At 43.4% G+C, this 143,117-nt stretch overlaps 6 protein-coding genes and 1 non-coding gene across 12 annotated transcripts in view; 5 read left to right on the top strand and 2 right to left on the bottom strand.

Annotated features, from left to right (window-relative positions):
• The first annotated feature begins 14,833 nt into the window (after positions 1-14,833).
• Positions 14,834-14,924, top strand: TRNAY-GUA (transfer RNA tyrosine (anticodon GUA)). The gene is given in 2 exon segments: positions 14,834-14,870; positions 14,889-14,924. It is a non-coding gene; the product is annotated as a tRNA-Tyr (tRNA).
• An 8,563-nt stretch (positions 14,925-23,487) lies between these two features.
• On the top strand, positions 23,488-33,422 carry LOC106544464 (uncharacterized). 4 transcript variants are annotated; one of them, XM_087708586.1, is made up of 5 exons: positions 23,488-23,584; positions 25,370-25,465; positions 26,868-26,936; positions 27,445-27,555; positions 29,784-33,422. In XM_087708586.1, the coding sequence occupies exons 2-5, from the start codon at positions 25,432-25,434 to the stop codon at positions 32,057-32,059; spliced, it is 2,490 nt and encodes an 829-aa protein (XP_087564712.1). In that variant the 5' UTR covers positions 23,488-23,584; positions 25,370-25,431; the 3' UTR covers positions 32,060-33,422. The 4 variants fall into 4 exon arrangements, with proteins under 4 accessions (XP_087564712.1, XP_087564710.1, XP_087564711.1 ...); XM_087708584.1 differs by having other exon boundaries at positions 26,865-26,936; XM_087708585.1 differs by lacking the exon at positions 23,488-23,584 and having other exon boundaries at positions 25,241-25,465.
• A 25-nt stretch (positions 33,423-33,447) lies between these two features.
• LOC148047880 (uncharacterized) lies at positions 33,448-39,157 on the top strand. The gene is made up of 3 exons (XM_087708587.1): positions 33,448-36,488; positions 37,339-37,485; positions 38,622-39,157. Exons 1-3 carry the CDS (start codon positions 36,392-36,394, stop codon positions 38,834-38,836), a joined length of 459 nt encoding a protein of 152 aa, XP_087564713.1. The 5' UTR covers positions 33,448-36,391; the 3' UTR covers positions 38,837-39,157.
• Positions 39,158-41,041: 1,884 nt separating this feature from the next.
• LOC148047879 (uncharacterized) lies at positions 41,042-55,957 on the top strand. The gene is made up of 4 exons (XM_087708178.1): positions 41,042-41,172; positions 43,143-43,244; positions 46,174-47,253; positions 54,796-55,957. The coding sequence occupies exons 1-4, from the start codon at positions 41,160-41,162 to the stop codon at positions 55,749-55,751; spliced, it is 2,151 nt and encodes a 716-aa protein (XP_087564304.1). The 5' UTR covers positions 41,042-41,159; the 3' UTR covers positions 55,752-55,957.
• An 8,378-nt stretch (positions 55,958-64,335) lies between these two features.
• TRIM39 (tripartite motif containing 39) lies at positions 64,336-93,999 on the bottom strand. Its single transcript, XM_087708582.1, has 8 exons — positions 93,592-93,999; positions 89,247-89,426; positions 86,395-86,816; positions 82,143-82,238; positions 80,420-80,650; positions 78,730-78,752; positions 76,809-76,924; positions 64,336-67,740 (listed from the first exon to the last, which is right to left on the bottom strand). Exons 2-8 carry the CDS (start codon positions 89,287-89,289, stop codon positions 67,193-67,195), a joined length of 1,479 nt encoding a protein of 492 aa, XP_087564708.1. The 5' UTR covers positions 89,290-89,426; positions 93,592-93,999; the 3' UTR covers positions 64,336-67,192.
• A 4,903-nt stretch (positions 94,000-98,902) lies between these two features.
• On the top strand, positions 98,903-105,148 carry LOC148047878 (uncharacterized). The gene is made up of 4 exons (XM_087707797.1): positions 98,903-99,061; positions 101,045-101,161; positions 101,908-102,061; positions 104,807-105,148. Exons 1-4 carry the CDS (start codon positions 99,031-99,033, stop codon positions 104,973-104,975), a joined length of 471 nt encoding a protein of 156 aa, XP_087563923.1. The 5' UTR covers positions 98,903-99,030; the 3' UTR covers positions 104,976-105,148.
• A 31,904-nt stretch (positions 105,149-137,052) lies between these two features.
• The window catches only part of LOC148047877 (acetylcholinesterase-like), a 9,584-nt gene continuing 3,519 nt past the window's right edge, over positions 137,053-143,117 (bottom strand). For 2 of the 3 annotated variants that reach the window (XM_087708579.1, XM_087708580.1), the window contains exons 3-5: positions 140,768-142,261; positions 139,012-139,175; positions 137,053-137,247 (exon numbers count right to left, since the gene is read on the bottom strand). In XM_087708579.1, the coding sequence (XP_087564705.1) occupies positions 137,237-137,247; positions 139,012-139,175; positions 140,768-142,206 (1,614 nt within the window). In that variant the 5' untranslated portion in view covers positions 142,207-142,261 and the 3' untranslated portion in view covers positions 137,053-137,236. Of the gene's footprint in view, positions 137,248-139,011; positions 139,176-140,767; positions 142,864-143,117 lie in introns of those variants that run through there. The other variant, XM_087708581.1, reaches the window with a different exon arrangement.

The following is a 143,117-nucleotide window of genomic DNA, read 5'->3' as shown; positions in this document are numbered from 1 at the left end:
CCTGAGGCCTTCCAGACATGTTGGGACTTCAATTCCTGGAATTCTTAGCCATGAAATCAATTGCCATAAACACTTAGAAACACATTCTTACTTTTTATTTATGGCCAAGGGAGATCAGGTTAGTCCTCCTTCTGCTGTCCTTCTGTGGACAACCCAAATTACAGGTAGAAGCAGGTTGGACATCAGCCAGGGAAGACATGGTGCATTCTGTCCTGCCAATCAAGTATTGTACTGATCCAAGTTATCTTCTCTCCAAATCAATGGCTTAAGCCAAAATGTACCTAAGCCATCATAATGTAAATGGCTTGGATTGTCTTCAGACCAGCCAGTTATGGTTTTGCGATTTGTGAGAAAGGTCTATGGTTCCCCAGGCTACAGAATGTATTTTATCTTCTGCAAGATTCAACTCATCCAAGTGGGGGAGGGGAGTAACCCTCCCCCCCTCCTCCTTCCCCATACCAAAATATGGCTTACTAGATTGCAAAACGTGCCAATGATCGTGTTTGTTCTTTCCACATTTAATTTGATGGTTTGGTTCCATATTCTATGGCCCACCCAGGTTTGTAATTGGTTTATGATAATCCTGCCCCGCAGTGGAAAAAAACAATTAAGTAAAAGTCACTTCAGCTTCAGGCGTGTGTTGATTGAAAGCAGTTCTGCAAAGGCAACGGAACAGAATCCAAACGAAGCAGCTTCCTTCCATTACACCTGGGCCTCAACCAGAGCCAGCACACCCTGGAGCAGGAAGGGCCCATATCCTGTTATTTGATCCACCCAGTCTCTAATTTGCCCATTTATGCTGTAAAAAGGAGTAAGCAGTTGGCATTTCCTGCCACAGAGGGGCTTTTATAGCTTTTATACCATGTACAAATAAGAAATTTAGAATAGACTAGAATAACAGAGTTGGAAGTGACCTTGTAGATCATCTGGTCCAACCCCCTGCTCAAGCAGGAGACCCTATACCATTTCTGACAGATAGCAGTCCAGTTTCTTCTTGAAAGCTTTCAGTGATGAAGCTCACACAACTTCCGTAGGCAAAGCTGTCCATTGATTGATTGTTCTCACTATCAGAAAATGTATCCTTATTTCCAGGTTGAATCACTTCTTGTTCAGTTTCCATCCATTATTCCTTCTCTGGCCTTCAGGTGCCTTAGAAAATAGCTTGATCCGCTCCTCTCTGCGGCAGCCCCTCAGATATTGGAAGACTGCTATCATGTCTCCCCTGGTCCTTCTCTTCACTAGACTAGCCATGCCCAGTTCCTGCAATAGTTATTCTCCATGTTTTAGCCTCCAGTCCCCTAATCATATTTGTTGCTCTATGGCAGTGATGGCGAACCTTTTTTGGCTCGCGTGCCATAAGTGGGGGTAGCTCAGGGGGGGTCGTGTGCTGGCATGCCACACCCATAATGCAATGTGTGACACACACACCCAGTGCGCGTGCACACACTACAGGCACTCCCCCCATTTTTTGCATGCTTTTTTCGCCCTCCCCAGGCTCCAGAGGCTTTATAGGAGCCTGGGGAGGGCGAAAACAGCCTCTCCTGTCCCACCCGGAAGCCCTCCGGAGGCTTCGGGGACCTTCAGGAGGCTTCCGTGAAGCCTCCAGAGCAGTCAAAACAACCCTCTGAGCAAACCGGAAGTCCGTTCCTGAATTTCCGGTTTGCCCGTAGGGCCGGGGTTTTTTTTTTAGCTCCGGAGGCTTCAGGGTAGCTCATGAAGCCTCCGGAGGGCCTCCAGAGGGGCGAAGGCTCTTTTTGCCCTCCCCAGCCTCCTATAAAGCCTCTGGAGCCTGGGGAGGGCGAAAAGTGGCTTTAAAATAGGGTGAACAGGGCAGCGCCTTGCATGCCATGACAAATGGCTCCGCATGCCACCTGTGGCACATGTGCCATAGGTTTGCCATCACTGCTCTATGGGAAGACTAGCAAACCTGCCCGCAGTTGTGCAAGAGTGAGTTAGGGGAATGATAAGTTTCCCAAAGTCCCCTGAAGTCCTGTTGCATTGTGAGAAATGTAAATGATGGCTGCCAAAGTTAAACCTTAGCAACAATACTCAGTCAGGAAGGAATGGAAATATTACCCCCAAAACTAAAGGACTTTGGGTTATTAGCTGGCTTTAACATTAACAAATGATGAAGATATTAATAAAGAATGTGGATATTGAGAAACAAAAGGAACTCATGGGAAAAATGCTGGTCTTCAGATTGAGGAAAAAATGAAATACTTGAGTATCACTATGACTAATAGGAATTGTATGTTGTACCACAATAATTATGTTAGGGCATGGAATAAAATCAAAAAGGATATGTTAACAGGGGAGAAACTGCAATTGCCATTGTTGGGAAGAATCTCTGCGATAAAAATGAACATTTTACAAAAAAATACCTTTCCAGCTCCGTTGTGTTCCTCGCCGTTGTGTCCAGGAAAACACATTGTTAAAAAAAAAAAAACTTCTCATGAGTTCAAACTTCCCGACTGTGTGAGAAGGTTTTTTTTTACAAAGTGTTTCCCTGGACACAACAGCGAGGAACGCAACAGAGCTGGAAAGGTAAGATGCACTGGGGTGCAAATTGGAGGTTGGCAAGTGGGGCAGGGGATGGGGCAGGGCAGCGGCTCCTGCAACCTGCCCATTCCTGGTTGGAAGAGCTAATCTCTCCTACCTGCCAGAGGATGAGGTGGCGGAAACCAAGCACCTTCTTGCAGCTTATTTTGGGAGAGGGCTTATTTTAGCCCATGTCCTGAAAAGCCCGATTGGGTTTAGTATCAGGACATGTCCTATTTTCGGGAAAACACATACCGTATATACTCGAGTATAGGCCGACCCGAATATAAGCCGAGGCACCTAATTTTACCACAAAAAACTGGACTCGAGTATAAGCCTAGGGTGGGAAATGCAGCAGCTACCGGTAAATTTCAAAAATAAAAATAGATACCAATAATGTTTTTGAATATTTATTTCAAAGAAAAACAGTAAACTAGCGGTGTATTCAATGAAATACTTCACTCACCTCATGATGCTGATGTCCCGCTGTGATGATGATGTCCCGTGCAGCCGCGGGAGCGATGTCCCGCCTCCTATGACACACGGCACAGTGATTCCTATCATTGGATCACTGTACCAGAGGAGGTGGGACATCGCTATGTGGCTGCTTGCCTAAGGTGACCAGATTTTCAGATTGGTAAAGAGGGACACTTTGATGGGGTGGGGGGGGGAGAGGGAGCTGGCTGCGGCGGTTACTCCCAGCCCGCGGCCTCACTAGGGACGTCGGGTCACCTTAATTATACACATCCTCTCTCTCTCTGTCCATCCATCCATCCGTCTATCTGCCTGCCTATCTGTCTCTCTCTCTTTCTCTCTATCCATCCGTCTATCTGCCTGCCTATCTGTCTATCTAGTTATGGTCTCGCTTTCTCTCTCTCCCTCTCCCTCCCTCATCTCATTATCATCTATCTCAGTGTTTCTCCACCTTGAAGACTTGAAAGTATGTGGACTTCAACTCCCAGAATTCTGGGAGTTGAAGTCCACACACTTTCAAGTCTCCAAGGTGGAGAAACACTGATCTATCTAATTAATATAATTATTTCTCCCTCTCTTTTTCACTCTCTCTCCAGCGCACACATGCAAATGCATAGGGCAGCCCACCTCACAGACAGTAACTCCGGGCGGCTTACAACATTATGATGCATGTCTCCCCATAGCAGAGGAGATGGGGAAGCCGGGGGCCCAGAGATCACCTGGGGGATGCCGAGGATGTCCCAACTCAGCCCTCTTCCCGCTCCAATCATGTGCCGCTACTTCCTCCAAGCGCGGCGCTTTACTCACTCCTCGGAGCGTTCGCAACTTCGCTCCTTCCAATTTCTCGGCCTGGGAGGCTCGCCGGGCTCCGCCTACCCCGAGCCCCCATTGGTTCAGCGGGCCGAAGAACGCGAGAGGGGTGCGGTTGGGAGGGGAAAGCGCTTGGCGCGAAGGACTTTCTTCCAACCAGCGGAACCCCCTGGCGCAATTGGGCTGCGATCGGCGGCCATCCTTGCTACAATCCGCGCCGCCTGCCGCATCAGCGGAATCTAATTCAAGAGATCTTAATCTTGACAGCGTTGTTGGGATCTGCGGTGAAGAAATTACTTTAATCAGTGGGGTAAAGTTCTTTCTTTCGCTTGCCCGAGCTCTAATGAGGGGGAAAGAGAGGACTTTTCTTACGCCTGCATCAGAGCTGGGGGGGGGAGGGAGAAAGGACTTTACCCCACTGATTAAAGTAATTTCACCCGCAGATCCCAACAACGCTGTCAAGATTAAGATCTCTTGAATTAGATTCCGGCTGATGCGGCAGGGGCTGCGCTGGCGGGGACGGGCGGAGGGGATGGGACTTGGAGTCCTACGATCTTGGCGAGTGGGGAGTCCCATCCCACCCCGCCCATCCCCGCCAGCGCAGCCAGGCTGCAATCGGTGGTCATCCCTGCTACAATCCGCGTCGCCCGCCTCATCAGCGGAATCTAATTCAAGAGATCTTAATCTTGACAGCGTTGTTGGGATCTGCGGGTGAAATTACTTTAATCAATGGGGTAAAGTCCTTTCTCCCACCCCCTCAGTTCTGATGCGGGCGTAAGGAAAGTCCTCTCTTTCCCCCTCATCAGAGCTCGGGCAAGCGAAAGAAAGAACTTTACCCCACTGATTAAAGTAATTTCACCTGCAGATCCCAACAACGCTGTCAAGATTAAGATCTCTTGAATTAGATTCCGGCTGATGCAGCAGGGGCTGCGCTGGCAGGGACGGGCGGAGGGGATGGGACTTGGAGTCCTACGACTCGAGTATAAGCCGAGGAGGCTTTTTTCAGCCCAAAAAGTGGGCTGAAAAACTCAGCTTATACTTGAGTATATACGGTACTCCAAACATGACTAAGTCAGGGTGTAGCTCAGCTGCCTTATCTTAATACTACAACAGGACACTGTTACATTTCAGACTATATTTGTACAGATGCTGTTAAAAGTGATGTGGCTTTCTGGAAGTATCTGTTATTCTCTGCTGTTTAAAAGAAGATACAATAGCACTGGGCCTCTTCAGATCAAGCATTTATTTAAAAAAGGTTCTTCATTTTGTTAAGCTGTCTAGAACAACAATAAAACAGTCTTTAAAAAATAAGTCTAATAATTTGAACATTCTATAGGCATTTATAGTTATTGACTTACCTCTTTGCAGCAAACAGCCTGTTTCAGTTTCAGTTTAGCCTGATTACCAAAACAACAAAAAATCTGCCTCTGCCTCCCTGCAATTTGCCTCCTTGCAGCAAACCACAAACAGCCAGTTTCAGCTTCAGCACAGCCTGATTAGCACACGCAGCTGATTGTTGGCCTCCCAAACATCAGCTGTTTCAGACTGCAGGGATTGCCATAGCTATTGTTGCTTCCACAAGCCCCATTTTCGGCCTCCACAAGCCCCATTTTCCACCCATTCCGGGCAGTGGGGATCGGAATGAGCAGAAAATGGGGTGCATTGAGTCCAGAAATAGGATGTACAGAGGTGGCAATAGGCAATGACAATCCCTGAAAAAGCTGATGGTCTGGAGGCCGACAATCAGCTGTTTGTGCTAATCAGGCTGTGCTGAAGCTGAAACTGGCTGTTTGCTGCAAAGAGGCAAATTGCTGGGAGGCAGCGGCCAAAGGGTAGGGGCTGGTGTGTGGGCGGGGCTACATTCTGTGTATAAGATGCACCCATATTTTCACCCTCTGGGGGGGGTAGTGCGTATTATACTCCAAAAAATAATGTAAATCTGAAGCTGAACTATGTACAAATGATGAAAAATGTAATTGCTGTATAAAATGTATAAACTGTTATTGAAATTTGAAAGGGGAGAAGACCAAGCAGAAGTGGGTTCCTATCGGTTCGGACTGGTTCGGCTGAGTAGGTCATAATTTGGCCTGCCACGCCCCCCCGAACTGGTTCTCTTGTTTTTTTACTTCTGTGCATGCGCAGATGCACTTTTTAGTACTGAGTGTGTGTGCATAGTGCAAACCAAGCATGCCTGTGTGCGAAGCACATCCCTGAGCAAACTGGCAGTAGAAGCAGCCAGAACCCACCCCTGAAGACAAGGCATAAAGTATTTATAAAACAGGCTTTGGGTGTAATATGCTGCAGGAACAGAAGGAAAATATGTGATTAAAAAGACTGAAATGTACACTATGTTATAACTTAAAAAGAGAAATTTTATAAAATGCTGTACCCATCAGATCTGTCCCAGCTTGGACATCCTCTCTCCCTATTTTGCCATTCCCTCTGCCCACATTTTATGGCAGGCTGCCATCAAAGCAAAGCGAAGCAGGGCTGAAGCTATTTGATGGCAGATCTGAGGGTACCATTGGTATATAACTCCAGAAAAACACCAGACCAAGATTAGATTGCCCTTATGCCTGATCTAAAAGAGTTTTTCCTCTTCCTTCCTCCTCCCCACTTTTCAAAGAATCATAAAAGTTGAAAGCACCATCAACTCTCCCCCCCTTTCTGAAAACATCAAAATTAAACCTTCCAGCCTCTATTTGCCTACCTATGCTGTCCATTTGACAATTCAAGGTGACTCTTCCCATCTGCCTTGTTGAGTAGAACTTTGCTTTCAGTCCTCTGATTATCCGTCTTGTCCATCTTTGGCTCCATTCCAGCTTGTCCTTAAACAGGTCAAGCCCGAAGGCTGCATTGGGGTTAATTTTAGATTTGGATTGCTTTGTTGTTGTTGCTTGTTGTGTAAATGAAAACACTGTCTTTTTGCCTAATGAATGGTTTGGTGTTTTATGCGAAACCAGAAAATAAATTAGTTCCTTTTTAAAAAAAACACACACACATGTAGTACAAACAGCATTAAAATGTAGCACCCAGAGCGGGATGCAGTATTCAAAGTGGGGTTTGACTATGACTTCCTGTGATTTGGAAAGTACTCTTCTTACTTCTGCAACCTAAAATTGAATCTGCCACATCACAGCTCTAATTCCTAGCCACTCTATAATTTATTGTATAAGACCGTGATTAGAATACAAAACACCAGAATTCCCAAATGAACAGCCTGGAGGAAGTGCAAAGTCTTCACAGCTTCATGAAAGGCCAGTAAGGTTGAGGTGTCCATTTCTCTGGAGAGAGGATTTTTCCATAGGGTAGATGTTGTAGGAAGTTAGCACCCATCCCCCTCTTAGAAAACTGAAATATTTTAGGAAATATTAAAAGGACAGAATATTTCCCCTAAAAGGGAGGCAGAAACACACATACACCCTTTGTCAATGGGCCATTAAGGCCTGAGCCAGTCTATTCTACATAACAAAGATCTACCTCCTTCAGGCAGAGCCATAATAGGAATCCCAAAGCTGTTTCAATACACCATCGCCCGGCAAGAGTCAACCAAGCTTGGGCCTCAGGACAGCCTACAGCTCCTGCATGGCCCCATGGGAGTCTCACAACCAATCAGAATACAAGCTCAAATTCGAAAGCCCAGAAAGGGCATAGAATTGAGGCACTCTCAGCATCTCTTCCCTTTTTTTCTTTGCCAAAGATCTTGAAGCATGTCCACCATTAAAAACCAACTTTCCAAGCAGCCACCATGTTTCCAGTGTTTTTTTCCCCACTTGGAACTGAACCGAGATCAGTGGTGGGATTCAAAATTGTTTATTACCAGTTCTGTGGGAGTGGCTTGGTGAGTGTGGCGTGGTGTGATGTGGCATGGCATGGCGGGTATGGTAGGGGAAGGATACTGTAAAATCCCCACCCACCCCCCGATCAGCTGGGACTCAGGAGGCAGAGAATAGATGGGGGCGGGGCCAGTCAGAGGTGGTATTTACCGGTTCTCCAAACTACTCAAAATTTCCACTACCGGTTCTCCAGAACCTGCTGAATACCAACTCTGACCTAAATGGACATTTCTTCCAACAATGTTGTGAACAGAGAAGGTGTGTTCCAAGTATGCACCGGAAGAACCATGATTATACTTTCATGTTGTCCTTTCTGCAAACAATAAACCTATTTAGGGCTCAGAGAAACTCTGGAATGTAAATGGGAATTTAGATTCAGTCTCATTAAGAAAAATATTATTTTCATGTGGACTATTACAAAGCCAGACATTTCTGACTTAGTTTCTCTAAGATGCAAAACAAGAGCCACAAAAATGGTAAGGTTACCTTTTAAGATAACTGGATTTTTTTGTTTTTTTTCCTTGAAAACATTTTGCTTCTCATCCAAGAAATTTCTTCAGTTCTCAGTTGTTGTTGTTGTTGTTGCTTGTTGTGTTATGAAAAGCTTATCTTTTGAGCTAATGAAGAACCAGAAAATAAATCAGTTTCTTAAATAAACTGAACTGAAGAAGCTTATTGGATGAGAAGCATCTTTGGCACAATCGTGACCTGGATGATTGAGACTCTCCATAGACAAAAAACGGTGAGGAGTAAGTTACATTTTATGAATAGCGATTAACAGAATTGGGGATTAGCCGTAAGAAAAGAAGGCTCATGAGAGACACAATAGCAGTCTTCCAATAAAGAGCTGTCTTAAGGAAGAGGGTGTGGATTTCTTCTCCGTAGTACCCCAAGGCTAGAACAAGAAACAACAGATGGAAGTTTTCTAGGAAGAGATCCAAAGTAGAACTTGCGAGGAATTTCCTGGTTGCCAGAGCTCTTAAGCAGTGGGGCTGACTGCCCCCAAGAGTTGTGGGTGCTTCATTGCTGCAGATTTTCAAACAAAGTTTGGAAAGTGTGTGGTATGAGGATGTAGGTATAAAAGCAGGGGTGGGCTTCAAAAATGTTAGCAGGCGGTTCTCTGCCAGTTGCTGGGTGGATGTGGCCATGGTGGGCGTGGCCTAGTCGGCCTCCTGCCCCACAACAGGGGAGGGGCATTTTTGCCCTCCCTGGGCTTCAAAGGCTTTTTTCGAGCCTCCGGGAGGGCGAAAACAGCCTCCCCAGACTCTGGAGGCCCTCTGGAGGCCAGAAACGGGCCCCCCAAACTTCCTGTAGGCCCATTTTCTGCCCTCCCCAAGCCTCCGTGCGCGCTCTGCACTTACCTGCATCCAAAATGGGCTGTGTGGGGACTCCTGGGAGGGGAGGAGGGGAGGGGCCAGCAAGGAGTGGGATTTGGGGGTTCTCCGAACTGCACAGAATCTTAGCTAGAGGTTCTCCCGAATCCCTGCAAACCCCCAGCCGCCCACCCCTTAAAAAGCCCTCTAAGGTAGCTTCTAAGTTTATGATTCTTAATCTTGGTGTCCTTCTCTTATTACTTTACAGGAAGCAATAGTCAAACTCCACTTTTCTAATCTGTTAGGATGATTTCAAGGATTGCTCTTGCCTTCTAAAGTAGAGCTGTCAAACTCCCAGCCCACGGCCCCGGTTTAGTGAAGGGAAAAAAGTCCTGATACGTCACATGACGACATTGTGACGATGTGAGTTTGACACCGTTGTTTTTACTTAAATATCTCACTTGGTTCTGCATCCTTGATAATAGATTAGAATTCTTTATTGGCCAAGTGTGATTCGACACATAAGGAATTTATCTTCATTGTATAAGCTCCGAAGTTCCAAATTTGTCTCCAGTGCATAAAAAATACATTCATCAAGAATCATAAGATATAACACTTAGTGAAAGTCATAGGATACTAAATGAGCAATCCAATCATACTAGGAAACTAAATAAAACAATTTCTGAATAGGTAGAAAATACGCAGTGGAATATTGACTGTGGCATACTATTGACTCACGTCACTAGGAATAGCCAATCAGCATTCTAGTATTTGTAAGCCAGCTAGTCCCACAACCTAACCCATAACCAATGATTTAGCGACTGTTTGAAGTTACAAAGGCACAAGAAAAAAAGGGATTGTATAACCAGCCCTCACGCTTACGAATGTCACAGCATCTCCACAGTCAGGTGATCAAAATATGGGCACTTGGCAACTGTTAATTTATAACAGTTGCCATGTCCTGGTGTCACATGATCGCCATTCGCAACCTACCAAGCTAGCTTCTGAGAAGTCAAAGTCAATGGGGGAATCCAGCTTTGTTTTACAGCTGCATGATTCAACTAGAAGGTCTCCAGGGCAGATAGCATGACTGATACAAACCAAAAAAATGAATGGTAACTATGGGAAGCCTTTTAGAGAATCGCCTTTCCTGTTCATGCAATTGCCAACTTGAGCTAAAGGTTCCCCTCACACATATGTGCTAGTCGTTCCCGACTCTAGGGGGCGGTGCTCATCTCCATTTCAACGCTGAAGAGCCAGCGCTGTTCGAAGACGTCTCTGTGGTCATGACTAAATGCCGAAGGCACACGGAACTCTGTTACTTTCCCACCAAAGGTGGTTCTTACTTGCTTTTTCTACATGCATTTTTACATGCTTTCAAACTGCTAGGTTGGGAGAAGCTGAGAAAAGTAACGGGAGCTCACTCCATTACGCGGCATTAGGGATTCAAACTGCCAACTTTTCTGATCAACAAGACTTATTATGGCTTATGGGAAGGCTAGGCCTGTCATTTGTGTCTTCTTGATTTGATTTCCATATTGTATTCTTAGTTCACCCAAGAGTTGGCTGAGTTCTTTGAGCAGATTATGTTATTTAAAACATGTGCCCAGTAAAATATAAATAATAGCATCATTAAGGTTTTGTGTATGGCTTGGAGCTCCTTCTAAGTTGGTGCCATGAAGTTACAGAAATGTTACAAGAAGAGACCAATAGAGGTAGCCCTTGACTTACAAGCATTCACTTAGTGACCATTCGAAGTTACACTGAAAAGTGACTTATGACCAGTTTTCACTCTTATGACCATTGCAGCATCCCCATGGTCATCTGATCAAAATTCAGATGCTTAGTAACTGGCATGTATTTAGGATGGTCGAGCGTCATTCAAACAATCACGTTTTGGGACTTTCTGACAAGCAAAGTCAATGTGGAAACCATCCACTTAACAACTTGTTTGCAGTGATTCACTTACTGTGTTTCCCTGAAAATAAGACAGGGTCTTGTTTTCTTTTGACCCCCCCAAAATAAGCTCTTGGCCTTATTTTCGGGGAGGTCTTATTATTTTTAAAGTACAGGAGGCAGTAAGCAAGCGTGGTCACCTCATGGCTACTGCTGTGTTGCAATATTTTTGGGAGGGCTTATTTTTGGGGGAGGGCTTATTTTAGTGCATGTGCTCAGAAGCCCGATTGGGCTTATTATCCAGGGAAGTCTTATTTTCAGGGAAACAGGGTAACAACAGTGGCAAGGAAGATCGTAAAATGGGGCAAAATTCATTTAACAACTGTCTTGCTTAGCATCAGAAATTTTGGGCTCAACTGTGATCGTTAAGTCAAGGATAGCTTGTAGCCATTTTTTTCCTATACTTTATAAGTCGTCTTTCCCTCACCTGGCTCTCTTATTGGACTTCAATGCTCATGCTTGTTAGTCATTCCTTGGCCTTGGGCAGAGAATTCTGATCATCAGATTAGGAAAGAGTAACACAGACTGCTAACTAAAGATCCTTTCTTAATGAGCACTGATAAAGCCAGATGATGTACCTAAAATTAGGAATGCAGATCATAAGAAGAGTCAGGCATGCCATAACCAGTTTGGTGGTTTGGAATGGACCCAATCATAGGATAAAATATATTTATTTAGTACGTAAAACTGCCCAACTCTATAGCACACGGTGAAACTCCTGAGTAAAAAATACAAGTGAAAATAAAATCCCATTGCTTTTCAAACAATCAAAAATACTTTTAAGGGTGCAGTTCTAAATATTATAAATATTGGTAAATTTCCCCACAAAATCCTGTTTCAGAAATTCATCCTTCCGTAGACAAGAAAAAGGAAGGATCAGCAGATGAAGGCAAATCTCCCAGGTGAAAGCAGGTTCCAATGTATTCCTGTGGCACCAATCTAAGTCCTGCAATCCTCAATGCTTAAGATTCCCCACCATCCAGAGCTGAAGAAGCTTCATGGATGAGAAGCGAAACGTCTTCAAAGAAAAACCAGAAAGTCCAATTGCCTCTTGAAAAAAGCACCTTTGGGACAACACAACCATGACCTGGATGACACGACCTCCATAGACATTTATCCCTCAAGCAAGGGGAAAAAATGAAGTTCCATAATGCACATCCTACCTGTATCGGTTCAAAGGAAAAAACCAACATTTTCCTCCTCAAAATGTTGCAGAAAAACCTTTTGATTTTATTTGGAGGTTTAGAAACACCATGGGATTTCACTAAGCCATCTTTAGGAACCACAAAAGCTTGCAAGCAAAACCACTAGGTCCCTCAAGCTGGAATTGAACCGATGACTTAATGACAACTTAAAACATTCTCTGTTCTGCCAACTGAGCTATCTAAGGAATGTGCCAGTATTTGCTTTGTTCTTTTTAATCTTTGATGTGGTTCCTTTTAAAACTAGATAACTATGAGCCTATAGGGCACTGAATCGAAATTTCATTTTAAATTATTGTGTCTTCTTGCAGAATTCTTGCCACAGAGGTCATTCTCCGCCTTGCATGATAGGATTTGGATGTCATCGAAACCAAAACGTTAGCGGGACAAGCAGCTGTAAAACACCCATGCATCATGAACTCTTCATACAATGTCATCTTTAGCATGCCAATTTGCCTACCGCATTGAACTTACATCACTTGTTGGGAAGGAAAAGAAAGCATCCATAACAGATCTGGGCTTTTTATGCCTCCTGGGCCAGTGGTGGGTTGCGGATTCCGTTCCAACCGGTATGGTTGGAATGGGCTTGCTGGCATCCACGTGGATGCGCGTAGCACGCGCAAGCATCTTGGCGCTTCTGTGAGCCTTCATGATGCTTCAGCTGCTCAGCGGAGCGTCGCGCAGGTGCTGTATGCACTGTGCGCATGCGCGGAAGCACTGAAGACGTAAAAGGATGGTAAGAAGCGAGGGCGGGCACCATACTACAATGGTGTCCGGTGCTCTGGGCTGGCTCCAGTACGCCCGTACCGGGGCGTACCGTCTGCAGCGCACCACTGTCCTGGGCCATATAGTGCCCTTTCTGGCCCGCATAAGATCAATCAGAAATTACATGTAAATAAATGTATAGATAGTACTTGACTTATGACCCTAATTGAGCCTGAAATTTCTGTTGCTAAATATGTTTTGTCCCATTTTACAACCTTTCTTGTCACAGTTGTTAATTCCTGCAGCTGATAAGTTAATAACATGGTTGTTAAGTGAGTCTGGCTTCCCCATTGACTTTGCTTGCTGGAAGGTCGCAAAAGAGGATCACATGATCTTGGGACAGAGCAATGGTCATAAATATGAACCAGTTGCCAAGCATCTGAATTTTGATCACCTGATCATGGGGATGTTGCAAAGGTTGAAAAACAGTCACAAGTCATATTTTTCAGTGCTGTTGTAACTTTGAATGGCCACTAAATGAATTATTGTAAGTCAAGGACTACCTGTACACAATGCAATACAACTTCATTGTTTTTATTTTGAGGTCAACTGCCATGTTGTTTTTCACTTTATGTATGGGCATGCATGCATGCCTACTGTCAACTGTTTGACTAGTGAACCCAAAACAAGGAAATACTCTTGGGAGATTTGAATTCCTAAAAGTAAAATTTCTTGGATACACCATATTGGTACTGAAACAACAAAACCAGCTCTGGTTTCCCCATGCAAATGCTTGCCATGTTAAACCATAACTTCCTCTTCTCCCCACCTCTGGGTGATCACATTGTCCAATAATGAGGCGTCCTTTTGTTATGGGAACAGTCCATCTCCTTCTCAAGCACCTGCAGTGGTGACCTTGATGGTTTCTATGCTCTCACAATCTCCCCATACATTCGCAAATTTCCATTTCCCTCTCCCTTCCTTCCAGTTCATTGGCAAGTTGAAAGCATTAGGGTTTGAAAGAAGCAAAGCAATTCAAACTTGACACCCATGCATCTATGTCACAGCTTTATTGGCTCGGCCCCCTACAACCGTCTCAGTTTTTCATGTTGCCCCTTGGGAAAATTAATTACCCATCCCGATCCATACGATAAAGCAGTTGACTTCTTCCCCAAAAGGGAACACATTGAAACTCAACGCTGATTCTAAACCTGACCTGGAAATTGAAGTTTTTCAAGTGTCTGGGTAACAATTTCACACTAAAAAGCTTGGAAAGAAGAGATGAACATCTGCACCTACACATTTACATCGGGAACAGTAAGTCATCAATTAGATATCCAGAACTTCAGCAGCTGACACATTTCTGTTTTGCCAGAGTGGTTAGAATGCTGGGCTGGGATATAAACCAACCATACTTGGTTTATGTGTACAGCACCTGAGTGAGTGTGGAAAAGTCACTGCCTCTCAATGTAATCTACCTTACTGGGTTGTTGTATGAATTAAAGAAGTGAATTGGTGGGGGAGTGAGAAAACCAGGCATGCTGCCTTGAACATAATGCAGGACGTTAATTAAAAATCAATAACTTTAAATGATTAAAACGTGTGAGCTCGCGCGCATGCACACACACACAAACACACAGCCAAATGAGATGTCACTGTGAGAGCAAAAATGTTGATATGCTAGGCAGATTTTTTTATGAAACAATGATGCTGAGTTTCTTTTAGGATAAAACAGCTGTACTAAAGCTAACTACTGATATAGCCCTTAGTCTACCCTTCCATTTTGGGGCTGTTGAGACTTCTTAGGCACTCTGATTATGGAAAAGAGAAACCAATGCATATAATAATTACCACATTGCTCTTATCTTTTAAGGAGGTTGTCGTTTATATTTCCAATGCCAAGGCATTGGAAAGGCAGGGAGATTTTCAAATGAAAAATCCAGCTCAGTAGGTACCACACCCAAAGTGAAAAGCAGCAACAGAGCACCTTAGGCTCATCCCTTCGATAGCTCAGCTGGTAGAGCGGAGGACTGTAGTAGAGCAACCAAAAAGTCATCCTTAGGTCGCTGGTTCGATTCCGGCTCGAAGGACAAAGGTTTTTTTTTTTCCTTGCCAAATACAAAATTAAACAAGTAAAAGATTGTTCATACTGATGCCCAGATTAACAGCATTTGAGATTAAAAAGAAATTTTATAAGCCTATTTCACCTTCTGGCACTCAGTATTGACACCACAAGCTCTCTGTAAGATCAGGTAATTGAAAATTGCAAGGGGCCAAAAGACCAACACAAGGACATCATAAAAAAGGAAGGTGCGGTTTGAGGTGGGGGGAGGGAATTGGAGTTCACAGGACTTCTTTATATAAAGCTAGTATGTTCAACTCATACCAGAGATAAAACACTCCTGCTGTATTGTTGAAAGAAATGTCCTTCTGGGTTCGGCTCCAAGTGGGGAAGAAGACACTGGAGACATGGCGGCTGCTTGGAAAGATGGTTTATTATTGGTGGACAGGGCCACATGGCTTGAGCCCTGAACAGAAAAGGTGATCACATGTTTCAATGTTGGTGAAGAAGAAGAAAGGGGCTAAAGGAGGGGCTTGCTAGGCTTTTTATACCCTGTTTAATCCCACCTCTCTGTTTCCTGTTCCTGTGTAAGAAATGTATTCTGATTGGTTGTCAGACTCCCATGGTGCCATGCAGGGAGCTACTCTCTAGGCTGTTTTAAATCCAGGTATGAGTTCTCAGATGCCATGTGGAGAGTTGAGTAAAAGGCCAATATTATCGTACCTTTCTGTAGCTGCTGCTGAAGTCTTTATTATGTAAAGTGGGCTAGCCTGGCTAGTCTTAATGGGCCTATTGACAAAGTGGGGGTGGGCAGGAAGCTACAGGCAACTATTCTGTCTTTTAAAACACGCTTCTTTTCACATCCAGAGAAACATTCTGCCTTTTCAATATTTCCTAGGATATTTCATTTTTCTGGGAGAGGGCTGGATGATAACTTCCTACAGTATATTAGGGTTTACTATGGGGAAAAAATGTTGCCAAAAATTGACTGATGTTGCTAATATCACTCATGGCCTAGTCACGGGATTGAATTACTGCAATGCGTTCTACATAGGGCTCACCTTGAAGAGTATCTGGAAGCTTGCAAAATGTGGCTGGGAAAGTAATTATGTGTGCTTTTAAAGTGGTCACGCTCTAGAATCACACATGACTATATGCCCAGCCAGACCTCATAAGGAAAGCAACAGTGACAGCTTTTTGTTCGGACTTTTTTGTGAATTAAATTGAAAAACAGGGGAAAATCCCATTGCTAATAAAAATGATAGTAGGGTTCGGGTTAAGGATAGGGTTAGGCCCAGGGGTGAAATCCAGCAGGTTCTGGAGAACCGGTAGCAGAAATTTTGAGTAGTTCGGAGAACCGGCAAATGCCACCTCTGGCTGGCCCCAGAGTAGGGTGGAAATGGAGATTTTGCAGTATCCTTCCCCTGCCACACCCACCAAGCCACACCACGCCCACCAAGCCTCGCCCACAGAACCAGTAGTAAAAAAAATTGAATTTAACCACTGGTTAGGCTTACGTATATATGGAGTCAGGGCCAAAAACTGATGTCAGATATAGATTCTTAGAGATCCTCTTTAAAAAGCAACGATAACACCTTTTAGTTTGGATTACTTTGGGGACCACAATAAAAACCTTGGGAAAATCCCATTGCCAATGAAATTACTGTTATGGTTATGGTTATGGTTAGATTTAGGTCTCCTTGCAGTCAGTGCCAAAAAATCGCCTTCAGGGTTACATTTGTAGATGTTTGCTAAGAAAGCGAAACTGTGAATGTTTCGTTCTGACTTCTTTGTGGACCACAGTGAAACACATGGCAAAATCCACTACCAATGAGAATGAAACTAGGGTTAGGGTTCTGGTTAGAGAAAAGGCCAAAAACTGATATCAGGGTTAGAGTCTTAGAGGTTTTATAAAAAAAGGCAAAAGTGACAGCTTTTCATTCAGACAAAAACCTTGGGAAAATCCAACTACGAAAGAAAATAAAACTAGAGTTAGGATTGGGGTTAAGGTTCTCCATGCAGAAGCAAAAACTGATGTCAGGGATAGATTGTTAGACGTTCTCTAAGGAAAGTGAAGGTGACACATTTTCATTTGGACTTCTTAAGGTACCGGAGGAAAACATATGGCCCAGGGTTAGGGGTAGGAATAGAGATAAGGTAGGTCTCCTTGGAGTCAGGGCCAAAAACTGAAGTCGGGTTCACATTCTTACTCTCTCTAAAAAGAAAGTAACCATAACAGTGTTTCATTCAGACTTATTGTGGACTACAGTAAAATACATGGGAAAATCTCATTGCTAATGAAAATGAAAGTAGAGTTAGAGTTAGGGTTAGGTCTCATTGGAGTCATGGAAGAAAACTGATGTCAGGGATAGATTTTTACAGGTTATCTAAGGAAAACGACAGTGAAAGTTGACTGTAGAGCAGTCAAATGCCTCTGCATGATTTCTTTGCCAGCATTTACCTAGCCAACAAGTAAAGCTGATTTTATATTTAGTTTAGCATTTTGTAGACGGAAGGCAGGAAGGCAGGAAGGCAGGAAGGCAGGAAGGGTATATGTGTAAAATAAATATAATAAATAGGTAAATAGAACTCCCAGGCCTTGGTGGTGCCTGCCTCCCATGTCATCTCCGAGAGAGACTCATACGCTTACCAATATTGCCATGAATCTGCTGGTCTCTGTCGTGCCAGTTTCAAATCAGAATCATAGCTTATCTGCTTCACTTTCTGTTGCCAGGCAGTTCACCATTGCTCCTTTGCAATACCAGACATCTGGACTTTGGACAAAGACCACTTTAAAAGACCTGCTAAAGATGGATTTCTCACCATTTCTCCCAACGTAACAATCTGCTCTTTTGTACAGCTTTATGGTTTCAGACAACCAGAAACATGATGTTGGTCAAGCTGGATATTTAATGCAGCAACTCTAAAATAGTGCTTCCCAAATCTGGCTAAATTAACCAAAACTGGGTGCTTTTTTTCCTGTGGGCAATGAAACCCATTACCCACCACAGGGACATTTAAGGATTATCACACTGGCTAAAATATACTGGAAAATCTTCAAAAGTATCCCTATTAAGACAAAACAAAGAAATTGTCCATGTTAGTTTGTTGACTTCCATAAAGATCATTCGACGATTTCGGTTTTATAATACAGGGAGTCCTTGAGTTAGAACCATTCATTCAGCAACCAAGGTTACCATGATGCTGAAGGAAGGGACTTACAACTGGACTTTGAAATTTGATACGACTTTCGGATAAGCAGTTTGGGGAACGAAGGAGAACGGAGAACGTCTGAGAAGTTTTGCTCTAATGACTAAGGCAGAAAGCAGTTATATGCTTTATAATAGCAGTTCTGCAGGCAGCTGAGAAATCAAACAGGGTTGTGCCTGATTAATACCTGGAGAGGAGACCATCAGGAATTCCAGACACTGAAGCCAAAACACATCCTGGAAAAAGGTACAGTAATGTCACAGTCTTGTAAATAAAAGAGCATGAACATTCTGATGAAATTGGCAGGGGGCGAGACTTTAAAGTTTTAAGTTACAACTCTTTTGAGGCGCTCAAATTACTATATAGATAGTCCTCGACTTAAAACAGCTTGTTACCATCTGAAGTTACACCACTGGAAAAAAAGTGACTTATGACCATTTTTCACACTTATGATCCTTGCAGCATCCCCATGATTGCATGATTTACATTGACAACTGGTTCATACTTATGACGGTTGCAGTGTCCTGGGGTCTTGTGATCACCTTTTGCGACCTTCTGACAAGCAAAGTCAAGGGGGAAGACTGATTCACTTAACAGCCGTGTTACTAATGTAACAACTGCAGTAATTCACTTCACACCTGTGGCAAGCCAGGTCATAAAATGGAGCAAAACTTACTTAATAACTGTCTCACCTAGCAATAGAAATTTTGGGCTCAATTGTGGTCGTAAGTCGAGGACTTAAGAGAGACAGACAGACAGACAGACAGACAGTTTGCTTTGCCATTGAACAGCTTCTGCGTTGGGCAGAGATGTTCCATACCTTTCAGAGGTTTTCTAGAAAATATTTATTGTGTAGGGAGAAGTGTGTGTGTGTGTGTGTGTGTGTTTGTGTGTGTGTGTGTGTGTGTGTGTGTGTGTGTGTGAGAGAGAGAGAGAGAGAGAGAGAGAGAGAGAGAGAGAGAGAGAGAGAGAGAGAGAGAGAAAGCTGTCTACCTCTCATTTTACAGAACTTTATTTTCTTAGCAGCCCTCAGTGCTATTTTTTTAATAGAGTAAAATGCTTCAAATCAATAAAAAAAAATTCCACTATAGAAAACACGGTCCGAGTTCAGATCTACCAAATCTGATTTGCAAAACTCCAAACTACCCCCAAGGGGGAGTGAAAAGGCTGTCTAACACTACTGCAAAGCTAAATAGTTTTATATTTTCAGCTTCATAGGGTTTTCCATGGAAACCCTGTATTCATGCAAAATCTGTATGGGCTAAAGAAGAATCCCACCTTAAGTTTACCTTTTTGAGGAAATACATTGACAAACTATACAAATATGGCTTGGATTTATGTACTATGCAAACCATCATGTGATTAGTTTGATTTTGGCAATCTGCAATCCTTTGGTCTATTTTTTCATAGTCCTGAAAGCTTCCCGAGTTTGCTGTATCAAAATCCAAAAGTAAATTCGGGCAGAGCGATTTTCTAACTAAAGAAGACGTTAAAGGAGATGGGCTAAATCTCCCTGAATCCCATCAACTGTTTACTAAGAAAGTGAATGAAAAAAAAATTTTTTTTTTTTACATTTCTGATCTAAGATGTTGAGCTCTACTCTTGCTGCTAATAATGGCTTACCTTAGTTGACCGCAGTTAAATCAGTTAGCTGATCCTACCTGATCCCATAAAATCTAAATGGGGGACTTGATTTCATACTTGAATGGGAGTTCTAGCTATAGGCTATGCTGGATAATGTGAGGAAAAAAATCCCAGAAAAATATGTTGGCAAACTGCTTCCATTATGTTCCCAGGAAAACTATATCCAAATAGCCATTAAAAGACAAGTTTGATGAAGGAAAAATGTTCACATTTTTTGGATATAATTGCACGGTATCCTTGTATTCATAACTAACTGTGTTTTTATGGTTCGAAATCATACTTTATAGCAGCTTAGAAAGAATAAGCATTCAAACATGTCTATGCATACCCTCAAAAGACTTAAATCTGCATGTTAAAAGTATGCAAGTACTTGCAATACTCTGTAATACTTTAAAAAATGCTGTTGGAAATTCCATGTCTTGAATTCTGCAAAGCTATTCATTTCTGTTTGAAATAAAGATGCATTTGCTTAATATAACTGTGACTCATAATCAATAAGTAGCAGCTGTGCTTTGGCTAAACTATGAACCGAATTGCTGGACAGGTTCCCAGAATTTCTTATGGTATACCAAGGACTGGATCCTTCATCTGCATCCCAATTATTTTCACTACATCCAGGGAATCTGTAAGACATACATGCCATCTCATGGTTAAAGTACGTATCTGCAAACACATTCTTCCAAGCGTGACAATTTCATTTGTCATCCCCAGGCAGGTCTAGGACAACTCCCCATGGCCAACTCACTGCATCACAACTTGCTGTGGGATAAGAGTTACACTAATATTGAAGAAATGGTGGAATAGAATCATTAAAGAAAGAATGCTAAATGTGAATGACAAAAATGAAAATAATTTTTAAATAATTTTAAATTGAATTATGTAGAGAGTCTCAGTCATCCAGGTATTATATTCCTTACTAGCCGATAGCCCGGCGTTGCTCAGGTATTTATTTATAGGGGGAAAATGTCCGGACCAAATATAATTTCTAATGTTGGATTTTCCCCCTTACCAGAGGCAGCCCCCTTGTGGAGTACTATGAAGCTACTTCCAAGACAACTCCACTGCACTGTGCAATAGAAGTCATTTAAAAGCACAACAGGCTACATCTTAACAGAACACCCCCCCTCCCGAGGGGTGTTAGGGGTGTCTTACCCCCAGAATATTTTTCTCCAGAGAGTAAGTTTTCTGTGTACCAAGTTTGATTGAAATTGCTCGAGGTGTTCCAGAGTTATGCTGGAACATACACACACACAGCCATTTATATATAGATTACCAGCTGTCTGCAAGGAGTATAAATCTCTCCATTCCCCATTATCCTGTCAAAGCTGAAGAAGCTTCTTGGATGAGAAGCAAAACGTCTTCAAAAGAAAAAACAAGGAAGTCCAGTTGCCTCCTGAAAAAGCACCTTTGGGACATTGAAATTGAATTGTTTAATTGTCCCGTAGCGAGTTGTCCAGTGTCGAGTTGGCCGTGGTGAGTTATCCCATGGTGAGTTGGCCATAGCGGCTTGGTTACAGCAAGTTGGCCACATCAAATTGTCCCTTTCTTCTCCTCCAGCAACATGGAAATTAAAAATCCAGATTTTTAAAATCCAGGCATATCTTGGGAAACAAATAAAATAAGATAAAGCAGGGATTTTCCCTTCTCTGCTTATTTTTCCTATCATTCAGTTCACCAACAGTTTTTCTGGAGAAAATTAAAGGGGAGTGAGCTTTCTTATTTGTGATTATAGCGGGGGAGTTTTCTGCTGACTGCCATCTGCCTGCAGTTTGGCAGTTCAAATCCCACCAGGTTCAAGGTTGACTCAGCCTTCCATCCTTCCCAGGTGGGTAAAATGAGGACCCAAATTGTTGGGGGCAATAGGCTGACTCTGTAAACCGCTTAGAGAGGGCTGTAAAGCACTGTAAAGTGGTATATAAATCTTAAGTGCTATTGCTATTTTTCCACTATGGCTGGAAAGCATCAAATGCTTCAGCCTTGAGTCTTAGAATCCTGGGAATTGCATCCCTGCTGTTCTGAATAGCATCAGCTTGGAAAAAGTAACCACAGTAGTTACAAATAGTCCTTGACTTACAACCATTTGTCGTTACAAAGGCACTGAAAAAAAAACTCGTGATTGGTCCACACACTCATGACCACCACAGTATCCCCATGGTTATTTGATCAAAATTTGAGCACTTGGTAAAAGGCATGTATTTACAATGAGAGCAGCGTCTTGAGATTATGAGACCACAATTTGCAATTTTCCCAGCCAGCTAGGAGGCAAAGTCAAATTGGGTGGGTGGGTGGGAACTGGATTCACTTAATGACGTAGGGATTCACTTACGGTAATTGCAGCAATTTCCTTAATAACTGGCAAAAAAGGTCATAAAATTATCCATGGCTCACTTAATCATCTTGTTTAGCAACAGAATTCTGGGAGCAATTGTGGCCATAAGTCAAGGGCTATCTGTGGTGTTATCTGCTGTAGCAAATAGGAAAGTGTATTTACACTGGTTCAGTTGCTGGACCTCATTAATAGGAGACCAGAGACAATAGTGGAATGAAATCAATTTTATTTATTCCCTATATTTATAGCGAACCTTAATTGTATATAACTGAAAGCTGTGTTCTCTCGCCTTCCTTCCCCATAACAACGTTGTTAAGTAGGTAGGTCGAAGAGAGAGTAACTGATTCAAAGTGATCCAGGCAGCTTTAATCCCCAATTGAGCAATTTCATGATTTCCCAGTTTCTAAATCCAAATTACGAAGGATAAAGACCACAGAATTTCAGAGAGCTGTTAGCAAAGACAAGCAGTATTACAACAATATCTGTAAAGACCCTGAAGAAACAGATATGGAAAACCAAGGGAAGTTATCCAAACGTGCTCTGAACTCAGGAGGTGAGCCACAAATTGGTGCACTAAAAGATGTTAATGGACAGATAGTAACCAGTTCAAAGGAGATCAAACAAAGACAGAAGGAGTACATGAAAATACTGTACAGTACAAATGTCACTCTTCTTAGAAGGTATTCCTGATATATATGCCTTTCTATGATCCATATAATTTAAGAACTTGAATGCTGCCAGCTCTCTACACAATGTATCTTGAAATCTAGCCCTGTGCAAACTGAAGATGCTGCTGAAAGTGTGCAAAAATGTAGTTAACGACTTACAACTTGGTGTAATTTTACGATGCAATCCTAAACCATCAGGATAGTTTTATTTATTTATTTGTTAGTTAGTTAGTCAGTTAGTCACTCATGTACATGATAACAGGAATAAATATAAACATGAAAAAGAACACAGAAAATGGGTACAAATAAATGGGGACAGTAGGAGAGGGACCTTAGGCACACTGGTGCGCTTATACACGCCTCCTACTAATATTATATAATACTAATATAATACTAATACAATACTACTAATAATAATAGGCTAACCCAGAGATAATCAGGTTAACTTATGCTGTGCTTCATCTAACCATGATTTGGCGTGAAAGCCAGAGGTTTGCCTTGGCTCTTCAAAACCTGGCCGCCTTTTTAGCTGGAAATCTTGCCGTAACCAGAGGACGCACGTACTTTCCTCGCCCCCCTCCCCCGAGAGAACCCCCTTCGCCCGCCCGCTGAGGAGGAGGCTTGGTCTCCGGCCGCCGCCAGAGGGCTCTGGGTGGCGCCGGGGAAGAAACCCGGCTTTCCGTCTCTCTCGTTCCGCGGCTCGGGGCGTCACGCGTTGAGCTTCCTGGGCGACTCCAAGGCAGCAGCGGAGCGGGCCGGGAGGAGAGCCGCCCCGCCGCGGGTCCATCCCGCCAGCCGCCGGGAGACCTTCCTCGCAGCCGGCTTGACCCGGCCCAGGTGGGGGACCTGTCGCGGCTCTGTGCAGGCAGCGCTTCCGGTGTGGGAAAGGGTGAATCCCGGCTGCGGCGCTGCGCTGATCCCCTGTGCCTGGCTGGGCAAGGGCAGGGGGCGAAGGGGGGCTGCGCCCGCTATTTAACATCTAAACAGCCCCCCCCGCAGCCTTGGGAAGTGCACGGGGGGGTCAAAGCTACCCTCCGCTAGCACAAATTAGAGCAGTAGCTTCATCAGGCTGGCAGGAGAGGAGGATTGCACTGATGATGTTACCTAGTTTGGTAATGAAACGTCTGCAAGAAAACTGCCTAGCTCAGAGGAGGAAGAGTGTGGAAGCTTTGGAGTCCTCCGCAGCCCTTTATTCTGCCCGATGAAGTGTTCTGCGGAACTCAAAAGCCTGCAAATTGCTCCTGGGTGTTGAGCTGATCCGTAAAGATACTGTCCATTCATAAGCATGCCTGCACTTAAAATGGATATTAGAAAGATTGGAATGGGGTCAGAGGTAGCAGTGATGCTGGGCAGAGGCATAGAAAACAAGCCCTACTTTATTATTAATTAATCAATTTATAGAAACTGCCCATCAAACAAATTCTGGATAGTTGTAGAGACAGAGCTAAAAACATTGGAATGTTGACAGCCTGGAGCAGAAACAGATTAGAGGTCAAATAATGTTTATACAGCACACTGAGTCAGAAACTACGCAACCATGTTTTTACACTTGCTTGGTTTTGTAAATTTGGCCCAGTGGATAGTTTAGAGTTGAGGACAAAAAAAAAAGTCTATAAAAGTCTAGGATGCCAGAACGGCCATCCTTTGCTTTTTGGATCTGCAGTGGGATGGTATTGCGTTTATAGTTGAAGGTTTGACCTTTTTCCTTCAAAACTGGAAAATTCAGATTGTTTTAATTCTGATTTTCAAAAGGGACCTGTGTCTTTGGCAACCTGCAATCTTATCTTGCTGCCGAGCATTTGATAACCTCAAATAGTTGACAAAAGTAAAGTTTTCTGCTTTGTCTATTTTCCTGAGGCTCCTCAATTTGCCCGCTTTCTGTGTTGGTATTAAATTTCAGGTTTTGGAAGGACCTTGACTTACAACTATTCATTTAGCGACCATTTGAAATTACAGAAGCGCTGAAAAAGTGACATGCAACCAGTCCTCGTACTTGCGATTGTTCCAACAATCATTTGATCAAAAGTCAGGCACTTGGCAGCTAGCATGCATTTATGACTGTTGCAGTGTTTTCTCTCTCTCTCTCTCTCTGTGTGTGTGTGTGTGTGTGTGTGTGTGTGTGTGGTGATCACCATTTGCAACTTCCCAGCTGGCTTCTGACAAGCAAAGTCAGTGGGGGAAGATGAATTTTTTTTGAGATTTTGAGATTTTATTAATATTTGTAGGCTGCCCTTTTCCCTGAGGGGACTCAGGGCGGCTCACATAAAATCAGGGAGGGGGAATACAGACATTGACATAGAAACATATAATAAAATAGTAAGCAACATACATTCATCATTCGGGAGGGGCGGCTATCCTTGACCCCAGGCCTGACGGGCTAGCCAGTTCTTAAGGGCTGTGCGGAAGGCCTGGACGGTGGAGAATGATTGATTTAACAACTGAAGTGATTCGCTTAACAACTGTGGCAAAAGAGATTGCAAAATTGGGCACTTAACAATGGAAGTTGTTTAACTTAGCGATTTGAAATTGTACTCCCATTTGTGGTCATAAGCCAAGGACTACCTGCAGCCTAAAAAGGTGAATTCTAGAGCGAATTTGATGCATGGAGGGCTGTTGTTCCAGATCCCTGTGGCCTTCAAGGTGGAGCGGCCTCCTCGTATTGGAGATTTCTCGATCAGAGGGACATGCAAGAGAACTACGAGACTCTTATCTCTCTGGGTAAGGATCAATTTCTCTGGATTAATTTGGGAATCTAAGGAACAGGTTTACTGGATCAAACTCAAAATTTGGGGAGTCTTACCTGCTGTCCTCCGTGTGGTGGATATTGCTTCTGGAAAACTCACAAGCAAGAAATGATGATATTGTTATTCTCCATCATTTGGGATTAGTAAGGTATACTGTCCTAGAATATGAAGGTTTGATTTAAGTGACATGGTTTATAGACCTCTATTCCATATAATTGTCTCATTTAATTGTTCTCTGCATTTGGAGCAAGGCAGTTGACCAATAAATCACAATTATAAAGTTACTTAGCATTCACTAATTGCGGTCCTCCGCAGTATGCTGAACACCAAGTGGTTCTTATCCAGAGTGGTCGCAGAGTAATACTGCTTCCAGTTTTGATCACCACACTATAAAAAAGTTGTGGAGACTCTAGAAAGAGTGCAGAGAAGAGCAACAAAGAGGATTAGGGTACTGGAAGCTAAAACATATGAAGAAAAGTTGCAGGAACTGGCTATGTCTAGTTTAATGAAAGAAGCACTAGGGGAGACATGTTCCAATATCTCAGGGGCTGCCACAAAGAAGAGGGAGTCAAGCTATTCTCCAAAGCACCTGAGGTTAGGACAAGAAGCAATGGATGGAAGCTGATCAAGGAGAGATTCAACCTAGAAATAAGGAGAAATTTTCTGACAATGAAAACAATCAACCAATGAAAACAATCAACCAGCTTGCTTTCAGAATTTGTGGATGCTTCATCACTGGAGGCTTTCAAGAAGAGATTGGACAGAAATGGTACAGCGCAGTGGTGTGAAACTCAAGGCCCACGGGCCGGATCTGGTCAGCAGGGTGATTAAATGTGACCCAGCCTGGAAAATGGGACACACCCCCCTCTTCCCCCCCACATGGCCCATTTTAGGCCTGGACGGCTTCCTCCATCACTTTGCCTGCAAAAACTGGGTGTGGGTGAGGGGGCATGTGCAGCCCCCTTGTGCCCCATTTTCACTGGCAAAGTGTTGCAGGAGGCTGTCCAGGCCAAAAATGGTGCGGGTGTGTATGTGTCTCATGCAGGCCCCCGCATGCCAGGTTTTGGCCGGCAGGAGTGCTGCAGGAATCATCTGTCCCGTCTCTCCCCGTCCCCTCCACCTTGCCCAGCCAGTCCATGGAGAACTACAATGCTGATCTGGCTCTCGAAGAAATCCAGCTTGATACCCCTAGTATAGGGTCTCCTGCTTGAACAGGGGGTTGGACTAGGTGGCCTACAACGTCCCTTCCAACTTTTATTCTGTTAATTTAGCCAAAGCAAAAACCTAACTGCATCAGTAGCCCACTGCATCCACATGGTGCCAACCAATCTGCCCAATATCCTAATGGGGTCTTTCGTACTTTTTGTTGTTAGCAGAAGAGATGGCGCTCACCCTGCCCCGAATCACTGCACTAGCTGAGCCCCACCGGAGAGGATTGGCATCAGGTAAGACTAGTGGATTTTATGCTCCTGCACCCCAAACAGAAAATGATTTTCTGCACCTCGGGTGCAATTAAGAACAACTGCTCTGTTTTCCACCTCTGCATAAAGCTTATGTGAATAGACTTTTGTCTCTAATGTCTCTGGGTTGCACGCAGCCCTCCTCAGCTCTTTTTTCGCTGTCAGAGGGTCGCAGCTGAAAACGGAGCTTGGGAGCCTGTTTTTTGTGGCAGAGCGCTTGGGCCACAACAGGTGCCCCCCCCCCGACACGAGTGAGGTCGAGCTGGCCACGCCCTCCCTCCCTAACACAATCCCGATGCAGCCTTCAATGAAATGGAGTTTGATACCCCTGTGTGGCTAACTTAACAGTTGCAGTGATTCATTTAACAACTGTAACAAGAAAGGTCGTAAAACAGGGCAAAACTCACGGTAACAGTGTTTCACTTAGCAACCGAAATTTTGAGCTCAGTTGTGGTCGAGGACTACCTGTACTGAAGTTTTTCCTTGCCTACAGGATTTCCTCTTTCTAAAACTGATCTGCTCTCCTGGATCGATCGAGAAGATTCATGGATTCCAGAACTTCAGGGATGTGAGGAAAGGACAACGCCATCTCAGATAAATCCAGGTGAGAGTTGTGGTTTCCTTATTTTGAAATACACAGGTAGTCCACAACTTAACAACTGGTTGCTTAGCAACCATTCAAAGTTATGAACTACCTGAAAAGGAGCCCTTGTGACTGGATCTAGAGTTCCAATAGTCAGACCCCTTCCTCTGGTCACATGACTGTACTTTGGGCATTCAGCAACATGGCTGCATTTACGGCTGTTCGGAGTCACGTGATCACATTTTACAACCATTTTGCTGAAACCAACACTTCCTTCTGGTTTTCAGCAAAACCATAGCAAACAATGAATTTGCATTTGTCACCACCATGTTCATTTAATAACCACTACAAAAAAAGTTGTAAAATTGTTTATGACCGTCACGACATATAACTATAATGGGCAGGCTCCATTACGGTTATAGGTTGAGGACTACCTGCATGGGATGGAATTTCACTGTGTAATGGGGGGGAAAGTTTTGTTCGTCATCATCCATGCTACATTCTGGCACCGAAGCCCTGAACAGTGTGATAGAGCAGCTGTACATAATTACATTTCTCTTCGTGTCTTCTCAGCAGCATGTTAGGAAAAAAACAGCAACGAGAATAAACTATATTCTCGTTATAGGGGGGCAGCCCTTGAAGAGCATTCGGAGACTTCAGCTTGTCCAGAATGCAGCCGCGCGAGCGATTGTGGGTGTACCTTGGTACACCCACGTTACACCTATCCTCCGCAAGCTGCACTGGCTGCCTATTGGTCTCTGGATACGCTTCAAGGTGCTAGTCGTCACTTATAAAGCCCTTCATGGTATTGGACCTGGGTACTTGAGAGACCGACTGCTGCCAATTACCTCCCAAAGACCCATCAGATCCCACAGATTAGGCCTCCTCCGGATTCCATCTACCGGCCAATGTCGATTGGCGAACACCCGGAGGAGGGCCTTCTCTGTGGCTGCTCCGGCCCTTTGGAACGAACTCCCCGCGGAGATTCGGATCCTCACCTCCCTTCAGGTTTTCCGTAAAGCCGTTAAAACCTGGCTGTTCCGGCAGGCCTGGGGTTGACAAGTTCCCTTCCCCGCTCGAATTGTGTGGCTATTGATTCTTTTTAAAAAAAATTTCTCTGTATCTTGTTTGTTGTGTTGCCTTGTTTGTACTACCCCCCTCCCTTGGGTTTGTTAGCCGCCCTGAGTCCCTCCGGGGAATAGGGCGGCATATAAATGCAATAAACTTTAGAACCTTATATAAATTGAATGACTTCAACAATAGAAAAGGCTTTCGTCTACCGCAGGAGTGTCAAACTAAAATTCATCAGGATTGTGTTTTACCTCAGGGGGCTAAGGTGAGCATAGCCAGGGTGGGCGTGGCCAACTCAATGTCACTCGTGTTGGGGTGCCTGTGGTGGCCCAAGCGCTCTGCCAGTGAAAACAGGATCCCAAGCTCTGTTTTCAGCTGCTACGGCCTTCTGCAACCCTCTGCCAGCAAAAACTTCCATTTTTGCTGGCCAGAGGCACCTTGGGCCGGTCCTTCACTATTTCCAGGGCAGCCCCATGGGCCATATCTTAAGCACCCCATGGGCCGGATCCAGCCTTGAGTTTGACACCCCTGATCTACGGCATTAATTTTCACCACCTCTTAAAATACCAAAGCTATCCAATTAGACGGCGCATTCCCCCCGCCCCCAAAAAAGCAATAGAGGAACAGAATTCATCAAGATTAATTAAAATGTTTTCAAAGTTACGAGCAAGCTTGTTTTTCAGAGCTTGTCTTCAGATAAGTGAATGAAGTGCCAGAGAAAAATACCAGATTTTCAGTCCGCAAGTTTACAACATGACCCTGTACCGGTCAATTTTAGCAGATTTTGCCAGCAGTAACAGGGTGATTTTATCTCAGGTTTGCTCATAGATAGCAATAGCACTTAGACTTATATACTGCTTTATAGTGCTTTACAGCCCTCTCTAAGCGTTTTACAAAGTCAACCTATTTCCCCCAACAATCTGGGTCCTCATTTTAACCACTTCAGAAGGATGGAAGGCTGAGTATATATATACTACCGGACTTAAAATCTCTAATCAAAAGTGTGTCTTGCAAACCAAGGCAGTTGTTGCCAATATATTACCAGCTTGCCATAGGCCGGGTGGAGACAATCATAGAAGGTAAGGTGGATATATAACATATTTAATGCAAATACATGTTGAAATAACCTTATAGCAACCTTTCCACTCAAGTCACCTCTGCAATATTTATCTCCTCAGGGGAAGAACTGAGAGGAAGACATGAACCTGTTCCTCCGGAAGTAATTCCTAGCAAAACAAATCTGCAAAAGGGGAATGTCCTAGAGAGGAATCCAATGGAGGCTGAGAAACAACCTTCAGGGACTGGGCCAAGGGGCCCCCTAACAGAAGGAAAGGAGCAGCAAGACATACTCCTCCCACAGACCATGGTTGCTTCCAATCCCCAGATGTCCCTTAGAAAACCACCAGTGCATAGCAAGAATCACCAATGTGCAGAGTGTGGCAAAAGCTTCAGCCAGAAGTCCAATCTTCTCCGACACCAGAGGTTGCACCTCGACAAAAGATCCCACAAGTGTGACCAGTGTGACAAAAGCTTCTCTGAGGCCGAGGCCCTGGCCACACACCAGAAAGGCCACGCAAGCGACAAACCGTACAAGTGTGAAGAATGTGGGAAAAGCTTCAGCTGGACCTCGCACCTGGAACGGCACCAGCGGATCCACACCGGAGAGAAACCGTTCCAATGCAAGGAGTGCGGGAAGGCCTTCAGTGTTGGATCACACCTGGAGAGGCATCGGCGGATCCACACCGGGGAGAAGCCTTATCAGTGCAAAGAGTGTGGGAAGAGTTTCAGTGTGAGCTCCACCCTGGTCCAGCACCAGAGGACTCACGCCAATGACAAGCCCTACCAGTGTGAGGACTGTGGGAAGGGCTTCACGCTTGGGGCCAACTTGGTGGCTCACCAGAGGAAACATCTGGGCCAGAAGCCCTACGAGTGCCCCGATTGCGGGAAAAGTTTCAGCTTCACCTCTCACCTAGAGAGACACCAGCGGATCCACACGGGAGAGAGGCCCTACCAGTGCCCCGACTGTGGGAAGCGTTTCAGCCGCAGCTCCCACCTTTACAGGCACCAAAGAATCCACACAGGGGAGAAGCCACATCAGTGCACAGATTGTGGCAAAAGCTACTACCTCAGTGCGGCCACCCTCCATCACCTCCAGACATCTCCAGCCCACAACAGAGACCCCACCAAATGCACCGAATGTAACCGTAAGCGGGTGGCTCCTCAGCCTCTCCCACCTCCTCCCTCCCCGCCAATGTCTACCGAGAAGCCCTTTAAATGCTCCGACTGTGGGAAAGGGTTTGGCCAGAGTTCATCCCTAGTGAAACACCAGCGGATCCACACCGGAGAGAGGCCCTATCAGTGTCCCGAGTGTGAGAAGAACTTCAGCTGGTGCTCGGCCCTGATCAAACACAAGCGGACCCACACGGGAGAGAAGCCCTTCCGGTGTGGGGACTGTGGGAAAGCGTTCAGCGTCAGCTCCCATTTGGAAAGGCACCAGCGCGTGCACTCTCCCGACCGACCCCACAAGTGTGCCGAGTGTGGGAAAACCTACGGGGAACTGGCCTCGCTGGTCAAGCACCAGAAATCCCACATGCCCGGGAGCAAGCGTTATCGGTGCCCTGACTGCGGGAAAAGTTTCAGCTGGAGCTCCCACCTGGAAAGACACCAGCGGATCCACACAGGGGAGAAACCCTACCAGTGCGGGGACTGCGGGAAGTGCTTCAGCGTCAGTTCCCACCTGGACCGCCACCGCAGAATCCACACGGGAGAGAAACCCTACCACTGCGGTGAATGCGGGAAGAGCTTCAGCGTCAGCTCCACACTCTTGCAGCACCAACGGACGCACTCGAGCGGAAAGCCTCACAAGTGCAAGGAGTGCGGGAAGCGATTCGTGGCCGGGGCCCAGCTGCTCACGCACCAGCGGGCCCACCGCGGCGAGAAACCCTACGACTGCACCGTCTGCGGGAAGAGCTTTGGCTTCGTCTCCCACCTGGAGCGGCACCTGAGGGTGCACACAGGCGAGAAGCCGTACCCGTGCGCAGAGTGTGGGAAGTGTTTCAGCCGCAGCTCGCACCGCAACCGCCATCAACATACTCATGTGGCAGAGGAGCTCCCCAAAGAACAACCTGAAGGCCAGAAGGGCTGCTCTGTTTTGACTGAGACTAAGCACTCCAAAGAACTGCTCCCTGCTGTTCTTGATCCTTCTCTTTCTCTCATGCCCTCCTGGTGGAGCGAGGGGGAGAGGAACAGCATCCCCACAGCTGTCTCCACCTGGCCCGAGGCCCCACTGCCTTTCCAGGGCTTCATCCCCAGTGCTGTCTCAGCTGGAGGGCTGCGGAGCTGGGGTGGGAAGGGATTCTTACCTCCAGATCCATGGAGGTTAGGGGAAAACAGCTGTAGATGGGCATCCCCCTACCCTCAAGAGGGATGGCCACCCCCTCCCCCAACATCCTAGCTGCGCAAAGCAATTTTGTGGGGTGGGTGGGTTAGGGGAAGCAATTATCTTCTCTCCTCACTCAACCAATTGGGCAGAATGCTAATTTTGTCCCATTGGAGCCAAGAAGAGCTAGTTTGCAACGGGCTGGAATGGAATATAGTTGTGGTCGTAAAAGTGAAGGAAGCCCATGTTTGTGTTCTTCTGAGGGATGTTTACACGGGCCTGGAGCTTTTGATATGAGGCATACTCAGTGTTGCAATAATCCCTGGATCTTATGCATTCTGAAGTGGTAGAATACTGTTGTTAAGAGCCCTTGGTGATCTCTGAGCTTAGTCCTTTCATAACCCAGCCAGTGATAGTTGGATAATAATGAAAGGTCTGCAAACATAACATCACCTGTGATGTTACCTACTTTTTTTTCAACCTAGTTGGGTAATGAAATATCTGTAAGCAAAACCCCAAGCTTAGAGAACACCAAGAACTCCTCAGTTCAACCCAGAGCTACAGATAATTTCTTCTATTGCCAGAACACTACTGGTTTTATTGATGGTTTGAACTGGCTCATTACCACAAGTTGGTGGGGGGAAAGTTTAAGGCAGCAGCCAGCTGAGCAAAAGCTATATGCTCCCTCTTTACCTAATGAATAGGATTAAGTGGAAGCATAGGACGATGGTGTGCATGAGGATCCATTTATTTACGGGTAGGATGTTCCAGCATCCAAAGGCATCCAAAGTTTACCTGGTGTTGCACCACAATCTGAAGGAGCTGCAGAAAACGTACTTGAAGCATTTAGACTGCCTAAAGTTGGAGAGCCTTGAGCAGTGGTAGTCAACCTGGTCCCTACCGCCCACTAGTGGGCGTTCCAGCTTTCATGGTGGGAGGTAAGGATTTGCTGTAACTCTGCTTTATAAATTTTATAAAGTAAAGTTACTTCCCTACTTTATAAATCACCATTACTGTGGAACCGGTGGGTGGTTAGAAAATTTTACTATTAAAAGGTAGATATAAAAAGATTCATTACCCCTGGCCTTGAGAGTCAGTATCTTCTTTCTGGTAGCATCTTACTGCAAGGCAAGGAAGGAAATCTGAAACCAGATTCCTCCTCTTCATGACATCCTTTGTGCTGCGTGTAGATTGCCCCAACATTGATCTCTAGGTGGGAAGAGACTTCTGCTTGAGATCCCAATGAGCCGCTGAGAATCGTCTCAAGCCAGCTATACAGACAAGTCCCTATTAATCCTGACTGATGACTATGCTGGCTGATACTCATGGAGGTTTGGTCTAAGACAAAGGTGCCAAGCTTGGACAAGATAATTTACTGTAGATCAGTGGGAGCCTGTGGTGATGTTTCAAATCCCATAAACTCTTGCTATCATCAAGAATGACAAAAAATGGTGCAGTGCAGTCAGCCTTGCAAAGTAGTCCAAGCAGGAAGCATGCCTGAATGAACTCCTCCTACTTTATTGTACAGTTACATTAGCGGAATCATACAAGTCTGAAAATATATTTCTCCCCTGCATTTACCTGTCAAGGAACTAGGAAAGGTTCCTTCTGAGATATTTGCCATGGCCACATTCCTTTTCTAGGCTGAACTATCTGGGGTTGGCACTACTCCAAACAGACCCAGTCTGTAATTTGGCGATCCTTATGGACTGCTCAAAGAACAGATGGCAGCCGTGGCTAAAGAGGGTCATTGCACACTTTCAGATGGTGCACCATTGTGCCCATACGTAGACCAGGAGGCCTTGCTCACAGTAATTCAAATCCTTGTAATTTATCATTTAGACTACTGTAACACACTCCACATGGGGCTGCGCCTGAAGATGGCTCAGAAACTTCCAACTGGTGCAGAATGTGGCTGTACGGGTAGTAAATGGTGCCAGATACATGGCACGCATAATACATTTTTTTGCTTGAGCTGCATTAATTGCTGGTGTTTCTGGGTTCAAGGTGCTGGTGATTTAGCTTTAAAGGCCTACATGGCTTGGTACAGGGGTACCTGAGTATCATCTTTTCCTGAAAGTCATGCTGCAGATCCCGTCAGCCAAAGAGTGTCGTCTGATGGGGATTAGAAGATGGGCTTTTTCTGTAGTGGCCCGTTCTATGGAACCTCTTCCCTTCAGAGATTAAAATGGCCCCAACCCTGTTAACTTTTTATAAATTTTAAACTCCCAGCAATGTTCCTAAGCCTGGGGTGCCAAATGTGTTAAGGGTCCCATCTCCTGGCTATATTGCAAACTCGCCAACAATCTTGGCTGCTATATATATTTATGTTGGATGTTTCTCATTTTCTTTTTTGTTTGTTTAGTTGGTTTTAAAATGTTTTTAGTCTTTTGATTGTAATTTTTTCCCCATTGTAAACCACCATTGACTGAGATGGGTGACTATAGAAATGGAATGGCTGGATAGGTGGATGAATTTTATTGAGAGGAGAGCAGTGGAATAAAACATAAAAACTGTTGCTTACAATTATCCATTTATAAATGTTCCTCATTTCCAAAACAAAATAATATTTTAGGGGACTCATAAGTCAATTTAAAAGTAATGAATTTTGCATGGGATTGTAAAGAAATTTCAGCTGCAGTCCTATTGATGCTTATTTGGCAATAAAGTCTGTGGGGCTGACTTGCATTTATTTCAGGGTAAATATGTTTTGTTTTAAACATAGAGCACTCTTTTGGAGAAAACTGGTAGCACCAGATAAAGTAGAAAGTTGGAATTTATTTTTGCACCCAAGTGATTTAAGTTCAAATCCCACTTCAGCAGCAGAATCACCAGATGATTGTTGTTAACTGTCTTTTAGCCTCGGTTCTGTAAAATGGAAAATAGAGCTTCTTATCCTGAAAACTTACCATTTAAAAAACTGTATTTTCTTTTTCTTTTGCCTAGTCCAAAGTCTGACACTACATTCCCACAATCCTCTTAATCTTTTATTTAAATTAAAACAAAATACAATTGTATTCAAATAACAGAGATTCCCCAACAAATCATATTATAATGGTCTGATATATATCGTGCTAAGGCAGGGAGTGAGTTCTTGCAACACCTTGAACTATCTATCCAATTCCATTTTAGTCTGATGTGTTGTGTGAATCCTGCCAACCAATCCAACTTAAGTTGGAATAATCTTTGGTTTATTCATCCATTCCTAATGGTCATCTTATTCCCCACCTTCTAACACGATGCTGAAACAATAACAACAAACACCCGTGAACTGCAGAATTCAATGCAAGGGATTTATTTGATAAATCTGTAACTTCAAAATTCACATCAGATAAAATAGATATACCTATATGCATGCCTGCAGCATTACAACATCTGGAACTTCAAAATTCACATCAGATAAAATAGATATACCTATATGCATGCCTGCAGCATCACAAAATAATTTCACCATCTGGAATTCAATTAAAAGACTTGTGTAAAAACTACTTAATTATACTAAATATTAACACTTGTTGAAGCCTGTGGACCACAATAAAAATGAAACCACAATTGGAGTTAAAGATATCAGTGGTTTGTTTCCTTTAGCTGCTTTGGCTTGACTCAGTATTTTTACACCATGCCTTCTAGAGGGTGTTGGATTTCTAATCCCAAAAATGTGAACTTGACTTTGGAATGATGAACATTGTCTCCAATCTCCTTAAGAGTTCTGGTTTGAGAAAAGCTGATGTATCTCAATTTGGCGCTTTTCTATTGATTGATTTTATCTCCAGAATTTATGAAAGGCTTCACTTTGCCGAACAGTTAATGGTCAAGGCATCAATGAACTATTCCTTCACAAAGAGTTTTCAAACTGGGGGGGGGGGGGACGGGGGACTTTTCCTGCCTGATAGTACTGTAGCCTAACTATGGAAAGATGGTGGACTGAGAAGATATTGAAATGAAAATAATTGCACCTATCTTCTTCGTTTTAAACATGATAGGACAACTGTGTTAGTTTATGATGAAAAAAATCAGAGTTTATGCCTTTTGGTAAAAAGTTGTTGATCGGAAAGGCAGCATTCCACAGGTTTCCCCCACCCCCCACCCCAATTCTAGGAAAGCCCTAGGCCATAATAAATGCTTTGCTTTTTAAAATACCTCAACATTGTTTCTCTTCCCGACCCTGAGTAAGTCAGCGTATTACTTCCTAACGCTTCACGTCTCTATATAATCAACTAATAAACAAGAAGAAAGACAGGCTTGGAGGGGGGGGAGTGTTTGCTGGAAGCTGATTGGTTACAAGTCAAATCGGACCTGAATGGAATCCACAGGTAGCGCTAATAGAATGAAAGCATCTGAGTGGTGTATAAATGTTCGAGCCGTCGGCGACGCTGATTGCTGGTCGGATCTCTCGGCGTTAGTAAGATGGAAGGGCGGGGAGTGGCGTTGCTGCAGGAGGCGGTGCCGCCGAAGCCGGTGGAAAGTGCAATGACTCTGAAAGGAGATTTGCGAGTAGAATTGGGTGAGGGAGATGTCCAACAGCTTTTTTAAAAAAAAAATAGATAAAAGGGAGGTCGTTATTTGCAGCGAAGAGAATGAAACCATGACACTTAAAGCTTAACTTGTAGAAAATAGATTTAAAATAGGAGCAGGCCTGTTGAGAACTGGGTATGGTTTATTCGTAGATAGGCAAGGATAATTTGGGGTGGCCTTCAGTGAGAGAGAGAGGAACTCTGTACATGAGCAAATTATTTGAGGGATAGTTTTATAATTTGGGGGGGGCAAGAGAGAGAGAGAGTGTGCGTGTAGTGTATGAAGAGTTATTTTGTAAAGGCTTATTCTCAACTTCCCTGTTTGTTTATTGGTCCTCCTCAACTGGCTTCCCTCCTGATTTGTGTTTCTATTCTGTATATTTAGCCCCTGGAATTTTGCTGGTTATTTTAATTTTATACCTCCAAAAAGATAGGCTGGGGGGGGGGAGAGAAAATAAAACTCAAACTGCAATATTAATAACTTCCATAAGCTGCATGAGCCTGGTTAATTGAGTTAGCCAGGGTTAAGCATCTCCTGATATTTCCCTGGTGTACAGTCAAGCTGAATACATTCAGCTTGAGTTTATTCAGTGCAAAGGTGTATTCCAAGCCCATGGTAAGCTCAGAAAGAGTTGCCCTTAGCTGTTGTCCAGAAAGGCCACGAATCAAATTGCCCATTAAGAAAATCTGCAGTTGAATTTTCAGATGGCAAATGGGAGGCGAGGAGGGGAAGGCTCATGAAAAAAAAAGGAGTTTGTAATATTATACTAAAACTTGGTAAAAGGAAACAGGTTCCAGTAAAATGAGGATTAATGTCTTGTTAAACTGTGTTTGCTAAAGGCAGTGACAATCGAGAAGTACTGAATGAGATAGACCAACAAAGCCAACCACACCTGCTGCCTTCCCTCTACTCGAGGGCATCACAGATGAAAACTACCCCTGATATGCAGCCAACCAGTTGCAAGTGGCACCCAGAAGCCATGCATGGTAAGTTACAAGATTCCACTGAACAATCAGTTGGAGCTCTGGGTTTGTTGTGTACATCCTGGCTCTTTCTCTGTCTGTTGTTATCTATTCTGATATCCTAAGCTCACCTGGGATAATGGTAGTCCAATGCATTGGAAGGAAGCATCAGATTTGGAAAGTGTACTTTTCCTAGAAAACAATCTGTGTAGATGGAGTGTACACTCTACACCAGGGGTGTCAAACTGGTGATCCATGGGCCGATGTGTCACACATAGGCCATGCCCACCCCAGCTCTCAATGGAGGAAACCTCACATGTCTGCAATGTGATGTGGGGAATTTGACACCTGTGCTCTACACAAAGAGTGCACAATCACTCTACACAAAGATTGCATGAGCATCTAATCTACACAATATATATAATCAATATATTAACAATTTTAATATATAATATGTATGTAACTATCTAATTGCAGTAGCAGATTTACATGCCACTTCATACTGCTTTACAGCCCTCTCTAAGTGGTTCTAATATAAAATGGATTTGTGTTTTAGGAAAGTTTTTTTTTAAATTCATAACGGTCTAAGGAAAAATGCTATGCTTCTAAAACCCCAAAAAATAAGTCTAAATGTTTTCATTATTCATGGTTTTTGAAATGGGTCCATATTTACCTTTACCAAAAACAGGGATATATTAGACTAGAGGGTTTTTGAAAACCGCAGCATCATGGAATTGTATTGCAGACTTCATTGTAGCCTCAAGTTCATATTTTTTGTCAAAATAAGATTTTTATCACACTTCTTGAATTTTTGCCGAATTGTAGGCTGGTTTACATATCCTGGGCTAAGATGCGGCCTGTGAATCCAGCAAAAGTTATGAATTGGGTAAACTATGGCTCACTAGCCAGGACCTATACAGTTGTATGAACTTGCTAAGAATTCCCCTCAACTGACTTGAAATCTACCTTTCCCAAACTGGTGCTGTCCAGATGTGTTGGGGCTACAGCTCCCAAAATTCCCCGTCAGATTGCTTTAAAATCTTTGTATCGTATTGGATTAAATTGGGGGTAAAATGGAGCATAGGAGAAAAGGAAGGAACTAGGTACAAGGAACTTCTTGGAAGAAGAATGGTCATACTTATGTGTCTTGCCTTATATAGATGCTTTTCTGAAGAATCAAGAAGCTCTGAGTATGGTGTTGACTAACCAGGCTACGTTAAAGAATCTTGTGGATCAGCTCCAGAACACCGTGTCTTCTATTGAGGATCGAGTCCAAGCTATTGAACAAGAAATGAGCATCTTTGCTCAGTTCAACAAAGAAATAGATCAAATTGGAGATGAAACTAACTTCAACGAGATTGCTTTTTACCCATAGAATCCAATTACCATCTTACCCACCTTTCACTGACTTTTAGCACAGTCACTGCAATAGAAACAAATGTGATATTTGGCCTGTATAGATATAATTGCTGTTGTTCCTAGAACCTGTTTAACAACTGTTTTAAATTGGCTTACAGAGAATTCTTCTCTCCTGAATCAAAATGTGGTTTCAATTAGCCTTGGTCACTCTAGCCCACTGTTTCGGAACCTCAGCATCTAAGATATGTAGATTTCTACTCCTAGAATTCTCCCAGTGTAAGAGTTGAAATCCATGCATCCTACTGTTTCTCGGGTGAGAAACATTAACAAGTTACCTCTTGCTGTCAAGATATCTCGCCTGCATTATATGTAGTTCATTATTCTCAGCTTTCTGAATGTTTGTTTTGTGGGAGGCTTAAACTGTTTCCTCTTCTGAGAAACAGCTTTAAAAATGCTACACAAGAATATTTTCTTCCCTTAAGTAGCACATAAACATTTTTAACATCTGGAAAATTGGCCAGATGTGAGCCAAATGAGAAATTCAGAACTGCATTCTATTCCATTTCAGCCATGCTAGCTCACATACATGACACCACTAGTTAATTTTAGTGTTAATTAGGGGGGAAATGGATGTTGTATTCTGCTGGTGGGTTTCATGTAATCCTACCCAGAATGTCTATCTAACACAATCTGTGGTAGTACCACAACTCTTTTGCCACACCACATCCCCAAATTGCTTTACTTGGGATACAGTCTTGTGAAGGGCAGTCTGCTGTGGGAAAATATGATGTAAATAAACAGAAAGTTTAATATATGCTATCAGAGGCAATGGTTCCAACTTATGGGTAGTTCTGTGAATGTACTTTGACATTAAACACAATGGAATGACATTTATGGTGTAAGTTATGCTTTATTGCTGCAGCTGTTTTCGAACTTTTCTTTCAGAGGCCCAAACGCTTTAAAAGAAGAAGAAAAAGTAGACATTGTGTATTTGAAGTACGTGGCTCGGAGTCACTGCGTACTAGTTTAATATTTCATTTTGACGGATTTTGTAATTATCCTCTTGAGGCGGCTTAGAAATTTAACCAAAGAAAGTTACGGATGATATTACCTAATTTGGGTTAATAAAACATCTGCAAGAAAACAACCAAACTCAGAGAGCACCAAGGACCTCCCATTTAAACCCTAAGCTGCAAATATTTTCCTTTGCAAGGCCCGTTTTGTAAAAGCGGCGAGGGGCGTCACTATAAACCCCCCCCCCCAGCCTGCGAAGCCGTCTCCCCCTTGCGCAGAACCCCCGGCCCTAGGTGCCGGACCTGAAAGGTGCCTCCGATCTGATCCGGCTGCTCGCCATTAGCCGCGAGGAGTTTCGAAGCGTTCTGCCTGGAGTCGGGGTAAGTCGCTTCGGAAAAGTGTTCCGTCGAAGGAAAGCCCGAGGAGAGAAAGCAGAGTAGGGCTCCGCACTGGAGGTGTTGGGGCGCAGTCTGGTAACTCCTGTTTAGCACCGCTTGTCAGAATGGGACGGCGGACTCAAATCTGCTTCTCTTCCCTCTTTACTTCGCTTTTGCCCGCATCTTTCCTCCCTAGCCTGCGGCTTTGTTACTTTGGATGTGAGCCGTTCCATCAGTCAAAGAAGGGGGAAATCGGGTCTCTGTCGAAGAAGAGGCTGGAGTGTGTGTTTGTGTGTGTGTGTCAGTGTCACCGTTTCCCTTCCAAAGTTCTTGGAAGCGGCGCAGTTTACCTCCCCTCCTCCCCGATTTCATTTGGCGTCGGTGAGCCCCCTTAGAGTAATGGACGAAATGTCTGAATTTATTAACACGGGATGTATTTTCCTTATCAACCTCGGGCGGGGACGCTCACTGCGGGGAACTGCTAAAGAAATACGAGGAAGGGGCGCGTGTTCACACACGTCTGAGTTAGATTCCCAAAGAAACGCAAGGAATCTTTACTCGCCTCTTCCCCCCCCCCCAAACAACTCATATTACAGCTCTTCTTTGTAAGAGATTTCACAAGCAGATTTTTCAGCCAACAGGAGGAATCCCCTCCCCCCACCTTTGCTCAATCCTTTTAGCTGATAACAAAGGCGGATGTTTGGAAGAGTGGATAAGTTTCGTTTTCCATTTCCATTTCATCATTCTGGTGGGGTTTGGGAAATGGCCTGCCTATCAGCTGCCTGAAGAGCTCTCAAGAGGAGGAGATTTCTCCTCCTGTATTACAAAATCTCTGTGGACCTGGAGCGCAGTGTGCAGAGAGCAGAAACCTGAGAGGTTGGCAAACCTGGTGTCATTTTGACCAAGTCGTTCAAGGGCTGGCCAGGTTAGGGGAGGCTGTTCTGCAACATGAAGGCCAAAGGTGAGTCTTGAGTTTTTATTGGTTCCTTCCCTTTGCTCATCAAAATTGAGAACTACCCTGGTGATTTGCAGCTTAAATTACTATTGACAGTTTTGACTGATTGCCATTAAGTTATCTGGTCCTAGCAGTCACATCTCTAATGGCAGAAAGTAAAGAGGAACTAAAGAGCCTCTTGATGTGGGTGAAGAAGGAGAGTGCAAAAGTTGGCTTGAAACTCAAAATTAAGAAAACAGATCATGGCATCCGGCCCTCTCAATTCCTGGCAAATAGATGGGGAAGAAATGGAGGGAGTGACAAATTATATTTTCCTGGGCTTCAAGATCACTGCAGATGGGGACTGCAGCCAAGAAATTAAAAGACGTTTGCTCCTGGAGAGGAAAGCTATAGCAAATCTAGATAGCATACTAAAAAGCAGAGACATCATCACCCTACCAACAAAAGTGTGTATAGTCAAGGCTATGGTTTTCCCAGTTGCAATGAATGGCTGTGAAAGTTGGACCATAAGGAAGGCTGAGTGCCAAAGAATTGAGGCCTTTGAACTATGGTGCTGGAGAAGACTCCTGCGAGTCCCTTGGACTGCAAGGCGATCGAAGTGGTCAGTCCTAGAGGAGATCAACCCTGACTGCTCTGTGAAGATGAAACTCAAATACTTTAGCCACCTAAGGAGAAGGAAGGACACAATGGTGAAGAGCCTAATGCTGGGAATGATTGAGGGCAAAAGAAGAAGGGGATGACAGCACTGTTGCCTCTAAGATGCTTTTCAACTTTTCAACTCCCGCGCAGTGATTTCTACTGCCACAGGCTCCGGAAGCTGGGGAGGAGGTCCTTTGCAGGTGCTGGCCAACTGGCCCTGGACTTGTTTTGATGAGCACGGGGCAAATGACGGTAATTGTGAAGCTCCAAAGCCCCCGCCACCACCGGACTAACTGCTGCTGCCTCCTCCTCCTCTAACAGCACCGCCGGATTTGCTGCCCGGCGCTGCAGCTTTGAGGAGCCTTGAGGCTACGGGAGCCAGTAGGAAGGCGGCGGAGGGGCGGGAGCAGGAAATAAAGCCCCGATGGCTCCTCAAAAGCACGGCGGAGGAGGAGGGGGCAGGGGTAACATTTAAAGTTGCATGTGGCAATCTAAGCATAGTGTCTTACATTCTCTTACAGTCCATATCAAATATTTATCCCCATCCAAGATGGATGGTGGTCCTCTAGGAATAATGTATAAAATCTGGAGGAGTTGAGAGTATTATCTTAAGATGCCATCCTTTGTTTGATCTATATTGGGACTTTTAGGGTTGACAGGTTTCTACTTGATGATTAGACCCATCATTCCAACTTTGTAAGAGATGCTGGTGTTTATTATGAATGGCTTTAGGAGGCTGTTCTTGTTTTGTGGAATTTGTACCCTAACCTGCAGATCTTTAGCAATTCAAACTATTTTCTAAAAGCAGCCTTACTTGATCATATTTGTACATTGTTGTTGGCTGGCTTCAAAGAAAATACAGGAAATCATCAATTAGATGTTATTTGGTTGAATACAAGGATTTCTGATTAATACTCCAACTTCAGACAGGACTGTTTTAACTGTAACATAAGGCAATGGGTTTCTGAAACACTGCTACAGTATGGGATTCCTTAGGAAGGTAACAGGAGGAAATTATGTTACAGAGAGATTGGTATTAATATGCTCCATGATTTATTACAAAAAAAAAATGTTGCAAATTTGCCCAGCTGAAGGAAGAGCTATCCCACAAAGAGCAAAGTCATAGCAGAGAATTGGAAGGAATGAGGCTTGAGGTTACCCAACTAACACGGGAACTGCATCAATGTGAAATCACAATGGCTTCTTCTTTGGGTTCTACTTTAAGCTTAGAGCAACAACTAAAAATAGAGAATGAAAAAGTGGAGCGAAAGACAATAGAGCACACAAGTCTTAAAGCTGTTAAGTTTGAACACCTCTGGATTTTTCTCTCTCTAAAGGATTAGAGGTGGAAGGATCTTGTAACCTGACAGCTTTAAGACTTGTGCACTTCAATGCCAGAGTTCCCGAGCCAACATTTTGGTTGCTAAGCAGGAACGTTGGTAAGTGATACTGATATTATATAACACTTTTAATTAAGCAGGTCCCTTGAATAAACATAACTTTGAGTTTCAAATAATACTGATTTCATTGTTGTCTTAGGTGACATCTGTGAAAAGAATTCAGGTGCTCAGGCTTGAAAATATGCCGCTCAAACACTATACTTTTCTGCTCACACTGAAAAAAATTAGAGGGAACATTGGACGACAGAGAATGAGGTGGCTGGATGGAGTCTCTGAATCAGTAGGCGTGAGCTTAAATGGAATCTGGGGGATGGTAGAGGACAGAAAGGCCTGGGGGAACATTGTCCATGGGGTTGTGATGAGTCAGACACTTCGCAATTAGCAACAACAAAAGCAGTCACATAGATGTTTCTTCATAATAGCAATAGCAATAGTTAGATTTATATACCGCTTCATAGGGCTTTCAGCCCTCTCTAAGCGGTTTACAGAGTCAGCATATTGCCCCCAACAATCCGGGTCCTCATTTTACCCACCTCGGAAGGATGGAAGGCTGAGTCAACCTTGAGCCTAGTGGGATTTGAACAGCCGAACTGCTGAACTGCAGTCAGCTGAAGTAGCCTGCAGTGCTGCATTTAACCACTGCGCCACCTCTGCTCTTAGATAATCAGATAATGATCTGCCCTGCACTTGTTCTCCCAATTGTATACACTGTCCGGCCTGCAGCCATTTTTTTTAAAAAAATTCTACGATGCATTTTCTATTGTGGGAAAATGGGAGGGGGGATTGTACGGAGATAGATCCTATGTAGCCATAACAAAATTCTTTCTAGAAATCAAAGCTCATCCTGTCTCTGGACCTCTGCACCTGACCGGAACTGGATGGGTAGAACTGCCAGCATGGCAGTAGACGATTGGAGCATGTGATTGATTTGTGGGTGTGGGGGCAAGATCCTGAACTTTCAACTGGGTGAGGAAAACCAGGATTCGGGTTTTCCCAGATGTGCCAACGTGGCTCTCTTAATAAATTGGAACTTTGAGGAATGTTTTGCCTTGGACTCTGATTTACTTTTGGATGCTGTTTGGAACCCTAGCAATAGCAATAGCACGTAGACTTATATTCAACTTTACAGCGCTTTACAGCCCTCTCTAAGCAGTTTATAGAGTCAGCAGTCAGCGGCAGCGTCGGTAAAATGCTTTCTAATAGTTTTGTTATTTTTTATTATCCTCTGTTATTCACTTCGGATTTCATACTCAAGAGACCAACTGCTAAGCATTAACCAATGTTTCTTCAATGGACAGTTTTCTGTGACAATTCCCACCCCCCCTTTATAAATGCAGAAGAGATTCTAAGGTTCTAATACAGGAAGAAGCAACTTCCTCTGAACAATGGATAAACAAAAACAAAAAACAAAAGGAGGAGACTACTGATGCCAAGAGGGTGTACTCTACTCTACTCTATTCTTTTTCTAGTTTATTCTTTTTCTACTCTCTTTCTTTTTCTATTCTACTCTAATTAAACTGTGTTGTCACTAGCTAGCCTTTTGTAAGTTTTGGAGGCCAAAATAATTTAAAATGTAAACATAGTTTCTGGGAAATATATAGAGGTGGGTGGCTCCCGGTTCACACCGGTTCGGGTAAACCGGTAGTGGTAATTGGGTCTGGGTTGCCGAACCGGTACAAATGGCTGGCTGGCTGGCCACCCCCCCCCCCCCCCGAACCAGCCTGCTTCGTTCTGAAAGAGAAGGAAGCGGGCATGGTGCACCCAGAGCCGCCACTTCTTTGCAACAACCAAGGACGGAAGAGGAGCTGAGGAACTGTGGGGAGCCACCCATGTGTTGCACCCCTTCCCATCCTTTACCCATTCCTTCCCATTCTAGGAAGGAGGAGAAAGGAGGTGGAAGCGCCGAGCGGGCTGCCTTCAGCCGCCTCTGCCTTTGGCTGCCTCCAGCCGCCTCTCCCCTTTAGACTCGCTGGGTCTAGTCGCTTGTTTTCCTACTGGTGAAATTCCAGAAATTCGGAAGACAGCTGTGGCACTTTGAAGGCTACTTGTATTGCGGTCCTGAAGATGCTACCTCAAATGTATGTAGCCCTGAGCCGGTGGTCTCAATTCCTAGTAGGAAATGAGGCAACCTGCTAGGTTGTGAAATTCCACCCCATGGGGAATTTTCTGACGTTTTGCAAAGCAGCTCTTAAAGAGAACAAAGTGGGCGTGGCACCCAGAACCGCTGCCGCTTCTTCACAACATACAAGGATGGAAGAGTAGCCAAGAAATTGCGGGGTACTTCCCATATGTTGCACCCCCCCTCCCAACGTTCAGCAGTTCGAATCCCTAGCACTGCGTAACGGAGTGAGCTCCCATTACTTCTCTACCAACCTAGCAGTTCAAAAGCATGTAAAAATGCAAGTAGAAAAATAGGGACCACCTTTGGTGGGAAGGTAACAGCGTTCCGTGCGCCTTCGGCATTTAGTCATGTTTGTACATACACATTGTGTGTATTCCCTACCCCATAAGTTGTAAGCCGCCCTGAGTCCCCTCAAGGAAAAGGGCGGCCTATAAATAAACTTATCTATCCATCTATCTATCTATCTATCTATCTATCTATCTATCTATCTATCTATCTATCTATCTATGTTGGCTACATGACCACATAGATGTCTTCGGACAGCGCTGGCTCTTTGGCTTTGAAAGGGAGATGAGCACCGCCCCCTAGAGTTGGGAACTACTAGCACATATGTGCAAGTGGAACCTTTACCTTTAATGGGATAAACCGAAAAAGTTAGCTACCTTCTCAGATAAAGTGCAGCTTGTCCTCGTGAGGCTGGGCAACCTTAACAAAATCTTCAACCCTTAAAAGTTCAAAGAAAACCATTTAGAGGCTTTGCCAGTAATGTTGCAGTTACAGCAATATGTTGTTTCCCATTTTATGGCTTAGGAGTCCCTAATTCTAAACTTTTTTTTTCCTTGACAGCTTTTTCCACTATGGAAGAGGATAATGATTTGCTTAAGCCTTTCCTGATTGATGAAGAAGCTAATGAGTTGAAACCGGTTGTTAGATCTTCCTACCCGAAGAATATCTTACAAAAATCCACCATGTTATGGCATAACATAAAGAGTGGCATCAAAAATACTGGGTCCCACATCTTCCACCAGTACCAATCCACTCTGCCTTCCATCAGAAGTCTCACCTCAGCTTTCATCCCATTTTATTTGGTTTTTGTACTATTTTTAATTGTATTATTATTGGTAATAATTGTATTATTGGTAAATGGGCTGGGTACAAGGTATCCATATGGAAATAACATGACCCCTGCTGCTGACCCTATTAAAGAAGAAGCGGTCCCTAAAAATCTCACGGTGTCAATCCTGCAGGAAGCCCAGAAATCTGAACCATTGTGTGAGGACATGGAAAATTGCTTCGACAGAGCGATCAAGGAATTCGTATCGGAGCCACAGATTTTAAAGAAGAAAGCGGTCCCTAAAAATCTGACGGTGTCAATCCTGCAGGAAGCCCAGAAATCCGAACCATTTTCTGAGGCCGTGGGAAATTGCTTCGACAAAGCGATCAAGGAATTCGTATCGGAGCCACAGATTTTAAAGGAGAACGCCAAGATGATCCTTGAGTGTAACGGAACGAGGAGCGAGTTTGTGTCTGGGAAAGGAGAAAACTCTATCGAGGTGTTCTGGGTGGATGGCCAAACACATTACACGGTCAGAGAAGCCAATTCACAAGTCTATGTAGCAAGGCTGGGGCGCCGAGAATTACCACTCAGCCTTGGCAGCCTCTTGAAAGTCTACCAACAGTTGGCTTCCCCTGAAGGACAAGAGCTGCAGCAGTGCCTAGATAAGGTGATAGAGAAATTTCCCAAGGAACCGCAAACTCTGCAGGACAATGCAGTGTTGCAGGTCTCGTGCGGGGGGAGTAATGTGACCTTCCGCTCGGAAGCTGGGACGAATGAAATCAACGTATACAAAGATACGCAGGGGGAGATTGTATATAATGTAAAAGCTACAGGAAGGGCTTGGTGGGACCGATTATTCATAAGGAGTTAAGGAATGATACCAAAGAAGGCAGTGTGGGTGGAAGCTCTGTGGTTCTGCACAGATGATTGACAAGTTCCCTGTTTCCCCGAAAATAAGACCCTTTCACTTTCAATCACTTTACCTCCAATCCAGTAATCCATAAACGTTGTATTTTCCATATTGTATTCTTCTGCTCTCTTTTTAATGATTGCTTTTTAATGAAGCCTTTTCTGATTTATGAAGAAGCTAATGAGTTGAAACCGGTTGTTTCCTACCCGAAGAAAATCTTACAAAAAAATACCATGTTGTGGCATAACATAAAGAGTGGCATCAAAAATACTGGGTCCCACATCTTCCACCAGTACCTACCGACTCTGCCTTCCATCAGAAATCTCACCTCAGCTTTCATCCTGTTTTGTTTGGTTTCTGTATTGTTTTTAATTGTTTTATTGATAAAAAACATGACCCCCGCTGCTGACCCTATTAAAGAAGAAGCGGTCTTGGTGGGACCGATTATTCATAAGGCACTAAGTTAAGGAATGATACCAAAGAAGGCAGTGTGGGTGGAAGCCCTGTGGTTCTGCACAGATGATTGACAAGTTCCCTGTTTCCCCGAAAATAAGACCCTTTCACTTTCAATCACTTTACCTCCAATCCAGGGTTCCACCACAAAACCGCGTTTGACTAAAGCGCGCTCGACGAAACCGCATAGCTGACGTCATCAACAGGGCGACAACAGTGTGGAGACAGCACGCTGTAAACGCTAAACCTAAAATTAACACCTAAACCTAAACCTAACCCCCCTAAACCTAATCCTAAACCTAACCCTAAACCTAACCTTAAACCTAACCCTTAAGCTAACCCTAACCCTAACCCTAATCCTTAACCTAACCCTAAACCTAACCCTAACCCTTAACCTAACCTAACCCTTAACCTAACCCTAAACCTAACCCTTACCTTAAGTTGAATTGGCTTGCTTTCAAAGCGCTATTTAAAGCGCCCTTCTTTCTCCGCGCTCGCTGTTGTCGCCCTGTTGATGACGTCAGCGACGCGGTTTAATAGGGCGCGGCTTAGTCGAGCGCGGTTTTGTCGTGCCACGCCAATCCAGTAATCCATAAACGTTGTATTTTCCATATTGTATTCTTCTGCTCTCTTTTTAATGATTGCTTAAATAAAATTTTTAAATCGTTACTGGGTGTCCTGTTCCTTGGCTTCTAAACACCCTCTTTCTAATTCAACTGTTAGGATATGTTTTGGATACAGATCCCACAATATTTGTATTACAGTGAAGATAAAAAGGAGACAAGATGTTTTTTTCCCCTGACTCAGCACTTGCTTTCTCATAGCGAAGGGTTTGGCAGTGATATTTGGTGGCCCAAGGTGTCAGATGGGGGAGAAAAGTCTTATCAAAAGAGACGCTTTGTCTTGGCCAACAGGAAGTTGTTAAATGATATCACGAAGACTTCATAGAATATCTTAGAGAAAAATCTGATAGAAACAGATCCAGAGGATTATTAATAGAAAGGTTAAGTGGGAATACTATACAGGTAGCCCTCAAATTACAAACACAATTGAGCCCAAAACTTCTGTTGCTAAGTGAGGCAGCTTTGTTAAGTGAGTTTTACCCTATTTTATGACCTTTCTTGCCACAGTTAAGCGAATCACTGCAGTTGTTAAGTTAGTAACATGGTGGTTAAATAAATCTGGCTTCTCCATTGACTTTGCTTGTCAGAAGGACTCAAAAGGTGATCATGTGACTTTGAGACACTGCATCCGTCATAAATATGAGTCCGTTGCCCAGCATATGAAGTTTGGTCACATGACCATGGCAATAGTGGATTCTGGATCATGTTGCAACTGGTACGGTGCAACGGGGCCATGCATCCATCACATGAAGGCGCGCAGCGCGAACATGCACTTACTGCCTGCTCCATGATGCTTCTGCAATGCTCCAGCTGCTCGGCGGAGCGTCAGCCAGACGCCATACGCTCCGTGCGCGGAAGCCCTGAACAGCTCAAATACAGGTAAGGAGGGTGGGCGGAGCACCGTACCGGAACGGTACCGGTCTGAACCCACCATTGGACCATGAGGATGCTGCAATGGTCATGTGAAAAACAGTCATATGTCCCTTGTCTCAGGGCCATTGGTAACTTTGAACAGTCACTAAATGAACTGTTGTAAGTCGAGGACTACCTGCACTCTAGATGAAAACGGGAGAAGAGGCATTGGCTAGAAATTGGAGCAAGCAAAAGGAACAAAGATTTTCTCAACAGCATCTACCACTTCTGCCAAAACGGGAGAAAATTTACATTTTTCTACACTGCAGCTTGAGCTACTTAATTCAAAAATACCAGAAGGCTAACACTAGAATTGGAGCTTGAATCAACGAAATACTTGGTACAAAATAATTATCTGAATCATTAGAAGAGTGTAAAAAGGATACCTGAGCTATTGCCTGCAAAAGTGGATCTAAAGTGATTTTAAAGTAGCAAACAATTCAGGGGGGTCTTCCCTTGCACAGATTTTACATTTTGAATCTTGGTAACATTCCCATTGAATTTTGGTAACTTTCCCACTTAACATTCAAAGGTTGTTTCGTGTAATCTCTCTCCAGTTTCCAAATTTGAATATAACTCTGTGCAACTCCAGATTTAACCAGTGAGAGAAATTTCTACTTGAGATATTTTTCCTTTTGCTATTACAGCAGAAATAATGCTGTCTGAATTATAAATATTGCTTCTGGTTGGTTTGATATAGCTAAATTTCAACTACAGTGCCATAGAGATTACCCAAGTTTCCCCGAAAATAAGACAGAGTCTTATTTGCTTTTGACCCCTGAAATAAACCTTGGCCTTGTTTTGGGGGAGGTCTTACTATTTTTGAGGTGAAAGAGGCGGCGAGCATGGTCACCTCATGGCTGTTGCTGTGTTACAATATTTTTTGATTGAGCTTTTTGAATGTTTGTTCTGTGGGAGGCCTAAATTGTTTCCTCTTCTGAGAAACAGCTTTAAAAATGCTACACAAGAATATTTTCTTTTCTTCCCTTAAGTAGCACATAAACATTTTTAACATCTGGAAAATTGGCCAGATGTGAGCCAAATGAGAAATTCAGAACTGCATTTTATTCTGTCCCCATTTCAGCCATGCTAGCTCACATACATGGCACCACTAGTTAATTTTAGTGTTAATTAGGGGGGAAATGGATGTTGTATTCTGCTGGTGGGTTTCATGTAATCCTACCCAGAATGTCTATCTAACACAATCTGTGGTAGTACCACAACTCTTTTGCCACACCACCTCCCCAAATTGCTTTACTTGGGATACAGTCTTGTGAAGGGCAGTCTGCTGTGGGAAAATATGATGTAGATGAACAGAAAGTTTAATATATGCTGTCAGAGGCAGTGGTTCCAACTTATGGGGTGATTCTGTGAATGTACTTTGACATTAAACACAATGGAATGACATGGTGTAAGTTATGCTTTATTGCTGCAGCTGTTTTCGAACTTTTCTTTCAGAGGTCCAAACGTTTTAAAAGAAGAAGAAAAAGTAGACATTGCGTATTTGAATTACGTGGCTCGGAGTCACTGCGTACTAGTTGGAGGGGAGTCTAACATTGTTTAATATTTCGTCTTGACGGATTTTGTAATTATCCTCTTGAGGCGGCTTAGAAATTTAGCCAAAGAAAGTTACGGATGATATTACCTAATTTGGGTTAATGAAACATCTGCAAGAAAACAACCAAACTCAGAGAGCACCAAGGACCTCCCATTTAAACCCTAAGCTGCAAATATTTTCCTTTGCAAAGCCCGTTTTGTAAAAGCGGCGAGGGGCGTCACTATAACCCCCCCCCCCAGCCTGCGAAGCCATCTCCCCCTTGCGCAGGACCCCCGGCCCTGGGTACCGGACCTGAAAGGCGCCCCCGATCTGATCCGGCTGCTCGCCATTAGCCGCGAGGAGTTTCGAAGCGTCCTGCTTGGAGTCGGGATAAGTCGCTTCGGAAAAGTGTTCCGTTGAAGGAAAGCCCGAGGAGAGAAAGCAGAGTAAGGTGGTGTTGGGGCGCAGTCTGGTAACTCCTGTTCAGCACCGCTTGTCAGAATGGGACGGCGGACTCAAATCTGCTTCTCTTCCCTCTTTACTTCGCTTTTGCCCGCATCACTCCTCCCTAGCTTGCGGCTTTGTTACTTTGGATGTGAGCCGTTCCATCAGTCAAAGAAGGGGGAAATCGGGTTTCTGTCGAAGAAGAGGCTGGGGTGTGTGTTTGTGTGTGTGTCACCGTTTCCCTTCCAAAGTTCTTGGAAGCGGCGCAGTTTACCTCCCCTCCTCCCCAATTTCATTTGGCTAGAGAGGGGCGCCTGCCTTCCTCCTGGCGACATCGGAGTCTTAGGATTTGGTTCCTAATGGGCGTATCGGTTCCTAGTAAATTGGCGTCGGTGAGCCCCCTTAGAGTAATGCACGAAATGTCTGAATTTATTAACACGGGATGTATTTTCCTTACCAACTTCGGACGGGGACGCTCACTGTGGGGAATTGCTAAAGAAATACGAGGAAGGGGCGCGCGTTCACACACGTCTGAGTTAGATTCCCAAAGAAACGCAAGGAATCTTTACTCCCCCCCCCCAAAAAAAACTCACATTACATCTCTTCTTTGTAAGAGATTTCACAAGCAGATTTTTCAGCCAACAGGAGGAATCCCCTCCCCCCACCTTTGCTCAATCCTTTTAGCTGATAACAAGGGGGGATGTTTGGAAGAGTGGATAAGTTTCGTTTTCCATTTCCATTTCATCATTCTGGTGAGGTTTGGGAAATGACCTGCCTATCAGCTGCCTGAAGAGCTCTCAAGAGGAGGAGATTTCTCCTCCTGTATTACAAAATCTCTGTGGACCTGTAGCGCAGTGTGCAGAGAGCAGAAACCTGAGAGGTTGGCAAATCTGGTGCCATTTTGACCAAGTCGTTCAAGGGCTGGCCAGGTTAGGGGAGGCTGTTCTGCAACATGAAAGCCAAAGGTGAGTCTTGAGTTTTTATTGGTTCCTTCCCTTTGCTCATCAAAATTGAGAACTACCCTGGTGATTTGCAGCTTAAATTACTATTGACAGTTTTGACTGATTGCCGTTAAGTTATCTGCTCCTAGCAGTCACATCTCTAATGGCAGAAAGTAAAGAGGAACTAAAGAGCCTCTTGATGTGGGTGAAGAAGGAGAGTGCAAAAGTTGGCTTGAAACTCAAAATTAAGAAAACAGATCATGGCATCCTGCCCTCTCAATTCCTGGCAAATGGAGGGAGTGACAAATTACATTTTCCTGGGCTTCAAGATCACTGCAGATGGGGACTGCAGCCAAGAAATTAAAAGACGTTTGCTCCTGGAGAGGAAAGCTGTAGCAAATCTAGATAGCATACTAAAAAGCAGAGACATCATCACCCTACCAACAAAAGTGTGTATAGTCAAGGCTATGGTTTTCCCAGTTGCAATGAATGGCTGTGAAAGTTGGACCATAAGGAAGGCTGAGTGCCAAGGAATTGAGGCCTTTGAACTATGGTGCAGGAGAAGACTCCTGCGAGTCCCTTGGAGTGCAAGGCGATCAAAGTGGTCAGTCCTAGAGGAGATCAACCCTGACTGCTCTGTGAAGATGAAACTCAAATACTTTGGCCACCTAAGGAGAAGGAAGGACACAATGGAGAAGAGCCTAATGCTGGGAATGATTGAGGGCAAAAGAAGAAGGGGACGACAGAGAATGAGGTGGCTGGATGGAGTCTCTGAATCCGTAGGCGTGAGCTTAAATGGACTCTGGGGGCTGGTAGAGGACAGAAAGGCCTGGGGGAACGTTGTACAAGGGGTTGTGATGAGTCAGACACGACTTTGCAACTAGCAACAACAAAAGCAGTCACATAGATGTTTCTTCATAATGATCTGCCCTGCACTTGTTCTCCCAACTGTTTACACTGTCCGGCCTGCAGCCATTTTTTTTTAAAATTCTATGATGCATTTTCTATTGTGGGAAAATGAGAGCGGGGATTGTACGGAGTTAGATCCTATGTAGCCATAACAAAATTCTTTCTAGAAATCAAAGCTCATCCTGTCTGTGGACCTCTGCACCTGACCGGAACTGGATGGGTAGAACTGCCAGCATGGCAGTAGACGATTGGAGCATGTGATTGATTCGTGGGTGTGGGGGCAAGATCCTGAACTTTCAACTGGGTGAGGAAAACCAGGATTCGGGTTTTCCCAAATGTGCCAACATGGCTCTCTTAATAAATTGGAACTTTGAGGAATGTTTTGCTTTGGACTCTGATTTACTTTTGGATGCTGTTTGGAACCCTAGCAATAGCAATAGCACGTAGACTTATATTCAACTTTACAGTGCTTTACAGCCCTCTCTAAGCAGTTTATAGAGTCAGCAGTCAGCGGCAGCCTCGGTAAAATGCTTTCTAATAGTTTTGTTATTTTTTTATTATCTTCTGTTATTCATTTCGAATTTCATACTCAAGAGACCAACTGCTAAACGTTAACCAATGTTTCTTCAATGGACAGTTTTCTGTGACAATCCCTCCCCCCTTTATAAATGCAGAAGAGATTCTAAGGTTCTAATACAGGAAGAAGCAACTTCCTCTGAACAATGGATAAACAAAAACAAAAAACAAAAGGAGGAGACTACTGATGCCAAGAAGGTGTACTCTACTATATTCTTTTTCTAATTTATCCTTTTTCTACTCTTTCTTTTTCTATTCTATTCTGATTAAACTGTGTTGTCACTAACTAGCCTTTTGTAATTTTTGGAGGCCAAAATAATTTAAAATGTAAACATAGTTTTTGGGAAATATACAGAGGTGGGTTGCTCCCAGTTCTCACCGGTTCGGGCGAACCGGTAGTGGTAATTGGGTCTGGGTTGCCGAACCGGTACAAATGGCTGGCTGGCTGGCCACCCCCCCCCCCCAAACCAGCCTGCTTCATTCTTAAAGAGAAGGAAGTGGGTGCAGTGCACGCAGAGCTGCCACTTCTTCACAACAGCCAAGGACGGAAGAGGAGCCGAGAAATTGCAGGGTACCACCCATATGTTGCACCCCCCTCCCAACGTTCAGCAGTTCGAATCCCTAGCACTGCATAATGGAGTGAGCTCCCATTACTTCTCTACCAACCTAGCAGTTCAAAAACATGCAAAAATGCAAGTAGAAAAATAGGGACCACCTTTGGTGGGAAGGTAACAGCGTTCTGTGCGCCTTCTGCATTTAGTCATGTTGGCTACATGACCACATAGATGTCTTCGGACAGCGCTGGCTCTTTTGCTTTGAAAGGGAGATGAGCACCGCCCCCTAGAGTTGGGAACTACTAGCACATATGTGCAAGGGGAACCTTTACCTTTAATGGGATAAACTGAAAAAGTTAGCTACCTTCTCAGATAAGGTGCAGCTTGCCCTTGTGAGGCTGGGCAACCTTAACAAAATATTCACCCCTTTAAAAGTTCAAAGAAAACCATTTAGAGGCTTTGCCAGTAATGTTGCAGTTACAGCAATATGTTGTGTCCCATTTTACGGCTTAGGAGTCCCTAATTCTAAACTCTTTTTTTTTTCCTTGACAGCTTTTGCCACTATGGAAAAGGAGAATGGTTTGCTTAAGCCTTCTCGGATTGATGAAGAAGCTAATGAGTTGAAACCGGTTGTTAGATCTTCCTACCTGAAGAAAATCTTATTTTTAATTGTATTATTGGTAATAATTGTATTATTGGTAATAATTGCATTATTATCGGTAAATGGGCTGGGCACATGGTATCCATTTGGAAATAACATGACCCCCACTGCTGACCCTATTAAAGAAGAAGCAGTCCCTAAAAATCTCACGGTGTCAATCCTGCAGGAAGCCCAGAAATCCGAACCATTGTGTGAGGACATGGAAAATTGCTTCGACAGAGCAATCAAGGAATTCGTATCGGAGCCACAGATTTTAAAGGAGAAAGCGGTCCCTAAAAATCTGACGGTGTCAATCCTGCAGGAAGCCCAGAAATCCGAACCATTTTCTGAGGCCATGGGAAATTGCTTCGACAAAGCGATCAAGGAATTCGTATCGGAGCCACAGATTTTAAAGGAGAACGCCAAGATGATCCTTGAATGTGACGGAACGAGGAGGGAGTTTGTGTCTGGGAAAGGAGAAAACTCTATCGAGGTGTTCTGGGTGGATGGCCAAACACATTACACGGTCAGAGAAGCCAATTCACAAGTCTATATAGCAAGGCTGGGGCGCCGAGAATTACCACTCAGCCTTGGCAGCCTCTTGAAAGTCTCCCAACAGTTGGCTTCCCCTGAAGGACAAGAGCTGCAGCAGTGCCTAGATAAGGTGATAGAGAAATTTCCCAAGGAACCGCAAACTCTGCAGGACAATGCGGTGTTGCAGGTCTCATGCGGGGGGAGTAATGTGACCTTCCGCTCGGAAGCTGGGACGAATGAAATCAACGTATACAAAGATACGCAGGGGGAGATTGTATATAATGTAAAAGCTACAGGAAGGGCTTGGTGGGACCGATTATTCATAAGGAGTTAAGGAATGATACCAAAGAAGGCAGTGTGGGTGGAAGCCCTGTGGTTCTGCACAGATGATTGACAAGTTCCCTGTTTCCCCGAAAATAAGACCCTTTCACTTTCAATCACTTTACCTCCAATCCAGTAATCCATAAACGTTGTATTTTCCATATTGTATTCTTCTGCTCTCTTTTTAATGATTGCTTAAATAAAGTTTTTAAATCGTTACTGGGTGTCCTGTTCCTTGGCTTCTAAACACCCTCTTTCTAATTCAACTGTTAGGATATGTTTTGGATACAGATCCCACAATATTTGTATTACAGTGAAGATAAAAAGGAGACAAGATGTTTTTTTCCCCCTGACTCAGCACTTGCTTTCTCACAGCGAAGGGTTTGGCAGTGATATTTGGTGGCCCAAGGTGTCAGATGGGGGAGAAAAGTCTTATCAAAAGAGACGCTTTGTCCTGGCCAACAGGAAGTTTTTAAATGATACCACGAAGACTTCATAGAATATCTTAGAGAAAAATCTGATAGAAACAGATCCAGAAGATTATTAATAGAAAGGTTAAGTTTAAGATTTAAGATTTAATTTATTTGTATGCCGCCCTTCTCCGGGAGGGACTCAGGGCGGCGAACAACTCAAAAGGGGAAAGGGGATACAAACACAATACATATAATTAAAATACACAAGAGTCATACGGCCATACAAGTCGAGAGGGGAGGGGAACTCATCAACCCCAGGCCTGCCGGCACAGCCAGGTTTTGACGGCTTTCCGGAAGGCTTGGAGAGGGGTGAGGGTCCGAATCTCCGCGGGGAGTTCATTCCAAAGGGCCAGAGCTGCAACAGAGAAGGCCCTCCCCCGGGTAGTAGCCAGATGGCATTGGCTGGTAGACGGAACCCGGAGGAAGCCGACCCTGTGCAATCTAACGGGTCTGTGGGAGGTAATTGGCAGAAGGCGGTCTCTCAAGTACCCAGGTCCAATACCATGAAGGGCTTTATAAGTTACGACTACCACTTTGAAGCGTATCCGGAGACCGATCGGTAACCAGTGCAGCTTGCGGAGGATAGGTGTAACGTGGGTGTACCGAGGTGCACCCACAATCGCTCGCGCAGCTGCGTTCTGGACGAGTTGTAGTCTCCGAATACTCTTCAAAGGCTGCCCCATGTAGAGCGCATTGCAGTAGTCCAGTCTTGAGGTCACGAGGGCATGAGTGACTGTCGCGAGTGCCTCCCAGTTCAGGTAGGGGCGCAACTGGTGCACCAGGCGAACCTGGGCAAATGCCCCCCTGGTCACAGCTGACAGGTGATGTTCTAAGGTCAGCTGTGGGTCCAGGAGGACTCCCAAGTTGCGTGCCCTGTCTGAGGGGCGTAAATTTTCACCCCCCAGCCTGAGTGATGGAATACTGGCCAAATTCTTGGGAGGGAAACACAACAGCCACTCGGTCTTGTCTGGATTGAGTACAAGCTTGTTAACTCCCATCCAGACCCTGACAGCCTCCAGGCACTGGCACATCATGTCAACCGCTTCACTGAGTTGGCACGGGGCGGACAGATACAACTGAGTATCGTCCGCATATTGATGGTATTTTATCCCGTGCCGTCGAATGATCTCACCCAGTGGCTTCATGTAGATATTGAACAGAAGGGGGGATAGGACCGAACCCTGAGGAACCCCATATTTCAGGGGCCTAGGGGTCGACTCTCTCCCCCAACTAACACCGACTGCGACCTGTCCGAGAGGTAGGAGGAGAACCACCGAAAAACGGTGCCGCCCACTCCCACCTCTCGTAACCGTCGCAGGATACCATGGTCGATGGTATCGAAGGCCGCTGAGAGGTCAAGGAGCACTAGGATGGAGGAATAACTTCCATCCCTGGCTCTCCAGAGATCATCGGTCAGTGCGACCAAAGCGGTTTCCGTGCTGTAGCCAGGCCTGAATCCTGACTGAAAGGCGTCCAGATCCACTATTGCCATGGTCATGTGACCAAACTTCATATGCTGGGCAACGGACTCATATTTATGACGGATGCAGTGTCTCAAAGTTACATGATCACCTTTTGAGTCCTTCTGACAAGCAAAGTCAATGGGGAAGTCAGTGGGAATACTATACAGATAGCCCTCAAATTACAAACACAATTGAGCCCAACACTTCTGTTGCTAAGTGAGGCAGCTTTGTTAAGTGAGTTTTACCCTATTTTATGACCTTTCTTGCCACAGTTAAGCGAATCACTGCAGTTACGTTAGTAACATGGTGGTTAAATAAATCTGGCTTCCCCATTGACTTTGCTTGTCAGAAGGACTCAAAAGGTGATCATGTAACTTTGAGACACTGCATCCGTCATAAATATGAGTCCGTTGCCCAGCATATGAAGTTTGGTCACATGACCATGGCAATAGTGGATTCTGGATCATGTTGCAACTGGTACGGTGCAACGGGGCTGGGCGTCCATCACATGAAGGCGCGCAGCGCGAACATGCACTTACTGCCTGCTCCATGACGCTTCTGCAATGCTCCAGCTGCTCGGCGGAGCGTTGTGCAGGCGCCATACGCTCCGTGCGCAGAAGCCCCGAATAGCTCAAACACCAGTAAGGAGGGCGGGCAGGTGGGCCTTCCGGAGCACCGTACCGGAACGGTACCTGGTCCCACAGACACCAGTACACCAGTACCAGGGCGTCCCGGTCTGAACCCACCATTGGACCATGAGGATGCTGCAATGGTCATGTGAAAAACAGTCATATGTCCCTTGTCTCAGGGCCATTGGTAACTTTGAACAGTCACTAAATGAACTGTTGTAAGTCGAGGACTACCTGCACTGTAGATGAAAACGGGAGAAGAGGCATTGGCTAGAAATTGGAGCAAGCAAAAGGAACAAAGACATTCTCAACAGCATCTACCACTTCTGCTAAAACGGGAGAAAATTTACATTATAGCAGTAGACTTATATACCGCTTCATAGGGCTTTCAGCCCTCTCTAAGCGGTTTACAGAGAGTCAGCATATTGCCCCCAACAATCTGGGTCCTCATTTTACCCACCTCGGAAGGATGGAAGGCTGAGTCAACCCTGAGCTGGTGAGATTTGAACCGCTGAACTGCTGATCTAGCAGTAGCCTGCAGTGCTGCATTTAACCACTGCGCCACCTCGGCTCACTCCCACTCCCTACATTGTTGTACACTGCAGCTTGAGCTACTTAATTCAAAAATACCAGAAGGCTAACACTAGAATTGGAGCTTGAATCAACGAAATACTTGGTACAAAATAATTATCTGAATCATTAGAAGAGTGTAAAAAGGACACCTGAGCTATTGCCTGTAAAAGTGGATCTAAAGTGATTTTAAAGTAGTAAACAGTTCAGGGGGGTCTTCCCTTGCACAGATTTTACATTTTGAATCTTGGTAACATTCCCATTGAATTTTGGTAACTTTCCCACTTAACATTCAAAGGTTGTTTCGTGTAATCTCTCTCCAGTTTCCAAACTTGAATATAACTCTGTGCAACTCCAGATTTAACCAGTGAGAGAAATGTCTACTTGAGATATTTTTCCTTTTGCTATTCCAGCAGAAATAATGCTGTCTGAATTATAAATATTGCTTCTGGTTGGTTTGATATAGCTAAATTTCAACTATATTTGCCATAGAGATTTCCCATGTTTTCCCCAAAATAAGGCAGAGTCTTATTTGCTTTTGACCCCCAAAATAAATGCTTGGCCTTACTATTTTTGAGGTGAAAGAAGCGCCGAGCATGGTCACCTCATGACTGCTGCTGTGTTACAATATTTTTCAGGAATGGCTTATTTTCAGGGGAGGGCTTATTTTAGTGCATGCGCTCAAAAGCCCCATCGAACTTATTATTCTGGGAGGGCTTATTTTCAGGGAAACAAGGTACTATAAATAATGTCATAGGCTGCTTTGAAATAGGCCTGGTGAAACGTTTTGAAAAATCGCAGGGTTTACATTAATGAGTAAAAGTAATAATATAAGTCTGGAGTCTCTTATCATGAAAAGAGAACAAAGCTTTTTTAACGTAACATGATGATTTTATAGGGATATTAAAATCACCCAGATGAAGATTGTTTCAGATTGATAACCAAGAGATAAATTCTTCAATAAATTGTCTTATAATCAGGATTAAACAAACAACTGGAAATTTAAATTAAACCAGGAACTCAAATGACTCTAAAACCATTGCAAAAGGACAGACATTTGCTGATGTTATTTTATAACTAAGATCAAATGGCCACCCTGATATTTTAGTCCAGGACTTGTAATAATTCATAACTCCCATTAGCAAAGAATTGCTTATGCTTAAACTACCATCCAGACTTAGCCACAAATAAAACAGATTGTTAAGAACTTGGATTCAAACTGCACTGAAAAAGTGACCTACCACTGGTCCTTGCACATACAACTGTCACAGCATCCCCATGGTCACATGGTCAAAATGTAAGCACTTGGCAACCAGCATGTATTTACAGTGGTTGCAGCATCCCAGAGGCCTGTGATTCCCATGTGACTGTAGGAAGTTAGCACCCACCCCTCCCTCTCCTAGAAAAATGAAATATTTTAGGAAATATTAAAGGCAGAATATGATATTTCCCTGGATGAGAAAAGGAGAAATATGTTTTTAAAGACAAAGCAGCTTCCTGCCCCTCCCCCTTTGTCAATGGGTCATTAAGACCCAAGCCAGTCTATTCTACATAACAAAAGTAGGATTAGCCCTCTACCTATCTCATCACATGGCACCTGGGAAAATTACATCAGCCAGCAAGGTTCAAACAAGCTTGGGTCTCAGGACAGCCTATAAAGTTAGCTAAGACCACCACCATCCACCCCCTGGGAGTCTGACAACTAATCAGAATACATTTCTTACACCAGAACAGGTTCTAAGGTGGGGCCCAGGAGAAGGTATAAAACTCACAGCATCTTGGCCCTTTTTTCTTCTTCACCCAACATCCGGAAGCATGTGATCTCCCTTTTCACCCATGAGCTCCAAGGCACGTGATCCTGTTCACCATTAAAACCATCTTTCCAAGCAGCTTCCATGTTTCCAGTGTCATTTTCCCCCACTTGGAACTGAACCCAGATGGACATTTCTTCCAACATGACCTTCCAAGATGGCTTCTGACAAGCCAAGTCAACGGGGAAAGGCGGATTTGCTTAAGAACCAATGCGATTCATTTAACAACTGCAGTGATTTCCTTGACAATTGTGGCAAAAAAAATGCCATAAAATGAGGGGCGACTCACTTAACAACCTCCTTGCTTAGCAATGTTCCCAACTGTGGGAACCTCCAGTCTGGGTTTGCCTAATTCTAGAATTTCCGAATGTAACTTTCCCCATAAGAAGAGTTTGCTTTCTCCCTATCCTAATGGGCAAAACTTATCTCTGTGGCTGAGCTCAATGTTTGTCCTTGCGTTCCTTTCTTATCTGTTGAAGGACCCTTTGCTTCTCTGTAATAATAAAGCTCTATCTTCCCTTCTAAAATGGCATTGAGGTTTTTTTTCCCCCACTAGCCGGAACATTTAACTCCAACAGATAATACATCCCAAGCTTTGTGAAAATAGCCAATATTTTATAAACATAATTAAAATTCGTGCTGCCTTGACACAGGAATGAGGAGAAAGAATGTGGTTTCTGATAGTGAAAGGACAGGGCTATTTAGCAAGATAAGATTTCCAGAAAATGAGGATATTTTTTGTTTGAATATGTATCAAATCATAAGAAGAAGAAGCAGGGCAGTATTGCTACAGAATTAGACAGGAATAAATACGGATAGGCACTTATGACCACAAATTGTTGTTAGTTGCGACCCATTGTGTCCGACCCATCGCAACCCCATGGACAACGTTCCTCCAGGCCTTCCTGTCCTCTACCATCCTCTGAAGTCCATTTAAGCTCATGCCTAGTGCTTCAGCGACTCCATTCAGCCACCTCATTCTCTGTCGTCCTCTTCTTCTTTTGCCCTCCATCTTTCCCAGCATTAGGTTCTTCTCCTTCCTTCTCATCAGGTGCCCAAAGTATTTGAATGACCACAAATAGACAGGGGTAAATAGAGTTAGTAGTATCCTCCCCCTGCCATGCCCACCAAGCCACCCCATGCCCACCATGCTCACAGAACTGGTAGTAAAAAAAATGAATTTCCTCACTGTTGCAAACCAGCATTAAGAGCCGAGGTGGCGCAGTGGTTAAATGCAGCACTGCAGGCTACTTCAGCTGACTGCAGTTCGGCTGTTCAAATCTCACCGGCTCAGGGTTGACTCAGCCTTCCATCCTTCCGAGGTGGGTGAAATGAGGACCCGGATTGTTGTTGGGGGCAATATGCTGACTCTGTAAACCGCTTAGAGAGGGCTGAAAGCCCTATGAAGCGGTATATAAGTCTAACTGCTATTGCTATTGCTATCATAAATAACACGCCAGTTGCCAAGCATCCGAATTTTGATCATGTGGCCACGAGGATGCTGCAACAGTCGTGTGAAAACTGTAATTTTTTTCAGTGCCGTTTTAACTTCAAACAGTCACTAAACGAACGGTTATAAGTTGAGGACCTCCTGCAAGAAGGTGTAAACCTTTACTACTGCAAAAACTTGGATGTCTCTGGATTTTAGCATGAAAATTCTTGGAAGTTGCTGCTTGCCTAGCGAATGCTAATTCTTTTATAATCCATTAACTGTGCTTTTCTTTCCTCATGTGTTTGTGAATTTATTCCACTCCATCAAGTGTTGTTCTTCCCTCTGCTTCCCTTCATTTCCCAGCTAACTCTTCCCTTCATCTCATCCCGGATCAGAGCATGATGTGTGTATTCTTGTGTCTCTGTGTTAATGTTTCTATGAGCGAGAGAGAATAGACAATGTAAGTGAATGGGAATCTATTAATTTTCTGGTGACGATGGCATTGAGTCTGATTTGTCATTTCTATGGACCAAATCACTCCAACATCTTCTGATCTCTGAGTTGTTTTATGCTCTGGCTGGTGGCAGCTTGGATGGTGTCCAGCCATCGTGTTCTTTGGCTGCCTGGTTTCCTTTTACAGCTAACTCTTCCTAACACAATTGTTTTCTCCAGTGAATTCCTATGCATGACATGATCCAGAGAGGGACAGTTTTGTGATTTTTGCCTTCTAGTGTCATGGCTGGTCTTATGGGCTGCAGTACTTGCTTCTTAGTCACCTTCACTATCCAAGGAAATTAATTTTCTAAAAGGAATGTTGTTACACAAGGAGTTTTTTTAATTCACATATTAATTTAATTAGTATTTATATTTTTTATTCTGGTACTGAGATTTTTTTTTTAAAAGAATACAATTCTTAGAAAAAATCCTAAAGTGGCATATCTCGGCTCATGGCCAGAATATTTTCAGCTGACCTTTCCATATCGTTTTTATAGCAATCCCTTTTGTTTCTTTGTTTGTTTCAAACATTAAGTCTGAAATGGTCTGTGTTGAACTTTGATACTTTTGGCTCATCTCAAATCTTAAGTTAGAATAGAATAACAGAGTTGGAAGGGACCTTGGAGGTCTTCTAGTCCAACCCCCTGCCTAGACAGGAAACCCTATACCAGTGATGGCAAACCTTTTTTGGCTCGCGTGCCAAAAGCGGGAGCGCAGGGGAGGTCATGCGTGGGTGTGCCACCCCCATAATCCTATGCGCGCGCAACCAGTGTGCCCCCCCCATTTTCAGCATGCCTTTTTTGCCCTCCCCAGGCTCCAGAGGCTTTTTAGGAGCCTGGAGAGGGTGAAAACAACCTCCTCCATCCCACAGACTTCCGGTTTGCTCGTAGGATCATTTTTTTGCCCTCCTGGAGGCTCCTAAACGCTCCGGTGAGTGAAAACCAGCCCTACGAGCAAACCGGAAGTCCATTCTTGAAGTTCTGGTTTGCCCGTAGGGCCGGCTTTTCACGCTCCGGAGGGACAAAAAATGGCCTCAAAAGAAGGCCAAAATCAGCTGCCCCGGCGCATGCGCATTGGAGCTGACAGAGCAAGGTCTCGTGTGCCCTAACAAATAGTTCTGCGTGCCACTTATGGCACGCCTGCCATAGGTTCGCCATGACGGCCCTATACCATTTCAAACAAATGGTAATTCCAACATCTTCTTAAAAACTTCCAGTGTTGGAGCACCCACAACTTCTGGAGGCAAGTTGTTCCACTGATTAATTTATTTAACTGTCAGGAAATTTCTCCTCAGTTCTAGGTTGCTTCTCTCTTTGATTAGTTTCCACCCATTGCTTCTTGTTCTACCCTCAGGTACTTTGGAGAATAGTTTGACTCTCTCTTCTTTGTGGCAACCCCTGAGATATTGGAACACTGCTATCATGTCTCCCCTCGTCCTCCTTTTCATTAAACTAGACATACCCAGTTCCTGCAACCGTTCTTCATATGTTTTAGTCTCCAGTCCCCTAATCCTCTTTGTTGCTCTTCTCTGCACTCTTTCTAGAGTCTCCACATCTTTTCTACATCGTGGCGACCAAAACTGAATGCAGTATTCCAAGTGTGGCCTTACCAAGGCATTATAAAGTGGTATTAACACAAGTTACCCTGATACATTCCTATAATGAGAAATCATGATCAAGGTGTCTCCCCTGCCAGGTAAGTAAGAAATCATGGATAGCCCACTGTCAATTAAAACAATTATTTTTTTATTAATAATGTTAAAGCCACAATCTGATATTTTGCATTAAGCTGTGGGTTGCTGGAGAACTGCCAGTACAGTCATATTCAAAGCTCCACCTTACCGACTTTTGCATTCATGCATGTGCATACGTACATACAACAGCTTTAGAAGGCAAAGCAAATTAAATTCATCAGGTCTGTCTAATCCTCAATTCCCAGATGGACAACGACGTTTATATGGGAGCCATCAAAACAACACTTTGATTGTTTTGAGTCCAATCAGCCAAATACTAATTTGAGACTGGACAAACTGAAAGGTTCCGGTAGTAATATTTTCTGACACTCAAGAATTTTCACGTTCAGTACAGCACTTGATGATATTATCTAATTGGACAATGGAATATCTGCACACAACCAAGCTCAGAAAGCAGTATTCAAAATATGGCCGTCGCTTCTGAACTGCCAACTCCTTCAGCTATTCAGGAAAGCTCCATGTGGGGACGCTCTTATTGCATTCACTCTTAAATCCGTGATGGCACACAGGGTTAAAGACACAGAGCTTGTAAGCTGGAAAGCTCACAGCCCGAGTTCGAGACCTGAGCGCCTCAAGAAGGAGCTCTTGTTCCTTGCCCCAGCTCCTGCCCACGTAGCAGCTCGAAAGCATGTAAAAGCAAGTAGATAAATAGGTACCACTTCAGGGGGAAGGTAACAGGGTTCTGTGCGCCTTTGGCGTATAGCTATGCTGGCTACAGAACCACAGAAAATGTCTTCGGACAATGCTGGCTTCTTTGGCCAAGAAACGGAGATGAGTAACATCGCCTTGACACAACTGAAAGGAAAAACCGTTACCTTTTTACCTAATCCTTGACTACCAAGCAAATTTTTTTTCCACGTAACAATTGCCTGGAAAAGGCAGATTTTTTTCAAAATGTTCAGACTTAACTCACATATGCTGCTGAAGCTCAGAAAGGCCACTACCAGCTCCCCCAGAAGCAAGTAAGGTGCGCCTGGTCTTGCTCACCTCAGCACCTTCTATCCTACAGATGTCTCTTTTTGGGGGGGTACTCAGAATTTCATGTAGAATTTGAAAGAGAAATCTAATTGCAAACATTGAGAACTGGTCTAAGGACCTTTGTTTTTTCCCCTTCAGTTTTTTCATTTGGATTTTTTCCCCCCTAAAACAAAACCTTGAAGGCTAAAATCAAGGCAAATGAGGCTCCTTTATCAAGAGACTGTATTATTTTTGTTATGGTGTTTTTTAAAAATTTGGTCAAAGGGAAGAGAATTAGGTACACACAGAGGCACATATTTTCCACTGCAGTTATTTTGCATGCCGTTTAACCACATATCTGCTGTTATCTTTTCCCGCCTGTATTTTTTTTGCCCAAAGCAAGACAGGCTTTCTTTCAAAAGTAGATAGCCTTCCACTGTTGCTGCTGGGTATATTGGGATTAAATTTTCCATGATGTACAAGCATTGGTCATGTTACATGGGAATCATATAAGCTGTTCCCCTAACAAACACAGTGGGCAATAAATTAGAAAAGACTATTTTGAGAGCAATGAACATGGATCCTGTGGCCAGCAGGGTGATGGCACATCACTGCACAGGCAACTAATTTACCTGGACTCTGAATGTGCAAAGAGTTTTTGGCTTCTGTCCAATGTTCATCCCCTGAAGAGAGATGCGTTTGATTGGGGGGGGGGTCGGTGGGAAGTTTTACACTGAAAATGCCTACTTTGGCTCAGCGGTACCTGTCAATGGGCGCTAGAGATTATACCAAAGATAGCACAGGACAGGACAGATTATATTTGTGGCGAAGTCATTGGAAGACATTCAAATGCCATTGAAAGTGACTATATTTGATTTCTGATCCCTGTTTTTTTGTTTGTTTTTTTTGAATCTGGAGTTTCCCTGACTAGGCAAATGCCATAAGCCATTTGCCTCACCATCCGGGTAAGATGCTCAACACTCAACTTAGCTCTGAGGTTACGTAGCTGAAATATCAAAAATCTATGAGCTGGGAGAGGTTGTGCACTAGCCCTTCCAATGCCATTGCAAAGCATTCGACTCGAGAAACACACCCGTCCAACGACACCACCAGAAAGCCATTCCTTCGGTAGCTAAATCAACATCATGATTAACTCAACTTTTCCCCGTCAAGAGGTTGCCTCTGCCACTTGGCTGCAGCCACAAGCGAACAACAAAGCTTCAGCAACTAATTGGTAGCTTTGAAGAATCAGCTTGGAGTGAACGATGGCCTCAAGTTTCCTTGGTTTATAGCATCCTCACTATGCACTCTAGCTTCCTCCTATCCTGCCTCCACTCGGACTTGCCGGTAAAAACAGGCTGTCGAGAAATAATTTCCAACATTTATACAAGCCAACGTTAAAAACATCTTTGTAACCCCTTCAAGGGGAGATTCCCCTCCCTCTACGGTGCACAGGAAACAGCTACCTTTCCCACATTTGACCAGCTTTGCCCACTGCCAATGCAATCCTAGGTGGCTCGTTGCCAAATACTAGACTAAGCTTCAAAGGTTTTCTTCCCCCAGATTTAACTGCAATCCAAAATTTCAGAAACTGAAGTTGTAAGATTACAGAAAAGGACAAGGTCTTTGTTGCCCCTTAACGAAGGTCTGCCTTCTCCAAACCTTTCCTAGCATTAAACGTTAGGTGTGAAAACCCTTCATTTCTGTGATCCTTTGCTTCTTCTGGCTGGGGACGGTGTATCTTCTTAGTAGGCAGGCCACTGATATCCTGATCTCTTTCCCACGGAGAAGCTGAGTTGGAAAAAAAAACTCTTTCTACATAATTCGAGGGCTAAGCGTAGCAAAGGAAGATGGGGATTTTGGTCATTTGCTTATTCCCAGTCCGTGGGCGGACGAAGGGTTAGGGGGGCTGCGTTCTTGCGCCCGGCCCGGATTCCTGGGTAGAAGAAAGGCCAAAGTTTCTCGGTAAAAATGTCGGTAAAAGTGTACATATGGGAACGGTCCGTCACGTTGTAGAAGGAGAGCTTGCCTGCCTCGTAGTCCAGGAAGATGCCCACTCGCTTAGGCTTGACACTGATGTGCAGCGGAGTGAAGGGGTTTGTGGTAGCCGCGTATTTGTCTCCGTTGAGTAGCCGTACCCGCCAATAGCCAGTCTCCGGGAGAGAGGTTGTCTCCCCTTTACGGCTTACCGAGTTCTTACAAACCCCCAGGGCCCAATGAGTCTTTTCCCCCACCTCTACTTCCCAGTAGTGACGGCCTGAAGTAAAACCTACTGTGGCCAGCACACAAGGATAGATTGTAAAACGTTTCGGGCTATCGGACAGATCTCGCAAGCGCTGCTCCACAAACTTGACGCTCTTGCGGTCCTCGGAGACCACTAAGTTGGGGTGAGCTGTTTCCGTGTCGAGGGTCAAATCTCCTGCAGGGGAAATAAAAAAGGACATATATTCATCTCTGCCATTTCTCTCATGATTAGACTATTACAGTATATCCTCTCTTCATTTGGCTCCTTTTGTTCCCCCCCCTCCCGATTATTTGGATTGTAGCTATTAAAAGTCTTTTAAGATCTGGTTTTTGCTATCAATTCCCCAGCCTTCCTCAATAGCAACATTCAGCAGGTTCTTTTACACAATGAAATGAGGCTGCAAATAATAAAAAAAAATAGAAGCATCCACAACCGATACATGTACAATCTCTAAATAGGCTTGGACTTCTATTGAGTCATTTTAATTCTCCATAGTCCAGGGGTCTCCAACCTTGGCAACGTATGGACTTCAACTCCCAGAATTCCCCAGCTGGCTGAGGAATTCTGGGAGTTGAAGTCCACAAATCATAAAGCTGCCAAGATTGGAGATCCCTACTACAGTCCTCACCCAGAAGTCACCTGGAAGCTACTTATTTCACTTTATAGAACAACAACTCTATGAAATGGAGAGCTGTTACTTTACGATTGCCTTGCCCCCTTCAACCTCTGGAAGCTGGCAAAATACCTTGCAACCTTCAGAAGCATAAAAGACTCAGAAAATAAATGTAAAACATTTGCCAGGTGCAACAGACACATTAGAGTGAGGACATAGAGGGTCCTCACCCACAGACAACCCCCTCCCCTTTTCAATGTGTGTTGTCAGCTCACAAAGCTTTCCTGACCTGCTCCCTAGTTGCCTTAGGCAGGGGGATGGGAAATTGCACTTCACAGCTGCACTGAGGAATTCACATCTCAGTCAAAACAAAATACATCCTAGCCAGCTGAAGTCAAGGCCATCTCCACGGAGCCCCGCAACAGCCAGAGGGAATGACTTCTATGACCCATGAAGACCCATGAAATTGCTTCGTTGGGGAATGTGACTGGTGACCCACCGTGGAGTCAGAGCTGGCTTTGTGCCGACATGACGCTCCTAATAAACAACTGGATTTTTCTTGCAGAATGGCTTGCAACTCCTAATTTTATTAGAACATGGGTTGGAACCTTGACGTGTGTATTACTTTAGGAAAGTCGAGAGACAACTATGACACAAACTGGGTGGGGTGCAAGCAAGCACACAACTCTGTATACTCCGATCCCAATACCAAAAGATTCCTCACTTTTTGATTCTTTTTTTTAATTAGAAATGCATTAGAAGGCGGTGCATCTTCTAAAGTACCAATAAAATATATTCTGCCAAGTGAATCCCAGTTACCAAGCTAGGAGATATTTTGGTCACTGCTTAGCAGATATTTTGATTTCTACCTGCTGTTTCCAAGTAGAATACAAGAGCCCAAGGAAGGGCAATGTGTGAGTTGTGCTGTTTGTGAGATTTGTCCAACTATTAACAGAAGCCAAACAGTGGTGTTAACTTAAGTATCAAAGGACACCAATCAATTCCGAATTCCACCAATTGTTTTTTAAAACCAAGCATTACTTTTTTTAGATCTTTTCATTCAAAAATTAAACAATAACAATCTAGGATGTTTCTATATTTTCAAGTAAATTGCTTGAAAATATTTTTCTTAAAGTATACTCCCCTCCCCACCCCCAAGACCCTGTTGCTAGTTTGGATGCCTTCGTTCCACATTACCTAGGAGAAAATGAACCATGGTTTGATCCAGCAAGGTAAAAACTGCTTATTTACCTATACTTTCAGTTCTCTTGAGTGGCCCTCTGTGAATGCAGAAATATAAATTATAGCCGTGACCCGTCAAAAGCGCGGACGGCAAAAGCGCGATCGACAAAATCGCGCCTTTGACGTCATCACAGCGCGACGAAAAAGATCGAAAAATTCAAATAAAAATTAATAAAAATTAAATTAAAGCAAGCCGATTCACATAAAGGTAAGGGTTAGGGTTAGGGTTAGGGTTAGGGTTAGGTTAAGGGTTAGGGTTAGCTTTAGAGCGTTAGCGTTAGCGTTAGGGTTAGGATAAGGGTTAGCGTTACGTTTTTCGTTACTTTAACGGTTAGGTTTAGGGTTAGGTTTAGGGTTAGGTTAAGAGTTAGGGTTAGGGTTAGGTTTAGGGTTAGGTTTGGGGGGGTTAGGGGAAGGTTTTAGCTTTATTTTTACATTTTTTCGATCTTTTTCGTCGCGCTGTGATGACGTCACAGCGCGCTTTTGTCGAGCGCGATTTTGTCCTACGCGCTTTTGTGGTGGAACCATTATAGCAGCCATGCAGGCATTATGTTTGGATTATTGCATACCTAGGATTTTAAGCAAAAGTGTATCCTTATACCAATAGGCATCTTTAGATGCAAATGTCACCTGTCTCATCAATTTCAACATAACCCAATGATGCCAACCAATATGATTGGCACCAGAACAGAATGCACTGCAACACTAGCAGATAAACCACTCCGATAAATAATTATGGGTAAGAAACACAGCTCTTCATCTGTGATTCACAAACACAATGATTTATAAACCTTGTACTTAGTGTAGAAGTAAGTGCTCAGAAAAGCTGAGGTGAGGAAAAGAGGAGACTTTTCTGGAGTTAATAACTAATAGTATGTCATAAACATTGATAACTGAGATGAAAGCTACTTGGCATTATGACTAGAAGTAGCATATTTGAGAAAAACAACAGAATGTGACACTGTCTTGATAAGGGGTGTCACACTTAAGGCCCATGGGCCTGATCCGGCCCATGGGGTACTTAGATCTGGCCCCGCGGGGCCATCCTGGAAACAGTAAGACTTGTCCGCAATGCTTCTGCCAGTGAAAACAGAAAAGGACCAGCACACGGCCTGCCAGAGTTTTGTTTTCACTGGCAGAGGATTGCAGGAGGCTGTGGCAGCTGAAAACAGAGCTCAGAAGCCCATTTTTGTTGGCATCACAGGTGCCCCCAACAAGAGTGACGTTGAGCTGGCCACACCCACTCTTGCCATACCCATCTTGAGCCCCCAGGGTCAAACACAACTATGATGCGGCTCTCAGTGAAATCCAGTTTGACACCCCTGATCTTGATGAACTGACTTCACACTGACTTCACACTCAATTGCTTTGCTATCACAGAACAAAGCTTCAGAATTTCAAGAATGCATTTCATAGCAGTGGGTCCGTCCTTCCTTCCTTCCTTCCTTCCTTCCTTCCTTCCTTCCTTCCTTCCTTCCTTCCTTCCTTCCTTCCTTCCTTCCTTCCTTCCTTCCTTCCTTCCTTCCATCCACCCACCCACCCACCCACCCACCCACCCACCCATCCATCCATCCATCCATCCATCCATCCATCCCTTTCCTGCTTTGCAATACAATACAATGAAGATAAAATCCTCTCCAGATTTAGGGGGTAGAATGAGTGTTCTAAACTGTTGAATGTGTTAGTGAAATTATTTGGAAAGTAGGGAAAAATTCTTAGGGAGGTTAGCAGGGACGTGCAGTCACTAGAGGCAGGGGAGGCGGGGCCTCACCAGTCTCCTGAGGGAAAGGAAAGAATTTTAAAGAATTTTTTTTAAATAATTAAAGCCAGGATAGTTGCTACCAGATTTCAAGTCACAGTGGCTTGGTGTCTGCTCTCAGTGTTAACGATAGGAGGAGGCCAGAGAACTCGGGGCCTCCTTTGCATAAGGATTTTTTTGCCTTTTAAAAATTAAGAAAGGGTTAAAAAGCAAAAAAAAATGTATGCAAAGGAGGCACTGATTCTCCCGCCTCCTGATCTGGGAGCAGCAAATCATGCCTGTGCAAGGGCACTTGAGCGACTGCGCAATTTAGCAGTTTCCATCAAGGGTGATTCTGGAGAGGTTCTTCAGCAGCAATTTCTTCTCTGCCCGGCATTTTCTACTGGGCAGACCCGGGTCTTGGCGGCAATGATCCCGGCTCTGCTGCTTCTCGGCGGCATACTTTTGGAATGTCCTTTTGGAATGTCAGTGGGGACAGAGGAGGCGGGGTGGGGGAGGCGGCAGAGCGCGGCAGCGGCGAGAAGCAACACCCCCGCTGCTGTGTCCGACAGGCGTCTCGCTTTTATGTCCGCCATAAACACAAGACACCTGTCGGACACAGCGGCGGGGACGTTGCTTCTCGCTGCTGCTGCGCTCTTGCCTCACCAATGGTAACCCTCACTGCACGTCACTGGAGGTAAGAAATATCTGGCTGAAGGATGCAGCTTGGAGGGAGGAACAATTCTCAGAGGAGATATTTCCCTTATCATATAAACTAAAGCAATTGCCACGAGGAAGGCAATTCTCCCCAAGGAATGATAAGAAACAAGTTTTCAGTTCACAAGGTTTAATGTAAATGTAAATATTGAAACTCCAGGCTAGAGGCAAAGATAGAGAGAAACTCAACAATCTCTTCACCAACAGTATTATCTCGAGAAAATGAAAGCACTGTCTCCTAAACATGGGTGTTAAGGTGACATTAACTTTTAACGAGGAAAAAGAGAGACTTGCAATGCTGGAGATAACAAAAACAATGAAGAATACAATGGTAACATGCTGCAAATTTCATGGTTGTCTGCCATACAAAGTATATCCTTTACAGGTAGAGTGTCTGTGTTGTGCAAAAGACTTCCCAACTGAAATCAAGTAAAAGTCAGGTCTGAATCTGCCATGCCATGAATTTGAGTGACAGCAAATCTGGGTATTTCATTCAGTCTTTATAAAGTTCCACATTTTTGGTAGACAGATGTATGTGTTGTTATAGTAAACACAGAACCATGTAAACAGGGGCCAGTTGGGCTCGGAGTTGGCAATTAAGATCCGATCAGTTCTGTTTCTATGACTTGAAATATTCTGGTCACAAGGATGAGAGGGATTTTGGAGCCTCTTAACCAGTTGCAACACTAATGCAGGCAGTGAGTTTGGCTACAGTGGCAAATAGAACATCTGCTGGAGGAACAATGCTTTGAGAACTGTAACTACATCACTTCCATCCATGTAAGCAAGAAATGGCTTAGCCCATCCGATGGGCAACCAGGAACCTTAATCACTTTTTTTCATGCATCAGTTCCAAAGGTGTAGTGAGAGCAACAATTAAGGGGAGAACCTACTTCCTTCCAGCTCATGTATGTTACAGACTATGTGTTGCCCAACATGGAGTGTTCAGTAACACTTCCAAAAACAATTAGGTCTTAAGTAGCACTAGAGGTCTTAGCTTGTTGATGGGAAGCATCTTCTCTACTCTTTAACTATGATCCTTTTGTTCCTAGGAATAGACAATATGTCCACCATTTTATGAAGCAGGCACCCAGAAGCAGAGCTGGAGAGGTGGTTTTGATCAAATTGTGTGTCTCCTACTCAATTGTCCACATACTCCAGGGAGGAATTCTGGGATGTAAAGTGCCATCTGACGGATGTTTAATATCTCTGCAACCAGTAGGAAGTACCAAGCACCAAGCCACAAATGGAGTCTTGTAGTTTTCACTCTTGTGATTCAGGAGGTGTAAAGCCACATGAGCAAGAATTGGTCTCATGGAACAGATGCCTGGGACCAGTATAGAGACTTTGTACCAACTTTGTCTGAAGTCAATCTCAACAATCTTAGCTCCAAAGAACTTTGGAGCCTGAGAGAATGAGAAGTAGGATTTCTTCTGAAGTTTAACTCTCAAGCTTATGTACTCAAGCAAGATTGGGACCATGCATATGCCCTACATAATTATTTTCTGGTGGAAACTATCAACAGCCAGTCAGAGTGTTTGATAACCATCTTCTCATGCTTGTAGAGATGTGTCACAACTGCTGTTATAGATATTGAAAACCACAAAGCAAGAGCTTAGCTGAAGGAGAAAGGTTGAAAATGACATTGATGTGAAAACATAAACCTATCAAGTCAGGTTGATGGATGCAAAGCACTGCCCTTCTTATAATGGTGGAAGGATAAAATGGAAGATATTATCTTGAATGTTGATGAGAGGAATGAGTTCATATACTTCACGTCAAGGATGAGCCCCAAGTTTCTATCCTTAGGGGCAACAACATAGCTGGAATAAAAATCATCATCCTTGACTTTCTATATACTGCAATTTGGTTGTGGTCCCATTCTGCTTGGAAATCCAGATCCTGGAGACAAATCAGGTTGTTTGTTCAGGGCTTAAAAATGTGAGATAAATCTTGAGATCCAATAGAAAGTTCAGTTCTCCAAGGGAAGGAAAAAGGACTTGGGTCTCCAAATTCTGCAGATCAATATAAGAGATCAGCTAAGAGGATCTGGAAGCATTTTCCAATCTTCTGACAAATTCTCTAGTAGATGTGCCATTGTACCGGTACATTGTCCTTTAAAGATGGAGACTGTGTTTATTTGGAAAGCCTGGTGGTAGAAGAAGCTTCTACAATAACCATGGTACCTTAACCATCCCACTGTTACCATCCTCCAGTTGTTATTTTCCAATAAGTATATTTGATGAATAATTATTACAAGTGTGTATTAAATGTGATTTAGAAAATCCTAAATGATGGAGGGCAAAATGAGAGTGCCTGTTCCTAAGAAGTGGCAAAGGATAACAATGCAATAAATGCTAATGATTTTATAAAATGTGTTCGGAAAAGTCGCAACTCCTATTGAGGCTGTTCAGTATTTATCAACCTCTTACGATCTATGTGTAAAATGCTACATGTACTGGAACATTCCTACAGTCCTAAACTCCTATCTCAACGAGAAAACCCAGATACCCTCTGGGGATCTTAAGACAGATCATCTTAAGATCAAGAAAAAAAAGTAACATGTATAAGATCTCAATAGTCCCAAGAACAGAAGGGACAGCTTTCAAAGCACTGTTCACAATAGATTCTTTTCAATTCAATTGGTATGAAGAGGGTCCAGTTCTAAGGGATTGTTTATAATCGGTATCTGATGCATCTCGTTGCAATGTCCAATAATAGTCAGCCAGCATTGATGGATTACAGTTGCCCTGAAAACCATTTTTTTTTCATTGTAGCAAAGTCCTGGTGAAACCTCTCACCATGTTCATCACTGAAAGCACCTAGATTTTGAGGAAAGAAGTCCAAGTATGAATGCAGAAAATGAATCTTCAATGACATGTTGTGCTTCATGATCTTGTATGCTGTAAGAAGTTTGTCAACCAGCTGGATATAGTTTGTTGCCGTGTCGTTGCCAAGAACATTCTTATCAACATCCTTGAATGCTTTCCAGGTGATTTTCTCTGGCTCCACTAACACACATCTTCAAACAATTTGTTACTGACGACATATCTGATCTGTGGAGCAGCAAAAATACGTTTCCTAATCTTGACATCAATCATTGTTGGGAACATTTGTCTCAAATAACGACAACCATCACCTTCCTTCTTCATCATTGTCATAGCATCTTTCATCAGTCCGAGTTTTATGTGGAGTGGAGGCAATAATAACTGCTGGGTCAACAAGAGGTTCATTGGCCACGTTTTTCAGTCCTGGAACCAAATCCTTTCAACGTGGCCATTTCTTTTTAATGTAATGTGGAATCTCTTGCACGGCTGTCCCAACTGCATATGTAACAACAGTTCATTGTTCAATTCCATGCCGCAGAGCCACTTCTTTTAGAATTTTACAGATATTGAAGATGTATTCATATCTTTCTTTCATATATGCAGCATGGCCAACAGGTGCTGAAGGTTGTACATTGCCTTGGTGTAAAAACAGAAGATTATCTATAGAACGGTACATGATACACTAAATTACAGGTTATTTTTGCGATTAGCAACCAAAAATCTATAAGATAACACCAGAAAGGTTTTTAGGGAGCAAAATTTTTGTTGTCTAGTGAAATCAATGTTCAAACTTTGGCAGACAAACAAGCAGTTCAAGGTATAAGAAATCTGTTATGATAGAAACTAGGCTCATGAATCAATTAGGACATTTTTTTGGAAACCTGACACCAGGGGTGTCAAACTCGATTTCACTGACGGGTGCATCAGGGTTGTGTTTGCTCTCGGAGGGCTGGGGTGGGCGTGGCCAGCTCAACATCACCCGTGTCAGGGGCACCTGTGGTGGCCCAAGTGCTCCGGCAGCGAAAATAGGCTCTCAAGCTCCATTTTCAGCTGCAACAGCCTCCTGCAATCTTCTGGCAGCAAAAACGGAGCTTGGGAGGGTTGCGGGCGTCCCCCCCCCCCCAGCTTTGTTTTCACTGTCAGAGACACTGCAGGCCGGTCCTTCGTTGTTTCCAGGGCAGCCTCACAGGCCAGATCTAAGCACCCCACGGGCCGGATCCAGCCCCTGGCCTTGAGTTTGACATCCCTGATATAAGCCAATGTGGCAGCTGGACTCTTGAGTTTTCTGAGGAAATGCTCTTTATTTACCAATAGTTTAAACTGGGACAACATGAACAGTTGAATTTGCCTTCCCAATTTGGTACCTTCCCGATGTGTTGGGATAGCAAATTCCAGAATTCTCAGGAATACATCTGTAAAATAACAGATTGTGAGAGACTGATCTACACTCGCTTTTGGTTTTTTGACAGCATTGTTTGACGGATCATTAGAGGTATTGGAAGATCCAGTTGACCACTTTTCTGATTAATGCTCTTTGCCCCAAAGTATAACCCAAGGGATACACCACTCCTGGACTCCACAACCTTTCATAGAAAACAGATGGTTTTGCCTGAAAATGTGCCACATTCTCCAGAAACATAAAAACAAACATTTGGAGCAGGAAGTGTACCCCCACAGGTGCAGCCGGAGGCGATAGGCAGCCTCCTAATAAATGAGCACTGTGTAATGATTTAAATACCTATGACTGGGCAAGTACAGATAGTCCTCGCTTAACAATTCATTCAGTGACCGTTCAAAAACTACAGGCCTCTCAGGGTCTCCCCCATCTCCTGAGGCACTCTGCACTCCACTTAATGCATTCCACTTAATGACCATGCCTGGTAAAGCCAGGATGCAGCCATAAAGTCAGGCCATGTAGTGACTTGCTTAATGGCCTCGACTCATAACCAAAATTCCAAGCTCAACCATGGCTGTAAGTTGAGGATTACCTATAGCCATTTCCCAAGATCTACCAGATTCCAGATCAAAAAGGCTAGGTTTTTTCCCCCCTTAAAGCTCTTTCCACCCACATGGAAAAAATATTGGAGGCAGCATCATAACTCACCTGTGAGTGTCTTAATAATTTTGCGCAGGACAAAGTATTGTCGTGGGAAACTGTAGAAATTTTTTTCCAGCTCAATGGAGACCTGACTTGACTCGTGGGCTTGTGCCTCTTCACATCTGCATGGAAAAGAACAGAGCAACTGGGTAAAATCCAGTCAATCTCAATGCTCAGCCTGCACCCCACTTTTTTTAAACACCTACTGTGGCCCGTCAGTGGCCAACAGAGCTGGCAGCAGAGATGGACAGTGAGGAGGTTGGAGAGGAACATGGGCCAGCCCTGGAGTCTGGGGAAGGCTCGGATGAGGGCTCTACGTCGGGGGCAGAGATGGGGCAAAGGGCATCTAGCAGTTCTCAGCTGCCTTCAGAGCTAGACAGCAGTGTGGCAGAGAAACAGCTGGAGCCTGTTCCCAGTGTGCGCATGCACAGTGCCAGAAGAAAAGAACAGCTAAGAAATCAGGGTCGACTTGGGAGTAAAACCACAGGTGGACGGTGAATGGCCCCTCCCATAGGAAATAAAAGAGGAGTGAAAGGCAGGTGGGCTTTTGCAGGAAACAATTCGTTCATTTGTTTGTTTCAGGAGTGTGAAGATCTATCCGTGAATCCCAAAGACTCTGTGCCAAGTCTTTCCTTGCACAGCACTGTGTTTGGGAAATATTTACATGGCAGCTTTCCAAGATAGATAAGATTTGTGGTCATAAATTCACCTTTGAAAGACCATTTACCAGGTCTTTGCTGAATGTGAATGAGAGGAATTCACATTCGTTTAATAAAAGGGGTTTTGTTGGGACCAGGAATCTGCTTTGTGGTTTTTGGGGAAGCCTAGGTCAGAACACCACCAACCTATCTCTGCCTACATAAGGCTCTACCTGGCCTCCTAGTCAAAGCTGATAAATATGTCACACTACTGAAACAACATTTGCTGCCAGTGCAGGTGGTCCTCGGCTTACAATAGTTCACTTAGTGACAGATCAAAGTTACAACAGCGCTGAAAAAAAGTGATTTATGACCATGTTTCGCACTTACAACCACTGCACCATCTCCATGGTCATGTGATCAAAATTTGGATGCTTGGCAACTGGCATGTATTTTTGACAGTTGTAGTGTCCTGAGGTCATGTGATCTCCTTTTGTGACCTCAAAGTTCAATGGGGAAGCCAGATTCACTTAACAATTGTGTTACTAACTTAACAACTTAATTGTCCCAAGGAGGGTCAAGAACTTAACAACTTAGCAACAGAAATTTTGAGCTCAATTGTGGTCATAAGTCAAGGACTATTTATAATCAAGTTGGATTGAGGAAGATCTGGTAAGCTGGACATCTTAAACAAACCTCTGTCTCACATCTGCGCCTTTACTCAATTGAATTTCAGAGTTATGCTATTGTGGCCGAAGACATAGAAGCACAGAACACCAATGGCAGGGGAAAAAAAACTAGTGGTCCATCCAGTCTGCCCTTTGAGTTTTTTGTTTATTTTTACTTTATAACAACAGCTCAATTATGTATGCTTACTGAAAACATCAAAACAGATGGTACAAACTACTTTTATTAACTTACTGCAAGTAACGTTCACATTAAGAGTTGCAGTGGTGCAGGAGACTCTGTAAAGCACTTAGAGAGGGCTGTAAAGCACAGTGAAGCGATATATGAGTAACTGCTGTTGCTATTAAGCCAAATGGATTTTTGTCCTGTTTTTTTAATGGGTCCAAAAAGCAGTTCCCAAGTAAAATATCACTAAAGACTATGAATTCTGGTGTAAAGTATCCCACCTCAATTTTATTTTAAAAAATTAAATTAATTAAAAATATGGTGTCAATATAGGAACACATACACATGCCTTCAGATTCTCAACTTTGAGCTTTCATTTTTAAGTTAGTTATACTGCTTCTCTGATGATAACAGCAACAATCAGAATTGTTCCTTACCTCTCAAATGTGCTCCTCACGTCCTGTATAAAGACAGGAAATAATATTAAGATTTCATCTGATCTTAGGAGAACCCACACATTAAATTTAAAAAAAACCATTTGCATAGGAAGTTATGCACCAAAAGGATTGGCATGTGGGATGATGATCCCATCACCTTATTCTATCCTCTCACGCCATATTTGCATATTTGCAGTGCTAGAAACCAACACATTTGAACAGGAAGCTACAAGAACTATACAAATTGCATTCACAAAGCCACAGAAATGAGCTCTAGCCTTATCAACCATCAAATAAAGGTCAGTCGAAAGAGGATGTGCACGAGAAACAAGATAGATTTACATAACCTTGACAAGTAACTTAAAGCTAACATTTGAAAATCGCTTCAAATGGAAGAAAACTACAATTTTGAAGCTGTAGCAGACATTCAAAACTAATTAAATCACCCTGTGGGATCACGTAATATTGGTTCTTTTATTTCGATCACTTTTTCTAGCCATACGCATCTTTTAAAGAAGTAGATAACAGCTTGTAATTCTTCAGCCTTCTAAGGGAGGGAATAAATCAGTGGTGGGTTCCTAACGGGTTTACTACTGGTTTGCGGAGAGGGAGTTTTACGTGGGTGCTGCTCGTTTCATTCGCTCGTGTGCCCACACACAGCACGTTGTTGTGCATGCAGAGTTGACTGAAAACTGCTCTGTGGATGCCGAAACATGCCGGCAACAGCAGAAGAGACCGAAAAACTGGTTCGGGAGCATGGCAGGCATGGGTTGCTGCCAGTTCCAGCGACCCAGGCCCCCAAAACACTACCGGTTCGGCCAAACCGGTAGGACCGCACCACTGGGATAAACACTTTTGGCATAAGTTTAGAATTACAGAGATGGAAGCGTCCAACATTCCTATCAAATGCTTCCAAGAATGCTGGACTAGGACTAAGGGAGCCCTGACTCAACCCCCTGCCCCCCCCAAATCCTGAATTTATTCTTGACATTATTCAATTTAATTGTCCTTATAAACCCACTGTAAAATGCAGGTAGATCTCAACTTATGACCAAAATTGGGACTAGAATTTCAGTTATAAATTGTTGCGGTCATAAGTTAAGAAATCCATTTAACTGGGATCCAATTTTTTGACCGTTTTTTATGGTGGCTGTTAAGCAAATCACACATTTGTTAAGTGAATCCATTCACTTAACTTGGGGGATGGGGGTTGTTTTGTAAGAAATCAGCCAAATAAAAATCTCAGCCACGTGATTGCAGGATACTGCAACTGTTTGTGACAGCGACTTGCCAAGTATCAAAAAAATGTGGTAATGTGACTGTACCCTGGTGCAACATTTTACCACAGCTGGAAAGGCTTTATGGGCTTCAAGCACCCTTTCCAAGGCCACTGTAACTTCAAAGGGTCATTAAATGTCCAGTCATAACTCGAGACTACCTAGAAACAGCTAGGGTAGGCAGACAATTACGTGTGCAGTCTTGAGTTCTTGAAAAGTTTGAGTGTAGATATTCTCAGAAAGCATTTTCCTGTGGAAATTTATTAAAATCTCCCAGATTTTTCCCTCTGATTCTAAACCCACTTTTTGCTATATGCCCAAACAATCTGGATTATACCAGAAATGCCCAGTTTCTTCCCAGAGCACACTTCGCTCCTTGATTCAAAATTCCTGGGGGAGGGGGGAGCTCATACCTGGAGCATGTCCATGCCCGACTGCAAACATTTTTCTTCGATTTCTGTGATAAGGCTGTTGAGGGCCATCCGTTGTTCTGACAGCTCCGTCACATTCTCCTTCAACTTCTGTAAAATCTCCTTCTCCTCGTTTTCTAGGCGTTGCATTAGTATGTCCTGCTCGTCTGCTAGAAATAGGTGCAGCTCCTCAAATTCATTAATGATGAGCTGACGACGGTCCTCCACCTTCCGCTGCAGATACATAAGAAGAAAAGGTTGGATAATATTGGGGGGGGGGGGGGCAGGAGAAACATTTCTATGTCTTGTTTCTTTAACTTATTGGGCAGACCAGGCATTTTTAATAAGCTTTAGTTCTGTTGTGTTTCTCTTCGGGCTGTTCTTAGTGTTGCTAAATCTCTCTGAAGAATTTATATTCAGACTCCTATCCGAGAAATTTTCTTTACAGGTAGTCCTTGACTTACAACCACTACTGGGGGCAGAATTTCCATTATTGAGCAAGGCAGTTGTTAAGTGAGTTGATGTGACGACCTTTATGCCATGGTTAGGCCAATCACTGCAGTGGGTACGTGAATCACCAGGTTGTTAAAGAGAAACCAACTTCCCTTATTGACTTTGTTTGTCCGAAGCTGGCTGGGAAGATTGCAAATGGTGATCACGTGACCCCTGGAAATGACAACCGTTGTAAATATATGCTGGTTGCCAAGCGCCTGAATTCGGTTCATGTGACTGTGAGGACGCTTCGACGGTTGTATTTATGAGAACCGGTTATAAGACTCCCCCTCCCCCCCAATGCCATTGTGACTTTGAACAATTGCTAAATGAATGGTTGTAAATCAAGGGCTACCTGTATTGTTACTATTTGGAATATTACACATTTTAAAATTGTCCGAAACCAGGAGAGGCCCTTCTTCTCTGACCTGGGTATCATTTAAGGCAGGAGTGTCAAACTCGATTTCATTGAGGGTTGCATCAGGGTTATGTTTGACCTCGAGGGCAGGGAGAATGGGCGTGGCCAGGATGTGTGTGGTCAGCTTGACGTCACTCCTGTCAGGGGGTGTCTGTGGTGGCCAGAGCACTCTGCCAGCGAAAACAGGTTCCCAAGCTCCATTTTCAGCTGCCACGGCCTCCTGCAGCCATCTGCCAGTGGAAATAGAGCTTGGGTGGGCCACATGCAGAAGCATCGCGGGCCGGTCCTTCGCTGTTTCCAGGGTGGCCCTATGGGCCAGATCTAAGTACCCGCAGGCTGTATCTGGCCTCCGGGTCTTGAGTTTGACACCCCTGATTTAAGGATTTAATAATGTCATAAGCACTCTCAGTTGTTAAGAAAAATGTGTAAATTAACTAAAGTACGGACAGAGGGAGTGGTGGGATTCAATTTTTTTTACCACCAGTTCTTTGGGCATGGCTTGGTGGGCGTGGCAGGGGAAGGTTACTGCAAAATCCCCATTCCCTCCCTATCAGCTGGGACTTGGGAGGCAGACAGCAGGTGGGGATTAGGCCAGTCAGAGGTGGTATTTACCGGATTCTCCAAACTACTCAAAATTTCCGCTACTGGTTCTCCAGAACTGGTTAGAACCTGCTGAATACCACCTCTGGACACAGGTACAAAAGGCTGAAATTTAACATTACATTTTAAAACTGTTTTTCTTTTAGCTATGGTGAAAAATTAAATTAAGAATAAATACTCTGTCCTTCGGCAGTGAACCGAGGACTCAACACCTGCCTTGAGTTCCCCGGCCTTCTTTTCCTCTCGGGATTTGCAGTGGGCGATCTCTTGCAATTTCTTTTCCAATGGCTCCAAACATTTCTGCATCTTTTCCTGAATTAACAAAAACAAAACTCTTATATAACTTTACAAGCCTCCTAAGGGCTATTGATGCCCCCCCCTTTTTTAAAAAAACATTTTTGGGAGGTTTTCAGAGTGCAAAAACTTTTTTAAAAAAAAATTTGCCTCTTCAAAACCTTGGTGCGTCTTATACTCCGGTGCGCCTTATACTCTGCAAAATACAGTACATACATGAAGATTTCATGAAGCTGACGCAACTCTTATATACATTTTCTTTGAATGCGGTTGACATTGTCAATTTATAGTTCCTATCCCACAACTTCTGCCATTCGTCTAGTTCAGGGGTTGGCAACCTTAAACACTCAAAAGGGCCACAAAGGTCCTAACCAGAAGCCCCTTGTTCAATTCTGGAGCCAACTGGAAGTCCGATTCCCTCACCATAGAGTCTCCTTCTACCATGGCATCCTTTTTCCTCTACCTGTCCTAACTGAAAGCCCTATCAACACATCTTGCTGTCAAATTAATTCCTAAATATTTTACTTTCTTAGTAATCTGAATATCTGTTCTCTTCATTAACTCTTTTTTCTGCTTGCCTGTAATGTTTTTCACTAAGATTTTTGTTTCCTCTTTATTTATTTTCAGTCCTTCTACTTCCCCATATTCTTCTATTTTTTAAATTAATTTAGGCCGTTTCTTGTGGGTCTTTCAAAATAAATACTAAATCATCCACAAACGCCTGTAATTTATACTTTTCTTTTTTATTTCCATACCTTTCATCTCTACCTCCTGTCTAATATTTCTATTCATTAGTTCCAATGTCATCATGAATAACAAAGGAGACAGAGGGCATCCCTGTCTTTTGCCTTTCTTAATATTGATCTTCTCGGTCATCTCTCCATTTATTATCATCTTTGCATTTTGTTTATAATATATCACCTTAATCATGTTAATAAATCTCTCCCCAAAGTCCATGTCTTTTAATTGTTAGCATAAATTGCCAATTTATATTATTGAATGCTTTCTGTGCATCTAGGAAGACCAATGACATTGGCTCCTCTGGATGTGCTTCATAGTATTCCAATGTATTTAAAATTATTCTATTATCTTTAATTTGTCTCTTAGGTAGAAAACCATTTTTATCTGAATGGATAAATTGGTTTAGAAATCTTTTTTAATCTTCCTGCGATTACTGAAGCAAATATTTTATAGCCAGCATTCAATAGTGAAATTGGTCTATAATTTTTTATCTGTTGCAAATCTGCATCTTCTTTTGGTATGAGAGTGATAAATGCCTCCATCTATGAGTTTAGTATTTTTGCTTCTGATAATAGATCATTAAATACATCCAAAATTGGAGTACTTAGAATATTTTGTAGGTCTTTGTATAGTTCTGCTGGTAGTCATTCCAGGCCTGGCATCTTGCCACTCTCTTAATTGCCTCTGTTAATTCCATCATTGTTATCTGCTGCTCTAACATTGTTTTGACTGTTTCAAGGATTTTAGGGAAGTCCACTTTTTCTAAGTATTGGTTTATTTTATCTTCTGGGATTATTTCCTGATCATAGAGTTTTCCATAGTAGTTTTGAATCATTTTCTTTTTCTCTTCATTTCGATAGCGAAGAATTCCTTCTTCATCCATTAGTTGGTATATCAATTTCTTTTCCTTCTCCTTTTTCAGTTTATATGCCAGCCATCTTCCTGGTTTATTTGTATTTTCAAAGAAACTTTGTTTAACGCTTTTAATTTTTTTGTGCTAGTTCTTCTTTATCTGTTAAATTTAGCTTACTTTTTGTTAATTCCATTTGTATTTTTATATTCTTTTGTGGATCTTTTTGTAGCTCTATCTCTAATCGCTTATATTCTTCTAGTGTCTTTTGTCTTTTCCTTTTTATTTTTCTTTCCCATATATGTTATGACTAGACTTCTAATATATCCCTTAGCCATATCCCAGACGTTTTGTAGTGACGTTTCTTCTTTTCTATTCTCTTTAAGGAAAAAGTCCATTTCTTTTTCCATAAATTGAATAAGTTCCTTTTCTTTTAACATTGATTGATTCAAAGTCCATCTTGGTTTCCTTTTTTGTCCCTTCCATATCACTTTTATCGGGTTATGATCCACCCAATTATTTATTTCTATATTTATTTCCTGCACATTAGATTTTAATTCTGCTGACATCCATATCATATCTCTCCTGGACCAAGACATATGTGTATTTGAGTAAAATGAATATTGATTTTCATTAGGATGAATCTCTCGCCATACATCTTGGATACCTACTTCTTCTACCATTTTGAAAAAAGCTTTTGGAAGTGGTTTTTTTTAGCTTTTTTGTTTATTCTTCTGGTTTTGTAATCTTGTTCCACATCTAGAATTACATTGAAATCTCCTACCACACATATATTTTCATAGTCCAAGTCTGCTATTTTCTTATGGAGTTTAACATAAAAATCCTCTTGATTGTTATTTGGTCCATATATTGCTACTAAAAGTATCTGTTTATTATTCATTTTTATCTCCACCATCAGGATCCTCCCTTCCTCATCCGCAAAAAAAATTGCTTAACATTTATTGTCTCTTTTACATAAAGAGCTATTCCTCTCTGAAGAGTTCTAATAAACAAACCAGAATCAACAATCAATATTTTCATCTAGTACCACTTTTATCTTTCTGATGTATTTAATATAACCGATACTGATACAACCAACCTCTTCCCCAAGGAGCTAACAGGACTGAAACCCAAATGAGACTGCCAAGCAAAAGTATGTATTCAGGGGAATACTGAGATTTGAAGAAAGTTAAGTTAAATATAAGCTCAAAAGTCACCAGGAGCTACTGTATATTTGGACACCAGTTGGGGGAAGGGGGAAATAAAAACAGAAAAACAAATGAAGGACAAGGCTGAAGCAAAATGCCTTTAACAGTTTAAAGTTGGGGATTTGTTGATCACGAGTCCGAAAGCTCAGAATACAAAACCTCTGGTCCTGGTGACCGACACAGATTGGATTCTGCAACATTATCCTGGGGACATGTATATATTTGCATTCATTCATGAGTTTAAAGTTGCCTCTCAGACTAACACTTTCTAGCTATGTGGGAACCCACAGAACTGCATGAAAAGGCCACCTTCAATGAGACTCTGGAGCACCCTGGGTTAGAAAATATTGTTCTAGGATACTTCGAAAGAAGACATGTTCATGAGCACTCTTGTTACAGAGCAGGCTCTGAATATCATTTTTAAAACAAAATGTCAGACTATAACTGATCAAAACAAGAAGATACACCGATACTACGCAAACTCATTTGATACAGAACCCAAGAAAAGAGAGGTAGGTATACAGGTAGTCCTCAGCTTATAACCATAATGGAACCTGCCAATTATGGTTGTAAGTCATGATAGTCGTAAAGTGGGTCATCACATGACTGACTAAATTTTATGGCTTTTTTGGGTGAGTGGGGGCAGAGGCTTTTAAGCAAATGTGGCAATCATATGGCAAACGCTGCAGAAGTTAAGCGAATCCATTGTTCTGTATGGAGTTTTTTGCGGTGACGCAGGGGTTAGAATGCAGGATTGCAGGCTATCTCTGCCAATTCCTAGGAGTTCAATCCTGACTGGCTCAAGGTTGCCTCAGCCTTCCAACCTTCTGAAGTTGGTAAAATGAGCAGCCAGATTGTTGGGGGCAATAGGCTGACTCTGTAAAATGCTTAGAGAGGGATGTAAGCACTATGAAGTAGTACATTAGTCTAAGTCAGTGGTTCTCAACCTGTGGGTCGGGACCGCTTTGGGAATATTCCCCATCAGAAAACACATATTTTCAAAAAAAATACGGAAAACATAAAATAATCTTATGGTTGGGGGTCACCACAACATGAGGAACTGTACTAAAGGGTCGCAGCATTAGGAAGGTTGAGACCCACTGGTTTAAGTGCTATTGCTGCATGTCAATTTATGGCAAAAAAATTGTAAGTTGTGATCGCGTGACCGTGGGATGCTACTAGCAGCCCAAAATGTGGTCATGTCTCCAAGGGAGATGGGCAGCGCACATTATAACATTGAACAGTCGCTAAGCGAGCAGTTGTAAGCCGAGGACTACCTCTATATCAGCCCTCTGCCAGTCAAGGTGATCTTTACCCCTCCCTCTTGGTTGTAGGAAAGCTTTGAACCTATTGTGTGCCAATGCCGTCACCCTACCTTGTACTCCTGTGAGGCATCATCCAAGGACACAACTGTGTGGGAACGGTGTTCGTGGGAGATCTCGCATGCTAAGCAAACGGCCTCCTGGTCTTCCTTACAGAAGAGGCGAAGCACTTCATTGTGCTTCTCGCACAAGTCCTCATCCCGTATCTTTCGCTTATTGGTGACCTGGAGTTGCTTGGCAATCTCGACCATGTTGCCGAGCTGCCGGTTGGGCTTCAGAGAGCGGTGGCGGAAGGTCTTGCGGCACACGGGGCAAGGGAAGTCTCGGTTCAAATCCTCCCACCAGCGGGTGATGCACACCCGGCAGAAGTTGTGGCCACAGTCGATGATGACAGGGTCTTTCAGGTACTCCAGACAGACGGAACAGCTGGCTTCCACTTGGAGGGTCTCCAGAGGATTTGTGGTTGCCATGGCTCCTGTAACACAGAAGGAACGTTTCAGTCAGAATCAGCCAAGATCCCAGTTTAATATTTTATTGGATAGACTTCCCACCCTTTCCCTAGAAAACTCTAGAAAAGCTTACATGGGCTCTTCACGTAAGACACTGAAAGATTGCAATGGCAAATGGAAATTGGTCCTTCCCTGAACTTGGGAGATTAGATGGTCCTCAATATACAACCACAACTGAGCCCAAAATTTCTGTTGCTATGTGAGCTTTGCCCCCATTTTACGACTTTCCTTGCCACAGTTGTTAAGTGAATCACTGCAATGGTTAAGTTAGTAACACGACAGTTAAATGAATCTGGCTTCCCCGCCGACTTTGCTTGTCAGAAAGTCGCAAAAGGGGCTCCCACAACCCTGGGACACTTGTTGCCAAGCGGCCAAGTTTTGATCATGTGACCGTGGGGATCCCGCAATGGTCATAAGCCTGAAACAGTCACGCTTTTCAATGCAGTTGTAACTTTGAACAGGCACTAAACAAATGGTTGTAAGACGAGGGCTACCTGTCCTCCCCTCTGAAATTCAGTGAGGTTTTACGCCAAAAAAGTCAATACCAACAAAGATGATAGCTGAGGCGGACGTCCTACCAACAAGCACAGCTGGACTGCGAAGGGTCTAGACAGCCAAGAGTTGAGAAGCCAAGAAATGGATGGCACGACTGCTAATTAACCTTCTAAAGCAAGGGTGTGAAACTCAAGGCCCACAGGCTGGATCTGGCCCTTAGGGTGCTTAGATCTGGCCCACAGGGCCACCATGGAAACAACAAAGGACCAGCCTATGGTGCTTCTTCTAGCAAAAACAGAGCTCAGGGAGGTCACATGTGGCATCCCGGGGTTCATTTTCATTGGCAGAGAGCTTCAGGAGGTCACCGCTGCCGGAAACGGAGCCTCAATGAGTAATGTTGAGCTGGCCAGGCCCCCCCAGCCTCCCTCCACCCCCAAGGTCAAACACAACCATGATGCGGCCCTCAATCAAATTAAGTTTTGACACCCCTATTCTAAAGATAGTGGAAGCTAGAGAACTGTTAGGGTTCCGACTGACAAATCCAACCAAAACAGCAAATCGAGGCGATCAGATCTTTTTAAGCATAACTTTATTGAGTACATCATTTCGGCACACACAAAGCAAAACCAACTCTAACTATTTCCCTGTGATTTTCGCACAATTGAAGAATAGATATTTCCCTCCCCTCCAGGGTCACTCCTTCAAGTCTCTGGCAAACACCCGTTGAGATGACCTTGGTTCTCAAGGGACAATCTCTTCTTGTTGTCTGGGCTAACATTCCAAACCTTTCCCTCCCCCACCCTTCCAAAAAAAATACTGTGTGGCAAGCTGGGAAACGAAACGATGTCTGGGGCAGCATATGCATGTTCTGAAGTTAATAAGGATATCCAGAATTCTAAACTGGCCAATTCAGGGCACCTCCAAAAATGGGGAAAGTTCAAGTGACCAAAATTAATCCATCCTTTTTTTATTTTATCTCCTCAATTATTGGTCAAAGTAGCTTACAATCACATTAGTATAGACCTGAAAGGGATTCAGATCCGGCACCTAAAAAGATGAAAATCATGTCAACCTGGACCACCTTTTCTTGAACAGGATATGCCATAGCTGCAGCATTTCTAGGAAATACCATTCAAAGAACAAAAAAATCAAGAGCATTCTACAGTAAATCTACATAATGAAGCAATTAGCCGACAACACACACAACTAATTTCTACTCTAGTTTTGCCCTAAGCCATCAAAATTTCCACACCGGCTATAAAAACACGACTGAGCCAAACGAGTTTCTCTAGAACAGGAGTGTCAAACTCGATTTCACTGAGGGCCGCATCAAGGTTGTGTTTGACCATGGGAGTCTGGAGTGGAAGTGACCAGGGTGGACGTGGCCAACTCAATGTCACTCGTGTCAAGGGCACCTGTGGTTGCCCAAATAGTCTGCAAGAGAAAACAGGCTCCTGAGCTTTGATTTCAGCTGCAATGGCCTCCGGCAACCCTCTGCTGTTGAAAACGGAGCTCGGCAGGACCTGTGTGCCGTCCTCCCGAGCTCAGTTTTTGCTGGCAGAGGCACCGCAAGCCAATCCTTCACTGTTTCCAGGGAAGTCCTGCGGGCTAGATCTAAGCACCTTGTGGGTTGGATCTGCCTCCCAGGCCTTCATTTTGACCCTGCTCTAGAATATCTCTTGATTACACAGTTCCCTCACTATGGAAACTATAAGCAGAGTTGCATCCACATCAAACTCTGATAATCTGGCCTTGGCAATGAGGAAGGTGACAATGAGGAAGGAAGCAGAATGTCTATCACGGCCTACAACAAAACTATTACAACAAGCTAATATTTGCCCCTACACGAGATTAGACTGTTGGGTAGCTGTGATCAATGGCTTTAACGATAGTCTACCTACCCCTTGTTTCATTCATCTGGAGCTGATCGGATATCACAGGCATCTTCTTCTTTGGGCAGGAGTGAGGATAGTTGAGATTTATTCACAGGAGCTGATGAGTGAAAGCAGCCCAAATATGGAGGCTGTTTCCTTTCGCTTCTTCTTCCTTAACACCAGTTTATCTTGCAAAATAAGTTGTTTCTGTGATAATCATGCCAAAAAAGAAAACAAAATTAAAATGAATAAATACAATGCTCCATATTCATAAAACAGCTTCTATAGATCAAAACACATTAAATATATTATCTACTAACCTTAAAGAGCACCAATATAGATAGTACCCAATTTACAACCACAACTGAGCCCAAAATTGCCATTGCTAAGTTATGAGCATTTTTTTGACTTTTCTGCCACAGTTGGTAAATGAATCCCTGCAGTTGTTAAGTGAATCTGGCTTCCCCCATTGACTTGGCTTGCCGGCAGCCGGATAGGAAGGTTACAAATGGTGACCACATGAACCTGGGACAGTGCAATTGTCATAAACAATTAAGCTGCCTTGAGCCACCATGTGCAAGTAGGTGGCAATATACATTTTTTAAAATAAATAAATACATGCCAGTTGCCAAGCGCCCAGATTTCTGATCATGTCACTCTGGGGATGCTGACATGGTCATAAATCACTTTCTTCAATGCTGTTGTAACTTTGAACTGTCACTAAATGAAGATTGGTAAGTCAAGGACTACATGTGTTAAGTTTACATTATTTCACCCAAATTGCAAATGTCTCCCTGACTTAAAAATAATCCCGGGTTTCAGAAAAATCCAAATTCACAATCATTTGACTCAGCCCTTACTTTTACAAACGATATGTTACACAGAAAATCCTGATCATTGTTAGGATTTTCCTAGACCAGAGGTGTCAAACTCAAGGCCCATGGGCCAAATTTGGCCTGTGATGTGGTCGGATCCAGCCCGCGGGGCTATCCTGGCCTATCCAATGCATAGAGGAAAGATCAGGCCAGTGTAAGTCAGCCACACCCACCTAGCCTCCGAAGGTCAATCACAGCCCTGATGTGGCCCTCAATGAAATTGAGTTTGACACCCCATCCTAGACAATCTTGCCAAAAGTTTAAGGCCGTTCAATGACTGCAAAGGATACTGATGCTACTACTTTAAATGTCTTCTAGCAACACGATTCCTCTCCATAACACAGAAAGTACCATAAATTTATTGCAGGAAAAACAGAAGCAGAACTATATGTGTCATGTCCAATAAGTGGCTAATATCCCAAATTGATTGACAACAGTGAGCACTTTTTGCTTGCCAGAAGACAGCTTACGAAGGAGCAAACTTTGGAGTAGGGCATCTAACAATTGATAATATGCCAAATATTCCATCCGCTTTCCAAATTTCACTTCCAAAAAAAGGCTGCCTTTTTAAATTTGCCTTAGCTCCAGGGATGAAACCCAGCAGGTTCTGGAGAACCGGTAGCAGAAATTTTGAATAGTTCGGAGAACTAGCAAATGCCACCTCTGGCTGGCCTCAGAGTGGGGAGGGAATGGAGATTTTGCAGTATCCTTCTCCTGCCACACCCCCAAGCCACACCATGCCCACAGAACTGGTAGTAAAAATAATAATGCTCTAGCAGGATTGAGAAAGCGGATTTGTCCTTTTCAGACCCAGGACAGCCGTGGCAGCGGACGAGAGAGACCCCCACAACTCCAGAAGAAAAAATAGGAGTCACCTACAAGATACAATGTAAGGATTGCAACAATTACTATGTAGGACAGGGTGTCATTGAGGGCCCCATCGGGGTTGTATTTGACCTCGGGGCTGGGTGGGCATGGCCAGCTCAACCTCTCTTGTGTTGGGGGCACTTGTGATAGTCCGAGCGCCTTGCCAGAAGAGGCACTGCGGTCCTTTGCTGTTTCCAGGGCGGCCCCGCAGGCCAGATCTAAGCACCCCATGGGCCAGATCTGGCCCCTGGGTCTTGAATTTACACTCTTGATATAGGACAAACAGGCAAAAGACTGGCACAAACACTAACCGGGGTCAGTAGACATGATGAAAATTCTTTAATCTCACAACATAAAGACAGGTTTAACCATAGTTTAAATTGGGAAAATGTGACCATCCTAGATCAAACCAAGTCAAAAAGGGTTCCACCACAAAAGCGCGTAGGACAAAATCGCGCTCGACAAAAGCGCGCTGTGACGTCATCACAGCGCGACGAAAAAGATCGAAAAAATGTAAAAATAAAGGTAAAACCTTCCCCTAACCCCCCCAAACCTAACCCTAAACCTAACCCTAAACCTAACTCTTAACCTAACCCTAAACCTAACCCTAAACCTAACCGTTAAAGTAACGAAAAACGTAACGCTAACCCTTATCCTAACCCTAACGCTAACGCTAACGCTCTAAAGCTAACCCTAACCCTTAACCTAACCCTAACCCTAACCCTAACCCTAACCCTTACCTTTATGTGAATCGGCTTGCTTTAATTTAATTTTTATTAATTTTTATTTGAATTTTTCGATCTTTTTCGTCGCGCTGTGATGACGTCAAAGGCGCGATTTTGTCGATCGCGCTTTTGCCGTCCGCGCTTTTGACGGGTCACGGTCAAAAAGTGCCAGGGAATTTCTAGAAGCTTGGCACTCTGACAAATCAGCCATCAAAAGACACATAAACATGAACAACAACTATAGACTATGCAAGAGAGACAATCAACCAGCCAAAAAGGAACAAAAAGACTCAAGGACCTTCCCCACCAGCAGTCAGCACCCAGATGGGCACAGATTAACTCCAAGGTTAACCTCAGACCACAATGAAGTAAACAATACTTCAATCAAGAAACTGCCGAAGAAGCCAACAGCAAAGAGCCCAACCAAAGAACCTCTAAGACCACCACCACTAACAGGCAAGCCACTAGAGTATAAACTGAGAGCAAACCTGACTCTTTACTAGCACTGATGATATTACCTAGCATTGAAAAGTCTATAAGAAAACAATCAAGCTGAAAGAACACCAAGGACTCCTAGAGAACTATCTTGTACAGATTGGAGCACAGATCTTTCCAGGAAGAGCTCCAGAAATGGACGCTTTCCAGCTTTTACCAGTCCCTTCCATCTTGGATTCTCTCCAGCTTTTCCACACTAGTAAGCCTCTCAGACAGGACTAGGACACTTTTGACATCCTAACCTGAAAAGGGCTTCTTAAAATTATGCACTTCCCTATGCTAGTCCAGCATTTTCCAATTACTGCTCTGCCAATGGTTTGGGAATTAAGTTCCCAGCCTAGATGGGATGTTTAAAAAAGCTTTGGGTAAGAATGCAGCTATTATCTTTTAGGTCAAAAAACACATCGTGTGAAGCAAGCCAGTAGAATTATAAACTGAGAGCAAACCACATTCCTTACTAGCTAGCACTGATGACCTTACCCATTTTGGGTAAGGAAAAGTCTATAAGAAAACTATCAAGCTGAAAGAACACCAAGGACTCCTAGACAATTATCTAGTTTAGACTGGATAAAGGATCTTTTCAGGAAATGCTCCAGAAATGGACGCTTTCCAGCTCTTACCAGTCCCTTCGAGCTTGGATTCTCTCCAGCTTTTCCACACTAGAAAGCCTCCCTGACAGGACTAGGACACTTCTGACCTTATTCCAACCTGAAAAGTTTTTTTTTAAAAAAAATATGCACTCTCCTATGCTAGTCCAGCATTCTCCAATTGTTGTTAGCTGCAAAGTTGTGTCCAACTCATCACGGCCACATGGACAATGTTCCTCCAGGCCTTCCTGTCCTCTACCATCCTCTGGAGTACATTTAAGTTCATGCCTATTGCTTCAGTGACTCCATCCAGCCACCTCATTCTCTGCTGTCCACTTCTTCTTTTGCCCTCAGTCTTTCCCAGCATTAGGCTTTTCTCCAGGGAGTCCTTCCTTCTCATTAGGTGGCCAAAGTATTTGAGTTTCATCTTCAGGATCTGGCCTTCTAAAAAGCACTCAGGGTTGATCTTCTCTAGGATTGACCGGTTTGATCGCCTTGCAGTCCAAGGGATTCGCAGGAGTAAATTCTCCAGTTACTGCTCTGCAAATGGTTTGGGAGTTAAGTTCTCAGCCCAGTTGGGATTTTTATAAAGGCTTTGGGTAAGAACTTTTAGGTCAAAAAAAGAAACGCATCTTATCAGCCAAGCCCCTAGATCAGAATATCTAAACTGAGAGCAAAGCCCACTCCTTTACTAGCTGGCACTGATGAGGTTCCCCAGTTTGGGTAAGGAAAAGTCTCTATAAGAAAGCAGCCAAGCTCAGAGAGCACCAAGAATTTCAATCCTGAGCTTCCAGTTATTCTCCTTTATTAGTAACCTACCTACCTTCCCCGTGTAAATCACGCGCGGGCGAGTCAGAGGGGAGCCGGCGCCGTCCGCTGCGTTGCCCGCGGAGGAAAGACTCGGTCCCTCGGAGGGTCCAAAGAGGCGGGCAAAGGCGGGGCTGCCATGGGGCTGCAGCACCACCCTGGATTGGACGCTCCTGGCCAGCCACCAGCCCTTAGGCCCAGGCCTGCGACTCCTCCTCCTCCTGCTCCCGCTCCTTCACCGGCCTCCCTTCCCACCGAAGTCTCGGTCCCGGCCTAGCCCGCCTCCAGCCGCCTTCATCTTTCCTCCCTCCCCACACCCCCCAACGCAGAACATTTCTCCACTCTGGCGTCACCGGAAGTGGCCCTTCTAGCCCCGCGGAGACCATGGGATCCCGCGAGGCTGGTTCTGCTCTCCGACTCGATGGTGAGGAGGGCTCTTGGGCATTTAAAACAAAACAAAACGAGGATCACAGTAGCAAGCCTTTCCTGGGTACCTAAACTCAAGGGGTTTTTCCGGTTGGCCGTAGACTTGTACCTATAGAGTTATACAAGGACGCGAAGTTCTGGGAACGCTTTGATCATTCTCCTCCCCCACGCCCGAAACATACAGAGACACAGACACATATCTATCTTCTTTTGGGGTAGGATAGGGCGGAGTTTTAGGGCGGAAGTAAGAGAATCTGCAACGAAGACTTCAACTCCCAGAATTCCGCAGCCAGCCATGCCGAAGGAATCTCACATTCCGAATTGCCTAGAATGGCAGAGCGTTTAGGACTGCTTTTTTTTCCCTTCCAACTTTGGGAATCTGCTTTAAGAGGCCTGGACTTCAAATCCCAGAGTGCTCTCCAACGACCGTGCTGGCCTTGGAATTCTGGGAGTTGAAGTCCGTCTCTCAATTCCCAAGGATGAAAACCGCTGATTTATTAAAATGCTGTTCTTTGCGGATTTTACCATTTTACCGTCTGCAGTAAGCCAGCAAAGTTTATGCGATGCAACTGAGAAGAGAAACCTGGGCAAAAATGTGTGGACCTCCGTTCAGTTCAGAAGTTCTTAAAGTTGCCAAGTTTGTTTAAGACAAGAGCCACCGCGCCAGCAGATGAGGAAGGCAAAGCAGTTCCTCCTGACACGCGTGCACGCAAGAGAGCACCAAAGGACCCCCTCATTTGAACCCTGAATTACATATTCTTCTTTATTGACATTTCTTTCTGAACGGCAATTAGTCGGGGGGGGGGTGCAAATGTTGATGCTTTTATGGCACAAGCAGGGTCGCCGAAAGGATTATTAAGTGCTGGAACAAGACTAATATGGGCCTCCTCACCTACACATGGACACATAAATCAGTAATATCATAATTGTACATTTATTAATTACATTCAAACATACTTGCAAATATATTAAAAAGTGGACAGGTACTTCTGTAAAAGATAATAATATACATTAATATAGAAACAATAATGAAACAATATACATAAGCAATTAATTTAATACTAGATTGATTACAAGGTCATAACAGTTATTATACTGTAGGAAGTTAGCACCCACCCCTCTCCTAGAAAAATGAAATATCCTGGGAAATATTGAAAAGGCAGAATATTATATTTCCTTGGATGTGAAAAGGGAGAAACATGTTTTAAAGACAAAGTAGCTCCCTGCAGCTTCCTACCCATCCCCCTTTTGTCAATGAGCCATTAAAGCCTGATTAATAAAGATAATATCAGCCTTTCACAGAAACTCACCACATGGCATCTGGAAACCCAATCAAACTTGGGATTCAAAACACAACCTAGACAGTTGCCCCTGCATGGCCCCATGGGAGTCTGACAACCAATCAGAATATATTTCTTACACAGGAACAGGAAACTGAGAGGTGGGGCTGAACAGATTATCAAAAGCTCAGCAAGCCCCTTCCTCTCTTCTCTTCTTCTTCACTCAACATTGAAGCATGTGATCCCCCTTTTCTGTTCAAGAGCTCAATCCATGTGATCCTGTCCACCATTAAACCATCTTTCCAAGCAGCCTCCATGTCTCCAGTGTCTTCTTCCCCACTTGCAGCTGAACCCAGAAGGACATTTCTCCCAACAATACGGTTGTTGAGATGTAATGGCATTTATATTCTGCTAAACAAAGGTGCTTTCCTAGCCTTTTTCCTGGCAAAATTGTAAATCACATCATCAACATCAATCGTTTTTGCAAGATCAGATTGAATACTGAGTCTTGCCAAATCTACCAGTTGCCCCTGTGACATAGTTAGCAATAGCAATAGCAGTTAGACTTATATACTGCTTCATAGGGCTTTCAGCCCTCTCTAAGCGGTTTACAGAGTCAGCATATTGCCTCCACAGTCTGGGTCCTCATTTCACCCACCTCGGAAGGATGGAAGGCTGAGTCAACCTTGAGCCGGTGAGATTTGAACCGCTGAACTGCAGATAGCAGTCAGCTGAAGTGGCCTGCAGTACTGCACCCTAACCACTGCGCCACCTCAGCTCTATCTTGATCTTAGATAATTTTTTAATCAGCTTTAGTTTGCTGATTTTCCCCTTCATGGACCCCCTTGGAACTCCATGGGCTCCGGAACAATGTACTGGCTGCAACCCCCCTCCCCTCTTCTCCTCAGGCCTGGGCACAAGTGACATGGCTGCCAAGACTTCCCAGTATATTCCCAAGATGTAATATACTTACTGGTGGAAAATAGAAGCCGGAGCTAATTTAATGAATCTCCTGAACAGTAATTGGATAAAGCATCATACTAGCTTTATAAGAAGCTATGAGCGATTTTTTTCCACGCGTGCCAACATTACGCACGAGGGTTAGGCAGAGATGAGAAGTCTCTCATCTGACTCACTTTGCTTCAAAACATATCATAGCTCAGATGGAAAATGGCAACTGCCGCTCAATTGCCCACAAAGGAGCAAGAATTCGACTGGGGAAAAAGCCTTCGGGGCTTCGCGAGGAGTGACAAAGGCAGGGATGCCCCCAAACTGCGTAACTAACCCTCGTGCGTAATGTTGGCACGCGTGGAAAAAAATAGGATAAATTGGATAAATTACCAGTGTTCCCTCTAAGCTGCGTGCCTGTGCGGCTGCGCAGGTAACAAAAAAACACCGCGCACAAGTTTCAAACTGCAGCGCAATGTTTTTTAATGTCTTTAAATATGACTAAAAATATCCCCCTTCTCTCTCTGCACCGAACTCTCTCCTCCATCTGGTGATTGGCGAAATCAAGGGAGACTCTGCCCAGAGACCGATGACACTGCAGAAGGGAGAATTCCCATTGGTCCTCTGGGGCTTCGTCAGTTCCTGGGAAAATGGGATTCGCTGGTTGTAGCCTGTGTTTCTCTGCACATCCGGGGTTTCTCAGGCATTGCCTCATCTGAAGCCCCGTTCTGGGCTCAGCATTTTTTTCTGCAATCCCTTCGCTTTGAGGAGAGAGGGAAGCAGCGTGGAATGGGAATGCCTGAGCCAAAGGGGTCCACGGGATCCTGAGACTTGATTTTTGAGCAGTACCAATCCTTTCCACTCTTTCCTTTTCCTTTCTGTCCTTCTTCTAACTTCCTTTCTTTTTCCTTTCCTTTCTCCTCGCCGTTCCTTCTTTTCCATTTCCTTTTCTTTCTCCTTTCCTTTCCTTTTTTCTTTCCTTTCTCTTTTCCTTTCCTTCTTTTCCATTTCCTTTCTCTTTTCCTTTCCTTTCTCCTTTCCTTTCTCTTTTCCTTTCCTTCTTTTCCTTTTCCTTTCCTTCTTTTCCATTTCCTTTCTCCTTTCCTTTCTCCTTTCCTTCTTTTCCATTTCCTTTCCTTTTTTCTTTCCTTTCTCTTTTCCTTTCCTTTCTTCTTTCCCATTTCCTTTCCTTTTTCCTTTCCTTCTTTTCTATTTCCTTTCCTTTTTCCTTTCCTTTTCTTGTTTTCCATTTTCTTTCCTTTCCCTCCCCCTCTCTTCCTTCCTGGGGGTCTGAGGGAGAGGGAGGGGACCCTTTTCCTCCTTGCCCCCCTCCCAACATCTGCTCTGATGGCAATTATGGCCAAAAAAGTTCAGGTGCTTAGGCATGAAAATGTGCCGCTCGAACACTATAATTTTCCGCACACACTGAAAAAAAATTAGAGGGAACATTGATCCTTACCCTCTTTCATATATATTTTTTTTGCTATTGAAGGAAAAACCTGCAGAGGGAACCTTGTTCATAGCTAAATTTCAGAAAGAGGAGTTGGACTGGAGGTAGTGAGAGTGTGTGCTGCATTGCCAACAGTGAGACCAAGAGGTGGAACATGTGCATTGTCCTCTTTCTAGAGACCTGCATAGTTTTTTCTAGTGGTATTTACTCTGTTTCCCTGAAAACAAGACCTCCCTGGATAATAAGCCCAATTGGGCTTTTGAGTGCATGTGCTAAAATAAGCCCTCCCCTGAAAATATTTAAACACATGCACAGCTGGTTCCCGCCATTTCCTCTGGTTGCTTGCTGTGTAAACAAAATGAGGTAAGGAGGCAAGTTCAGAGGGGGGAAGGGAGAGGGGAACATGCCCGACAGACCCCACAGCCGCTCCCGCAACCCTAGCTGTGGCGCCCCTTCTGTCACACTAATGGCCACAAAAAAAGAGTGGCAGGCCCAGTAACATGCCTCGCGCCCCACTCCTTACTGCCATTTACTCCCGCAGCTGAGCGGTACTTTGATTGAAAAGCGTCCAGCTGACGAGTGTCTGTGTTGTGTTGCCACAGCAGCACAACGCAGCAGCAGCCATGAGGTGACCACGCTCGCTGCCTCCTGCACCTCAAAAATAATTAGACCTCCGTGAAAATAAGGCCAAGCACTAATTTCAGGGGTCAAAAGAAAATAAAGCCTTCTCTTATTTTAGGAGAAACACGGTATGTCTAAGGTGAAAACTCTTTATCTATGATAGGAGAGACGGATATTGAATTCCGAAACTCTCCAAGCAATGAGTGGGTGTTAAATCCAGGACCTTGAAATTCCACGTTTCATGTTGACACTGAAACGTTTTTTGTACAGATCAAACAGTTGAAAATTGTTCCATGATCTCAATGTCCATCACTTGTACGGTTGATCCACCTACAGAAGTACAAATTGTTTTCTGAAATACAGATGTGTGGTTAAATGAAAAACCCAACTGCCCACAGATTAAAAAATTCCTTCTTCTCTTTCCATGCCAAGTTCTATCCAAGCCTTTGCTGATAGACTTGGGAGTAAACAGGCATGGTTCAGCTTTGGCTGCTTATAGTCTATCTTCTCCTCTTCGTCACAATGGGAGGTAAGTCCCTAACAAAAATAGGGATATCGACAAGCTATTATTCCCACCCCCATAAACATTTCCTGAAGTCATTTATACCTGAAGCTCTTTCGGCTGAAAATTACCAATGGCCACTAATGGTCTAATGGAATAAAGCATAAAGCCTCGGAGTTGAGCACTCATCAGCAAAAACACGGTTGTTATTGCTGTTAGCAGGATAAGATGGAGGATCAATTAGGATCATTGGGAGAAAGTAAGTCTTTAAATTTCCCCTTTCTACTAAAGATTTAATATACCCAAGGACCCTTCCCACTTTGCTTCTAAAATTGTGATTTTGGCTACATTGCGGTGAGCCCTTATTTCTGGCATTTCAACCATGTCTTCCAATACTTTCCCCAGCCATGTGCTCATCTGTAACCAGTGGCTATTTTCGTGGAATTAGAGGGATCTCTTTTCTCAGAACAGAACAAGAAATCCTCTTTATCGTTTACGATGTCCTGTCATGTTTGTAATTAATGTGACTGAATCAGATTGCCGGGCTTTTCCAGGACAGGTAACATCTATGGACTAGGAACAATATCATGTTTCCCCCAAAATAAGATCCTGTACAAGGTCTTATTTTCTTTTGACCCCTGAAATAAGCGCTTGGCCTTATTTTCAGGGAGGTCTTATTATTTTTGAGGTGCAGGAGGTGGTGAGAATGGTCACCTCATCGCTGCTGCTGTGTTGCAATATTTTCAGGGAGGGCTTATTTTGGGGGAGGGCTTATTTTAGCACATGCGCTCAAAACCTCGATTGGGCTTATTATCCAGGGAGGTCTTATTTTCAGGGAAACAGGGTAATTAACCCAGCTGTGCTCAACATTAATAAGGTGTTTCATAGATTATATGCTTGCAGAGATGTTTAAACATTATTTGCCATTAATATTTGTTCTTCTTCAACTGTTTGTATTAGTAATATATAGATAGATTGATGAAGTGTATTGTTGGCAAACTCTGGAGTTCACTCTTGATGGGGCTCAAGGTTGACTCAGCCTTCCATCCTTCTGAGGCTGATAAAATGAGGACCCAGATTGTTGGGAACAATATGCAAATAATGCTGACATTGCAAGAGAGTGCTATGCAGCACTATGGGGCAGTATATAAGTCTAAATGTTATTGCTATTGTTATTGATAGTGGATTTCTATATCCCTACTAGAATAACCTAACTTTGTTGTAGTTTAGAAATAGAAAACTAGGAAACATGACATGACCTAAATATTGTACATGAAGAATGAATGAATGGGGGAGAAAAATCAAAGTGCAGAATAAACACATTTTAAAGGAGTTGTCGGCCTGTAGATTGATGGGTTTAAAACCCTACATGGCACAGGGTCAGGATACTTGTAGAACAGGGGTTCCTAACCTGTGGGCTGTGGTCCATTAGTGGTCCATGAGGGGTTTGCAAACAGGCTGTGGAAATGGCTGGTAAGCACGCACATCTTCACTTCCGTGACCAGCGGAGAGTGGTGGGTTTCAAATTTTTTTAGAACCTCTTCTGTAGGTGTGGCCTGATTTGTGGGAGTGGCTTGTCGGTCATGTGACTGGGTGGGAGTGGCTTTCCAGCCATGTGATTGGGTGGGTGTGGCTTGGCAGTCATGTGACTGAGTGGGAGTGGCTTGGCAGTCATGTGACTGGGTGAGTGTGGCCAACTTGTAAAATGTGGTCAAACTCACTTAACAACGCTCTTGCTTAGCAACCAAAATGTTGGCTCAGAAACTGGCATTTGAAGCACGCAAGTATTAAAGCTGTCAAGTTACAAGACCCTTGCACCCCTAACCCTTTAGAAAAAAAACTCAAGGGGTGTTCAAACTTGACAGCTTTAACACTTGTGGACTTCAACTCTCAGAATTCCTCCTCTCGCTCTTCATCTTGATGATGTGCGGACGGGCGGGGGGAGGGAGCTGGAACCGGTTCTAAACGGCACTGTAGATTTGTGGAACCTCTTCTATAGAAGAGGTTAGAACTGGCAGGGACCCACCGCTGCCAGCGGGTGAGTGTGCATTCTCCACGTAAGTGAGTGGCAGGCATGTGTGCATGGTGCTCATGCAAATGCAGCTGTGTGTGCATGTGCACACGCTTGCTAGCCACTCATGCAAAACCATCCCTTCTCCCCACCCCACCCCTTAACGGTCTGCAAAGCTGGAAACATTGTGGAACTCTGTTGCAGAATACAATATTTCTGTCTTTTTCCCAGTAGATACTTTGACCTGCCGAAACTGCATAGCCGTATGGCCTGTGGCTCCTTGCCTTCCGCTTAATAGCTTCTGCCTCACCTCTAAGGGGGTGTGTGGCCAACTGCAAGTCTTCGGAAGTAAGGATTCTTACTACATTCCTGTTACAGAGCTGGCTTTTCTAGGAGTAATGCAGGCAGTCCTTGACTTACAACCATTCATTTACAACCTTTATTGCCATGATGGTTAATTCAGTGGTGGGATTCAGCCAGTTCAGACCAGTTCAGGTGAACTGTTTGTTAAATTGCTGGCTGGCCCCACCCCTTCCTGCCCCGCCCCTTCCAGGAGTCCCCACATGCCCTGTTTTGATTCCCAGGGAGGTCTCCTAGGCCCCAAATGGTGGGGGGGGGGGTGGCACAGCCCCCCTGTGGCCTGTTTTTGCTCCCAGGAGGCTGCAGGGATGCCTACTAGGCCCAAAATGGAGCAAGGGGGGCCATCACTGCCCCCCCCCATGGCCCATTTTTGCTCACGGGGGTGCAGGAGGCTGAGTGCTGCTTGTCACACCCACCATGGCCATGCCCACCCAGCTGGTTATTAGGGCAGAGAACCGGTAGTTAAATTATTTGAATCCCACCACTGGGTTAATTGAATCACTGCAGTTCTTAAGAACACATCTGTAAACTGAAACTGGCCTCCCCATTGCCTTTGCTTGTCAGAAGGTTGCAAATAGCTATGCCGTCGTAACTTCGAATGGTCACAAAATGAACTGTTGTCAGTTGAGGATTACTTCTATTGAGACAAAAGGCTTTACAACAATGTAAGATGCATATTCCATGGGAAATTAGTAGGGGGAATTGAAATGTGATTCCTTTCTCTTTAAATGCAGATATGCGTCTGGAGAAGCTTATACTAACCTGTTTGGAGAATGAACCTAATAAATGTGGGAGTTATGGGGAAGATCCGAAGACCCATTTTCGATACAAATTGAGTTGCTGTTCCGATCATGATTCATGCAATTGGAAGCCTTTTATACGTCCATGGTAAACTTTTCTTTCTAGAGTTGTATTAATTAGTCCTCTTGAGTATGAAGAAGGATCCAAGGGTTTTTCTTGCGTGTTTATCGCACTGCAGGTTTTCCTGATCTCTCTAGTAATTTCTTGAGAATTTTGTGACTTTTCTGCCCATAAAAAGCTGCAGCAGCAAAAGCAATCTGTAGCATAGGGTAGTCAAATCACAAGATTTTTCTTTTCCCTGTTCTTTTTTTCTTTTCTTTTTTTTTAATTACAAGTTTCCAGTTTTAAAATTCTGGCCCTGTTATTTTCTTTCTGTTCACTGTTGAAGGGGAATTAATACTGAGCTGATCCTAAAGTGCTTCTTTAAAATATTTTTCATAGAAGTTAATTTATTTCCTTAGTGAAATGAGTAAACTAATAATAGTTATTCATGAGTGATCATATTCAAGCTTATACAGTGAATTACCTTTTGTTCTAGATAGCGCTGTTTGCTGGAAAGAGGTTAGATCAGAGGTGGGTTCCTCCCTATATGGTCTGGTATACCAGAGGAGGTGGTGAAAATCTGGCATATTGGATAGTAAAAATGGTGGCATGGCCCTGCCCCCGAATCTGTTCTCCCATCAGAAGCTTTTTTAAAAGAAGTTTTTCCCCTGCCAGTTCAGGCAAGGGGGGGGAAAGCTTTAAAAAGTAAGAAGGTGGGGGAGGGAGGAAGAAGGGAGGAAATTTACTTTTCTGCCGGGAGATTCAGCAAAGGAGAAAAACAAATGGTGTTGTTTTAAATCGGAACTTGGGCATGCCTGGCTGTGGAATTCTGGGAGTTAAAGTCTACAAGTCTTAAAGCTGCAAACTTTGGAGTCCTGCTTCAAATTGAAAAGCTGCTCAGGTTTGCAAAGTGACAGTCAGCAGTTATTTGGGGGGGGAGGTTGCTTCCCATAGAGGGAAGGGAGAAAGAAAAAAGGAAGGAAGGAAGGAAGGAAGGAAGGAAGGAAGGAAGGAAGGAAGAAAGAAAGAAAAACAGCACAGCAATTTAGGGCTAGAAGACTACTCATGGGTCACCTAGTTCAACCCCCTGCTGCAGCAGGAAACCTTACGTTGTCTGGATTATTTTGGTTCCTCTAACAGAGAGGAAAATTGCCAGAAAGGAGAAGGAGTTTACTAGGATAAGACTTCCATGCAGAGGAAGGGAGAGATAGTCCTTGACTTATGACTACAATTGAGCCCAAAATTTTGGTTGCTAAGCAAGAGCATTGTTAAGTGAGCTTCACCACATTTTACCCAATCCATGACATCTCCTGGTGAGTGACATCAAGTTGGCCACGTCCACCCAGTCACGTGGCACCCAAGCCACACCCAAAAATAGGCCATGCCCACAGAATAGGTAGTAAAAAGTTTTGAAACCCACCCCTGGGTCAGACAAGTCACTCTGGAAAAAGTGGCATTGCAGGACAGGTAGCCCTTGATTTATGACCACAAGTGCAGTGGTGCGATTCAAATAATTTAACAACCAGTTCTCTGCCCTAATGATTTCTTCCAATAACCAGTTCACCAAACTGCTCAGAATTGTACGAACTGGCCGAATCCCACCACTGCACAAGTGGGACCAACTGACTTATGACTGCAACTGCTTCTTTGTGACTTTTATTATTTATCAATGTATAAAATGCAAAGAAAAATAAAAATAGGAAATTAAGGGAAGGAAAAAGAAGGGAAGAAAGAAAAAGGCATTGACTTTTGACTCTTTTTAGCATAGTACAAGATAACAACATTACAACCTCAACTTTTTGCTTTTACTATGTAATTACCCATTTCTATAACAACAAATCTATCTAATCAGCATAAGCAAAGTCAAGGTTTCATTTTTTTCATTTCAACCGCAAAATTCTGCTTTATCTTTCTTGCTCTTGAAATAATATGTATTTTTATTTCCACTTAATAATCTTTATAAACTATCACCATTTATATTAACAACATTCACTGTATTCTTTCAGATTCTTTAACCTTAATGAGAAAAATACTTTTTTCCATCCATTTTAAAACACTTAAGTTTTTTTTAAAAAAAACATTTCTAAAATCTAAACATTCTAATACACCTTTTTTAAACATACATATATACATACTTTAAAGTTCACTTTCAGACCAATAAAATTCCAACTAACTCCAATTAACTCATTCAATTTAAATCACTCCCTCCAATTTACACTCATGGAATATTTTTTTCCCTTTTTTATACATCCTTTTTAAAACTCTAAAGTTTTACATCTTTTTTCTTTAAATTTCTTTTAACATCGATATTTTCAAATACACTTTCAATAATATTTTACAAACTTTAGGAATTACTTAAGCATTATGTATAAAGGAAAGAATATATTTTCAAACTTTAGATTAAGACTTTCTTTCAATTACAAATATCAGACCAATGAAAATCTATCCTAATTCCAATCATAAATGCAAGGATCAGTTGTAACCAGCTTTCTCAATGGTGTAACTTTGAACAGTCACTAAATGAATGATTGTAAGTTAAGGACTACTTGCGCTGCAACATAACCCACCCAATTTTGACCTTGCATCATGACATTCCACACACATCCGAAAGGGCCTGAGTTTGAAGTGCAACGTTTCAACACTTCTTTTGTCAAAGGAGTGCAACATCTCAGTCCTTGAAAAAAAGAAAAGCAAATTTCAGAGAAGGCCAAAGAACTGGGGAGGTTGAAATAGAAAACCATTTTGATGTTACTATCTTTTAAAGCAACATCTTTTTTTTTCTTGGCCCAGGAAATATTTCAAGAGCTCAGCAAATATGATACAAAAGGAAAACAAGAACAATGGAAAAATATTAACGACAGAGAAACCAACTCAAAACTCAGCTGGAAGCAGTGCTACAGGCACAAAGCTTGTATTTGTGCCAGAAATGGATCTGAAACATCAGCTTCCTGATTATTAATCAAAATATTTGATTAATAATTCTCAATGGATGAATCCTGGAGCAATCAATCCATCTATCAAACGAGATTGTGTTTTGCTATTCTAACTTCCATTCTTTGTGTTTTCTTTTAAAAAACACACAATGGATAGAAAAGTCACAATGGAAGAGTGTGTAATTCTCTTACTTCATTAAAAAAATGGGCAACTGAGGTAGACTCCTAATTTGTATATCTAAGGTACAGAAAACATCATTTAGTAGAACAATTAAGGTGTAAGAAACCGCTGGAAATCGCGCAGCACAGGCGCCGCCACGCCGGCAGAAGCTCCGTGAGTCCGTGACCGAGTGGAAGTTCTCTGCGCGAGCGGCGGCGGCTGTTTCACTCGCGCAGAGAACTTCCACTTGGTTCCGGAGCTTCTGCCGCCCGTGGCGGCGCAGCACAGGGGCTGGCTATGACGCGAGGAGGTGAAATGAACTCCGCAAAGGGGGAGAAGGAGGAGAGGAGAGCTGTCTCCTCCCCCCAGCGCCTCCCGATTCCCACCGTTACCAATCCATTCCATGATTACTCACCAGTGAGTAAGCGCAGCTGCAACCAAAACAAAAGACAAAATGAAATGGAGACTCGCGCAGGCGTGCTAAGCTAAGCGGAGTCCAGCCAATCAGTGAGCTGGTTGGGATGGAAAATTTTCAGCACGCGGCGTGCTGAAAATTTTCCATCCCAGCCAGCTCACTGATTGGCTGGAGTCCAGGCCAATCCAATCAGTGAGCAGCAGGCTGGGCTGGCTTAAATTTGTAGGATAGAACGGAATGATGAGCCAGCCCAGCGAGCTAGCAGCTGATGGACGGGGGAGCGAGGGAGCTGCGAGCGCCAAAAAAAGCTTGTTTTTTTAAGAACGGCGCGGGACACGGGAAAATTTATGAAAAGGCGTGCCTGTCCTGCCAAATGCAGGATGTCTGGTCACCCTAATCTAGCCAGCAGCCCCAGGAGACACCAAACCCCAGAGAAGAATTGGGGCCACCAAAGCTCCCACACCCACCCACCTTTGGGATGCAAGAGACGGCAAGGCTTGCAGCAAAGGGAATCTGGCCTCCTCCTTCTCCCCCACTCCTCTCTCAGCGCACCCTCCGAAATAACCCGCCCAACGTAAGCGTGCTCAACTGCAACAACAAGGCATGATTCGCTGCTCCCAGATCAGGAGGTGGGAGAATCAGTGTCTCCTTTGCATACAAAATGTTTTGCTTTTTAACTCTTGCTTAACTTTTAAAAGGCGAAAAATTCCTTATGGAAAGGAGGCCCCGAGTTCTCTGCCTCCTCCTATAATTAACACTAAGCAGACGCCAAGTCACTGTGGTAGCAACGACCTTGGCTTTAATTATTTAAAAAAAATTCTTTCCTTTTTCTGAGGAGACTGCTGAGGCCCCGCCTCCCTTGCCTCTAGTGACTGCACGTCCCTGGAGTAGAAAGGCCAAAACAAATTGGCCCATTTTTGTGAGTGACAAACAAGTCTTCAGTGCCAATGAGTGGTCTTCAAAATCCCCCACTCCCACAGAGCACATTGCAATGGTCCAGATGGAAGGTGGCCAATGTAGAAGTGAACATTGTGAGAATTTCCTGAAGTTATCTATGGAGGTTCTCAGTCATCTTGGTCATGGTTGTTCCAAAAGCAACTGGACCTTCTGATTTTTCTTTTAAGGTGTTTCACTTCTCAACCAAGAAGCTTCTTCAGTTCTAACTAAACACTTGGGAATGGAAGGGATTTATACTCTTCAAGCAACCAATCACTCAGACTCTGAGGGTCCTTGAAACTATCTAGATTCTAGGGACTATTCTGTGTCCTCAAAATCCCTGAATCAGAATGAAAATGAGTGCCCCCCCCCCACAAAAAAGCAGAAGGGACAATTTCCCAAAGGGCTTCTCTAAAAATATGTATAGGGAAGTAGAACTGATCCAAATACAGAGAAAATAAATTTACAGTCTTCCATTTATAGTAGTCATGTTTTTTGATAAATCCATTCCCTTATACCAGGGGCAGAGGTGGGTTCGGATCCCATCACAACTGGTATACTGTGACAGGGCCGGTTGTCCACCTCTGGCACATGCTCTGCGATGCTCCAGCTGCTTGGCAGAGGTCCCAGGTGCCATATGCTGTGTGCGCAAATGGCCAAGTTGGCTTAAATACAGTTAAGGAACATGGGTGGGTGGGCCCACCAAAACACCGTTCCAGTATGGTGGCCGCTGCTCCCAGCTCCAACTGGTACACCCGTACCGGGGTGTACCAGCCGTAACCTAACACTGCCGAGGGGCACCTGTTGGGCTGTAGTACCAAATAAAAATGTATTTTGAGGTTCCTTTTCATGCCTTCAAGTCAATGTGGATTCCTGACAACTATCTGGATTAGCCCCTGAAGTTTTCTTGGCATGGTTTTTTGGAAGTGGTTTGCCATTGCCTGATTCCTAGAGCTCAGAGAGGCTGAAAGGCCAAAGGCCACCCAATTGCCTTCGTGTGTAAGGTAGGACTAGAATTCATGGTCTCCTGGTTTCTAGCTTGATCCCTTAACCACTATACCAAACTGCCTCTTTTAAAAGAACTCCGCTGAATAAAAACACTACAGGAAAACTAGGAGGTGCAATGAGAGAGGAAAGTGAATTCCAGCTAGCTTAATCTTCCAGGAAACCTAATGTGGATTTCTAGTAAACTGTGCTGAAGTGTTGGAGAGGTGGAAAATAAACACCCATGCAGAAAATTGTAATGTTTCCAGAGAAAATTTAGCTAGAAAAGAAATCACTAGCGGGAATTAGAAAACTGTTTCTTTTCTCTTTTTTAAGTATGGAGTTTGTTTGTGTATTGGGGGGGGTCCTTGATGTTCTCTGAGCTTGGTTGTTTTCTTGCAGACATTTCATTGCCCAACTAGATAACATCATCAGTGCTAGAGTGTGACAGTGAAACAGCTCTGATGAGGTTACCTAGTTGGGTAATGAAACGTCTGCAAGAAAATAACCAAGCTCAGAGAGCACCAAGGACTCCACAGCTACAATCCTATTCTTTTCTACCCTATGTATGAAATATTGAATAGGAAAATAAAGGCCATTTTTTATTTTTAAAATAAAAATATTTTTAATATTACATATTAATACATCTTTCCTTAATTTTGTATCAGTCAGGTAGCATGAGTGCATTATCTATCTGGAAATAGAAATGACATTTGCATCTGCCCAGGGACTTTCTGACATGAACACACAGAAAAAGGCAAATTCTTAACACACAACCACAGCCAAATATCATTCTATATTCTATTACAGAGTTAAGCTATTACAGAGATCCTTTTTGCAGCAGTCGATTTTCACATAGAAGCCATATCTGCTTCTCCTTCCTCGATCACAGTCTTCATCAGTACCAGTACAACCCGCCTTTGAGAACATCAGCATGTTTTCTGCAAAAAGACAGCAAGATAAAAAGAGAGAGAAGAGAAGATGTCATTGAGAACTGTTTGGATGTTTTCAGAATTTGTATTAAGGACATTGTGGCATCTGCAAGCGCAGAATTTATTGGAATCATGGATCAAAGGATTGTAATACAACCAAGATTATAGAAGCTAATGAGTGGTCAAATTCATTTTTTTAACTACTGGTTCTGTGGGCGTGGCTTGGTGGGTGTGGCAGGGGAAGGATACTGCATAATCCCCATTCCCACTCTACTCTGGGGCCAGCCAGAGGTGGCATTTGTTGGTTCTCCGAACTACTCACAATTTCTGCTACAAGTTCTCCAGAACTGTCAGAACCTGATGAATTTCACCCCTGAAGTTAATACCGTACAAGAAATCTATGCAAAAATAAGCATGCAATTAAAATACCAGAGAACCCCAAAGATAGTTCTCCCTAACAGGGATTGAATATATACTATATTCTATAGTATGTGTATGTATGTATGTATGTATGTATGTATGTATGTATGTATGTGTGTATGTGTATGTGTATGTGTGTGTGTGTATGTATGTATGTATGTATGTATGTATGTATGTATGTATGTATGTATGTATGTATATATATATATATATATATATATATATATATATATATATATATATATATATATATATATATATATATATATATATATATATATATATATGTTGCATTTGTGCTGATAAATAAATAAAGCACAAATGCAACACAAATGTAACGAAGGCAACAGTAAAAATAATGGCTTTCTGTCTGGATGGTCTCTTGGGATGAGCCAATAGACAGAGAAAGGAAGCAGTATGCTTCCTCCCATATTTGGGCATACCAAGGGTTGTGACACAAAACACACACACACACACACACACACACACACACACACAAAGTGTCTAACTTAGAGTACAGATAGTCCTCCTCTTACAACAGATTGCTTAGTGACTGTTCAAACTTGCAATGGCACTGAAGAAACTGACATGATCATTTTTCACTCATGTGATTAATAACTGACTTGCATTTATGACGGTTGCAGTGTCCCGGGGTCACATGATCCCCTCTTGTGACCTTCTAACCAGCAAAGCTCAAATGGGGAAGCCAGATTCACTTAACAACTGTGTTCCTAATTTAACAACTGAAGTGATTCACTCAACAAACGGGGCAAGAAAAGTTGTAAAATGAGGCAAAACTCACTGGTTCAACTCAACTCAACTCACTTCAGTGATTGATTCACTTTGCTGAGTCATAAATCTATTTAGCCGGGTTGTCTATTCCTGATCTGCTAAAACCAACTGGATAAATTGCATCCTCATAGGTACATCTTCTCTCTCTCTCTCTCTCTCTCTCTCTCTCTCTCTCTCTCTCTCTCTCTCTCTCTCTCTCTCCCTCCCTCCCTCCCTCCCTCCCTCTCTCTCTCTCTCTCTCTCTCTCTCTCACACACACACACACACCATAAATACAGGTAATCCTTGACTTCCAACCACAATTGGGACCAGAATTGCTAAGCAAGACAATTGTTAAGTGAATCATGCCCAATATATGACCTTTTTTGCCATGGTTGTTAAGTGAATTACAGCCGCTAAACAAATCCAGTTTCTCCTCATTGACTTTGCATGTCAGAAGATGGCTGGGAAGGTCTCAAATGGCGATGGCGTGAATCTGAGATACTGCCACTCTCATAGATACATTGCCGGTTGCCAAGTGGCCAAATTTTGGTCATGTGACTGTGGGGATGCTGCAACAGTCATAAGTGTGAGGACCGGTCAAAAGTCACCTTTTAATGCTGTTGTAACTTTCAATGGTCAGCCAAGGAATGGTTGTAACTTGAAGACTAAATCAAGCAGCTACACTGCTATGATGCCTCGTGAAGCAAGAGCATTGAGTGTTCTAATAAAAATATTTTGACAGGAAGAGCCAACGTCATGCAAGCTTTGAACTCAGCTCCTGGCTAAGATGGAGACTTAATACAGGTAGTCCTCAACTTACAACAGTCTGTTTAGGGACTGTTCAAAGTTACAATGGCACTGAAAAAAGTGATGTGTGACCATTTTTCACGCTTATGACCGTTGCAGCATTCCCCCATGATCATGTGATTTACATTCGGATGCTTGGCAACTGGTTCATATTTCCGACAATTGGAGTATCCCAGGGTCACAGGGGTCTCCTTTTGTAACCTTCTGACAAGCCAAGTCAATGGAGAAGCCAGATTCACTTAACAGCCTTCTTACTATTTTAACAACTGCTGTGATTCTCTTAACAAACATGGCAAGAAAAGTTGTAAAATGCGGCAAAACTCACTTAACAAATCTTTCACTTAGCAACATAAATTTGGGGCTCTTTTGTGATCATAAGTGTCAGGCCTGCAGCCATCTTTTCTTTTGGATTGTGAGTGTGGGGGCAAGATCTTGAACTTTCAACTACCATATTTTTCGTAGTATAAGACGCACTTTTTTCCCTCAAAAAAGAGGGTGAAAATCTGGGTGTGTCTTATATACTGAATACAGCATTTTTGGCCTCCCAAAACCCCACCTCCTTTGCAAAAATGGCCATGCATAGCCTTTAGGAGGCTTCCAGAGTGTTCCTGGGGTGAAAAACAGGCCATTTTTTGCTTGGTTTTGGCCCCCCAGCCCCCAGGAGCACTCTACAAGCCTCCTAAAGGCTATGCATGCCCCTTTTTTTGACAAAAAACAGGCCATTTTGGGGAGATCTACAGAGTGTAAAAACTTTTTTTTTTAAATTGCCTTTTCAAAATCTTGGTGTGTTTTATACTCTGGTGCGTCTTATACTCAAAAAAATACGGTAGGTGGGGAAAACCTGGAAGCTTTCAGATTTGGGTTTTCCCAGATGTGCCAACATGGGACATCTTAATAAATTAGAACTTTGAGCAATACTTTGCCTTGGAGTCCGATTTACTTTTGGATGCTATTTGGAACCCTGATATTAAGTTGAGGAATACCTGTAATTGCAAATCTCATATTATCCCTGTTAGCTTTAGAGGATTTTAAAAAAATGGAATACAAATTTATTTAATTGGTAGGAAGAAATTTGATATATTTCTCCTTAAACTAAGTCTTAAACTTTGGAATACTTCCAGTGGCTTCAGAAGTTGATTGTGAGAAAAGAAACACCTTCATCTTTGAAATCTTTAAAGGATCTACTTGGCAAAACTGATCTTATTTTTAAAGTCAAGAAGCAAAAGTTATTTTGTCTCTTGCCAACATTCATGATACCCTACAGCAGGGCTCCCCAACACCTGGTCTGTGGACTGGTACCGGGCCACAGCATTCCAGAAAGTGAGCTGCACAAAGAAGCGAAGTCCCATCCACAGGATGCAGGCAGCATACAAAACCACACTCCCACAAGTCCACAGAACTGGTCCCTGGTGCCGAAAAAGATTGGGGCCGCTGCCCTATAGCAATAACATTGCTATAGCATTTAGACGTATACACCATTTCACAGTGCTTTACAGCCCTCTCTAAGCTGTCGACAAATATCAGCTTCTTGCCCCCAATAATCTGGGTCCTCATTTTACCCACCTCGGAAGGATGGAAGGCTGAAACAACCCTGAGCCTGGTGAGATTTGAACTGCCAAATTGCAGGCAGCCGCTGTAGTCTGCAGTACTGCACTCTAACCATTGCACCACCATTGCTCATATGAAAGTTTTCCCTCATTCTATTTATGCTTCGAATGATTGATTGATTATGTGCCACAAAATCGTGTTTGACTCCTCATGACCACATAGATTTTATTTGAGGCAATATGTCCCCAATCTGGTCTTTCAAGTCAATTATTACGTTAGCTGAGTCTATCCCTCTTTCTTTTCTTCCTACGCTTTCCAGCCTTTTCCAGAGAGCTGTGTCATCCCGTAATGTGTCCAAAATATAATAATTTGAGCCTGGTCACTTTTGCCTTGAGTGAGAAATCTGGGTTGATTTGTATGATGATCTGTTTGTTTGTTTTCTTGGATGTCCATCCATGGTACTTTCCAGAGTCTTCTCCAACACCAAAGTTCAGAGGTGTCAATTCCCAGCCTGCTTCTTCCAAGTCTAACTTTCACTTCACACGGAACACCATTCCTTGCACTATTCTGATCTTTGTAGGCAGAGGCACATCATGGCATTTAAATGTCTTTTCCAAACCCTGCATGGCTGCTCCTTCAAATTAGTCTGTAGTGTATTTCTTGATGCTTCTTGCTCTACTGTTGATAGTTGTGAACCTAAAAGGCAGAAGCTACCCTTCACTTCAATATGTTCATTGGGCAGTGTGATGAGTACTGTAGAAATGTAATAAATTTCCAGTTCTGGTTGTGGTACTAGTTGTTATTAATTTGGTCACTGCAGTTCTTAAATCAATCTGATTTCCCCATTTACTTTGCTTGTCAGAAGGTTGCAAAAGACACTGCAACGCCTCATAAATATGGATCAATTGCCAAGCATCCAAATTTTGATCATGTGACCATGGGTTAGGAATAACGGTTGGGTTGGCAATATATAAATCATATAGCAATGCTGCTCCTGTTTCTTTAAATCATACTGTAAAATGTGATTGGTTGCTGTTTTCCTCAATCGGCCATAAGAGGGAGCCAGAATGACTGTTAGTTCTCTTTTCGTTAGATGCTGGACTGATCTGAGTGTTTTGGAAGCTGGCTGTTAGAAAATGCTGTGAGCTATTGTAAGTTTTGCAACTGCTAGCAAACTTTGAGTACTGAACTGATTATATGATACTGGACTATGTTATTAGGATTATCCCTTAACTGAAAGACATTGATGACTGATTGTCTTATCCGTGTATGACTTGGACTGTTTGATGGACTCTGATACCTCTATTTCCACGAAAGTAAAAGCTTATTTAAACTGCAGTGTCTCTGTATGCTGGTTTGTATGTTCTCCAACACAACTCTCACAACGCTTCACTGAACGTACTCGCTCTCCCAATGGGAAGCTTACCTAACAATGGGGATGCTCAAGAGTGGGATTCAAAGATTTCTCTCTCCTGGAGGATGGAAAGGAGAGAAAGAGGAGGAGAGAGGGTAGGAAGGGGAAGAGGAAGAGCAGGAGTAGGAGAAAGGTATAGGAAGAAGGAAGGGAAAGGAGAGGAGGAAGGAAGAAAGTAGAGAAGGGAGGGAGGGAGAAAAGAAAGGGAAAATAAGGTGGTGTTATAACAGGAGGAAGGGATGGTAAACAAAGCAACCCAAACTGTATATTATAACCTATTAAATGAAATAATAAATGTATAAGAATGATAAATGTTAAAACACCTGTAACCAAACGACATGCTGTATGTGATGATGGGTTTTTTTTGTGTTTTTGTTTTTTCATGTTGTGAGTATGTGTTGTCTATGTAATAATAAAAATATTTTTTTATTAAAAAATTTTTCTCTCTCTCCGGTTGCTGGGTGGGTGTAGCTATGGTAGATGTGGCCTACTTGGCTGCCTGCACCGGGCGGGGGGATGGCATTTTCACCCTCTCCAGGCTCTGGGGCCTTTCCTCAAGCCACTGAGAGGGTGAAAATGGTCTTCCCTGGCTCCGGAGGGCCTCTGGAGGCAGGAAACGAAGCCGTTTCTGGATTTCTGGAACTTCCAGGAGGCCCATTTTTCGCTTCCAAGAGCCTCTGCACAGGCCCTGCACTTACCTGGCATCCAAAATGGGCCAAATGGAGATTACTGGGCGGGGAGGGCTGGGGTGGGTGGGGCCAGCCAGTCTTTGCAACTACCAGTTCAGTGAATCAGATGTAATCCTGTTTATCCGAACTGGTCTGAACCAGCTGAATCTCACCCCTAGGGATGCTGCAATAGTCATAAATGGGTGAAATAGTCATAAGTTGCTTTTTTCAGTGCTCTTGTACTATTTAACAGTCACTAAACAAACTGTTGTAAGTCAAGGACTACCTGTATAACTGTAAATTATTCCAGTGCAGGATTGAAAACAGTCAACAGGATTGAAAACAGTCAAGTAAAACCCAGCATTTAATAGTGAGTGCCATACCAGGTGCACGAATCATACAAGTGGCAAGAAAATAAGGGCAGTCAGGCATAACACAGGTTATGTAGACAGTAAACACAGGGCAGTGGTGGGATTCAAATAATTTAACAACCGGTTCTCTGTCCTAATGACCAGGTGGGTAGGCAGGGCATAGTGGTCATGTGACCATGTGGGTGTGGCCAACTCAACATCACTCAGGTGGTTGGACACTTTGCCTTAGCTGTTACAATGTGATAAGGGTTAACTGGAGAGGCAGTTTCTGTAAGCAGGGCAATAAAGATTAGGCTAGAAACAACACCAGAATGTTTCCTTCCTGCCTTCCTTACAGGATTAGCCCTGTAAAGTAGAAAAAACAAAATGAGATTTCTTCCAACAACCGGTTCTCTGAACCTCTTAGAAAGTTAAGAAACGGTTCTCCCAAATAGATGCAAACTGGCTGAATCCCACCACTGACACAGGGTCAATCAAAATGGACTCAAATGTCTATACACCAATGCACAGAGTAAGAGGAATAAACAGGGTGAATTAGAAATTCAAATAAAAGAGGGCAGATACGATGTTGTTGCCATTACAGAAACTTGGTGGGGTGAAACCCACAAATGGAACATGCAGCTAGGATTTAAATTATTTAAAAAAAATAGACCAAATAAAAGAGGAGGTGGAGTTGCACTATTTATAAGAAATAACTACATATCTACAGAAATAGAGCACAACAATGATGAGAACTATTTTGAATGCATTTGGGTTAATATTAAAGGTTGGGGGTGGGAAATGACATTGCCATAGGTCTATACTACAGGCCACCCAACCAAGCAGAGGAAGTAGATGAAATTTTTGCTAGTCAGCTAACTAAGATATGTAGGAAGCACACCACAATAGTAATTACCCTGACATCAATTGGGAAACAAACTCTGCATCAAGTGGAAGATCCAACAGGTTCCTAACGAACCTAGCAGACAACTTTGTTTCCCAAAAAGTAGAGAAGGGAACAAGGGGATCGGCCATATTAGATTTAATTCTCACTAACAGAGAGGAAATGATAGAAGGTGTTGAAAGTCACAGGAACCCTGGGGGCAAGTGACCATGCAATGTTGGAATTCAACATTATGCAAACACAAATAGTAGAACAAAGTCAAACTAGAGTCTTAGATTTTAAGAGACCTAATTTCAATAAACTTAGAGAGAGCTTGGGAAGAATTCCATCGATGAGAATCCTCAAGGGGAAAACAACTCAAGAAGCTTGGGAAAATTTTGAAAAATGAGATTACAAAAGGTCAGTCTAGCATAATACCAATGAAGAAGAAAAATAACAGCTCCCAAAAGAAACCAGCATGGCTGCATAAAGAACTCTCTGACAAATTGAAAGACAAAAAAGTTAAGTATAAAAAGTGGAAAGAGGGGGACATAACTAAGGCAGAATATCAGCAAATAGCCTGAGCCTGTAAAGATGAAGTAAGGAAAGCTAAGGCTCACAATGAAAAAAGGCTTACCACAAAAGCTTCTTCCAACATGTTAAAAACAAGAAAAAGGTTAAGGAAACAATTGGTCCATTGCTATGAGAAAGTGGCAAGAAGGTGACAAGCAACAAGGAGAAAGCAGAACTATTTAACTCATTTTTTGCATCTCTCTTTACACAAAGGGATAAAACAGTCCAACCTATCAAAAACAGCACCACAAAAATCAGATTAGGAACACAAATTGAAATACGGAAGAAAATGGTAAGTGAGCACCTGTCAATCTGTTCAAATCACCAGGACCCGATAGATTACACCCCAGGGTTCTGAAGGAACTGGCAGATGAGATCTCAGAACCACTGAGCTATATCTTTCAGAGATCCTGAAGCATCGGGGAACTGCCAGAGGACTGGAAAAGAGCTGATGTGGTTCCCATCTTCAAAAAAAGGGAAAAAATAGATCCAGGAAACTATAGACTTATCAGCCTGACCTCAATACCAGGAAAGATTCTGGAAAAGATAATCAAGCAACGAATTAGCAAACACCTAGAAGTAAACAAAGTAATAGTCAAAAGCCAACATGGGTTTGTCAAAAACAGATCATGCCAGACTAATCTTATTGCATTCTTTGACAAAGTGACAAAATTAGTGGACCAGAGGAATGCTGTCGATATAGTTTACTTGGACTTCAGTAAGGTATTTGATAAGGTAGACCATAACCTACTACTAGATAAAGTAGAAGAATGTGGGTTAGACAGCATCACCACCAGATGGATTCGTAACTGGCTGACCAACCACACTCAACATGTAGTCCTCAATGGAACTGCATCTTCATGGAGGAAAGTATGCAGTGGAGTACCCCAAGGCTCTGTTTTAGGCCCAGTACTCTTCAACATCTTCATCAATGATTTGGGTGAGGGAATAAACGGGGAACTCATCAAATTTGCAGGTGACACTAAGCTGGCAGGAATAGCCAACACACCAGAAGACAGGCTTAAGATACAGAAGGATCTTGACAAACTTGAACATTGGGCACTATGTAATAAAATGAAATTCAATGGTGAAAAGAGTAAGGTTCTACATTTAGGTAAGAAAAATGAAATACACAGATACAGTATAGGTGGTACTTTGCTCAACAGTAGTAACTGTGAGAGGATCTTGGAATCCTAGTGGACAACCATTTAAATATGAGCCAGCAGTGTGCAGTAGCTGCCAAAAAAGCCAACACAGTTCTAGGCTACATAAACAGAGGGATAGAATCAATATTACGTGAAATGTTAATACCACTTTATAATGCCTTGGTAAGGCCACACTTGGAATACTGCATTCACATTTGGTCACCACGATGTAGAAAAGCTGTGGAGACTCTAGAAAGAGTGCAGAGAAGAGCAACAAAGATGACTAGGGGACTGGAGGCTAAAACATATGAAGAACGGTTGCAGGAACTGGGTATGTCTAGTTTAATGAAAAGAAGGACTAGGGGAGACATGATAGCAGTCTTCCAATATCTCAGGGGTTGCCACAAAGAAGAGGGAGTCAAACTATTCTCCAAGGCATCTGAGGGTAGAACAAGAAGCAATGGGTGGAAATTAATCAAGGAGAGAAGCAACTTAGAACTGAGGAGAAATTTCCTGACAGTTAGAACAATTAATCAGTGGAACAACCTGCCTCCAGAAGTTGTGAATGCCCCAACACTGGAAGTCTTTAAGAAGATGTTGTATAGCCATTTGTCTGAAATGGTATAGGGTTTCCTGTCTAGGCAGGGTGTTGGACTAGAAGACCTCCAAAGTCCCTTCCAACTCTGCTATTGTACTGCATTGTATTATTGTAATATGGTCATGCAAACAGTTTAGTAATCTGAAAACGAAAAGGATACCCAGGGGAGATATTTTTTAAAAGGCCAGTCATCAAAGAAAGGTATGTAGAGATAAGTGATAGAAAGCCTAAAACAAACAATAACAATGGATGCCAAATGAAGCAAAACATTTTCAAATATGTTCTGACACATATGTATTGATTCATACCCAAGGCACCATTTCTAGTTGTACTCAGCATCCTTGATCATTATTATTCTTTACACTGTTGTAGGGGTGGGGAAATGATGGCCCCTTTATGACTTGGGTGGGCTCAGGAATTCTGGGAATCGAAGTCCACAAGTCATAAAAGGTGCCATAGTTCCTCCCCCCTGCCCTATTGGAGCACTGCTATTCTACAAGATTTCAACTTACTGTGAACAACTTGGACTTTTATGCACTGCTGTTCCTTCTCTGGAAAGCAGATAGTGGCTTTCCTATGACAGCTTTTCCCAGGATTCTTCCGAGAACAATAGTGGCACATCAAACTATATGCTGCAGAAGCAGAAAGACAAAACTCAGATGGTTTGGTGGTTATAAACTGCTGTGTATGAAGGGACCATATTTTTATTTATTTTTGGAATATTATTGCATGCATTGGCCAAATGGGTGTTCTGATGGTGCCCACAAACTCTCCAGAATTACAGTTTACATCAGGTGTGTCCAAGAACCCTCAAGAAATGTGCACTTTCAATTCAAAATAGAGCTGGAAGGGACTTGGAAGTCTTCTAATCCAGGCCCCTGCTCAATTAGGAGATGCTATACCCTATAAGTGACCATCCAGTCTCTTCTTAAAAACCTCTGGCGATGAAGTACCCACAACTTTTGAAGGCAAGCTGTTCCACTGGTTAATTGTTCTCACTGTTAGGAAGTCTCTCCTTAATTCCAGGTTGCTTCCCTCCTTGATTAGTTTCTATCCATTTCTTGTCCTGCCCCCCCGGTGCTTTGGAAAATAAGCAAGATTACTTTATGGCACAAAAATGGAAGGTCGCTTCAATCCCCACAATGGATGAATGGTTGAAAAAGCTGGCGGTGTTAGCAGAGATGGCTAAATTGACTGTGTTGATAAAAGAAAAATACACAAATACTCTTGTTTCTATTTGGAAACCGCTTCTAGATTTTGTGCTTAAGGTGGGGAAAGAAGGAAACTTTGTTTGGGTTTTACTGATTAGATGGATCGCTTGCTATAGAAATGTCTAGTTTATACCATTATAAGTAAAAAAAATTGAGATTCGATGTTACTTCTTATTCTCCTGCACCAAAGGAATTTGGAGCTCAATGCCTTTTCTTTCTTTTTCCCTTCTTCTCTACACTTTTTCTCTCCCCCCCCTCTCCTATTTTCCTATTATTTGCTTTTGTATTTTTTTGTCTTAAAAAAGATTGACATGGGAAAAAATAAAAAAGGAAAATAAGTTGACCCCCCCCCCTTCAACTGCTGTCAAATAGTTTAGTTTACTTTATTGTCATTGCACCTTGTACAACGAAATTAAATGCCAACTTCAATGTACATCATAACTATAAAAATAAAAACAGAAACACACATCAACACTCCAAACACTGGAATACTGTTATTGTGTCCCCCTACTCCTTCTTTTCTCTAGACTAGCCATACCCAAATCCTGCAAGTGCTTTTCGTATGTTTTAGTCTCCAGGCGTTTAATTGTGTTAGCTGTTCTTCTTTGCACTTTTTCCAAAGTGTCAACATCTTTTTTTTTGTAATGTGGTGACCAAAACTGAATGCAGTAATCTAGGTGTGGTCTTAACTAAGAATTTATAAAGCGGTACTAATACTTGGTGTGATTTTGATTCTGTGCCTCTTTTTATACTACCAAGGATTCTATTAGCCTTTTTGGCCGTGGCACGACAAAACCGCGCTCGACTAAAGCGCGCCCGATTAAACCGCGTCGCTGACGTCATCAACAGGGCGACAACAGCGAGCGCGGAGAAAGAAGGGTGCTTTAAATAGCGCTTTGAAAGCAAGCCGATTCAAGTTAAGGTAAGGGTTAGGTTTAGGGTTAGGTTTAGGGTTAGGTTTAGGGTTAGGTTTAGGGTTAGGTTAAGGGTTAGGGTTAGGTTTAGGGTTAAGTTAAGGTTAAGGTTAGGGTTAGGGTTAGGGTTAGGTTAAGGGTTAGGATTAGGTTTAGCGTTAGGTTAAGGGTTAGATTTAGGGTTAGGATTAGGTTTAGCGTTAGGTTAAGGGTTAGGTTTAGGGTTAGGTTTAGGGTTAGGTTAAGGGTTAGGTTTAGGGTTAGGTTTAGGATTAGGTTTAAGGGGGTTAGGTTTAGGTTTAGGGGTTAATTTTAGGTTTAGTGTTTACAGCGTGCTTTTTTCTCTACGCTGTTGTTGCGCTGTGATGACGTCAGCTACGTGGTTTCGTCAAGCGCCCTTTAGTCGAACGCGGTTTTGTGGTGGAACCCTTTTTGGCTGCTGCCGCACACTATTGGCTCATATTTAAGTGATCGTCCACTAGGACTTTCAAGGTCCCTGTCACGGTTACTGTTTTTGAGCCACTTGTTGCCTAGTCTGCGCTCGTACCTTTGGTTTTTCCACACAGTGGAATGTGTGAATGACTTTGGGGAAGGAGGGGAAGTGATGCTGCCTAGGAAACATTGATTGTGAGTTCCAGTCCTGTCTTATCTGAAGTGGCTGATCCTGGAACAGTCACTGTCTCTCATCCCCGGGAAGAAGAAGGAAATGATGAACTACTCTTAAAAATCCTGCCCACAAAACTACTCCTTGTACCTGCCAGGAATAAAGACAGTCATGAAGGCATATCATTGTAGTTTACTAGGACTTACCTATGGGTGCAAAGCCAAGGCAAATGCAAATTGTGAGATGAAGGACTCTCTGCATATTTAGACGGCCTTCTGAGGTGCTCCGGAGCATTTGGCTAAGGGCTCTTCAAGCAGACAACCTGTTTACTAAGTAAAATCTGGAGGAGGAATTTAGCCCTTGGTCCTCCTCCTGGGTAGCTTATCATGACCATTAGGATCTGAATGAAATAGGTCTGAGGACCATTAGGATCTAAACCTCAGGGTCTGAGTCTGTGAGAAGAGGCACAGCTAACATAAAGGAAGTGCCCTTTAAAACGCCTACCAATGAGCAAAGACTTTTTTTTAAATTGAGAGTTTATTGTACTATAAAGTACAAATGAAAATAAAGATCAGAAAAAAGGTGCAAGGTAAAAGGGGAAAAAAAGCAATGACTTCCGATTATTTTGTTTGCAATAAGATACAAAACACAGTTTCAACCTCAATTTTATGCTTTACATTTCTAGTACATCCGAGCCATTTCTATAGCTACAAAATTAATCTGGTCATCAAAACTTAAAATCAAGGATAGTTAAAAAAAAAAAAGGAGAAAGATTTATACGATCTGAAGAGAAACCAGATTATAAGGATAGTAAAAAATTTGGAAACTCACCACTGATATGACAAGAATACCACTGACAAGAATATGAATGTATATATATTCGTAGATTTTCACGGGTGTAGGTATGCTGGTCTTGTTGTATTCGGGTCTTAAGATCTTACACAGGAAAAGACCCGAATACAACAAGACCAGCATATGTGTGTGTGTGTGTGTGTGTGTGTGTGTGTGTGTGTAAGAATATATATAGTCTTACTTTGAGCATAAAGTCCAGAAATGAATAACCGAATAAATGTTTCTCTTTAATTAAAACAATGAGCATTGCTGTCTCCATCAATAAGTAAAGACTGGAAGATAATTTTGCCTTTGATGTCACTAGAGATGCTGGTTTTTGAAGCATTCTCAAACCTTAATGCAACATGGCTTTGAGATCCCTTTCTGGCTCGAATTTTGAATTTTGGCCAAGCACTCAGACATTCAGAGGAATCCGCCAGCTATAATTATTCTTTTCTTAACCAATACTGCAAAAAAAAAAAAAAAAGGAAGAAGAAAAAGAAGACATAATCAAATCTCTGAAATCTGGAATGAACTTACTGGATCAAGAATGGTTGCAAGAATTGGGTATGGCTAGTCCAAAGAAAAGAAGGACCAGGAGTGACACGACAGCAGAGTTCCAATATCTAAGAGGTTGCCACAAAGAAGAGGGAGACAAGCTATTTTCCAAAGCACCTAAAGGCAGAACAAGAAAAAAAGGATGGAAGCCAAGCAAGGAGAGAAACAACCTAGAATTAAGGAGGAACTTCCTGACAGTTAGAACAATTAATCCATTGAACAACTTGCCTCCAGATGCTGTGGATGCTCCAACGCTGGAGGTTTTAAAGAAGAGATTAGGCAAGAATTCGTCTGAAATGAAACCGGGATAGTGTGAGTTCTAGCCTTGACCATGAGAGCAGCTGGGTGACCTTGGCCAATCACTCTATCTCTCAGCCCAGCTCACCTCACAGGATAATAGTTGTGGGGAAAATGGGAGGAGGAAGTAGTATTATATTTGCCACCTTGAGTTGTTCATAAAAATAATAAAGACGGAATATAAATGAATAAAATGCTGCCAAACTGTGTTTGGGGCTCACTCCCACTTTGCTAAGTTTCTGACAATAAATAATTGTCTGTTTGAACACCATTGGTATATATCATTTATTATTTCGAGTCTGGGCCATGAAATGTTTTTTCTCAGAGGTCTAAATGACACTTAAAATTGCTGATGAAGAAAGGCCTAAAAGAAAGGGCATTTTCTGCACTACTGAGTAACCAAAACTAGCCCACACAACTAAAATCCAGAGGAGGAGTTTTTAATGTCATTAGTCAACATAGTGTCTCCTCTGAGTAGGCAGATGATGAGAACAAAGAGAGATGCAAATGTTATTTTGGGACATATTAAAAGTGGCATTAAGTCCAGATCTCAAGAAGTAAATGTCCCGTTCTGCTCTGCCTTGGTTGGACTCTGTTTGGAATAGTGTGTCCTGTTCTGACACCTCAATGCCATCTAAAAAGGAATTTGACAAATTCACAAACCATAGATAGTTCAAAGGAAGGCTACCACATGAGGGATGTGTGGGTATGTCTAGCCTGCAGAAGAGAATACTGAAGGTTAGGTAAAGGTAAAGGCTCCCCTCGCACATATGTGCTAGTCTTTCCCAACTCTAGGGGGCAGTGCTCATCTCTGTTTCAAAGCCAAAGAGCCAGCGCTGTCCGAAGACGTCTCCGTGGTCATGTGACCAGCATGACTCAATGCCGAAGGCGCACGGAACGCTGTTACCTTCCCACTAAAGGTGGTCCCTATTTTTCCACTTGCATTTTACCTGCTTTCAAACTGCTAGGCTGGCTGAAGCTGGGACAAGTGACAGGAGCTCACTCCGTTATGCAGCGCTAGGGATTCAAACTGCTGAACTGCCGACCTTTCTGATTGACAAGCTCAGCATCTTAGCCACTGAGCCACCATGTCCCGGACTGAAGGATAGCAGTCTTCAAATATCTACAATGTTGTTGGCAGACTTGTTCTCTGCAACTCAGGAGGACAGGCCTTCAAGCAACAGGTTGAAAGTATAGAGAAGGAAATTCAAGTTAGATGTTGGAAGGGGTTTCTTGATGGTAAGAACTGTAAGCCAATGGAATAGGTAGCTTCTTCTGAGATCCTTTCCAACTACATAATTCTGTGCACTCGTGAGTTTTGTATAAGAACTATCTGGCAAAATTTCTCCTATTAACTTCTTCATTAAATATGTTGGACCGTTATGTTGTGTTGTGTTGTGGTATGTTATATTGTGTTCAGAGGTGAGTGGCTCCAGGTTCAGACCAGTTTGGGCCTGGGTAATCAAACCGGTAGTGATGGCTGGCTGGCCACACCCCTGGACTGGCCCGCTCTGATGCTCGCCTTGCCTTACCTTTGCCATGTGCATCTACAGAACTGCCTCTTCCTGCGTACACACAGGTAAGTATTCGCACTAGCCTAGCCTTCAGAAGCCGCTGCCATTGCAGCCACAGTGGGGATGGAGACAGCATGTTGGAAAGGGCGGCAGCAGGAGAGGGCGGTTGTGGCGGGAGGAGAGGGTGGTGGGAGGAGAGGGCAGCGGCAGCGGGAGGAGAGTTTTCATGCCTTCGGACGGAGGGAAATGGGCCCTGCACTGCATCCCGGCTCTGCGCTCTGCAGTCCACCCGGGCCTTGCTTGGCTAGAGGCTTTCCGTCACCACTGCTCAACTTACCCATTGCAGGAATTTGATGAAGTTGAATGGCTCCTCTGCTCCACCCGAAGGCATGAAAGCAGAAAGCAAAAGGAGGAACCAGGAGTGGGGTGTGAACACTACGGGTGATTCAGTGGTGGGTTTCAAATTTTTTTAGAACCTCTTCTGTAGGTGTGGCCTTCTTTGTGGGAGTGGCTTGCCAGCCATGTGACCAGGTGGGAGTGGCTTGCCAGCCATGTGACTGGATGGGCGTGGCCAACTTGTAAAATGTGGTGAAACTCACTTAACAACGCTCTTGAAGCACGCAAGTCTTAAAGCTGTCAAGTTACAAGACCTTTGCACCCCTAACCCTTTAGAAAAAAAAAACCCAGGGGTATTCAAACTTGACATCTTTAAGACTTGTGGACTTCAACTTCCAGAATTCCTCCTCCAGTCATGTTGGCTCAGGAACTCTAGCATTGAAGTGTGCAAGTCTTAAAGCTGTCAAGTTACAAGACCCTTGCACACCTAACCCTTTAGAAAAAAATCCCCAGGGATGTTCAAACTTGACAGCTTTAAGATTTTAAAGTTTAGATAGGACTCTTAGAGGTGGGTGGGGAGATCGGTGAGCCAGACAATCAGTGAGTGGCAGGTGGGGCAAGTGTGGTGTGGATGGGTGTGGAGCTGGAACCGGTTCTAAATGGCATGGTAGATTTGTGGAACCTCTTCTATAGAAGAGGTTAGAACTGGCAGGAACCCACCCCTGGCGTGACTGCAGGGCACAAGCAGGTGCATGCAATCCGGGCTCTGTGATTTCCCCAATTTGGATTGGATGAAATTTCCTCCCTCCCTCCCACCCTGCTTGCACAGTCCAGCACCTCTACCTCCATTTTTTCCTTCCTGTTCTTCTCTCCTCCCCCACCCTCACTCGCCCACCGGATTTATAAACACAGGTGTGGCCTCCAGGGTGCAAAGTTGAATGCTTGGATTCCTTCTAGGAAACTTATAGCTTTTCCACATCCTAAATCCTCCAGTGGCCTATTGTTGGGAGGTTTTCCTCTCTACCCCCTATTCTCTCCATTGGAGTCCCAAATTTCTTTGCCACTGTTTCAGTGGGCCTGGTTTGTGGTGGGGGTCATGTGACTGAATGTGCGTAAGTGACATCAAGTTGGCCACGCTCACTCAATCAACTAGCCATGCCCACAGAACCAGTAGTAAATTTTTTTACCCACCATTGATTATGTTGTGTTATGTTATGTTATGTTATGTTATGTTATGTTATGTTATGTTATGTTATGTTATGTTATGTTATGTTATGTTATGTTATGTTATGTTATGTTATGTTATGTTGTGTTATTGGATTTTATTATTATCATATATTATGTCTTTGGATAGACATAAAGGCTCATAATTAAGATTAATGACTTACATAGGAGTTGCAGGATCCAATCACGGTTGGTCACCAGAGGACCAGAGTTTTTTTCTTCTGAACTCGTGCTGGAGTCCATCCTCAGGGGAACTTCCCTCTGGCAAAGTGTGTGTGTGTCTCACCTACCCAGATTGGATCCTGCAACATTATCCTGGGACACGTATTTTTGCCTTCATTCATTACACAGGAGACTTTGAGGAGCCATTTACATAATAATCAAAAGGACAGAAGCAAGTTGTCAGTCAATGAACTTAAGACTACAGGTAGTCCTTGATTTACCTCCATTCATTTAGTGAGCATTCAAAGTTACAACTGCACGAAAAAAAGTGGCATGACCGTTTTTCACACATGACTATTGAAGCATCCTCATGGTTCTGAAGGAACTGGCAGACAAGATCTCAGAACCACTGAACTATAACTTTCAAAGATCCTGGAGCACTGGGGAACTGCCAGAGGACTGGAAAAGAACTGATGTAGTTCCCATCTTCAAAAAAAAAATTAGAAAACTACAGGAAACTACAGACTTATCAGCCTGACCTCAATTCCAGGGAAGATTCTGGAAAAGATAATCAAGCGACGAATCAGTGAACACCTAGAAGCAAACAAAGTAATAACCAAAAGCCAACATGGGTTTATCAAAAAGATTGCATTCTTTGACAAAGTGACAAAATTAGTAGACCAGAAGAATGCTGTTGATATAATTTACTTGACCTTCAGTAAGATATTTGATAAAGTAGAGCATAACCTACTACTAGATAAAGTAGAAAAAATGTGGGTTAGACAGCATCACCACCAGATGGACTCGTAACTGGCTGACCAACCACACTCAGCGTGTAGTCCTTTTTTAAAATAAGGCAACTGGACCTTCTGATTTTTCTTTGAAGACATTTCTCATCCAAGAAGCTTCTTCAGTTCTAACTAAATGGTGGTGTTGAAAGAAATGTCCATCAGGGTTCAGTTCCAAGTGGGAGAGAAAGACACTGGAAATATGGAGGGTATTTGGAAAGATGGTTTAATGGTAATCAAGCACATGGGTGAGAGAGAGAGAGAGAGATTTATACCCTCTCTTAGGCTGCACCTTGGATCTTCCTGTTCCTGTGTAAGAAATGTACTCTGATTGGTTGTCAGACTCCCATGGGGCCATGCAGGGACAGCTTTGTAGGTTGTCTTGAGTCCCAGGCTTGGTTGAATCTTGCTGGGTAATGTAATGAAGGGGCTTTGGGCAATTCCTATTACGGCTTAATGGCTTTCTCCTGGTTTGGATCTTGAGTGTCTTGTAGATAGGTTGGCACCAGTCTTTCTAGGGCTATTAACACAGGTGGGGGCTGCTTTCCAAGAGCATTTCTTCTTTTCTCATCCAGGGGGGCTATACTATTCTGCCTTTTTAATATTTCCTAGAATATTTCATTCTTCTAGGAGAGGGGTGGGTGAAAACTTCCTACAGTGGGGAATGGAAGGGATATATACTCTCTGCAAGCAACCAATTACTCCGACTTTGAGGGTCATTGAAACTACCTATCTAGGGGCTATTCTGTATCCTCAAAGTCCCTGAATCAGAATGAAAATGAGTGTCCCCCCCCCAAAGCAAAATGAGTGTCCTCCCCCCCCCCAAAAGCAATTGGGACAATTTCCCAAAGGGCTTTCTAAAAATATGTATAGGGAAGTACAACTGATCCAAATACAGAAAAAATAAATTTATAGTCTTCCAATTATAGCAGTCATGTTTTTTTGATAAATCCATTCTCTTATACGCAGGGGCAACAATGAAAGACTGTTCCAGTACAGTGGTTGCTGCTCCCAGCTCCAACTGGTACGTCGGTACCGGGGTGTACCAGCTGTAACCCACCACTGCCGAGGGGCAACAATGAAAGACTGTGGGGCTGACGTACCAAATAAAACTGTATTTTGAGGTTCCTTTTCATGCCTTCAAGTCAATGTGGATTCCTGACAACTATCTGGATTAGCCCCTGCAGTTTTCTTGGCATGGTTTTTGGGAAGTGGGTTGCCATTGCCTGATTCCTAGGGCTCAGAGAGGCTGAAAGGCCAAAGGTCACCCAATTGGCTTCGCGTGTAAGGTAGGACTAGAATTCATGCTCTCCTGGTTTCTAGCTTGATCCCTTAACCACTATACCAAACTGCCTCTTTTAAAAGAACTCCGCTGAATAAAAACACTACAGGAAAGCTAGGAGGTGCAATGAGAGAGGAAAGTGAAATCCAGCTAGCTTAATCTTCCAGGAAACCTAATGTGGATTTCTATTAAACTGTGCTGAAGTGTTGGAAAGTAAACACACACATACAGAAAATGGAAATGTTTCCAGAAAGAATTTACCTAGAAAAGAAATCACTAGCGGGAATTAGAAAACTGTTTCTTTTCTTTTTTTAAAAATATGGGGTTTATTTATGTATTATGGGGTCCTTGATGTTCTCTGAGCTTGGTTGTTTTCTTGCAGACATTTCATTACCCAACTAGATAACATCATCAGTGCTACAGTATGACAGTGTAACAGCTCTGATGAGGTTACCTAGTTGGGTAATGAAACGTCTGCAAGAAAATAACCAAGCTCAGAGAGCACCAAGGACTCCACAGCTACAACCCAGAGCTACAGATATTCTTTTCTACCCTATGTATGGAATACTGAATAGGGAAATAAAGGCCATGATTTTTTTTTTTTTTCAATAAAAATATATTTAATATATATTAATACATCTCTCGTTAATTTTATATCAGTCAAGTAGCATGAGTGCATTATCTATCTGGAAATAGAAATGACATTTGCATCTGCCCAGGGACTTTCTGACATGAACACACAGAAAAAAAGGCTTAACACCCAACCACAATCAAATGTCATTCTATTTGGTATTACGCAAAAAAGATATTACACAGATCCACTTCGCAGCAATCGATTTGCACATAGAAGCCATATCTGCTTTTCCTTGCTCGTACACAGTCTACATCAGTAACAGAACAACCCACCTTTGAGAACACCACCATGTTTCCTGCAAAAAGACAACAAGATAAAAAGAGAGAGAAGATGTCATTGAGAACTGTTTGGATGTTTTCAGAATTGGTATCAGACATAGTACCAGAATTGGTAACATCGTTAAGCACATTATGGCATCTGCAAGTGCAGAATTTATTGGAATCATGGATCAAAGGATTGTAATACAATCAAGATTATACCTAATGAATGGTCAAATTGATTTTTTTTTAACTACTGGTTTTGTGGGCGTGGCTTGGTGGGTGTGGCAGGGGAAGGATACTGCATAATCCCCATTCCTACTCTACTCTGGGGCCAGCCAGAGGTGGCATTTGTCGGTTCTCCGAACTACTCAAAATTTCTGCTACAAGTTCTCCAGAACCTGTCAGAACCTGCTGAATTTCACCCCTGAAGCTAATAACGTACAAGAAATCTATGCAAAAATAAGAATGCAATTAAAATACCAGAGAACCCCAAAGATAGTTCTCCCTAACAGGGATTGAATATGTACACATACATACATACATGCATATGTGTGTGTGTGCGCGCAAAATACAATAATTTGAGCCTGGTCACTTGTGCCTTGAGTGAGAAATCTGGGTTGATTTGAATGATGATCTGTTTGTTTGTTTTCTTGGATGTCCATCCATGGTACTTTCCAGAGTCTTCTCCAACACCAAAGTTCAGGGGTGTCAATTCCCAGCCTGCTTCTTTCAAATCTAACTTTCACTTCACACGGAACACCATTCCTTGCTCATTTCTGATCTTTGTAGGCAGAAGCACATCATGGTATTTAAATGTCTTTTCCAAGCCCTGCATGGCTGCGCCATCAAATTAGTCTGTAGCGTATTTCTTGATGCTGCTTGCTCTTGAGCCTAAAAGGCAGAAGCTACCCTTCACTTATGAAGGTTATGAAGGGTATAATATGTTCATTGGGCAGTGTGATGAATACTGTAAAAATAAATGAATAAATTGCCAGTTCTGGTTGTTACACCTGTTATTAATTTGGTGCTTTTTATACTTCATTTTAGTTCCTTTTTTTTTCACTGAATGTCTAATTAGGTATCACCAAAAGTCACCAAAACAGGAACAGTTTTAAGAAAAGTGGCTTGTTTCTCTCAATAGCTCTTTCAAGCAAGATTTAAGTTGGTTAATAACAAATAGGTAAGTCTTAATTAAGGAAGTAAAAACAAGAGGATCTTTGGGGGGAAATGATCATATCGTGGTGTAGTTCCTAACTGTAAGAGAATTTAAAGTAGGGTATGACTGAAGGCTTATCTTGGACTTGAAATCAGAATGCAGACTTCAATAAACTCACAGTAATGATAAATGGCATTTCATAAAAGGAGAAACCAAAGTAAAATGAACACAACATGGATGCATTTTCCTACAAAAGGAGACATTAAATACAACTGGTCCTTAACTTACGACTACAATCAAACCCGAGTTTTTGTCTCTAAGCACGGCAACTGTAAAATGAGTTTTGCCCAATTTTACAAGCTTCCTTGCGGAAGTTTTTAAGTCAAACACTGCAGTTGTTAAGTTAGTAACATGGTTATTAAGTCAATCTGACTTCCCCATTGATTTTGCTTATCAGAAGGTTGCAAAAGACACTGCAACCACTGATAAGCCAGAGCCAAGGTGGTGCAGTGGTTAAATGCAGCACTGCAGGCTACTGCTAGATCAGCAGGTCAGCGGTTCAAATCTCACCGGCTCAGGGTTGACTCAGCCTTCCATCCTTCCGAGGTGGGTAAAATGAGGACCCAGATTGTTGGGAGCAATATGCTGACTCTCTGTAAACCGCTTAGAGAGGCCTGAAAGGCCTATGAAGCGGTATATAAGTCTACTGCTATTGCTAAGTCTACTGCTATTGCTATTGATAAATGTGGATCAATTGCCAAGCATCCAAATGTTGACCCTGTGACCATGGAGTTGCCCCAATGGTCGTAAATGGGGAAAATGGTCTTAAGTCGCTTTTTTCAGTGATCTTATAATTTCTAACAATCACTAAACAAACTGTTGTAAGTCAAGGACTACCTGTACAACTGTAAATTATTCCAGTGGAGGATTGTAAAACAGCAGAGGTCAACTTGACCATGCAAACATTTTAGTAAAGATCTGTAAATGAAAAGGATACCCAGGGGAGATATTTTTTAAAAAAGGCCAGTCACCAACAAAAGTAGAGATAAGTGATAGAAAGCAAGCAATAACAATGGATAACAAGTGAAGCAAAACATTTTAAAATATGTTCTGACACATAAGAGCCGAGGTGGCGCAGTGGTTAAATGCAGCACTGCAGGCTACTGCTAGATCAGCAGTTCAGCGGTTCAAATCTCACCGGCTCAGGGTTGACTCAGCCTTCCATCCTTCCGAGGTGGGTAAAATGAGGACCCGGATTGTTGGGGGCAATATGCTGACTCTCTGTAAACCGCTTAGAGAGGGCTGAAAGCCCTATGAAGCGGTATATAAGTCTACTGCTATTGCTATTGCTATATGTATTGATTCTTACCCATTGTAGTTATACTCAGCATCCTTGATCATTGCTATTCTTTACACTATTGTAGGAGTGGCGAAATGATGGTCCCTTTATGACTTGAGGGAGCTCAGGAATTCTGGGAGTTGAAGTCCACAAGTCATAAAAGGAGCCGTAGTTTCTCCCCCCCCCCCTGCCCTATTGGAACACTGCTGTTCTACAAGATTTCAACTTACTGTGAACTATTTGGATTCTTATGCAACGCTGTCCCTTCTTTGGAAAGCAGATAGTGGGCTTCCTCTTGCAGCTTTTCCCAGCATTCTTCCGAGGACAATAGTGGCACTTCAAACTATATGCTGCAGAAGCAGAAAGACAAAACTCAGCTGGTTTGGTGGTTATAAGCTGTTGTGTATGAAGGGACCATGTTTTTATTTAATTTTGGAATGCTGTTGCACGCATTGGCTGAGGGTGTATTCTTCTTCAAGAGATCTGCTGGATGCAAGCAGCCATTTATTGGTGCCCACAAACTCTCCAGAATTGCAGTTTACATCAGGGGTGTCCAAGCTTGGCAAATGGCAATCCTCAAGAAATGTGGACTTTCAATTCGGAATAGAGCTGGAAGGGACTTGGAAATCTTCTAATCCAGCCCCCTGCTCAATCCGGAGACCCTATATCAGTGATGTCTAACCTTTTCATCCTTGCATGCTGAAATTGCATGTGTGCCCACACCCATAATGCAATCCGCTCTGCCCCCCTGCACATGTACACACAACCTGCCTAACGCTCCCATGCGCATGCATGTGCAACCTCCCGTGCTCCCCCCCCCCACACGCATGCGCGCAAGCAGGGGTGGGATTCAAAAATTTTAGCAACCATTTCTCTGCCCGGTTGCAGGATGGGTGTGGTCATGGTGGGCATTGCCCACACAGCCTCTTGGACCACAGCGGGGGTGGGAGGAGAAGCATTTTCGCCCTCTGCAGGGTCCGGAGACTTTTCTTGAACCTACAGGAGGGTAAAAACAGCCTTCCCTGGGAGCCCGGGGGAGGCAGTTTTTGCCCTCCCGGGGGCTAGAGAAAACTCTTTGGAGTGTGGGGAGGGCAAAAAAATGGCCTTCCAGAAGTTCCAGAAGTTTGGTAACGGGCATTTCCAGATTTCCTGAACTTCTGGGAGACTCATTTTTTGCCCTCCTACAGCCTCCCTGCTGGTTCTGCACTTACCTGGCATGCAAAATGGGCCGCGTGGAGACTCATGTATGAGGGGAGGGGAGCGCAGCAGAGACCCAAAAATCAGCTGGCCGGCTTGAGGCATGCACACATGCATTGAAAGACTTTGCTGGATGTGAATGAGCAGAATTCGCAATCGATTAATAAAAGGGTTTTTTGATCAGGACCAGGAGTTTGCATCATGCTCTTGGGAAGACTAGGTCAGAACATTACCTGAAATGGTAGATCCTGGGACAGTCTCATCTCATCTCCAGGAAGACAACAATGAACTACCCTCAAAAATCCTGCCCACAAAACTACTCCTTGTACCTGCCAGGAATAAAGACAGTCTTGAAGGCATATAATTGCAGTTTACCAGGACTTACCTATGAGTGCAAAGCCAATGCAAATGCAAATTGTGAGATGAAGCACTCTCTGCATACTTAGACCGCCTTCTGAGGTGCCCCGGAGCATTTGGCTAAGGGCTCTTCAAGCAGACAACCTGTTTACTAAGCAAAATCTGGAGGAGGAATTTAGCCCTTGGTCCTCCTCCTGGGTAGCTTATCATGACCATTAGGATCTGAATGAAATGGAATTCCTCAGGTCCTGAGTCTGTTTTGTACTAAGAACTGTAAGAAGAGGCACAGCTGAAACAAAGGAAGTGCCCTTTAAAGCACCTACCAATAAGCAAAGACTTTTTTTAAACATTAGAGTTTATTGCAATGTAAAGTACAGAAAAAAGGGGGAAATGGCTGCAAGGGAAAAAAAGCAAGTATATATACAGGTGTAGGTATGCTGGCCTTGTTGTATTCGGGTCTTTTCTCATGTAAGATTGAGATTGTCTTGGCAACGTTTCAGCGAGGTCCCACTCACCATCTTCAGGCTGGGTTTTGGGCTTAAAGTGTGGTTGGAGCTGCCGTCTTTCTATAAATCTTGGTGGGTGGGTGTGGAGTGCTTGCTTTGTTTCAGTAAGTGGAATGATTGGTTGTGTGGTTGTATCATGATTGGTAGATTGGTGCTTATTGGTGCTGGCTGTGTGTCTGTTGTTCTTTCGTATTGTAATGGCCTGGGTGGTGGGTGGGGCTTGTTTGTTGACTAGGACTGGTTTCCAGATGTTTGGTAGGCAGGAGGTATTGTCATGTTTATTCATGTTGTGGGTGTGTTTATTTCGATAGCTTCTGTAATTATTTTCTTGTTGAAGTGTTCAGTTTTGGAGATTAACCTGGTCCCTTCAAAATTAATTTCACTCCACACCCATCCACCAGATTTATAGAAAGATGGCAGCTCCAACCACGCTTTAAGCCCAAAACCCAGCCTGAAGATGGCGAGTGAGACCTCGCTGAAACGTTGCCAAGACAATTTCAATCTTACATGGGAAAAGACCCGAATACAACAAGACCAGTGTGTGTGTGTGTGTGTGTGTGTGTAAGAATATATATTGTCTTACTTTGAGCATAAAGTCCAGAAATGAATAACTGAATAAATGTTTCTCTTTAATTAAAACAATGAGCATTGCTGTCTCCATCAATAAGTAAAGACTGGAAGATAATTTTCCCTTTGATGTCACTAGAGATGCTGGTTTTTGAAGCATTCTCAAACCTTAATGCAACATGGCTTTGAGTTCTCTTTCTGGCTTCAATTTTGAATTTTGGCCAAGCACTCAGACATTCAGAGGAATCCACCAGCTATAATTATTCTTTCCTCAACCAAAAGAAGAAGAAGAAGAAGAAGAAGAAGAAGAAGAAGAAGAAGAAGAAGAAGAAGAAGAAGAAGAAGAAGAAGAAGAGGAGGAGGAGGAGGAGGAGGAGGAGGAGGAGGAGGAGGAGGAGGAGGAGGAGGAGGAGGAGGAGGAGGAGGAGGAGGAAGAGGAAGAAGAAGAAGAAGAAGAAGAAGAAGAAGAAGAAGAAGAAGAAGAAGAAGAAGAAGAAGAAGAAGAAGAAGAAGAAGACGACGACATAATCAAATCTCTGAAATCTGGAATGATCGTACTGGATCAAGAATGGTTGCAGGAATTGGGTATGGCTAGTCCAGAGAAAAGAAGGACCAGGAGTGGCACGACAGCAGAGTTCCAATATCTAAGAGGTTGCCACAAAGAAGAGGGAGACAAGCTATTTTCCAAAGCACCTAAAGGCAGAACAAGAAAAAAAGGATGGAAGCCAAGCAAGGAGAGAAACAACCTGGAATTAAGGAGGAACTTCCTGACAGTTAGAACAATTAATCCATTGAACAACTTGCCTCCAGATGCTGTGGATGCTCCAACACTGGAGGTTTTAAAGAAGAGATTAGGCAAGAATTCGTCTGAAATGAAACAAAGATCCTGTGAGTTCTAGCCTTGACCATGAAAGCAGCTGGGTGACCTTGGCCAATCACTCTATCATTTTCTGCATTACCAAGTAACCAAAACTAGCCCACACAACTAAAATCCGTAGGAGGAGTTTTTAACGTCATTAGTCAACATAGTGTCTCCCCTGAGTAGGCAGATGATGAGAACAAAGAGCAGCATTAAGTCCAGATCTCAAGAAGTAATTGTCCTGTTCTACTCTGCCTTGGTTGGACTCTGTTTGGAATACTGAGTCCTGTTCTGACACCTCAGTGCCATCTAGAAAGGACTTTGACAAATCCACAAACCATAGATAGTTCAAAGGAGGGCTACTACATGATGGATGTCAAAGCAAACTGGGTATGTCTAGCCCGCAGAAGAGAACACTGAAGGATAGCAAATATCTACAATGTTGTTGGTAGACTTGTTCTCTGCAGCTCAGGAGGACAGGCCTTCAAGCAACAGGTTGAAATTATAGAGAAGGAGATTCAAGTTAGATGTTGGAAGGGGTTTCTTGATGGTAAGAACTGTAAGCCAATGGAATAGGTGGCTTCTTCTGAGATCCTTTCCAACTACATGGAAGTGTAGAGCCGAGGTGGCGCAGTGGTTAGGGTGCAGTACTGCAGGCCACTTCAGCTGACTGTTATCTGCAGTTCAGCGGTTCTAATCTCACCGGCTCAAGGTTAACTTAGCCTTCCATCCTTTCGAGGTGGGTGAAATGAGGACCCAGACTGTGGAGGCGATATGCTGACTCTGTAAACCGCTTAGAGAGGGTTGAAAGCCCTATGAAGCTGTATATAAGTCTAACTGCTATTGCTATTGCTACATAATTCTGTGCACACATGAGTTTTGCATAAGAACTATCTGGCAAAATTTCTCCTATTAATTTCTTCCTTAAATGTGTTGGACTGTTGTGTTGTTTGGTGTTGTGTGATGTTTTGTTATGTTATGTTATGTCATCCCCGGTGTCTGGTTAAATTTCCAACAAGTAGCAGACATGCTTTTAAACATCTTTGCTAATCTTGCCAGTGGTAACTATAAAACATTTTATATACATTTTCCTTATTGGCCGTTGCCATTGTCAGTTTACAATTCCCCCTGCCCAAACGTTTTTGCCATTTGTCACCTCAGAACAACTAGACACAAGGACAGTTTTTCCCAAATGCCATCACTGTGCTAAACAACTAATTCCCACAACACTGTCATATTACCTATGAAGACTGCATTACTATTCTTCTTCTCTTCCTTCCTAGTACTTATCTCTTCCCACTTATAACCATGTTTTTTGTATCTTTAAATTTTATATTATTTTTATTTGTTTCTTAATATGATTTGGCAGCTTATTAGTAACCTTGACTATTACTAAGTGTTGTATCTTTCTATTTTTATGTATTTTATTCTCCTTATGTACACTGAGAGCATATGCACCAAAGACAAATTCCTTGTGTGTCCAATCACACTTGGCCAATAAAGAATGCTACAATAAGGTTAATGACTTACATAGGAGTTGCAGGATCCAATCAGGGTCGGTCACCAGAGGAGCAGAGGCCTTTTCTTCTGAACTTTCAGACTCGTGCTGGAGCCCATCCTCAGGGGAACTTCCCTCTGGCAAACTGTGTGTGTGTCTCACCCACCCAGATTGGATCCTGCAACATTATCCTGGGACATGTATTTTTGCCTTCATTCATTACACAGGAGACTTTGAGGAACCATTTACATAATAATCAAAAGCACAGAAGCAAGTTATCCGTCAATGAAGTTAAGACTACAGGTAGTCCTTGATTTACCTCCATTCATTTAGTGAGCATTCAGAGTCACAACTGCACTGAAAAAAAAGTGACTTATAATCATTTTTCACACTTATGACTATTGCAGCATCCCCATCGTCACATTATCAAAATTCGGAGGCTTGGTAATTAAGCTCATAGTTATGACGGTTGCAGTGTCCTGGGGTCATGTGATCATCTTTTGTGACCTTCTGACCAGCAAAGTCAATGAGGAAAACAGATTCACTTAACAACCGTGTAACTAACTTTACAACTGATGCAGGACTGCCATTCTGCTGCACCAGCCATGTTTTGCAAGATGCCAGTCTGCCTTAGGCAATGGGAGGAGAGAGCTGCGGGGAGGTAAAGGGGTGGGTGGGTGGGTTGGGATGAAGGGACTTGAAGCTACTCTTTGTGCCGTCACATGAGAGCCACTTGACATTCCAAGGTCATGGAATGCAATAGCAATAGCAGTTAGACTTATATACCGTTTCATAGGGCTTTCAGCCCTCTCTAAGGGGTTTACAGAGTCAGCATATTGCCCCCAACAACAATCCGGGTCCTCATTTCACCCACCTCAGAAGGATGGAAGGCTGAGTCAACCCTGAGCCGGTGAGATTTGAACAGCCGAACTGCAGAACTGCAGTCAGCTGAAGTAGCCTGCAGTGCTGCATTTAACCACTGCGCCACCTCGGCTCGGAATGGAATATGAAACTGTCCAGCCTACCAAGCCTTGTTACCAAAACAATTTGTTTGAATGTAGTTGGACACTTTCAGATAGCCAGGGAAAGAATTGGGAGAAAGAAAAGTTCACTAGATGTTTTGACCACGAAACTTCAGATCAGGCTTTGCTACTGTGTAATCACTTGCCTTTAGTAAAGTATACTTTCATTAACAATGGATTGGAGAGTCTTTTTTTCCCCTAACTGATCAAGTTGGGACAGCTTATAAACTGTATAGCTCACTTAATAACTGGCAAGAAAAGTTATAAAGTGGGGCAAAACTCACTTAACAATTGTCTTGCTTAACAACAGAGATTTTTGGCTCAATTGTGGTCGTAAGTGGAGGACTACTTGTACACTGCACAAAACCATGCACTCGATGTTCCCATCACACTTTTATTTGAGTATGATTTTTAAGCAAATTCTTTCTGTTCACATCCACTTTCACTTGTTCTCCGTATATCTCTTTTACTATATTTTCCAGTACACAGTTGACAGTAAAGTAGCCTGAGAATTCCTTTCATTAAATTCTGGTCAGTGGTTGTCGTTGATTTAGTCTGATCTCGTTATGCTGCACCTGGCAAAGGGAAAAAGAAAAAAAATTATTAGAGCCACTACTGTGTAACTGTCAGTGATTCCACAATGTAGGTAGAGGAGTAATGATACAAAAACAGCAGAGTTCAGTGGAGTTTCCTTGTACAAATACTTTGCAGAAACATCGGCATAATATCACCCTACTTAAAATAGCACAACTGCCTTGTCCATTTTCAAGCTTCTCGCAGTTTAATCAAATCACAATCAAAAATATTCAGATTTATACCATTCAGTGGCCTAAAGCTAGGGATGAAACCTGGAGACTATGAGTTCTACTCCCACCATAGCCATGAAAGTCAGCTGGGTAGCTTTGGGCCAGTCATTCTCTCTCAGCCCAACTCAACCTCAAAAGGTTGTTGTGGGGAAAATAGGAGGAGGAAGGAGTATATGTCAGGGTTCCAAGTAACACCTCCAACGAAAGAAGACTCAGAGCAGAGATGGATTGCAAATCTCGGTGCTACTGGCTTGTACATGCTTGCGCGCGTGCTCACGCACATGTGCAACATTTCTGTGCAGGTGCAGAAGTGTCCAGGTAGGTGGGTGGAGCCCCCACCATCACCACCACTACCACTTCACGCGATCTGAGCCGAACCGGGAGCAACCCAACCCTGACTCCAAAGCTTGAGTTTCCTCAAAGTTCCATTTTACTAGAGATGTCATATTGGCACATCTGGGAAAAACCCAAATGTGAAAGCTTCCTGGTTTTCCCTACCCAAAAGAAAGTTCAAGTCCCTGCCCAGCACCCACAGGTCCATCACACGGTTCAGTCAGGCTCCATCCCAACTGGAGATGCCTCCCAGTCACGCCACTCCAGGTGCAGGGCAGGATGTCCTTGACTCTCTGAGAAAGGAATGTTATTTAGACTATATATCTCCCATACTCCATATAATTCCCCCTCCCATTTTCCCACAGCAGAAAATGTGGCAGGCCTGAAGGCCCAATGCAAAGGATGGCTTCCAGCCCTGACAATATAGGTAACCCTCAAGCTACAAATGTAATGGAGCCTGCCAATTACATTCATAACTCGAGGATTCATAGGAGTGAATCATGTAACTGGAGCATGATCACTCCCTGCTTTCGCCCATGCATTTGGGAATAAAATGTGTGGGTTGTTAAGTGCACAAGGTGCTGTATCTCAGGGTGGGGAAGGCCATGGGGGGGTTAGTGTTGGAACAGTTCCCCAAGGCCTGCCCACCTCCCCCACTTCCACCCCCCCCCCCCGCACAAGATCATGGCCCCTACAACATTTCACTCCCAGCACAAAAAGCATTTGCAATCTGACCAGATGCTGGGAGCAAAATCATCCTGCTCTCCTCTCCTTCAAAGGCAAAGGAACCACAGCAGGGAGGAGACATATCAAGTGAGTGAGCCTGGTGCAGCAGGATGGGAGTGGGGAAGCATTTGTGGGGAGCACGGGGGGGGGGAATAGGGTGAATGTTACAGTGCCTCTGTTCAAGAGCTCTGTTTGTAAGGGCTAATGACGGCTCTGGTGCTACAATATTCATGATTTCAGGACTTGGTCGTAAACACTAGGGGGCGCTTAATCCTGACATAATCCAAAATATTCTGATTTACCACCATTCAGTGGCCCAAGGCGAGTGATACATGGCAAAGCACCCTTTACATTAGAGTTACCAAATCTGGAGACCAATTGAGATCAAATGCATCTTTGGCAACGACGTATGATAAGAAAATGAGTGATGTGAAGTGATTTGAGTTGACATAAAGGAATGGAGTAGTAACTCACCAATTCCTGTTGTGTTATAAACGTGGGTTTCTAAAAATCTGCAGTGCTCACGTGGCAAAAACTGCATGATTTGAGGTGCCTCTGTGCTGATATGGTAGACGTTTTGTTCCGTAGCATTGTAATGTGGCCATTGAACTTCCCCGGGTGTGAATTTGGAGGGATTCCTGTCCAGGAAATAAAACGATCAGATTACAGGCAACAGGCAACTTGAACTACAAGATTAAGGATACAATGACTGACAGGTCACATTCCCTCCTGATGAGCATTTTGAAGTGGTATTAGTTTTGTTTATTTCCAAATCAATTATTTTCAGCAGTGGAAATCAGTCACAAGGCAGATCGCAGTGCCTAGAGAAATGTACAGTATAGACCAGTGATGGCGAACCTTTTTGGAAAGGTGTGACAAAATTGTGCATGTGCATGCTATCACGCATATGCATGTGCCCACACCCACAATTCAGCGCTCCCCGCCCACCTGTGCATGCACACACAACCCCTGCCCCTTGCATGCGCGCACGACCCTCCCCACATGGGGGGAGTTTTTGCCCTCTCCAGGCTCCAGAGACTTTCCTGAAGCCTGGGAAGGGTGAAAACGGCCTCCTTCGGTTCCCCGGAGGCTCTCTGGAAGCTAGAAATGGATCATTTCAGAACTTCTGGTTGGCCCATTGAGCCTGTTTTTCGCCCTCCCCAGGCTCCAGAGGCTTTACTGAAGCCTTGGGAGGGCAAAAACAGCCTTCCCTGGCCCACCGGAAGGCCAAAAATCAGCTGGCAGACACACATATGTTTCAGGTTTCAGGTTTCGTTTTATTTATATGCCGCCCTATTCCCAGCGGGACTCAGGGTGGCTCACAAACCCAAGAGGGGAAGGGAAACACTAGAACTACAAATACAAGTATTTAAAATAACCAACAGACACACAATCGAGAGGGGAAGGGAACTCATCACGGGTATATACTATTCATTCCTTCTGGAATAGAAGTTGATGTGAGCCAAAATAGACTTTGGTTAAATTGTCACTTTAGCATCAGAATAACAGAGTTGGAAGGGATCTTGGGGAGTCTTCTAGTCCAATCCTCTGCTCGAGCAAGAAACCTTATGCCCCATTTCAAACAAATGGTTGTCCAATCTCTTCTTAAAAACCTCCAGTGTTGGAGGACTCACAACTTCTGGAGGAAAGTTGTTCCACTAATTAATTGTTCTCACTCTCAGGAAATTTCTCCTTAGTTCAAGGTTGCTTCTCTCCTTGATTAATTTCCATCCATTGCTTCTTGTCCTGCCCTCAAGTGCTTGGATCTTTTTTGTGGTGGATATTGGAAGATTGCTATCATGTCACCCTTAGTCCTTCTTTTCATTAAACTAGACATACCCAGTTCTTCCATACTGTCTATCTAATACAAATACCAGAACAGAGGTGGGTTCCTACCGGTTTGCACTGGTTCGTCCGAGTACGTAGTAACTCGGCCACCCACGCACCCAAATCAATTCTATTGGTGGCTGTGCCATTCTTGATTTTCGGCTCTGCGCATGCGCAGAACAATCTCCATTGCAGAAATGTAATTTTTTTCCCTTTTCTAATGTTCTGTGCAGACCTTTTTAGGTGTAAATGTACACACGCACAGAGTGCGCATTTAGTGTGCATGCGAGTGAAGCGAACCAGCAGTAATGCTGGTAGCAACCCACCCCTGTACCAGAACCCCAAACTCGTGGAAGAAATGCCCTAATGCTGTGCTTAAGCACATCTCACAAGTGTGTCTTACCCGCTTCTGGCAAACTGGGCCCAGTAGTGCATCATCCGTTGACTTAGTACCCTGTCGGCGTTTTCATCTGATTGATTGAGTCCTGGAAGTGACGAGAGGGTTCCAAAGAGAAAAGGGACCTCAACTCCATGAGCTGCACCCATCCATTCTTGCCAGACGGAAGTCGAAAGTTGGTGATTGAAGGAGTAAACAAACACAGAGCCCTCCGCTGCTACCATCCTTGCGGCAAGTTCAAGCAGTGAGCACACAAAATAGTGATCTCTGCTAATATGAGCCAAAATCTGACGGTTGGGATTTGACCCTTCACTGTACTTCAGCATTACAGCCTCGGAAAAATCTTCTTCAAAATCTCGGAATATGATGTCTATAGCTGATAAGGCCTTCTCCCAGATCCTGTTTTTGTCATCGTCTCCATTGTTCAGAGCTCGAGGTGTAAAGACTGTGCCATCCTCCCTTGTAATACCTATAAGTAGTGGCTTTGCTGGAATTTTCCCCTTCTGTAGAATTCTCTTTGGATCTTCGGGAAGGAAATCCCCATCGAAAGTGGGTAAGAAATAAGAACTGAAATTCAGAAACGCAGTGGCTTCCTTATTTTGGAGACAGCTCATCACGGCACTGTCGTTCCCTTCTCTGCAGTTCAACAGATCAATTACATTAACGGCACGTTCCCGGATCTTTTCAGGTGGCATCGAAGCCCAGGGTGCATTGGGGGCACCACTCTGGAGCACCGCTCGGTCAAAAAGGGATTGGCTTATAGGAGAGAGGAGGTGGAAACCCACAGAGGCTGCTCCAGCACTGTGGCCAATGAGAGTCAACTTATTTGCATCTCCACCAAAGACCGCTGCATTTTCCTTCAACCAATTCACAGCCAGATATTGGTCCCATAAGCCCATGTTCCCTGGGGCTCCCGGTGGGAAGGAAAAAAAGCCCCAGATTCCCACCCGGTAATTCAGAGATGCCACAATGACATTTTCGGTAGCAGCTAATGTTGACCCATTGTATAAGTCCGATGACCCTGAACCAACAGTAAATCCTCCACCATGGATCCAAACAAGGATAGGGACTGACCCAGAAGGCTGGGGGTGAGGCACCCAGATATTGAGGAAAAGACAGTCTTCCGAATGGGGCTTATTGGCAACCCATATCTTTGAAGGATAGTTAAAAATGGTCCATTGGTGACAAGGTTTCCCAAAGTGGGTAGCCTCCAAGACATGGCTCCACGGTTGATGTGGGACAGGTTTCTGGAAGCGCAGTCTCCCTACCGGAGGCTCAGCATATGGAATTCCTAGATAGGCATTTACGGCACCGGATCTAGTTAGGACTCTCATGCCTTTAATGGATCCAGAACTGGTGACCACCAGGCTGTCATTTTCAGCAACGTCGCCGGAAATCAGTTGGCAGAAGCAAAGTCCCAGGAATGCAGGGAGGAGAATAGGCATGGCAGCAATCGGAACGAATATGACCCAGGATCAGAATTTACACCTTGGCTCCAATCTGTTGAAAGAGAGAAAGAGACCAACACGAAAACAACAACACCCACTGTAATATCTAGCCCATCATCTTTAGTCATTGGTCAATGAGGTACAGCATAGGGCAGTACCTGGCCCCAGAAGACAAATAGGGTTGCAGTTGGTTCAGGAATTCTTCCAGGAATGGTAAGGCTATGGGCTAGCCTGGGAAATAGGAAAGCTATCTCCAAAGAAGGAAATGTGGAGGCCTTCCATATTTGTGCTGGAAAAACTACAAAGATGTGTGAATGAAGCCATCCGAAAGCAAGTTTAACTCAAAAGGTCCTGTCCACCATGTGGATCAGTCAAACCTGAAGACATTTGTTTATATTTCATGTTTCCAGACCAGGAGTGTCAAACTCAATTTCATTGAGGGCCGCATCAAGGTTGTGTTTGACCTTGAGGGGCCGGAGTGGGTGTGGTCAAGATGGGCGTGGCCAACTTGATGTCACTCGTGTCTCCCAAGCTCCATTTTCAGCTGCAACAGCCTCCTGTCAGCAAAAACGGAGCTTGGGAGGCCTGCCCACGGCCGTCATAAGCTCCGTTTTCAGCTGCGACTGCCCCCTGCAAGCCTCTACCAGTGAAAATGGAGCTCTGTTTTCACTGGCAGAGGCACCGGTCCTTTGCTGTTTCCAAGGCGGCCCCACCGGCCGGATCCAACCTGTGGCCCTTGAATTTGACACCCCTGTTCTAGACAATCCATCTCCCCCATATTTCTAAACATACTAAAGTTTAAAATCAAGAAACATTCACAGCTGGTCAATAGTTAAAATAATAAATGATTATGCACACCTGAGAGTTCCCCCTTGCATGATATTCAGTAAATATGCCTCATACACTAG

Source organism: Thamnophis sirtalis, unplaced genomic scaffold (assembly GCF_051295495.1).
Source record: "Thamnophis sirtalis isolate CommonGarterSnake01/CBP01778 unplaced genomic scaffold, rThaSir2_p1.2 scaffold_3, whole genome shotgun sequence".
Lineage (NCBI taxonomy): Eukaryota > Metazoa > Chordata > Lepidosauria > Squamata > Natricidae > Thamnophis > Thamnophis sirtalis.
Note: the sequence above shows the minus strand (reverse complement) of the source record. Positions and strands in the feature narration are given on the sequence as shown.

Bases quoted from the DNA above. Each gene is read 5' to 3' on its own strand.
- LOC106544464 (XM_087708584.1), top strand. From the start codon at position 25,432: ATGCAAGAGAACTACGAGACTCTTATCTCTCTGG. The intron at 26,937-27,444 runs GTAAGACTAGTG...CCTTGCCTACAG, and splicing joins CCGGAGAGGATTGGCATCAG to GATTTCCTCTTTCTAAAACT. The intron at 27,556-29,783 runs GTGAGAGTTGTG...TTATCTCCTCAG, and splicing joins GCCATCTCAGATAAATCCAG to GGGAAGAACTGAGAGGAAGA.
- LOC148047880 (XM_087708587.1), top strand. From the start codon at position 36,392: ATGGAAGGGCGGGGAGTGGCGTTGCTGCAGGAGGCGGTGCCGCCGAAG. The intron at 36,489-37,338 runs GTGAGGGAGATG...TGTTTGCTAAAG, and splicing joins AGATTTGCGAGTAGAATTGG to GCAGTGACAATCGAGAAGTA. The intron at 37,486-38,621 runs GTAAGTTACAAG...TGCCTTATATAG, and splicing joins GCACCCAGAAGCCATGCATG to ATGCTTTTCTGAAGAATCAA.
- LOC148047879 (XM_087708178.1), top strand. The intron at 43,245-46,173 runs GTAAGTGATACT...TTTCCTTGACAG, and splicing joins GTTGCTAAGCAGGAACGTTG to CTTTTTCCACTATGGAAGAG. The intron at 47,254-54,795 runs AAGGAATGATAC...TTTCCTTGACAG, and splicing joins CCGATTATTCATAAGGAGTT to CTTTTGCCACTATGGAAAAG.
- TRIM39 (XM_087708582.1), bottom strand. From the start codon at position 89,289: ATGCCTGTGATATCCGATCAGCTCCAGATGAATGAAACAAGGG. The intron at 80,651-82,142 runs GCAGGTGTTGAG...ATGTATCTGCAG, and splicing joins AGAAGGCCGGGGAACTCAAG to CGGAAGGTGGAGGACCGTCG. The intron at 67,741-76,808 runs GTGAGTTATGAT...TTTCCCCTGCAG, and splicing joins AATTATTAAGACACTCACAG to GAGATTTGACCCTCGACACG.
- LOC148047878 (XM_087707797.1), top strand. From the start codon at position 99,031: ATGGAGGATCAATTAGGATCATTGGGAGAAA. The intron at 101,162-101,907 runs GTAAGGATTCTT...CTTTAAATGCAG, and splicing joins CCAACTGCAAGTCTTCGGAA to ATATGCGTCTGGAGAAGCTT. The intron at 102,062-104,806 runs GTAAACTTTTCT...TTCTTGGCCCAG, and splicing joins AAGCCTTTTATACGTCCATG to GAAATATTTCAAGAGCTCAG.